This window comes from Paroedura picta, chromosome 5 (genome assembly GCF_049243985.1).
Source record: "Paroedura picta isolate Pp20150507F chromosome 5, Ppicta_v3.0, whole genome shotgun sequence".
NCBI classification, from domain to species: domain Eukaryota; kingdom Metazoa; phylum Chordata; class Lepidosauria; order Squamata; family Gekkonidae; genus Paroedura; species Paroedura picta.
In genome coordinates this window covers 20,207,013-20,328,908 of record NC_135373.1, presented here as the reverse complement: position 1 = coordinate 20,328,908, position 121,896 = coordinate 20,207,013, and the positions used below count along the sequence as shown (strand labels likewise).

General features: G+C 45.3%; 7 protein-coding genes across 19 annotated transcripts; 5 read left to right on the top strand and 2 right to left on the bottom strand.

Moving 5' to 3' along the window:
- Window positions 1–2,183: 2,183 nt before the first annotated feature.
- Window positions 2,184–9,337, bottom strand: LOC143837226 (interferon-inducible GTPase 5-like). Of its 3 annotated transcripts, none has more exons than XM_077336828.1 (3): window positions 9,209–9,337; window positions 6,726–6,888; window positions 2,184–4,094 (listed from the first exon to the last, which is right to left on the bottom strand). In XM_077336828.1, the coding sequence occupies exon 3, from the start codon at window positions 4,064–4,066 to the stop codon at window positions 2,879–2,881; it is 1,188 nt and encodes a 395-aa protein (XP_077192943.1). In that variant the 5' UTR covers window positions 4,067–4,094; window positions 6,726–6,888; window positions 9,209–9,337; the 3' UTR covers window positions 2,184–2,878. The 3 variants fall into 3 exon arrangements, 2 of the variants coding, with proteins under 2 accessions (XP_077192943.1, XP_077192944.1); XR_013230937.1 differs by lacking the exon at window positions 2,184–4,094 and adding an exon at window positions 6,399–6,484; XM_077336829.1 differs by lacking the exon at window positions 6,726–6,888 and having other exon boundaries at window positions 9,209–9,272.
- A 14,170-nt stretch (window positions 9,338–23,507) lies between these two features.
- On the top strand, window positions 23,508–31,137 carry LOC143837224 (interferon-inducible GTPase 5-like). Its single transcript, XM_077336825.1, has 2 exons — window positions 23,508–23,675; window positions 27,397–31,137. Exon 2 carries the CDS (start codon window positions 27,415–27,417, stop codon window positions 28,657–28,659), a length of 1,245 nt encoding a protein of 414 aa, XP_077192940.1. The 5' UTR covers window positions 23,508–23,675; window positions 27,397–27,414; the 3' UTR covers window positions 28,660–31,137.
- A 10,234-nt stretch (window positions 31,138–41,371) lies between these two features.
- On the top strand, window positions 41,372–49,013 carry LOC143837228 (interferon-inducible GTPase 5-like). The gene is given in 2 exon segments (XM_077336832.1): window positions 41,372–41,505; window positions 47,633–49,013. A coding segment is annotated over 1 exon segment (1,185 nt). The 5' UTR covers window positions 41,372–41,505; window positions 47,633–47,665; the 3' UTR covers window positions 48,851–49,013.
- Window positions 49,014–53,674: 4,661 nt separating this feature from the next.
- On the top strand, window positions 53,675–57,780 carry LOC143837236 (uncharacterized). Of its 2 annotated transcripts, XM_077336844.1 has the most exons (3): window positions 53,675–56,738; window positions 56,917–57,000; window positions 57,280–57,780. In XM_077336844.1, the coding sequence occupies exon 1, from the start codon at window positions 55,471–55,473 to the stop codon at window positions 56,098–56,100; it is 630 nt and encodes a 209-aa protein (XP_077192959.1). In that variant the 5' UTR covers window positions 53,675–55,470; the 3' UTR covers window positions 56,101–56,738; window positions 56,917–57,000; window positions 57,280–57,780. The 2 variants fall into 2 exon arrangements, with proteins under 2 accessions (XP_077192959.1, XP_077192958.1); XM_077336843.1 differs by having other exon boundaries at window positions 53,675–57,000.
- A 470-nt stretch (window positions 57,781–58,250) lies between these two features.
- Window positions 58,251–61,175, bottom strand: LOC143838846 (uncharacterized). Its single transcript, XM_077340755.1, has 4 exons — window positions 59,072–61,175; window positions 58,737–58,823; window positions 58,498–58,617; window positions 58,251–58,366 (listed from the first exon to the last, which is right to left on the bottom strand). Exons 1-4 carry the CDS (start codon window positions 59,412–59,414, stop codon window positions 58,251–58,253), a joined length of 666 nt encoding a protein of 221 aa, XP_077196870.1. The 5' UTR covers window positions 59,415–61,175.
- A 2,109-nt stretch (window positions 61,176–63,284) lies between these two features.
- On the top strand, window positions 63,285–72,736 carry LOC143837227 (interferon-inducible GTPase 5-like). 2 transcript variants are annotated; one of them, XM_077336830.1, is made up of 3 exons: window positions 63,286–63,646; window positions 67,559–67,657; window positions 68,806–72,736. In XM_077336830.1, the coding sequence occupies exon 3, from the start codon at window positions 68,839–68,841 to the stop codon at window positions 70,021–70,023; it is 1,185 nt and encodes a 394-aa protein (XP_077192945.1). In that variant the 5' UTR covers window positions 63,286–63,646; window positions 67,559–67,657; window positions 68,806–68,838; the 3' UTR covers window positions 70,024–72,736. The 2 variants fall into 2 exon arrangements, with proteins under 2 accessions (XP_077192946.1, XP_077192945.1); XM_077336831.1 differs by lacking the exon at window positions 67,559–67,657 and having other exon boundaries at window positions 63,285–63,646.
- Window positions 72,737–107,940: 35,204 nt separating this feature from the next.
- On the top strand, window positions 107,941–113,662 carry LOC143837222 (interferon-inducible GTPase 5-like). Of its 9 annotated transcripts, none has more exons than XM_077336821.1 (4): window positions 107,941–108,191; window positions 110,463–110,536; window positions 110,616–110,706; window positions 111,721–113,662. In XM_077336821.1, the coding sequence occupies exon 4, from the start codon at window positions 111,743–111,745 to the stop codon at window positions 112,925–112,927; it is 1,185 nt and encodes a 394-aa protein (XP_077192936.1). In that variant the 5' UTR covers window positions 107,941–108,191; window positions 110,463–110,536; window positions 110,616–110,706; window positions 111,721–111,742; the 3' UTR covers window positions 112,928–113,662. The 9 variants fall into 9 exon arrangements, with proteins under 9 accessions (XP_077192936.1, XP_077192938.1, XP_077192934.1 ...); XM_077336823.1 differs by lacking the exon at window positions 110,616–110,706 and adding an exon at window positions 108,885–109,018; XM_077336819.1 differs by adding an exon at window positions 108,885–109,018 and having other exon boundaries at window positions 110,616–113,662.
- The last annotated feature ends 8,234 nt before the right edge of the window (window positions 113,663–121,896 follow it).

Sequence of the window (121,896 nt, the reverse complement as noted above, 5' to 3'; positions counted from 1 at the left end):
CTCCTCTGGACCATTTATAATGTAATGACGGGAATTTTGGGAATGTCACAACAGGGGGAAAAGGAGAATTTAGTAGTTAATCTTTCTGATACAAGTCTAACTAGAGAGGAATTAGAAGTGTTACAATATGGTATTAATTTTGTTCCTACACCTAAATATCATGCTTTCAATACTCAAGTTGATTTATATAAATTGATTAGACAACTCAAGCTCAGAGTACATTTTGGATGAAGTGGAACAATCTCCATTTAGACCTTATACCACCTGTTGACTTACCAGCTATAAATAATTTCTGTCGATGCTTTCAAAATGAAATGAAGACCATTTAACAAGAACAACCTTTGCCCGTTTTGAACAATGTATCCCAAGAACGCAGGGAAATTATTTCAGAGTTATCCAAAAGAGAGGACATCGTTTTTAAACAGGCAGATAAAGGGGGCACACTAGTAGTTATAAATATGGAAGATTACATAAAGATGGTGGATGAACTTTTAAGTGATTCCACTGCATATACTCCCTTGGATAAGGATCCAACCCCTGAGGTATCACATCTTATTAGAATAGTTATTGATGGAGCAGTGGGGTCTGGAAAAATAGACAGACAGCACTGTTCCTTATTTGCAGATGCCATGGGGTACCATTATTCTATGCCCTCCATAAGATCCACAAGGAAGGGTTCCCTCCTCCCGACCTCCTGCAGGGTGACTTTTGAAGCCACTAGTGCAATTTTTGGACTCTTTTTTGTTGCCCTTTACTGCTGGAATTCCATCATGAATTAGGGATTCTTCGTATCTTATAAAGATACTTGAGGTGATGACAGTTTCTGTGGATAAGTATATCTGCCCAGCAGATATTCTGTCATTATATACTTCTATTCCATTAGAACAAGATAGCGTAGTGATTGAAGACACTTTGAATTCTAGACAGGTGATTGATCCCCTACAGATTTTTTGATGGATTTGACTGATATTATTTTGGAGCATAAGTTTTTTCCATTTTCAAGACCGTTCTTTTCTCCAGAAAAAAAGGTGTTAGGATGGGATGTTCAACAGCTCCACCCATTGCAATTCTCTTTATGGCTAATATAGAAAGGGAGTTCATCTTTAATCCTGAAAAAAATATTTATAAATGAAATGATTTACTTTGGGAAATTTATTGATGATCTGTTTAGTTTGGTTCATAATCGGGATCAGATTCCTTTGATTCTTCAGTGGGTTAATTGTTTTCATCCCAATATTCGATTTACTGGATATTTTGGTAAACAAAACATGCCTTTTTTGGACCTGGCCTTGATTGTTGTACCAAATGGAAATATTGTTTTGAACTGTATAGAAAATCTACATATAGGAATTCTTTATTGCATTATAGCTCTTTTCACCCCAGGCATTTGAAACAGAATTTACCCTTCAGCCCATTTCTGAGAACAAAATGATTCATCAGCTAATACGTATGAAGTTCAGGCTAATGATCTTTGCGGGAGATTTAAGGACATATAGAGTCATCTTATCTTCTAAGTAACGAGGTGGTGATAATGCCATTTATAATTTTTGGAGATTGGTTGAAGACCTTTTTGTGTGTTCTGAACCACCCCTAATAGCCTTAAAGAGACCTAAAATATTACAGATATTTTAATCCATATTGATTTAAGAAACATACAAAGTGATTCTGAGAGTTCTCTCAGAGTCACAGAGTTCTCTCAGCTCCACCTTGCTCACAAGTATCTGTTAAGCTTCTGCTGAGAGAAGTTAGGGCTTCTCCTTTAAGGGAAGCTTTGCAACATGGGAACCAGGAACGGATGCCCTGGTCAGTCAGGGCTTTTCTACATCATTGGAGGCTCGGCAGCAAGTTATTTCAGGGAAAGCAGAGACAGCTGCATGCTTACTCATGCTGGTCTTTCAAATATCGAGGGTGATATCCACTCCAGAATATCGCATGTTGAAGATGAAAAATTTAAATTGCCCAAAATAAAAATGGAAATCACATTCTGTGTAGACAGCACATACTGAATCAACCTGGGATTAGAATAAATCTCTGTGCAGATTCAACCCTAGTCAGCCTTGTGTCACAAACAATGGCATTGACGCATTTGCAATACTTCATCAGGAGCCACTAAGCAAGAGTTTAGTGTTACTCCACCCTGATGGGTACATATCCGTCAATAGAAAAACACAGAATGCAAGGTGTTACTGATACAAATCAAAAGATTTATTGGAAAGCAGTGTGGTACAATATACTGCACAAGCAATCTCACACTCTACAAAGAAATGGTCTAAGGCACAGAGAAAACCAAGAAAGATGCAGATATGGGACACATGTACACCAGTCACCATCTGGAAATGAAGATTAAATGAAGAAGAAGAATAGTTGGTTCTTATATGCCGCTTTTCCCTACCCAAGGGAGGTTCAAAACGATTTTTCAGTGGGATTTTGATTCAGCAAATTTTTGCCAGAACCCCCCCCCCCACATGGCTTTAAACAACTTGTTAAAAGGCTTGATATCAGGAAAGAAATGTTCACAGTCAGAGTCCAGCAGTGGAATCGGCTGCCCAAGGAGGTATTGAGCTCCCCCTCAGAGGCAGTCTTCAATTGGTGGCTGGACAGATACATTTAATGGATGCTTTAGGCTGTTCCTACATTGAACAGGGGAATGGACTAGATGGACTTTTTGGGAACAGATTTCCCAGCCCACTTAGCAAGATTACTGAGGGATTCTTCATCTAAGCCAAAGGCCTTGCAGAACTTTTTCATCATGTCCACCAAGAGGCCAATGACAAAAATAAGAGGGACCTGAGATTGGAAGCACCTCTAAGAAGCAGAACTTTTCCTTGCTGGCCACAGGGAAATGAAGGTTAATGGCAGAATCTTTTCAAGAGGAACTTTACTCAGCCAATTTTGCCAGAAGACTCTCAGCATCTTCCACTGCATCTTCCAGGAAGCGCTTCAGCATGTAGAATGTGGTGGCAAAAGAATTAGCTGCACCAACTACAGAGCCAATGACAGGTATGAAATCTGAAAGCTCTTCCAGCACCATTGCAGAGGAAACCAACAGTGACTTGGACGACAGAGACTGCACTAATTCTGGGTTGATCTGGTTGGCCAGAGGAGTCTTCTTGACAGCAGATTTCAGAACGTCGACAGGTTTGCCAACCCGTTGGGCAAGGTTACGGAGGGAATCTTCATCCAAGCCAAAGGCCTTGCAGAAATCCTTCAATGTTGACACCAGGAGAGCGATATCAAAAAGAAGAGAGAGACCTGGGACAGAAATGCCCCCAATGCCACAAGACAAAAGGGCTTTTTTCCAGATAAGGGACTCCATAGCAGCCTTTTTCTCTTGCAGGTGTTCTCTGGAGAAAGCAGGCATTGCCATAATTAGAAGAGGTCTCTTGAGATCATTCAGTTCATCTGCTAGGGTCTTCTGCAGGAGAGGGAAATCGTACATATTCAAATGCCAGCTGGATACGAGAAAAACCCTTGGATTGACTGCCCCTTCTTCTTTCAAATTGGCAAGGCAGTATTTACGTATCACTTCCAGCGTCTGCTTCTCACAGAAGTTTGGCTTCCTTCTTTCAGACTCTATAGCCTGATCCACTTTGGTGCGAACAAAGTAAAATCTCTTATTCGTCTTCTGAATTTCTGAGGCCAGCATTGAGTCATTTATGGTGAAGCGTTCTGAGGCAACAATGATGAAGAAGTCATACCTGTTAAAATTTACCTTTTCTAGGTATTCTTTTGGTTTAAATTCACGGGTCCCTATTCCTGGTAGATCCCATAATGTTAGTTCTGGGAACTGAGGATGGGGATATCCTTCTGGATCCATAGTAGTCTGGTTCACCCCAGTTTTAGCTGCACCTTCTTCATAATCTGAGATATTCCGAAATGCGTTCACAAGGGAAGATTTACCGGCCCCTGAAACCCCTGTGAAAGCAATATCAAGTCTTGTGTCCTTCAATAATCTTAACTCTTTCTCAACACTTGCTAATGCACTTTGGAGATCTCTTTGTCCCAAAAAGGCCTTCATCTCAGCAAGATCCTTTGTTATGAATTCTTTAGAGTTGCTCCCAGCCATAGCTGCTCTTCAGGACGGTTCAGTTGACCTGAATAAGATCAGAAGGATAATGTTTGTTACCTCATGAAGGATAAAGATGAAAGGACATTTCCCCCCCCCCCTGAAATTCTAGATTTCATTGTGTGGGGAATTGTCTTTTCTTACATTAAAAAAAGCATTCCTCCACTGGTGAAAATTTAGATCTGTACTTGATGCATTTGATTTTCATGCCGGAAGAAGGGCAGCATATAAATACAGAAAAGTAAGAAATAGAGGGGATATAGTGTTGTCGTTTTTAAAGCACACTGCAAGACTGGTATTTCCTTTGGCTTTTCCATCACTCATCCAAAAGTATTGAGTTACTTGGGGCAAAGCCCATTTTAGAAACTGGCTAGAAGCAGGGGGTAAAGGATACCTTAAAACTGGGTTAGAAGCAGGGATGGTCTCCCTGCAGCTGGAGCCGCATTTGTGAGGTCGGGGAGAGGGGGTCGGAGGTCAAATGTTGTAGCATGCCCCAAGGCAGCCTGTAAAGTGGCACTTAGAATTGCATCCCACACGGCGCTCCCCCCATGCTGGTCTTGGGAGCACGGGAGGAAGGGCGGAGGCCACTCCTAGTCTACATTTAAAGCAACCCTGGAGGTAGAAGGTGCCCTCCAGGCTGTGGGGGGGGGGGGGGGGGGCTGGAGGCCACACAGGTCCCATGCTGGGTGCCGGAAAAGCATGAGTTTCCACTGGCTCTAGCTGCCAGTTCTCCATGCAGGTGCAGCCCCCAGCATCCACCATCACCACAGGAGCAGGGGGACCCAGGCAGCTGCCCGACATGGAGGAAGCAGGTCAGTGTGGAAAGCACTATCTTGCGGTCTTGACTGGAGGGCAGGTGGCAGTAGGGGCGGAGGAGATGGGTGGGCTGTCTCTGCATGGGCAAGAGGAGTAAAGGGCATGGTCAGGAGGCAGGCAGCATCCACAGAGACATGTGTGTGGTGGCAATGGGCAGCCTCCCAGACCCCAGCAACAGCTAGAAGAAAGGGGTGGCCACACTGTGAGAAGTACCCTGCACATCTTTACACAGCCCGCAGCGCCACGGGCGCCGCGGACTGAATAAAGCTGTAAGGGCTTAGGGGGAGGAGTTAGGGCGGGCTCTGTCCAGGATGAGGAAGGGTGCCGATTGGCCCCTTCCTCCGGACAGACCATCGGCTGGGCCAATCGGCAAGCGCTTCGTGGCCGATTCCCGCCCTGCCGACAAGGGAGCAACTGCGAGCCGCAAGGAGCGCTGCTCGCAGTTGCTCCCTTGTCGGTGGCCTGACGTCAGGCCGCCAGCCAAGGGAGCCCCCGCCAGCTGCGCGGCGGGGGCTCCCTGCAGGGAAAGGTTAGCGCCCATTATATTTCTGCATACAATGGGCTTTGCCTCTAGTTTTATTATATTAGATACCATTATAGCCCTGGATTTTTTAAAAATTACATTCAGGACACTTTGGGAGGAAGAGGGCAAAGAGAGCAAGGGTACAGAATGGTTGGATTAAGGGATGCAATGAAAACAAAGGTGCACGCAGGCAACGTTTTGCAAAAACCAAGCATGATGGGAGGCTGCCTCCATCAGACTCAGTGCAAAAAGCATGTTGTGAATTTCAGCCTGGGAAAACCCTATTTCAGCCTGAGGAAAGCCCAAATGCAGCTATACTGAAGCCCAAGTGCAGTTTTCAAATGAAATCCAAAGGGAGGCTAAAAGAGGGGGTGTCTCCTAATGCAGAAATGGTCTGAGGAACAAGAGCTCAAGAGTAGATCTTTCTTTGACAGAGTTACTGCCCCGGAGGGAGGAATGCTTGGAGCTCTGTGGGTGGAGCTTGGGGAGGGTGGTGCCAGAACAGGCCCCAGCATCCTGAGAAAACTACAAAAGCCAGTTGATTCCAGCCGTGAAGACCTTCGACTGCAAAATAAACTGTGTCTTTTTCATCTATAGAGACAACCTTACTATAGTTATCACAAGGGAAAAACAAATGATGACAAACACTCTTCAAAGGCACCACCTCATTTGCCTTTTCACACGCCTCCCACACCTTCTAGCAATCTGGGCTCCTCCTGCCCCTGACTCAAATACAAAATGGTGGTTCTAATGAGGGCCCTTCCCTCCCACCTCAATTTCCACTTTCCTGAAAGGAGTTGCATGACCTTGTTTTTTTTGTGGAATTAATTATTTGGAATATCAGCACTGGAGATAGCGGGTTCCCTCCCAACCTACCGAAGCAGCTACAAGAATATTCTTTTATGCCACAGCTGCTGCAAGACTAATTGTTGCGACCAGATGGAGTCAACCATCCCTACCTGGACCGGAAGAATGGATAGACAATTTGAATACGTTCGTATCAACAGCGAAACCGATGAGCATTTTAAATGAAGTCATCAAAAGAGTTTCAGCAATGCTGGGAATGTCTACCTAAAGTGCTAAGATTCATAAAGAACACTGTGTTGTAACTTAAGGACGAGACTGTAAAGGGAAAAAATCGTGAACCTCCCCCTACCTTCCCCCTTCCATATCTGACATTCGATCCCTGCATCTTCTACCTTTTTCCGTATAAAAATAAAACAAATATTTAATTTAAAAAAAAACAACCACTGGATATTGCAGGTTCTGATAAACTGCATGGCCTGTGAAGAAGTTTGGTATCAAGAGAGACTGGCTTACTGGTTTTAGCTAAGGGATGTCTTCTTCTTCTTCTTCTTCTTCTTTAATTTTTTTTTCTTAAGAAACAGGAGAATCCGTGGCCGTTAGGTATTTGTCTGGGTGGACTTTCTGAGAAATGGTCTCCTGTCTCTTCTGTGTTACTTAATAAATAAGAGTCTGGCGTCTGGATGAAAAGGAAAAAGAAAATACATACGTTTACAACCCAAAGCCCTGTGTGGCCCAGCCAAGAACAGAGCGATGATTTCCTGGAAGTAGCTTAACTTTTTGTCAGCCGCTATATTTATCTTTTGGGAATGCAGGTTAGAAACGTTATTGACTTTCTGATCCCGAGCACAAATATTCATTACTAAAGATACGAATTTCAGATAGGAGTGCCAGCCTCCAGGTGGGAACTAGGGATTTCCCAAAATTACCCCTCATCTCCAGACTACAGAGCTTGGGTTCCCTGAAGAAAATTAATGCCTTGGAAGCTGGACTCCCACTGAAGTCCCTGTCCTCCCCTGGGTCTATTCCCAAATCTCCAAGAGTTTCCCCACCTGGAACTAGCAACTGCATCCCAGCCTGCCCAGCCCTGCTGCCAGCCAGGGGGGATTTTGCAACCATCATTTCAAGGATGAAAAACAGCCTTACAAGAAAAGCACCCAGAGTGGCCAAGCCTATTAATAAACAGAACTACAATCCTTCAGAAAGCTTTTAAACTCTTAGTAAGATTGCCGTGCTAACTCTTCATACTAGGCCTGTCAGTCTGCCCCACATATTTAAAAAGCCCAAATTGTGCGGAAGGAACAAACGGGCAGGATGGAGAACTGAGGAAGCAAAGAGATCGAAGGTGCTGCCAACATTCTGCGTGGCATTTTGAAACTGGGCTGCCATAGGTACCAAAAATGGTGTGGAGATGGCCCAAAAATCAGAGAGATACTCTTGGCTTGAGGATGGAGGCCATGAAGAGAAAGGATATGCAGAGACACATGTCATGAAGGGAACATGCACTGTCAGGTGGGAGGGAGATCAGCAATGAAGTTGCACCCCTGGGACCTCCTCTCTAATTAGCAATTTGGGCGGGGGGGAACTACTCTGGCTTGCAACATTCCTAAGGTTTTTGGGCATGGATCCTGAGAAGGGGCCTCAGCAAGACATAATGCTTCAGCAACCATCCTCCAAAGGGTGCCTTTACTCCAGAGGAGCTGACAAATGTCATCAGGAATTCCCTTGTAGAAGAAGAAGAAGAAGAAGAAGAAGAAGAAGAAGAAGAAGAAGAAGAAGAAGAAGAAGAAGAAGAGTTTGTTCTTATATCCCGCTTTTTTCTACCAGAAAGAGTCTCAAAGCAGCTTACATTCGCCTTTCCTTTCCTCTCCCCACAACAGACACCCTGTGAGGGAGGTGAGGCTGAGAGAGGCCTGATATCACTGCTCAGTCAGAACAGCTTTATCAGCGCCGTGGGGAGCCCAAGGTCACCCAGCTGGCTGCATGTGGGGGAGCACAGAATCGAACCCAGCTCACCAGATTAGAAGTCCACACTCCTAACTACTACACCAAACTGTAATTCTGGGAGATTTCCAGATCCCTTCTGGAGGTTGGCACCCTTAGCTGTGCTTAAATGGAGCAGTAGGGATCCCTGCCAAAGGGATAAGTAGCCCCCTTTAATTGTCTGAGGAAGTGTGCATGCACACGAAAGCTTGCACCAAGAATATAATTTAGTGGTCTTAAGGGTGCCCTTGGACTCATACTGTGTTCAGTAAATCCCTTTGTCTGTTTCCTTTTGAGCAAAACCAGAAGCTTCCTGTTTTGAAGACCTATTATTATTATTATTATTATTATTATTATTATTATTATTATTATTATTATTGTTGTTGTTGTTGTTGTTGTTGTTGTTGTTGTTGTTGTTGTTGTTGTTGTTGTTGTTGTATTTATACCCCGCCTTCCCCCCCCCGAAGGCTCAAGGTGGCTTACATAACCCCATCCCCTAAAAACCATAAAATAACAATAAGTTCCAGTAAATTTACAATAGTTGGTAACCAATTGGTCACAGTGGCAACAATGATGGCTTAATCTTACTCATTTAGTCTCCGCATCCTCAACTATGGGAGGGGGGGGTGACACTCTCTACTGCCAGTTTGTTGGGGGGGGGCCTGATCTTCTTACTTAACTATAAGCCTGGCGGAAGAGCTCAGTCTTACAGGCCCTGCGTAAGTGTGGAAGTTCACTGCCTTTACAATTGAGCTTGCCATTTGCCCTCCCTGTGAGTCTTCCTTCTGCCCTCCCCCCCACCCCCAATATAAAATGTTGCCTGGGTTTAAGTACTGCACTGTTTTTTTTTAACCAGCAAACCTTCCAAGCATGTGAAAGGGGCATGGCGTGCCTTTGTTGAAAGAGTTCTTAAAATACGTTCACAGAGATTTTGAATCCCAGAACAGAGAGGCTTGTGAAGGACCCCCCTCCCCTGAGCCTACCAAGAAATTGGATAGCAGGAGAAATCTACTTACCCTTACAGCCCAGAGCTGATTTGGATGCTGGGGATGAGGGTTCCTGCCTTCACTGCTCCTTGCAACTCTCACCGAAAAAGAAAGCAAGCTCTTTATATAGCACCAGAAGCCTTCTGTGGTGTCAGGCAACTTAGAGAAAATAAATCACATGGTTTCTTGAATGTAAACTGGCTGGATAGTTTCAACAAAAACACATCATAAACTTGATTGGACATCCTAGGGATGCCAGCCTCCACATGGGGTCAGGGGATTCAGCCAGAATTTCAGCTCATCTCCAAATGAGTGAGAAGTTCCCCTGCAGAAAGTGGATACTTTGGAATATGAATTCAGTGGCATTGTCCCCCACTGAGGCCCCCGTCCTCCCCAGATCTCCAGGAGCAGCCCTATTCTACCCCCCCCCCCACTGGTGGCCAAAGGAGGGCACCTGGCAATCCTAACACACATGTGTCTGCTAAAAAGAATACTGCCCTTTCCCTGCTCCCTGCTGGGACAGTTTTGCTCCCCCTGAGCACCAGTGAGAAGCAGGAAGCCGGGTGTAAATGGCTCGAGACATTTCAAGGCTGCAATCCGCAGAAGAGGAAGAGTTGGTTCTTACATGCCGCTTTTCTGTACCTGAAGGGGTCTCAAAGCAGCTTACAGTCGCCTTCCCTTCCCTCTCCCCACAACAGACCCCCTGTGAGGTGGGTGATACTGAGAGAGCTCTGAAATCACTGCTCAGTCAGAACAGTTTTATCAGTGCGGTGGTGAGCCGAAGGTCACCCAGCGGGCTGCATGTGGGGGAGTGCAGAATCGAACCTGGCATGCCAGATGAGAAATCTGCAGTCCTAACCACTACACTAGACTGGGCTGAGTGTTTGCCTGTGGGGATGACCCTTTTCCCGGCAAGTAGAGGCGGGGATCAGAAAGCAAATAGTAAATGGCTCCAGCCATTGGAATCCTGCAGCCTGGGCCAAATCACTGATTGCAGAGACCGTTTACGCACAGGGGACTTCACTGCCCCAGCTCCCATGCAGGAGCACAAATTGGGGGGCGGATGAGGTGCACCAGGCCAAATGCTCCTTCATGTCGGTGCAGGAAGAGGTGGGGCAACCTTCCACAACTAAAACTCCAGGCTGGAGCCCGGCATGAAACCTCCAGTGTGTAAAGAGTCAGAGAGCAGATTCTTCTGCTGCAAAAGAGCTCAGAGAGATTTAAACCATCAGGTGGATCAATTTGCAAACCACCCTACTGGTTCATGGTTTGGCCATAAGCCACGGAAATATGGTTTGTGTGCATCCCTTGTTGACACTGCAGGTAAAGTAGTAAAGCGGGATTTTTTTGATCCAGAAATTGTGTCCGCTAGCTCTCACCAGGCTCAATGGTTTAGTGCAGCTGTCCCTAGCCCGGGGACCGGTACTGGTCCGTAGAACAGTTGGTACCGAGCCGCAGCTCCTCCTCGCCTCCTCAGGGGCTGCCCTGCCACTCTGCCGCTGGCTCACCTTTGGTGCTCTCCGGCGGCCACCATGGTTGGGACTCCCCCTCAGCGTGGCACTGCACAGCTGCTGCTGGCAGCACCCCCCAGTGGGTGGCGGAAAGTCAGGGGGGCTGGCGGGAAAGCCAGCAGAGCAGGGACTCAGGCAGCGGCAATGTCCCTTGGCAAAAGACTACCCCTCCCCAGGCCTTAGTAACATTGCCAAGCGTTGACCGGTCCCCAGTGATAAAAAGGTTGGGGACCACTGGTTTAGGGTATTCGGTCTCTTGTCACTTGGCTGGGATCTTCCGACTATGGTTGATACAATAAATGAATTGGAGGCCTGTGTGCTGCCTTTGGAGGTGACGTTTGATGGCTTCAAATGGCTCTCTTTACCCGAAGTGGACATGTTTCTGGGGTCAGTCAAGGCTTCCACTTGTCCCCTTGATCAGTGCCCATCTTGGCTACTCAAAAGCGTGTGGCCAGTGGATAGGAAGTCAGCTCAGGGATATTATAATCTCTCCCTGGTTACTGGGGAGTTCCCTGAGCTGTTAAAGTGGGCAGTGGTGCGCCCTCTCCTGAAGAAGCCATCACAGGACTGGCAAAATCCGGCCAGCTACAACCTGGTTTTGCATCTGGTGTTCCTGGGCAAGGTAGTTGAAAGGGCTGTGGTGGACCAGCTTCTGGCATTCTTGGAGGAAATTTCAGCTCTTAATCCATATCAGTCTGGCTTCCATCCTGGCCATGGGGTGGAGATGGTACTGGTCGCCCTGATGGATGACCTATGTTGCAAGCTGGATCAGGGTGAGTCACCCATGCTCATTTTGTTAGATCTGTCAGCCCCCTTTGATGTGGTTGATCATGAGTTACTGGCCCACCAACTCTCTGGGACGGGGATACGGGGCACAGCTCTCTGCTGGTTATGCTCCTTTCTCCATAACTGGACCCATAGGGTGGCTGTGTCACATTCATATCTACTCGCTTGTGGAATTCCCCAGGATGCAGTGCTCTCCCCCATGCTCTTTAACATCTTCATGCATCTTCAGCTGGTACAGAGTTTTGGGCTGGGCTGTCATCAATATGCTGATGACACCCTGCTACATCTCCTCAAGGATGGCCACCCGGAATCCCCCCTGGAACCAATTGCTAGATGTTGTCATGAACCCCGATTCATTCCATCTAGGTTTCGTTTCCAGCGCCCTCTCAGATCTCTCCGGCCGGTTCTGGCCAAGGCCATAAAGCAATAAACCTATCGCCGAGTTCTCAGCCTCCCTTCCTTTCCCAGCAGGAGATGCTCCATGCGAATGTATCAATCTTACTGTAAGTGTCCTTGTGGAGACAACTCTAAGTCTGCTTGATAAGATTCCGGGCCATCTGGTCGCTTGGGAATCTACCTACCTCTGCTGTTCCCTCGCTCTCCCGCCGAAATGCTTCCGTGCCCCCTCCCTTATTAGGTGGGCACTATAACTGCTTTGCTCATTTGTACTTTGTTATTATCAAGATCTTTGCTTAGGAAGATCTTGGCTTGCTTTAGCGTTCTGTGGACTCTGTCAAATAAAGCTCATCTTGGATTTGCAACTACCCGTTGGGTCTTGGATGTGTCTCTATCACGGACTCAGTGGGCAGGGCTCAGCCTGATTCCTGACAGATGTTTGGAAGCCATGGCTGAATGGCTAGAGAAGAGATGTCTGCAACTCAACCCCTCCAAGATGGAGATCCTATGGCTAGAGAACTGGAAGGTGTCATGAAACTCATAATTCCTGACCCGCATCCTTTGTTTACCTTGTTCATTCATGCTCCCGGATCTCCCACTGGGTTGTGGCACCTCCTTGGGTCCTCTCCACAGTGCCCCTCCCAACCTTTCCCTGCATTTCAAAGGCTTATCTTGCTGTACTTTCTTATCACTCAACTTCAAAGCTGCCTTCTCCTTCTAAATAGATGACCAACTGAGTGGACTTTTGCACCTCTGAAATCAGAGAACACTATTGCTCTTTTCCTGTGTGAACCCAGGTTCCCAGCAAAAGCCAATTCCCTGCTCCCCTCTCCATGCCCAGGTATATATTCTATGTGAACCCCATCCTGGTGTCTCTGCCAAGATTCCTGTCTGCGAGTACAGATGATGTGTAGAGCCTGAATTCTTCCAAATAAAGACTTTTACTTAAAGCTTCAACCCAGTGGCCAAGAGTGGTGTCTGGGGAATAATTCTGTGAGGCGTCAACCGCTTGGTTCCTGACAGAGGACAGGAAAGGAAGCAGGTTTACCCGCCCTGTCCAGGATGTAACTTACTACCGCATTCCAGGCCAGGAACTTGGGAGTGACCTTAGATGCTTCCCTGACTTTGGAGGCACAGGTCAAGAGTGTAGCCCGCCAGGCATTTTCCCACTTTTACCAGTGCCCTACTACTAGCACCCTACTGGTCTTCTGATCACCTGGCCATGGTGATCCATGCAACAGTCACCTCCAGACTAGATTTCTGTAACTGGCTCGACACAGGCCTGCCCTTGCCCTTGATCCAGAAATGGCAGCTGGTGTAAAATGTAGCTGCTAGGGTCCTCACACCTTGGAGGGCTCATATCCAGCTTGTGCTGAGGCAGCTGCACTGGTTGCCAGTTGTGATTTTATGTCCTTGCTTTGATTTTATTTTAATGGGATTTTATTGGGGATTTCAGTTATGAACTAGGTTGTAACCCACTACGAGCCGGTTCCGGGTGTGGCCGGAAATAAAAATCTGAGTAAATTGTGGTGCAGGCCTAGTGAAGCTTCAGAAGCCCTAACTTCTCTTGGCGGGGATTTGCCTCTTGGATTTATTTCCCCTCTTCTGCTGACTCCAATCCTCTCCTGCCCCCGCTTCAAGAAAAGAAAGAAAGAGACTCCTGCTGAGCTTGGCTCCCCCCTTCTGAGCTTCCCTAATCATGTGCAGAACACTTTTCTGTTTCAATGGTGGGGGGGGGGGGATAGAGGAAGACCCAAGTTCAAATCAATCTGAATTCAGAAGGATCCACAATGGAATAAATAAAGTAAGTACAGAATCAGGCTTTCTGGAGACAGCATGGAGATTCGTTTCCTGTTTTCATGTAATGGGAAGGGTGGAAGAGCTGTATCTACAATCAAGCCAAGCAAATACTGAAAGGGAGGTGAGCTAATCTTTTTCAAGATACAGTTTGCCGACCAGACCTTTTAACCAAGAGTAACAAACAAGATTTACTGCAGAACCCCTCCAGTATTTAGTGATTGCTTAGTTACTTCTGTATGGGCCTCTTGTGGTGCAGAGTGGTAAGGCAGCAGGTCCTAGTTTGACAGTCTAACCATGCTGGGAGTAAAGCGGTAACATCACCTTGCATGATCTGGGCACTATAGTTCTTTTAATACAGTCCAAAATCCCTTTTCACCACCGAGTCACACTGCTGACTCATGTTCACTGTATTGTCTACTAAAGACCCCCAGATCATAGAATCAAAGAATCATAGAGTTGGAAGGGGCCATACAGGCCATCTAGTCCAACCCCCTGCTCAACGCAGGATCAGCCCTAAGCATCCTAAAGCATCCAAGAAAAGTGTGTATCCAACCTTTGCTTGAAAACTGCCAGTGAGGGGGAGCTCACCACCTCCTTAGGCAGCATATTCCACTGCTGAACTACTCTGACTGTGAAAAACTTTTTCCTGATATCTGGCCTATATCGTTGTACTTGAAGTTTAAACCCATTACTGCGTGTCCTCTCCTCTGCAGCCAACAGAAACAGCATCCTGCCCTCCTCCAAGTGACAACCTTTCAAATACTTAAAGAGGGCTATCATGTCCCCTCTCAACCTCCTTTTCTCCAGGCTGAACATTCCCAAGTCCCTCAACCTATCTTCATAGGGCTTGGTCCCTTGGCCCCAGATCATCTTCGTCGCTCTCCTCTGTACCCTTGCAATTTTATCTACGTCCTTCTTGAAGTGAGGCCTCCAGAACTGCACACAGTACTCCAAGTGTGGTCTGACCACAGTACTCCAAGTGTGGTCTGATTCTTTGCACACGTACTACTGCAAAGACAAGTCTCTCCCATCCTATAGTGATGCATATGATTCTTCCTACCTAAATGGAGAACTTTACATTTATCATTATTAAAAATCATTTTTGCCCAGTTTTCTAGCCTGTCAAGATCATCTTGTATTCTGATTCTTCTGTCTTCTGGTGTGTTTGTTGCCTCTCCCAGTTTAGTGTTATCATAAAATGTTTTATAGACTTTATCTGACACCAAGGAAACTATAATTGATGTATAAGTCGATTTCTCTGATCTGCTGGAAATATAATTGTAAAAAAGGATCTTTATTCCATCTGTGAAGGCTATGCAAATCCACTAAAACAGTGGTCCCCAACCTTTTTATCACCAGGGACCGGTCAGTGCTTGACAATTTTACTGAAGCCCGGGGGGTGGGGAGTAGTCTTTTGCCACTGCCTGAGCCCCTGCTCCACTTGCTTTCCTGCCGGTGCCCCTGACTTCCCGCCGCCCACTGGGGGGCGCTGCCAGCAGCAACTGTACAGTGCCACACCAAGGGGGAGCCCCAGCCATGGTGGCCCCTGGAGAGCACCAAAGGTGAGCCGGCAGCAAAGTGTCAGGGCTGCCCCCGAGGCAGCAGCCGGGGAGGAGGACAAGGAGGAGCCGCGGCCCGGTACCGAATGATCCACGAGCCGGTACTGGTCCTTGAACCAGGGTTGGGGACCAATGGGCCAGAGCAGTGCCAACTGGATGTTTCTGTTTATTGTTACTTTAAGCAGAGAGGAGTCTGAGAAATGATATTGACCAAATAACATGAAACCTACCTGCAGGTAAAAGAGGGAACAATGTTCCACCAATGGTACAAGTGGCAAAAGGGTTTGGTACCAGTTCTGCAAGCTGGGCTTCAACCCAGTCCTATTCTCTTGATGATCAGTACGGAGACAATCCCACACTCTGGCTAAAAATGGTGACTCAATGACATTTTATTAGTATATACGTATAACTGTGCCTGTTCTAACACACTTTCATGGGCCACTTTGCTGTACAGCTAAAGAACTGACTAATAGCACAAGCCTCTGTAGGTTTACTCAGCTGAAAGTCTCACGCATCCCACATGGTTTACTCCCAAATAAGCCTACACCAAATTGCAATGACCAACGTATGATGTAGCACAGTGGTCCCCAACCTTTCTGAGGCTGGGGACCGGCAGGGCAACTGCCCCGCCCGTGCATCGTGCATGCACGGGCTGTGCCTGTGCATAGCGCATGCGCGGCCAAAATCGTGCATGCGTGGCACTTTCGCGCATGTGCAAAAGAGCAGCGCATGCGCAATTTCGGCAGCGCATGGCGCATTCGTGCATGCACGGCCCGGCCGCACATGCGCGATGGGCGGCGCGACCCTGATTCCCTCTCCCCGCCCTCCCGCAGTAAGAAGCTTCCCGGGTCGCAAGCTTGTGGCCTGGGAAGTATTTTACTGAAGGGGGGCAGGGAGAGGGAGCCGCGGCCCGGCGCCATGGCCTTCGCGGCCCGGCACCGGCCTGCGGCCCGCAGGTTGGGGACCACTGCACTAAAACATTTTAGCAAACGATACACACTAAGACCCTTTATGCATGGTGGCAGCTTCCCTGTGCTGGTGCCGTGCTGTTGCGGCGGGGCATGATACCCCCTGTTTCCCATGTACACACGGGAGTGGGGCATGCTGGGTTGCCCTGACGTAGCACGTGCACGCGCTTTACACCGGAGCCAGGAGGGTCGGATCGCTGCCGGACGAGATAAGTGAAGCAGCAGGGGTGTGGGAGGTGGGGAGGGGCCAGGCCCCCTCCACACACACTTGTGGGGCCAGGGGGCTGCCCCTGCCAGCTCCGTGGCTCCACGGAGCCCACAGGGGCATGCAGTGTCCCTTAAGGGACACCGTAGGGTCGGGCCTGGGCGGGCTGACAGGCCTGGTGCTGGTGATTATGCACAGTGCTGGCCTGCCACAGCCCCGGCTTACCCAGGAAGCTACGGAAGATCCCGTGTTTGCTTAATGCGGGCCTTCCGTAGCCCTGGGCACACTGGTGGCGGCGGCAAGCATTATTGGGGATTTTCCCCGAAGTGCTGCCACCGCCAATGCGGGCAGTACAGCCCGTGCATAATGGGCCTAAGATAGTTTCCATAACTAAAATAGAGATTCCTCTCACCCCAGAATTATTTGTATTGTACATGGTGAAAACAAATAACCAGATAAATTGATTCTGTTCATGATATCGGCTACTAGGTTACCTTTTGCGCAAAAATGGAAGGGAAAGGATATCCCTCCAATAGATCAGTGGTCCCCAACCCCCAGTCCGGAGACTGGTGCCGGTCCCTAGATCAGTCGGTACTGGGCCGCGGCTCTTCCTTGTCCTCCTTCCCAGCTGCTGCCTCGGGGGCTGCCCTGCCACTCTGCCGCCGGCTCACCTTTGGTGCTCTCCGGCGGCCACCATGGCTGGGGCTCCCCCTCAGCATAGCACTGCGTAGCTGCTGCTGGCAACGCCCCCCCCCAGAGGGTGGCGGGAAGTCAGGGGTGCCAGCGGGAAAGCAAGTGGAGCAGGGGCTCAGGCGACCGTGTTGTACCTCAGTCCTCAGTAAAATTGTCAAGGGTTGACCGGTCCCCGGTGATAAAAAAGTTGGGGACCACTTCAATAGATGATTGGCTCCTAAGAGCAATTTCAATGGCAGAGTTGGATAAGCTGTGAAATATCATGAAGGATCAAAATACAGACTCTTTTTTACAGACTTGGAACTCTTTTCTAAAGTTTATGGAACTAACCATGCCTGGAACAGTCTTGGCAGCTTTTAGATTCCAGGTTAAGAGATGGCAAAGATAGATTTGAAATAATATGTTATTTTTCTTCTTTTTTTTAAATTCTGCGTAGACACAAGAATCTGTTCTTCTTTCTTAGAGACTGAAGCACTCCCAATGCTTATTATAGATGATACTTTGAAGACTTAGTGGAGGGGGGAGGTCTTAACTAGGTTTTTGAAATTAGATACATTTCCTGTTTACTGTTCTGTATTCACATTTGTATATAACCACACTTTGCAATCGAAATTTATATCAGTTTGTTTCTTGATTGATTCAACATAACATGAAATATTTTGAAATAAAGGAAACTTGAAATTACATAACCTCCCCCAAAACAGTAAGACACATAACAGTAAGACTTCAGTTGCTTGGAAGGTTTGGTTGGTGGTAAAAATAGTGTGGTATTTAAACAGAGGCAGCATTTCCTGTTTGAGTTGAGGTCAGGCAGGAAACTCACCGAAAGCGTAAAAGGCAGTGTCTCTGTTTCACAGCAAGTTATCAAAACAACACAATACAACAAACTGTTTTTTTTTTAAAGCAAATGGGTTTGGCGTGGATCCCGTCGGCCCAGTCAGAATAATAGAATCATAGAGGTGGAAGGGACCTCCAGGGTCATCTAGGCCAACCCCCTTCAGAATACAGGAAACTACCTGCCTAACCACAGTGACACCAATTCCAAGCCCAGATGATCCCTCGCCTCCAATCAGAATCCTTGGCCAGTCTGGCCTGGAAGGAATTCACCTCCTGATTCCAAAGTGGTGATTGGCATTTCCCCGGGCATGCAAGGAAGGGCCACAAGAGCCAAGCACCATCCCTCCTGCCCATCCACTTACAATCTGCCTGTTGAAACGTAGAAGTTTGAGAAGTGTGAATCATTTTATGCACTTGTATTACACACTTTATTGCTCGATGTCTAGCCTCCAATTGTGCTATTGCTTTAGAAGTGGTCCCTGTGACATTATGCCCTTGTGAAGCATAATGTCACTTTATTGCTTTATTGTCAGCCTCCAGGGAGGGACCAGAGATCTCTTAGAATTACAACTCAGATCCAGACTACAGAGGTCTGTTCCCTCCAGAGAACACAATTGCTTTAGAGGGGGTCCCTGTGAGGTTATGTCCTTCTGAGGTCCCTCCCATCACCAAAATTGTTTTCTCCTACGCTCCAACCCCAGATCACCAGGAATTCCCCAACCCAGAGTTGGCAACGCTACCAGAGAAGGAAGTGCTCTTGGGAAATGTTCTTAGGGATGGGAAGAATCTCTGCAGGATATAATGCCACGAAAGACCATTTCTAAAGCAGATTCAAGTGGGTAGGCTTGTTGGTCTGAATTGGCACAGTAAAATCAGTCCAGGAGCATCTTTGAGACCAACAAAGATGTATTCAGGGTCTGAGGAAGAGTGCTTGCACTCGAAAGCTCACGCCTTGAATGAATCTTCATTGGTCTTAGAGGTGCTACTGGACTCTGATTTTATACTTCTTAAGCAGTTATTCAGAGGCACAACAGGCAGTTTCTACTGGCCTCCTCTCTGCAGGACAGCTCTTTCTTGTGCCTATTTCCAGAGAAGGAATTCATCATCAACAGTTGGCACCTTGCGTTCCAGCAGGGCTCCTGCTTCTGCCTTCATACAGTGTGGACCAGAGGAGAGTTATACTGTGCCCAGTCCACTGACCTCAATGATCTGAGAAGGGTCTAAGACAGCTTTTATCAACTTTTTTGCCATTGAGAAACCCTCATTCTTCAGGCTTCAAGATACCCCAGAAGTGGTGCAATTGTGCAGAATATGGTTGGGAAGCAGAGCTGTGGACACGCCCACCCGGGGCCCCTCCTATTCCCACCCCCTCTAGGTTCATCATTGGCCATGATGGGAGGTCTACATGGCCATAAATGGCTATAAACACCTGAATAACATTTAATAAATTTTAGAAATGTATATAAAAAAAATCAACTCCAACCCATTTGGGAAACCCTTTCAAAGCTATCAAAAAAATTATTATAGTTCCTAACACTGCCAAATTATATTATAGTGACAAATATATTTAAAAGCAAGCCAGGTTTCAGGCATTAGTCTCCCTGCTTTGAGGGATTATCCAAAAGTTTAACCACTTCTGCACGGAGGGCCAAATCACACTATATCTCCTATCCGCTATGGTGGGATAGTACATTGCACTATTTCTCCCCTCTACACTCTGCCGCCCATCTTGCCTTTTCACCTTCTCACTAGCAAGGAAAAAGGTTCAAGTGAGAGCAATGTGCTGTTGACTCACTGCTCATCAGCCTGTCCATCACTGGAGAGAACCAATCAGAAGTGTGTTTGTCTCCAAAGTTCCCCCAGCATGATCATTTAAAAATATATATATATGTATATTGACACCTAAGCGTGGCAATGTGTATGTGATGCAATGGATATACGTTGCCACAGAAAATACAGACAAAAAAATCCAAATGCATTAGCAGTGGCTTGGGTGGGCTGGCTGGCTCAGGAAATCATCCTGCCTGCTCCCAGTGAGAACAGGCATTCTCACTCCCTCCCCCCCCCCATGCCGGGATTTCCATGATCCTTCCTCCTCCCCTTGATGCCTCTGACCACCGCCTCCTTCACATTGCCAGAAGCCCAAGAGGAAGGAGGAGGAGGAAGCCCTCTCCTATCTGTGTTTACTCCAAAACCATGGGGGGGGGGAATCAAGCATTTCCCCCTCCATATAGTCTAATCCCTTCTTGCTAACTCCTTGCTCAGTGCTGGGACAGACAATAAAGGTCAAGGTAAAGGTATCCCCTGTGCAAGCACCGAGTCATGTCTGACCCTTGGGGTGACGCCCTCTAGCGTTTTCCTGGCAGACTCAATACGGGGTGGTTTGCCACTGCCTTCCCCAGTCATTACCGTTTACCCCCCAGCAAGCTGGGTACTCATTTTACCGACCTCGGAAGGATGGAAGGCTGAGTCAACCTTGAGCCGGCTGCTGGGATTGAACGCCAAGCCTCATGGGGAGAGCTTTCAGACTGCATGTCTGCTGCCTTAACACCCTGCGCCACAAGAGGCTCTGGGACACACAATAAAGGGTGGTAAATCCCCTTTCTTGGATTTACCGCATGGAGGTTTAAAAATGGCCAAATCGTGACATGCCCTCCAAATGTTGTTGACGTCATTTGGAGGGGCTCAATAAGTTGACAACATTAGGAGGCTGCGATGTGAGAAATTCCTTGTGCGGAAGTTGTCCTTGAGTCACAGGGACTCAGAAATCTCACCTCATTTTCTTGAGGGACTTTCGTCCAGAGAAATCTGATTTGCTTATATTATTAGAAAAATGAGTAGAAAAAAATATCAGTCTTATCTTTTTTTCCAATCTGTTCTACCATAATATTTTATTTATTTATATTTATATACAGCTGGTCTCAAATGTCTCGTGGCGGTTTACAAAAATCCATATATACAATAAAATCCCATTAAAACATAGTTAAAACACAATATCAAGATGGGGGATAATAAATATATAACCCACTCCCCTCCCCCTGTTCAGCAAGGCTCATCACTCTCTATCTGGGAGTGAGGTTGGTCTCAGCTAGAGACAATAGCTATTAGTAAAGCCTGTTGCATTCTGTAATACAATGGGCACTAGCTCATGGTTTGGTGTGGGTTTAGTGCCTGACTTGGAAGCTGGAAACCCTAAGAGGAGGCCTCTCTGTGCACAGCAGTCCTGACCCAAGACAGGTTCAATTCCACACCTAGGAAGTGTGGAATTCCAGAACATGAACCTACACCTATCTGGCAACCTTACCTCTTCTCTGCAATGCTTTCTTGACCAGCAAAGCATGGTCAAAGCACGCATTACCTTGTGGGGGGAGTGAGGGTTAATGATGAGAGCCCCTTCTCAGTTCAAGCAAAGAGTGTGATTGTTGTCTCTTCAATGTTACCTGGTAAAGAACTTGATTTCTTCAACTATGACTTCTTAGTGTCTGGGGGGGGGGGGGCTATCCTCAGAACAGCTATGCTCATGCCTACTTTCCTTGAATATGAGCCTCACCAGCCAAAAGTTACTGCTGAGACTGTGATGTATGTGGCAAACAGATCATCTACATTCAACCTTTGGAACAAAGGGTCTAGCCAAACATTATATGAGTCTGCCCAGGTCTTGCCAAATCAGCCAATTTTCAAAGCTAAATCTTGGGATTCCCTCTCCTGGCCTTCCTGGTCCTAGTATCACATCCCCAACTTGGAGCAGCTTCAGGGAGCTGCTGTCAGGATTCAAGCTGAGCCCTGCCAGTAAAGTCTGTGATAAAGACACATCCGAGATCGAACAGGTAGTTGAAAAGACAAGGGAGAACTTTATTGAACAGACGTGACAGAAATGCTAGACCTCCTAAGCAAGGGTCTTGGCAATAACGAAGAACAATGGACACTGCAGAGATATTATAGAATATTCTCGATAGGGGAGGGGGAACAGGCATTTTTGCGGGAGAGCAGAGGGCAGCAAAGGTGATGGAATTCAGAGGCGGCCAGATTGCCAGGATCTCATCTCTACAGCTATATTTCTGTTGAGTCTTTGCTGTCCATGCAAGGTCGCAGGAACAGCCCGATAAAGAAAAGGAAGGAGGACGCCCAACTGGGAAAGCAGGGAGAGTCTTGGATCCAAAGGACAGATTTACAGGTTTATGACAGCTGGCCTTGCCAGAGTCCAGGAAATGAAAAAGTCATGAATCGGGGCTCATGACAGCTGCTATTTGGCATATTAGGGAAATGTATGTACAGCCTGTCAGCCTACATAAGTTTCTCCAACAGGCAAATATCAGTTCTTTGAGGCAGTTTAGGAAAACAGTATGTGAGAACTTAGACCCTTTCTCCTCACTTAGGGTTACAAAGCTGACCCTGGCAACCAGTGGGATGATTGGAGAGAGGAAAATTGTGATGCCACCTACATCAATATGTTGTTTCTGGGGGGAAACCAAAAGTGATACAGGGATCTAGGAATCACTGGATGTAGAATGTTGCCATTGACTCTAATTGGTGCTGAAACGCTTCAGCCAGTCTGGCTGAGGCCGAAGCAGTCCAAGGCAGCTGCAGCCGCAGCCACAGCGGTCCAGATCGGGACCACTGTGAACAACCCTTCTCCCAATTTGCTGTTTTCTGCAAATTTAATTATTTCCTCCACCCCCTCATTCAGATCACTGATAAAAAATGTTGAAAAGTACCAGAGCCCTGTGGCACCCCACTGCTCACATATCTCGAATCCAATGAAACACCATTGACAACTACTCTTTGGGTGTGGTTTTCTTACCATTTCCCTGGCCACCTAACATCCCAAAATCCAGTCTGCAGTCTCCCAATTTGCCCATCAGAACATCATGGGGAAGCCTTGTCAGAAGCCTTAAGGGAATCCAGGTAAACAACATCAACTGAGTTTCCACGATTGTGTAAGCCCGTCACTCGGTCAAAGAAGGAAACCAGGTTGGTTTGGCTGGACCTGTTGGAGACAAATCCATGCTGACTTTCCCATATCAACAAATTGTTCTTCAGATCGTTGCCGATTAAAATCTGCTTCATTATCTTCCCTGCAACTGAAATCCGTGTCCTGGGTTATCTTCCCTTTTCTGAAGAAGAAACATTTATTCTCAGCTCACTCCCAGGTTTGGTGTCTCTGATGGCCGACCTACAGTGCCTAGTAACAAAAAAGACATGGGGGCCAAGAGTGATTTACCCTCCTCCATACCACACCCACATCGCACAAGGTTTAAATTATGGGTGTCACTGTCAGGTTTCTTGCCATTCTGATTGTTTGGCTCTTAAGTTTTAGACCTGATGTAAAACCACTGAACTGCTGGAATTCCAGGCTGGAATTCCCCTTTCTCTTTGCTACAGTGAATTTGGTCAATCAGTAAGTCAGTCAGTCAGTGTGTTTTCATAGATGGTTTGACCAGCTTGTTGCGGTTTCTGTTCTCAAGGTTTCGACCACCTGACCAACCCAGGAATCAATATTTGCACAGGGGACAGTAAATATGGCAACTTTAACCCTGAGAGATAAATCCAGGAGATGACCCAAGAAGTCCTGTAATTTATGCAAAACTCCCTCCACCACAGCAGTAGGGTAGGACTTCTGATTGGCACTTCAAGGCCTGATCAGGTAATATAGAGGGGGAACAGGGAAGACAGGACACCCGTTTGAAGCAAACCAGCCACTGCTGATCTCCAGCTTCTGAAAGTGGCATTTGGCCATAAACGGTAAGCACATTTCCCTTGGTTTTGTATCCTTCCCAGATTGAGCGTGGATGTTTTAAATAACTGTGTATAGCTCTTTCCCTCAAATGTGTAATACATAATTGTACAGGAGGACAATTTTATAAAGGCAATGGGGCCGGCTACAACGGAACGGTACATGAAGGTTCTTTTCACAAGGGTTGGACTGCTTGGACATATTAGATATTTTATCCCTGGCATTGCAAGTGGTTGAAGGCACGAGAGCCTTGCAAAAAGAAGAAAAGGTAGAGGATCAATAGAACACAAATTGTGGTGCCAAATGCATGGGTCTTGGTAAAGCATCCAGCATCCCCCTCCCCTGGTCACTAGCAGGGGATAGGGGTAACATTATCTGGTCCAGTTTGAGAAATCCTTGGAGATTTGGGGATGGAGCCTTGGGAGGACAGGGGCCTCAGCGGGGTACAATGCCACAGAGTTTACCAGGGGAACTGATCTCTGTAGTCTGGAGTAGAGAGGTCTCCAGCAGGTAGGTTCCGGGTGACTGCAGGGTTCATCCAAGGATCTCCAGAAGGCTCAGGGAAAAAAAAAAGATCTGTTCTGGGTCCCCCCCCTCCATGAGGTTTTTCTGTGTGCTGCTTAGTCTTTCTGGTGCTCTTCTGAGTCCAGCTCCTCCTTCTCCTTCTCCTTCTCCTTCTCCTTCTCCTTCTCCTTCTCCTTCTCCTTCTTCTTTGCTGCTTTTCTCTACCCAAAGGAGTAGTGGCTTCAAGTGGCTTAAATTTGCCTTCCCTTTTCTCTCCCCACAACAGACACCCTGTAAAGGAAGTGAGGCTGAGGGAGATCTGAAGAAGATCTGGTTCTTATATGCTGCTTTTCTCTCCCAAAAGGAGTCTCAAAGTGGCTTAAATTTGCCTTCCCTTTCCTCTCCCCACAACAGACACCCTGTGAGGGAGGTGAGGCTGAGAGAGCCCTGATATTCCTGCTCGGTCAGAACAATTTTATCAGTGCTGTGTCTAGCCCAAGGTCTCCTTCTTGCCTGTACATAATTCATTCCACTCCCCCTCACAGTGGAAAGGCTGCCGGGCTTCCAGTCTTTCCCTAGAGATGTTGACTTTGAAAAGTGTCAGGTCAATAACTCAGTTTCTGTATCCTTAATAACCTGAGGGGTTTGGTGTCTGCTGCACACCACTCAAAAGGGGATGTTTAGCAGGGACAAGAGAGGGAGCAGGAGAGCTTGGAGGTAGAGTTGCCACCTTTCCTTCTGGCTCCTGCTCCTGTGTCTGCCAGCAGTTTGATCTGCAGATGAGGTTGTCCCACTCCTCTTCCCACAACAAGCAATGGCATCTGCTGAATCTTGCCGATCACACTGTTAAAGGCCCAAGAGCGAGGCCGGATGTTTCCCTGTGCTGGTGGTAACTTCTCCTGCGACCCCACAAAGTCTGCCATAACCTCCTAGTTTGTGCAGATGAAAAAAGAGGGAGATGTTTGCAGAAATGATGAATGATTACTGCCTGGGCTTCCTCTGTGACAGGGACTAGCCATGTGTGATTCATTTTGGATAGTTCAAAAAGTACCTGAATCAGTGTCGATTCAGATACTTTTTGGATAAATCTGGTCCGAATCATGCTTCCCCTTAAGTTAAACTGGCCAATTCAGCCTTGGTTGAATCATCAAATCACAATTTGAGCACAATTAGGCCATTGGTTAGTTTAAAAGGGTAAAATAACTTGAAGAGCTGGAACTTTTTACTAGCCGAAGAAGTCACAGCTTAAAATCTGACTACACACCAAGAAATTGGCATGGACTACGATTACATCTTATCTCTGAATGAGTCTACCATTATTTACCAAATTAAACAAAGGCTCCTTGATCAGGTATTTCAAAAAATCCACCCAACTGTTCCGGCGACTTGTTCTCCCTGTAGTCTCCAAAACCATTTATGCACTGGAAACTTCACTGTTCCACCTCCTGTGCAGGAGCACAAATCAGGGGCGGATGAGGTACACAAGGCCAAATGCTCCCCCATGTGGGTGCAGGAAGAGGTGGGACAGCCTGCCACGACTAAAACTCCAGCCTGCAGCCCAGCATGAAACCTCTAGTGCATAAACGGTCCAAGTGAAGCCTGGAATAATGCCGGCTTATTTCTATAACTTGGCAAATCCTCTTTATCGCAGAGCATTTTTGCTTGCTCGGCTCAACGCCTTTCCATCCAAAGTATTACAAGGGAGATTTGCAAAGATTTCTTTCGAAAACAGACTATGCACTTGTGAATCAAATTCTCCTGACACCATCCAACATATCTTACTGGATTGTCCCTTGTTCATTGTCCAGCGAAGGCATATTATACCTCTTATACCAAAATGGAGAAACCATTCAAGAGACCTGATCTGCCAGTTTTTATTGAATGATAAGGAAGCCGATGTCACTTTTATTATGGCTGAATTTCTGTCTTCAGTTTTTAAATTCAAACTGACTGATGTATCTTGACTTTCTCTGCTTATTTTGTTAATCTGCTTTATGCCAATAAAGGTATTGTGTGTGTTTGACTAAAATGTCCCTTTTATGACTATTCCATGGTAGGGGGAGGTGGGGACGTGAGGTAGAAGCTCCATATTTGAAGCGTAGCTGTGGGAGTCTCTCCTCAAAAGAACCCCCAGGTTTCAAAAAGATTGGGCCAGGGGGTCCAATTCTACAGACACCCAAAGGGAATTCCCATGTCTGACCTCCCGTTTTTCCAATGGTGAGGAGAAAAGACAAGAACACAGAATCTTTTCCCTATGCCATTGGAAACAATGGAGGTTGGATGGGGGCATCCTTTTTAGGGGTCCATAGAATTGGACCCCATAGCCCAATCTTTTTTAAAACTTGGGGGATTCTTTTGAGTAGAGGCTCCTATAGCTACACTGCTAATTTGGTGCCTCTACCTCAAACCCTGCCCTCCAAGACCACAGTATAGACAGAAAGGGAAAAAGTTCTATCTATCTATCTATCTATCTATCTGTCTGTCTGTCTGTCTGTCTGTCTGTCTGTCTGTCTGTCTGTCTGTCTGTCTGTCTGTCTGTCTGTCTGTCTGTCTGTCTGTCTGTCTGTCTGTCTGTCTGTCTGTCTATCTATCTATCTATCTATCCATCTATCCATCCATCCATCCATCCATCCATCCATCCATCCATCCATCCATCCATCCATCCATCCAATTTCTAGCCCGCCATTCTCGGTAACCGGTTTGCGGTGAGTTGCATAAAAAGTTAAACAATAAAAACCCATTTGACTGGATACAGGCAAATTGATTCAGCCGAATCCAAGCCAGGGAAGGGTGCTTTGGGTCCTTAAAATTTGGGTCAGATCTGAAATAGTATGAATTTGTTGTTGTTATTGCTCATGCCTAGTCATGATACGGAGGAAGGCAATGGCAAGCCACCTCTGGATGTCTCCTGCCTTGAAAACCCTCTGGGGCCACTTTAAGTCAGCTGTGACTTGACGGCACTCTCCACCCCCACCACATGGTCAGACCATATGGAGGTGGGATGGCATTTGGGGTATGAGGAGAGCAATCACAGGAGACCAACAAATCTTAAAATCTTTTCCGCCAACTTTTCCACCATTAGAAATATCTCACATGGATTTTGTTCTCCAGCTCTGAAGAGCTTCTCTTAATGAATCCATGCCAAATCCATCCTTTCAAAGAAAATGTTTCAACAATGTTTAAAATTTCGTTAACCGTTGGCTTTTTTTTTCTCTCCCTGATCAGTATGCACGAAGAATCAACATGGGATCGGCAATCTCACAAGAAATCGTAAGAGATGAGCTGGGAAAGATGAAGGAAGCTTTGGATAATAACAGTCTCTCAGATGTCATAAAACAAAGTAACATTAACTTGAATTTGTTGAAGAATACCACCCTAGACGTTGCCATCACAGGGGTGTCAGGTGTTGGGAAATCGTCTCTTGTGAATGCCCTGAGAGGAATGACAGACTTTGAAGAAGGTGCAGCTGAGACTGGAACAGTGGAAACAACAATGAATGCAAAGGGATATCCACACCCCACATTCCCCAAAGTAACAATATGGGACCTTCCAGGAATTGGGACACCTTGCTTTAAAGCTGAGGAATACCTGCGGAAGGTGAATTTTGAGAGGTATGATTTCTTCATGATCCTTTCCTCAGAACGTTTCACCACAAATGACATCCTCCTGGCCCGTGAAATTTGTAATATGAACAAAAAGTTTTACTACGTGTGCACCAAAGTGGATCGCAGGGTAAAGTCTGCAAGAAGGCAACAAAGCTTCAATGAGGAGAGAACCCTTGAGACGATAAGAAAATACTACTGCGCTAATTTGGCAAAGGCAGGGGAATTCTGGCCAAGGGTTTTCCTCATCTGCAGTTGGGATTTCAATAAGTACGATTTCCCACTCCTGCAAAAGACCTTAGAAAATGACCTGGATGATCTCAAGAGGTATGCTTTAATTACAACGATGCCAAATTTATCAAGAGAAGTCCTGAAAAGGAAGAAGGATGCTATGGAGGGCCTTATATGGACACTGTCCCTTGTGTCCGGTGCTGTTGGTGTCATTCCCATCCCAGGGCTGTCTACTGTCTGTGATTTTGGCATCTTGGTAGGAACAATGATAGATTTTTGCAAGGTCTTTGGCTTGGATGAGGATTCTCTCCATAGGCTTGCGAGCCGCGTTGGGAAACCTGTTCCAGTGTTGAGATCAGCTATCAAGAAGTCTGAAGTGGCCAACAGGATCACACGTGAATTTGTCACTCGTCTTTGGCGGAGGTCAACTGTATGTAGAACAATGACAACAGCAGAAATTTTTCTTGATTTTATACCTGTATTGGGCTCTGTATTTGGTGGAATTGGTTCATTTGCCACTACATTCTACATGCTGAAGAGCTTTCTGAATGATGTTGAGGAAGATGCTGCGAATGTTCTGGCCATAGCTACTGCTCCATACCCATCTTTGCCCCCACAGAGGAAATTCAGACGGGGGGAACTCAAGGTGAATTGATGGAGGGGGCCTGAATTACACAGAAGTAGCACTTGCCCTCAAGGCCAATCTCCCATTTACTTCTATTCTTACCTTTTCTACTTCTCTTCTAAGATCTTGTACGATCTCTAATGCTAGGATAAGTAGTAGAGGTTACAAAGGACCTCCCTGTTATGTTTTACATGCCAGAACTTATTGAGTCCTTCAAACTTTCTGCTTATGCCCTCATGCTAACATGATAAATGCTCACGGGGAAATCAAGATATTAAAGATAAAGCAATAAATATTCAATGTTTGCTATTTTATCAATCACTTTCAAAACTAAAGAAGATCATTAACATGGAAGGTGGAGCTCTAAGAGATGCAACTGAGTTCAAATCGTTGATTGCAAAACTAAAAGACCATTAACTATAATGGATATATAAGATGAATCTTCAACTTGTAACAGAAGAAGTGAAAAATGTATTATCAAATCTATGCAGAATTTTAGAGAGCAGATAACTATAAATCAATGGGAATTCTTATGGGAGAAATAAATCAGGTTTACAGCTAGCTAGGAATTAAGACAAAAATTGGTACAAAATGCTTTTTAGATGGTATAACCTCAAAGGAGATTGAAAAAAATACAGTTAAATGTACAAAGGAAAATGCTGGAAATGCTAAGATGCAGATGGAATTTTTAAAAAATATGTGCTGGACTTGTAAAACAACAACAACAACAACAAAAATTGGAAGGACATAGATGGACGTTAGATGGTGGTACTGCCTAGAATTATCTACACAGCTAAATGGAAACTGCATGTCTATCCCTGCCTAGGAGAACGGGAAAATGAACTCATTGAATATACAGCAATGGCAAAATTAACATCTTATTTGAGAAATAGATGAATCAAAATATTTGAGGAGAGATGCAAATAGGAGACAAATTTAGGATGAGAAGTAGTTCAAAAAAGATGTACACAAATGTATTAAAATGTTGGTGCAGACCAAGCATATAAATGTATTTAAAAAGTGGATCCTGAGCAGAAATACCCTCTACTTATTATGAGACTAGGCAAAAAGCCCACTGCAGTAGTAAATGCAGTGGGCACTAGTGGTACATTGGGTGGGGGTGGGGGGGGGAGGCAGCAGGCACGTGGAGAGGTAGGACTCTTGAGGCATGGAGCGGCTTCCCTTCTGTGCCCTTTGCCTTGTACTCTGAGGGCGGCGGGGTGAGCATGTGGTAGCCTTGAGGCTGGGGCTCTGTGGCCTGGGTTCAGCTGCCACTGCCTCACTGCCATGACCACTCCTGCATGGCTGTCACTTTGCTGCCGTCTTCTTGGCCACCGCTGCACCGCCTGCTGCTGGGCAGGGCTCGGTGGCTGTTGGGGAATGTGTTGCGTGGGCGTTGGTGGGGTGGCCGATGCACAGGAGCATCTGGCTATGAGGCTGCCAACGTGCCTCGTGGCTGGCTCCTGGGGGTGGGCACTGTGCAGACCAGCACAATCTGTGTGTACCAAGCTTCGCTGGGCATGCCCGGATTGGCCCACGCAGCCGGAAGCAGCGTCTGGACATGTGGACATGTCCTGGACACTGGTCTGCCCTTAGTGGCTCTTCCAAAATATTAGAGAGCCACTAACGTTTAAGATATATAACAGATTTTCTTTCAGTACTCTGATAGATTCCTTATTGTTAAAAGTTACAATGAGTGGCAAATTTATATAATCCCAATATGTAGTAAAGATGAAATCAATAATGTAGATGTAAAAAAGAGTATTATGGAATTTGAAACCAAAAATGTTGAATATAAACGTACCCCAATAATAGTAAGTGATGATATATTTTATGGGTAGTGTTTTAGAAGAAGAGTTGTTTTTTATAACCTGCTTTTCCCTACCCGAAGGAGTTTCAAAGCGGCTTACAATCAACTTCCTTTCCTCTCCCTACAACAGACGACGTATGAGATAGGTGGGGCTGAGAGAGCTCTGACAGTACTGCTCTGTGAAAACAGCTTTAACCGGACTGTGACTAGCCCAAAGTCACCGGGAATCAAACCCAGCTTGCCAGATTAGAAGCTGCTCTTCTTAACTACACCAATCTAGCTCTCAAAATTAAAAATTACAATGAAGGCGGTTTTGGGAAGGAATGCTTTTTTTCTTTCATACATCCTGTGTTACATTTTTAAAATAAAGTGACCAGATTTTAACATTGGTAAAGCGGGACACCATTGACCGGGGGGTGGGGGGTTCTTGATTAAAATTTGGTCTATATGGAGCAACAAAAATTTTCATAGAACGTGTAGAACGCAAAAATAAAATTGTACTATATATTTTTTAATTTCAGCATAACTACAATTTGCCAGGGTGCCCCCAGATGTCCCTCCAAAAGTGGGAAAATCTGGTCACCTTATTTTAAAATATACTTAACTGTGATATCCAACTCCTTTTTCATTTCTGTCTCCCCTTTTCATCTTTATTTTGTTTGTTTTTTTGAAAATAAACTTATATCTGAAAACGGCAATGATGATACACATGATCTAACTACTGGAAACAATTGGAAGCAAGGCTTGAATTTCTGAAAGCTCCAGACTTTTAAGTCATGTATGTATTCTATAATGGAGTACAATTGTGACTACAGTTCCTCAATGGATGCCCTTTCACAAGTGCTGATGGAATGTTAATGGGTCCATAGAGAACTTCAAGGGCCAGATGTGCACGATGTGTTCCACAGTTAATTCAGAATTAGTCCCTGCAGCCTCCCATTATGCATCTCATCATTCACATGGATTTTCTTTTACCCATGGTACTTGTCTGCTTTAGGAGAACTGGGTTTGCTTGTGTGTGTGTGTAAATAGCAATGGAGCTTTGCACTTCCTTTGAAAAAAATGCTTTAGTGCAGTGGTCCCCAACCTACGGTCTAGATACCGGTAGCGGGCCGTAGATCATTCGGTACTGGGCCGCAGCTCCTCCTTGTCCTCCTCCCCGGCTGCTGCCTCAGGAGCTGCCCTGCTATGGCCGGAGTTCCTCCTCGGCATGGCACTGTGCAGCTAATGCTGGCAGCACCCCCAGTGGGCGGCGGGAAGTCAGGGGCGCCGGCAGGAAAGCAAGTGGAGCAGGGGCTCAGGCGGCAGTGACGTCCCTCGGCAAAAGACCCCAGGCCTGAGTAAAATTGTCAAGCGTTGACTGGTCCCCTGTGATACAAAGGTTAGGGACCACTGCTTTAGGGAAAGTCTGACACACAAACACGCACACTCAGCAGAGGAAGCAGATACCTCAGTGGACAACTGGAGGGGGAGGGCTGGCAGGAGCTAACACACGGAAATGACACCAAAATGATGACACAAAATGGCAGCAGGGCAGGGAAACAAGTTTGAATGTGGGAATTCCTCACTTGGGTACTGTAACTCAAGATCCAAAGGAAACAAAAAATTGCTCTAAACAGGGATTCAGGGAACATGAGGCGAGGGAGGGGGCACCATTTGTCTACCACTGAGGAGGTAAAATTTTGTATGGAACTTTTTGTATTTGAGACATTACGAACACTGCTGCGGGGGGTTGCTGTACTGTGGAAATGGATTGGGAGTCTCAGTCCACTCCCCAAATCTCCCTGCCAAGTATTATTCTCCTGTCTCTGTAGAACTGCTTTCAGCTTTGGCTGGACCCAGACTCTTTAGTCAAAACTGCCTCTTCGGACTGAAATCTTTTCAGAGTATTCAACAGCTAAGGAACAGAATGGTCTGACGACTACTTGGCCCTTCTGCCATGGGGAATCTCTTCCCCAAACCCGGAACCAAACCTATTGAGATATGATGGCTCCCTTTTCTTAGACCCATTAAACCCATCAATAACCATCTCCGGACCTGGCCAGGACATTGCCCGACATTCTGACCCATGGAAAATTCCATCATGTGCTTCCCTAGGCCATATCACATAGCCCCTTCCCCAAAACCTATATAGCCTGTTTGTTTGTTTTTTTCATTGTTAGTTCCACTGGAAGGAAGGTTAATTACAGAATCTTTTCTGAAGGATGTAACCTCTGCTTTCGTAAGAACTGTTAGATTAGCAGATTGTGCCATCTCTGAGTTCCAACCTTCAGAGGGAGCTATGATCACGCCAGGCCCCCAAAGTTCCTGTTTACTCTCTGATCTTTATAGCTGTCCCTTTGAAGTTAGATGGATACCTCTCAGGCATAGAATCATAGAATCATAGAATCATAGAGTTGGAAGGGGCCATGCAGGCCATCTAGTCCAACCCCCTGCTCAATCCAGGATCAGCCCTAAGCATCCTAAAGTATCCAAGAAACATGTGTATCCAACCTTTGCTTGAAGACTGCCAGTGAGGGGGAGCTCACCACCTCCTTAGGCAGCCTATTCCACTGTTGAACTACTCTGACTGTGAAATTTTTTTTCCTGATATCTAGCCTATATCATTGTACTTGAAGTTTAAACCCATTACTGCGTGTCCTCTCCTCTGCAGCCAACAGAAACAGCATCCTGCCCTCCTCCAAGTGACAACTTTTCAAATACTTAAAGAGGTCTATCATGTCCCCTCTCAACCTCCTTTTCTCCAGGCTGAACATTCCCAAGACCCTCAACCAATCTTCATAGGGCTTGGTCCCTTGGCCCCACATCATCTTCGTCGCTCTCCCCTGTACCCTTTCAATTTTATCTACGTCCTTCTTGAAGTGAGGCCTCCAGAACTGCACACAGTACTCCAGGTGTGGTCTGACCAGTGTCGTATACAATGGGACTATGACATCTTGTGATTTTGATGTGATGCCCTTGTTGATACAGCCCAAAATGGCATTTGCCTTTTTTACCGCTGCATCACACTCCCTGCTCATGTTTAGTTTACAATCCACAAGTACCCCAAGGTCTCGTTCACACACAGTGTTACCTAGAAGCGTATCCCCCATCCAGTAGGCATGCTTTTCATTTTTCTGACCCAGATGCAGAACTTTACACTTATCTTTATTAAATTGCATCTTGTTCTCATTTGCCCATTTTTCCATTGTGTTCAGATCTCGTTGAACTCTGTCTCTATCTTCCGGAGTATTTGCCAGTCCTCCCAATTTGGTGTCATCTGCAAACTTGATGAGTAGTCCCTCCACCCCCTTATCTAATAAATATGTTAAAAAGTACCGGGCCGATCACTGAGCCCTGAGGTACCCCGCTACTCACCTCTCTCCAGTCTGATGAAACACCATTGACAAGAACTCTTTGAGTGCGGTTCTCTAACCAATTCCCTATCCACTTAACTATCTGAAAATCCAGATTGCAGTCCTTCAACTTATCCACCGGAACATCATGGGGAACCTTGCCAAAAGCTTTACTAAAATCCAAGTAAACTACACCAACCGAATTTCCCCGATACAGCAAACCTGTTACTTGGTCAAAAAAGGAAACCAGGTTGGTCTGGCAGGACCTGTTGGAGACAAATCCATGCTGACTTACTGGATTTGGATCACCTGGATCACCAAATGGTCCTCCAGATGTTTGCAGATCGCTCCCTTTAATATCTGCTCAATTATCTTCCCCACAACAGAGGTCAGACTCACTGGTCTGTAGTTTCCCGGGTCATCCTTCCTCCCTTTTTTGAAGATCGGAATAACGTTTGCTCTCTTCCAGTCCTCCGGGACATCTCCAGTCCTTAAAGAGGTTCCGAAGATGATGGACAAGGGCTGTGCAAGTTCTCTGGAAAGTTCTTTGAGCACTCTCAGGTGCATTTCATCCGGACCAGGGGATTTGAACTCATCCAGTGCAGCTAAATGCCTCTCGACAACCTCTCTATCCATGTTAACCTGCCACTCAGACACTATCCTTTGGCTATGGCCATCTCTAGATGTGCCTAAACACTCTGACCTGTGGGAAAAAAACAGATGTAAAATAGGCACTAAGCCTTTCTGCTTTTTCTGCATCCTCCATTAGAGTTTGTCCATCTGCACCCAACAGTGGGCCTATTGCCTCCTTTACTTTACGTTTGCTCCTCACATAACTGAAAAATCTTTTCTTGTTACAATGGGATTCCCTGGCCAATCTTAGCTCACTCTCAGCTTTGGCCTTTCTGATAATTGATCTACAGTGCCTAGTAACCTGTAGGTACACTTCTTTAGAGCTCTGTCCTTCCCTCCATTTCCTGAACATTTTCCTTTTCTTTCTTAGTTCCTCTTGAAGTTCTCTGTTCATTCAAATAGGCTTCTTAGAGCTCCTGCAGTGTTTTCGTCTTTCTGGGATAGTCATTGATTGAGCATGCAATAGCTCTTGTTTGAGTAGCGCCCACCCTTCACATGCTCCCTTCCCTTCCAGCATTCTCGTCCATGGTATGACACTCATCATGTCTCTGAGTTTATTAAAGTTTGCCCTACGAAAATCCAACATCCGTGTCTGGCTACAAGCTTCCTTGGCTCCCCATCTCAAAAGGAATTCTATGAGGACATGGTCACTTCCCCCTAGGGTCCCCACCTCCTTCACCTCATCCACCAACTATTGACCTGTTGGTCAGTATTAAGTCCAGTATGGCTGAACCTCTTGTGGGTTCATCTACCATTTGATAAATGAAATTGTCAGCCAGGCAGGTCAGAAACTTGCATGACTGAGGAATAGGCAGCTATGCTCTGTTTCCTTTCGATAACAGTTTATGCACTGGAGGTTTCATGCTGGGCTTCAGGCTGGAGTTTAGGTTGTGGCAGGTTGCCCCACCTCTTCCTGCACCCACATGGGGGAGCATTTGGCCCGATGCACCTCATCCGCCCCTGATTTGTGCTCCTGCACTGGGGCAGTGAAATTCCCAGTGCATAAACGGTCTTTGACAATCTTTTGTCCCCCTCTTGGAGAAGACTATTCATCTTTGAGAGCAAGGACGCAAACATGAAGTTGCATCTTCCTCCGTCGTAGACAGCTTAGTCTGGATTAGCTCATTCCCTGCCTATTCCCCCAGAAGAGCCACCTGCAAATGGCTACGGATCCCTGGCCCTAAAGAAGCACGTCGGGCCTCAACAAGGGCCAGGGCCTTTTCAGTCCTGGCCCCCACCTGGTGGAAAGAGATCAGGGCCCTGCTGGAACTTCCACAATTCCACAGGGCCTGCAAAAAGGAGCTCTTCCACCAGGCATTTGGTGGGGCCGACTGAGCCATAACACCTACAGGTGCCCCCCAGACTGAGGGACCAAACCTACTGAGGGATTGTCAAGTTATTGTTGAAGTGCCGTTCTAATTGTTCCAGTTGATGTGTTGTTATTATTGTTATACTGTTATATTGATTTTGATAGTGTTCTATGTGAATGTTCAAAAATGTTTTATGTAAACCGCCCAGAGCCGTAGGGAAGGGCGGTATAAAAATAGAAATACAAACAAACAAACAAATACCCTTTCTATCCATCTTGGATTTCCAATAATAAAGCAGATATATTGTAAAAGTGCTACATGGAGGGCGGTATGTGAATATACTAAATAAGCAAACAAATAAATGGAACATGTTTGTTTCCTTCTGTTTTGTAGATAGCCCTCTGCTATCTACAAGCAAGGACTTTTCTGTGTGCGTATTGCAATAGGTTTATTGGCAGAGACAATATTCCAAGAAGAACATCCTCACCATCTTCTGCAGCATCTTGCAGGAAGCCCTTCAGCATGTCATCTCTTTTGTCTTCATTCAAAAACATTCCGTTCTCATTTTAGGGTTGTTCAGGCAACCCCACTATAAGGAACTCTCAGATCCTAAGGTAGTATGTGAGAGTTTTTAACTAGATTTAACGAGAGCCAGTTTGGTGTAGTGGTGAGGAGTGCGGACTTCTAATCTGGCATGCCGGGTTCGATTCTGCACTCCCCAACATGCAACCAGCTGGGTGACCTTGGGCTCCCCACGGCACTGATAAAACTGTTCTGACCGAGCAGTGATATCAGGGCTCTCTCAGCCTCACCCACCCTACAGGGTGTCTGTTGTAGGGAGAGGAATGGGAAGGCGACTGTAAGCCGCTTTGAGCCTCCTTCGGGTAGGGAAAAGCAGCATATAAGAACCAACTCTTCTTCTTCTTCTTCTTCTTCTTCTAGATTCCGGTTCCAAGAGATATCTTTATTATTGTTCTTGGCTGGCTGCCCGAGATAAGGGTGTGTTGTGTGTTGGATTGACACAGCTTCCTGACTGCCCTCTGTTTTTGTGCTCTTAGAAGCCCTGTGGCAGGGACATCTGTGGTATCTGCTGGAGACCTCGGTTTAACCACGGAAGCCTCCAGAAAAGGTGCGGTGTTTGAACTGTCTTGACCTCTCAGAAATGACATCTGGCACTTGGCAAGGTCTGTTCAGAAAAACAATGCAATTACTTTCTGGAAAACATATGTGCTTTCTCTTTCCAAGTGCATGAGAATTCAGACTCTTATCAGGTCTCACAGCACATAAGAAGAGGGAGTTTCAGGGGAAGTGGAGGAGGAAACACCCTTGATCCCACAACTGATCACTGCTGATACTGTAGTTCTTCAAGAGGTCCCTTGGCCAAATCCCTTAAGGAAGGACTGCCCCAGGCCAAACAGCCCCTGAACAAAACATAATGGAGTCAGTCAACAGAGACCCTGTGGGTCATACTGAGGACGTGTAAATATCAGAGGGGTGGAGGGCTCAAGCCAGTATTCCTTGTGCCCTGTGCTCACAAAGAGAAAAGAGCTGGTGTGCATCCGGGGGCATAAAGGCCTTGTCTAGGTTACCAACTCAGGCTTTGGAAATTCCTGGAGGTTTGGGGGCATTGCCTGGGGAAGGCAGGATTGGGGGAAGACAGAGAGCCCCATGGGGAAATGATGCCATAGAGCAGACTTTTTCAACCTTTTGAAACTATTGCCTGTAAGGGTCATTGTATGCCCTTGAGTTCTAGTATTTGGGAAGAGGGGGGGAAATTCCCTTGTCATCTCTCCCTGCACCATGCAGAATTCTTAAAATCTCTATCATGTCACACATTAAAATTAAAACTCCCAGACTCTTCAGCTTTTCCTCGTAGGTGGTCCAAGCCAATCTAGCCACCGTGATTCATGCAGCATTCATCTTCTGCTTAGACTCTGGATTTTTAAGGAACACAAAACCAATGGTTTTCAGTATCTTTCTGGACTTTCATCTGTGCCATAAGATGTGGACTGTTTTATGGTCATTAGTTACTAGGGGCAAAGCCCATTGTATTTTCAAATACAGTGGGCACTAGCATGGGCGCTGGTGGGGCTGGGGGGCTCGCAGGGCTCCTTACATGCCCCCCAGCCAGGCCTTTCCGCCCCCCTGGCCTCGGCGTGGCAAAAAGAGCAGGCCCGACGCGTCTCCGACATGTCGGGCCTGGTCTTTGCATCACGCTGATGCCTTTCCCCCCCCCTTCCCCCTCCCCCTCGAGGTCCCAGCTTTGGCAGGCCCAGAAGAACAGGCCTGCCACGTCTCTGGGCACATCAAAGCCTCCCCCCCCCCAAGGTCCCTGGCTCGTCACTGGGAAAGGAGCAGGGCTGCCACGGCTTCGACAGGGCGGTCCTGCTCCTTTCCCGGCGGCAAAGCGTCTTCCCCTGGCCCACTCACCTTTTTGTCCAGGACGGGCAAAGTGGCCATTGGGGAGCCTCGCTGCGCACAGCTCCCAATTGGCCACTTGGCCAAAAAGTTACACTCGGATGGGCCAATCGGGAGCCATTTCACAGCTTCCAATTGGCCCATCTGAATTTTTATAATGGACTCGCCCCGCCCCTTTGTCCTCCCACCTAGTCCTTACTGTTGTATTTTTACAGAATAGAAATATAGCCCATTGAACTTTGTAATGCAATGGGTGCTAGCAGGGGGCTGGAAGGGGCCGGGGCAGGCGGACCTCCCTCCCCCGGCCTCCAGTGAGGGGCTGGCATGGGCGTGGGCGCTAGAGGGGACAGGGAAGGCATTGGGGAGGGCAGGCTGGCTCGGGCGCATACCTGAGGAGTTGTAGCAGCAGTGAAGTTTGGTCCAGGTGTGGCTGCATGTCGGGGCGGCGAGGAGGGTAGGGATGCAGCCAGAGGGAGGCGCAAGCAGCGTGGCGGCAATCTCGGGGCGATCTTCAGGTGAAGGTGGGTTGTTCACTGCGGCCAGTGAGGCGGATGGAGGGAGCAGGACGATGGGGGGGGGGGGGGGGGAGGCGCGTTGGAAGTGGGCTTGCTCTTGGGCACCGCCGCATTCGTGCCAGTAGCTGGGGGCGTCAGCACTGTGTGAGGAGGGTGGGAATGGAGGCAGCAGTGGCATTGATCCTGGGGAGAGGGCCAGGGGAAGGTGGGGTCCTGTCACTGCGTGTGGAGGCAGCTCGAGGGAGTCAACGCATGGGGGGGAAGTGGGCACGCGGGCATCCATGCATTCAGGGCAATGGCTGGGGTAGTCGGCTCTGTGCACTGATGGAGAATGCAAGGGGGGACCACGAGGGCAGACTGACATGCTTCGCTCCTCCCAATTGGCCTCTCTGAGTGTCAGTCAGTGGGCAAGGGCCGAATCCATGAGTTTTGATCACTGACTCGGCCCATCCCAACACCTCTTACTGCTTTATTAATAGAGGAAGATGTGAACTTTAAAACATTCGTGAGAATATTATGTGGGGGTTCTAAGAGTCGTGCTTAACTCTGCAGAAGAGCTACTTGTCCACTTGAATAGACTTTCCAGAAGGTATAAGAAGATCTGGTTTTTAAATTGTTTCACATTATTTGTTAGATTCAATTGATCTTCCCACTCTTCATTGGAGCCCTTGGCCCTTAAGGATCCACAGCCTCTGGTAGAACACACCTAAAATTCACCATAGCACCAAGAGAGACTCCGTGGGTCAGTCTGAAGCCATGAAAATTGTAGTGAATAATTGAGTTTGCGGCTGGGTTCTTGATTTTAATCAATATCCTTGTTAAATTTCAGAAAAATCTTTGTGATAACTATCAGGCTTTCACTGAAATCCCAGGCAGAGTAAGCAGGGAAAGTAAGACAATGTAACTCTATCAGTTAAGATTGGCTTGTTTTCACCTGGGTAGTTATTCTTTTCTTGAAATAACTATGCAGTCTAGAGATGGGCATGAGCCAACCCATGGGTGTCTGCGGACCCAAGAAATGGAGTACTTCGTGGTTCATGAACTGGGCTTATATGTCCACGTCCTCAATGACCGTGCACAACCACATACTGGTCTTACCCCTCTGTGCGTGTTCGCGGGCTTTTTCAAGGGTGGAGTTTCTTCCCTTGGTGCACACGTGTGAGCTTGTGAAGTTTGCAAAAATCTATCTTCCAGCATAGATGGGACTTCGGAGGGTTGTCCTTTGGTTTCCGTGGCTACTCCAATGTTTTCCCATCTAGCTTGATTGACATCCTTGTTAACGTCCCTTGGTTTCAGTGGGCGAGCCTTGGTATATATAGAGCCTGGGGCCATGTGAGAGATGCCATGGAGTCTACCCTCCAAAGACTCTGTTCTGTCCAGGGAAACTGATCTCCATTGTCTGGCCCAATAATTCCAGGGCATCCCCAGGTTTCTCCAGAGATCCTAAGTACTTGTGCCTGCTTAACTGACAAAAGAATCAGTTAAGTGGGCACAAGTACCTAAGATAGCTGGTCTAGCAAACTAGTGTGTACTTTTGAGGAGAAACTTGAGATTATAGCTGTTAAGGAGGTAAAGACAAAAGCGTTTTGACTTCTTCATGTTGTTCCACCACCATGAATTCACTTAGCTCTTCTGAGACCATCTCAGACACTAGGGTGACCTGCCCCTCCTTAGTATGGAAAGTGTCTAAGGTCACACCCAAGCTCCAAGGCCCTCCATCTTCAGAGGACTGCGCCTCAGGCAGCTGTGTTGTTGCCACTCTGTCAAGGCCTCCAGGCATTCGCCCAAATTTGTATAGACAAAGCCTGTTGACACCAGATTACAGCAGTTGTGCCTTACACGATAAGGGTAATACCCTTAATATTGTTCAGTAGCATCTCACTAAGCTCGATCACAATGCCACAGTAAATAGTCCCATAAATTTATGCAAGTGTCTTTCACAGAAATTAAACCAAAACTGACCAAATGGCGTGAAGATCCATTGTTCGTGATTGTACATAAATTGTTTTTTTCCCAGGGTTTCTCAGTTCAGTTCTGCCTCTTGTCCCACCATGCTGATCTCGCTCTATTCCACTGCTCCAGACAGATGAATGCTCTATCTCGATCTACCCCGCAGGGCTGTTGTGTGGATGAAATGGGAGTGATGTCGGCCACTTTGAAACCCATTTGGAGAGAAGGGGGGGTACGAACTGAGTAACAAAAACCAATGATTTGGAAGAACAAGAATTTAGTCCAGGGGCACCTTTAAGACCAACAACGGTATATTCAAGGTGTGATATTTCGTGTGCAGGCACCCTCTCTCAGAGAAAACTGATTTGGAGGCATCAGTTAAGGGATGTGGGCCACTTTGGGTCCCCCTTGGAAAGAAGGGTGGGGGAGAAGCCAAGAAAACCCATGATTTGGGGGAGGCAACAGTGCCCCCCCAAACTGCTAGCCCTGTGAAAGGGTCATTTGACCCCCAAAGGGGTCCTGACCCCCAAGTTGAGAACCACTGCTGTAGACTTTGTTCAACCTAATAATTTGGTATTCTAACACCTTGTTCCTTGACATTCCTTATTGTGTTGGGGTATTGCAGTGTAGCAATTTTTAACTGGCTGTCCTAGAAGATACAGGCAGTGGCTGACAAGAACTCACTCTTCTTACCGGAAATCATGCTGGGTTTACCAAGGCAAGATATTTGCTCCTACAAGCAGGCACATTTTCTCTTTCAATTCCAGTGAGGCTTCAGGGTCTTATCAAGCAACACAAACGGGACAAAAGGGAGTTTCTGAGAGCCAGTTGGAAAAGCTCACTCAGCCAAAGAACTGGCAGCCACCGATCCTCCAGTCTCTTAAAGTAGGCTGTGGTTACATCCGGTAAGCCAGTCTCTTTATTCTTTCTTGGTATCAAGTTTCTGCATAGGCTTTGCGGGGTGTTGGCAGCTACTATACCCGACATTCATATTACAAACGATTGTTTCACAAAAACCACAGGGGACGTCCGTTGGGTCCTGTCCTGAACTCAACCAGTGTGGAGGGGAAGAAGGGGCAGGTTAAAAAAAGAGGCACCATTTCATACTGGATTCGGGGGAAGGAGGAAGTGAGATTCACAGAAGGGCTAAAAGGTGTGCTGAATTGCAAAGGGGAAACGGGTCTTTGAAGAGTTTACAATAATTGCATCATGCGGTCAACACAGGGCAAAAAGGAAACTTTTAAGAAAGGTCTCCGGTGGAGATTAGGGTTGCCAGATCTGGGTTGGGAAGGACCTGGAGACTTTGGGGCTGGAGATGGGAGCAGGCTGGCAGGGACCTCCGTGGAGTATAATGCCATGGAATACACCCTTCCAAAGCTGCTGTTTTCTTCAGAGCAACTGATCTCTATTGTCTGGACCTTTAATTCCAGGGGATCCCCAGGTCTCTCCAGAGACCTTTAGTACCTGTGCCCGCTTAACTGATAAAAGAATAAATCAAGCGGGTGCAAGTACCTAAGATAGCTGGTCTAGCAAACTAGTGTGTGCTTTAGAGGAATAATCCCTCAGGGTCTGCAATACCAAAGGTGGATTATTCACCACCACCATGCCTCTGCCCTGCAGGGCCATTCCTGCCTTTCAGCTCTTTCTTGTCCTTGAGGAATTCAGATACAAATGGGCAGAAAACAGGAGATGCCAACATATCTTCTGGCAGAGCTTATGGCCCCTTACAGCACAGTCCTAAGAAGATCTCCACCTAGGGTTGCCTGCCTCCCCAGGTGAGATCTGGGGATTCCCTGTAATTTTAGCTCATCTCCAAGTGGCATTGATCATTTCCCCTTGGGGCAAAGGGCTGCGTGGGAGGGTAGATTAAGGGATGCCAGCCTCCAGGTGGGACCTGGGATTCCTTGGAATTTTAGCTCATATATTTGTAATTTAACATCCTGATTTATCTGGGATGCATTGTACCATTTCCTCTGCTATATGTCTGGTGCAAACCGTAATAAAATTTGTATCTATCTGGCTGCTTGGGAGGGTGGATTTAGGGATGCCAGCCTCCAGGTGGGACCTGGAGATCCTTGGAATTTTAGCTCAACTTCAAGAGACAGAGATCAGTTCCCCTGGGAATAATGGCAGTTTAGCGGTTTAACAACAGCCCCTTGGGGTTGACTTCACCAAATTAGTTGCTGATTGCAATTCTAGCACATCTGTCTTCATTAAAATCCAGTAACTTAGAAGTCAGTCCATGAAGCCAGTGAACTGAGAGGGGTGAGAAATCTGTTTACATTTGCAGTCAGTTGGGGAGCTGTGCTGGTTTGCAGTAGGCGAGCAAGACTGAAGTCCCGTTTTGGGTTGCCTGATCTGGATTGGGACATACCTGGAGACTTTGGGGGTGGAGCCAGGAATGGGTAGGATATGGGGCAGGAAGGAACCTTGGTGGAATCTAATGCTATGCAATCCATCCTCCAACCCAGCCATTTCCTCCAGAGGAACTGGCCTCTTTTGTCTAGAGCAGGGGTAGTCAAACTGCGGCCCTCCAGATGTCCAGGGACTACAATTCCCAGGAGCCCTTGCCAGCGAATGCTGACTGGGGCTCCTGGGAATTGTAGTCCATGGACATCTGGAGGGCCACAGTTTGACTACCCCTGCTCTAGAGATCAGCTGTAATTCTAGGGGAACTCCCACCTAGGACTGATATCCTTATGAACTACATTGCCTGTTGGGCTTGCCAACCTCCAGGTGGGGCCTGTGGAATCAGTTCCCCAGGAGGAAATGTCAGCTTTGAAGGGTGGTCTCTGTGTCATTTATACTGTTGAGGCCCTTCCCCACCCCAGCCTCCCATCTCCTCCCCAGGACTTTCTGAGAGCCCCTTTATGCTTTGGGGGAGTTCCCGTGGGTGAAGTTTCATTCCTGCCTTTGAGGGCTTCCGACCTTTCAAGGACCCCAGGTGTCTGCACACAAATGCTGCTGCGGTTTAGGAATGTGAGGCTTTTTCAGCTTGAGAGGGAACGGGAAGGGCTCGGGAAGTTCACCCCGTTTGCTCGCAGGATTCTGTTCTTGTGTCTGATCTGCAAATGTTCCTGCCGCAAAGAAAAACTGACCAGCTGATCTCTGCCAAACCAGCCATGCTTAGAGGCACAAGAGCGGGCCAGGTTGTTTTCCATGCTCCAGTGGACACCCCTTTGGGCCAAGATCTCAGCCAATAACGTCCTGTAACTGTGGATGAATGCAAAGTGGGCATGCAAAATGGAGACCTCGGAGGTGGACCTGGGAGGAGGCAGGATTAGGGGGCAGGGAGCAACTTCGGTGGTGTATAAAGCTCTGGAAATCACTTTCCAGCTATTTTCTCCGGGGCAACTGATCTCTTTATTCAGGAGATGACTGTAATTATGGGGGAATCCCCAGATTCCAACTGGGGGATGACATCCCTAACATTATCTTCCTTTCCTCTGCAGTAAGCAGGTTATCTTTGGGTCTGAAGATCTTTATTAATAACAACAACAACAACAACAACAACAACAATAATAATAACAACAACAATAATAAACTCTCTATCTTACAATATGGTATCAAAATTCATCTTGCTGTACGTGAAACAGAGGTCCAGGCACTGGGTATCCTGTGATTCTTTAGGGGCAGTTTGCAAGTAGTCCTTATGGCTACCAGGATGTAAGGCCTAGAAGTTCCCTGCTGGAAACCTAAATGTTTAGGCATCTGTGTGGAATTGCCAACAAGCCTTGAGAAGAATGTTCTGTCCCTTTAATAGAGGTTTGATGTGTGGAAATTGGAAGGTGGTGATTTCATCTGGGAAATCGATAGTAAATTAAGTCGCTGTTAAGTTTGGTGAGAGCCAGTTTGGTGTAGTGGTTAGGAGTGCGGACTTCTAATCCAGCATGCTGGGTTCGATTCCCCACTCCCCCACATGCAGCCAGCTGGGTGACCTTGGGCTCGCAACAGCACTGAGAAAGCTTGTTCTGATGGAGCAGCAATATCCGGGCTCTCTCAGCCTCACCCACCTCACAGGGTGTCTGTTGAGGGGAGAGGAAAGGGAAGGTGAATGTAAGCCGCTTTGAGACTCCTTCGGGTATAGAAAAGCGGCATATAAGAACCAACTCTTCTTCTTCTTCTTCTTCTTAATGGTCAAGGAAACTGTTTCTTCAAGCAGTTAGCAGTTCTAGTTAAGTGGGGTTTCCAGTTTGGATGTGGACTATCTTGTATAGGTAGAGAGGGCTTCAGCTTTACCCTCGGTGACGTTTTCCCTCTTGAGGAATCTTATGTAATTCACCATTAAATGATCTGGTAATAAAAGAGTGAAGAAGGTGGGAGGGAGTCATGATGTGATTTTGGATTTGTGAGGGAATCATCAAAAGATCAAAATACAATTTTTTTTTTAAAGGCTACCACAGTTTTCCACTATTATAAATTCCCAGTGAATGAAGTATATATTGAATAGCAGGTTCAATAAGGTGCAGAGTCGCTCATGGTGTGAAGGATCAGCTCCTTCTTACATCACACCAGCTGAACTAGCCAGCTTGGTGTAGTGTTTAGGAGTGAAGACTTCTAATCTTGCGAGCTGGGTTTGATTCCCCGCTCCTCCCCCACATGCAGCCAGCTGGGTGACCTTGGGCTCACCATGGCACTGATAAAGCTGTTCTGACCGAGCAGGAATATCCGGGCTCTCTCAGCTTCACCCACTTCACAGGGTGTCTGTTGTGGGGAGAGGGAAGGGAAGGTGGCTGTAAGCTGCTTTGAGACTCATTCGGGTACAGAAAAGTGGCATATAAGTACCAATTCTCTTCTTTTTCTTTTTCAGTAATATCAGTGCTCTCTCAGCCTCACCTACCTCTCAGACAATCTGCTGAGGGGAGTGGAAAGGGGAAGGCGATTGTAAGCTGCTTTGAGACTCCTTCAGGTAGCAAAAAGTGAAATATGAGAACCAACTCTTCTTCTTTTTCTTCTAAACCAATGGGACCATTCAAACCATCCAGAGGCAGGAGGGATCCTGTGCATTAACAAATGGGATTATATGTCCCCACTGTTTGAACCATGGCCAACAGGTAGCAGTCTACAGGCATGGCATAGGATTCCCACTTGGCTGGGAAGACTGGGTCACATTCCTTGATATGGCCACTGGTTGCCGTGGTGAGGACTGGCATGCAGATCCCACTGTAGGCAGATGAGATAAATCAGCAGCAGGGGATGATGTGCAGACCACCTCAGATGATGGGAGATGTGTGATTTAGCGCTCGCCCCTGGATGGCAGAGGATAGTTCCCCTTGGAAGGCAGAATGGGTTGACTGAGAGCCAGTTTGGTGTAGTAGTTAGGAGTGCAGACTTCTAATCTGGCATGCCAGGTTCGATTCTGCACCCCCCCACATGCAACCAGCTGGGTGACCTTGGGCTCACCACGGCACTGATAAAACTGTTCTGACCGGGCAGTGATATCAGGGCTCTCTCCGCCTCACCCACCCCACAGGGTGTCTGTTGTGGGGAGAGGAATGGGAGGGCGATTGTGAGCCGCTTTGAGCCTCCTTCGGGTACGGAAAAGCGGCATATAAGAACCAACTCTTCTTCTTCTTCTTCTCTGCAGTTTCTCCTCAGGAGACAGGAGTAAGTTCAGAAGTCCCTCCTCCGAAGGCCAGGAGCCAGTGATTCAGGGGATGCTAGCTGGGGTTGCATACAAATCTTAGAATCCCACCTCCGTCCCCAGTATTAAATTGTGGGTTCAATCAGGCGCGGAGTCACTTGTGGAGTGAAAGATCAGCTCTTTCTTAGATCACACCAACTGAACTAGAAAACAGCAGCTCATCACTCAAACCTATATACAGTCCCGAGTTCCCACCACAGCTCTGCATGTTGAACAATGATATTAAAAGACCCCACTCTTCGGTGGGTCTGTTTCCCTGCATACACAACAGTATAGATATAGTCTAGAAATCCCTCAAGGAATTAGATTTCTCATATATGCTACATTTATATTGTCGGAGGAAAAGTATTGCTCGGGTGTTATCTGATATTAAATTAAGAGTCACGGCTAACTGTTCCATTACCCATCTAAACCGGTTTTTCTTCCTTAAAGGCAATCAGTTTGTCCCAGCTGTCTGTCGTGTGTTTGACTCTAAAATTCTTCCCCAAATTTTATATGGTATCCCTCTGTGGATCTCAGGTTTTAACAAAAACATAGAGAGGTTACAGTCTGCCTCCTTCCGGCAGATTTTGAGAACTCCAAATTGCGTCCCTTACTCCTCTTTATGTCTTGAAACTGGACACAATCTTCTCGAAACTAAGGCCTGGATTTTCACCTTTAAATATTGGCTAAAACTGCATTTTAGGGTTCAATCAGATAGTCTATTGGCCTGTTTACTGAGAGACAATTTTAAATTTAAATGATTCTCTACCATCCTGACTACACTCCAACAAATTGGCATTGACTACGATTACATCTTATCTCTGAATGAATCCTCCATTATGTACCAGATCAAACAAAGGCTACTTGATCAGGAATTTCAAAAAATCCATCCCACTGTGCCAGCAATCTGCTCTCCTTGTGCGCTTGGTCTCCAAGTGAAGCACGGGATAATGCCGGCTTATTTCCATAACTTGGCAAATCCCCTCCATCGCAGAGCGTTTTCGCTTGCTCGGCTTAACGCCTTTCCATCCAAAGTATTACAAGGGAGATTTGCCAAGATCCCCTTCGAAAACAGACTATGCACTTGTGAATCAAGTTCTCCTGACACCATCCAACATATCTTACTGGATTGTCCCTTGTTCACTGAACAGAGAAGGCATATCAGACCTCTTATACCAAAACGGAGAAACCATTCAAGAGACCTGATTTGCCAATTTTTACTGAGTGATAAGGATGCCGACGTCACTTTTATTACGGCTGAATTTCTGTCCTGAGTTTTTAAATTTAAACTGTCTGACGTATCCTGACGTTTATCCTGCTTATCTGCTTTATGCCAATAAAGGTATTGTATTGTATTGTATTGTAAATTAAGAGTCTCACTTTCCCCCTTTTTCTTTTTGCTCAAGCGACGCTCAAGCGGACACTCAAGAAGAACAAACATGGGTGGTTCCATCACAAAAGCTCTCATCAGAGAAGAACTTCAAAAACTGAAGGATGAGATGCAAAACAAGAATCTCGCAGATGTGATCAAAGAAAGTGAAAGCAACTTGAAGTTATTAAATAACACCACTCTTGACATTGCCATTACAGGCGTGTCAGGTGCTGGCAAATCATCGCTTGTCAATGCCCTGAGGGGCATGACTGATTGTGAAGAAGATGCAGCAGAGATTGGGGTAACAGCAACCACATTGACTAGGAAGAAATACACACATCCCAGATTCCCCAAAGTAACATTATGGGATCTTCCAGGAACTGGGACCCACCAGTTTGTACCAAAGAAATACCTGAAGGACGTACATTTTGAGGAGTATGATTTCTTCATTATCGTTGCATCACATCGCTTCACTTCAAATGATGTTCTCTTGGTCCATGAAATTCAGAAGTTGAAGAAGAAGTTCTACTAGGTGCGCACCAAAGTGGATGTGAGCATAGATTCTGAAAGAAAAAAACCAAACTTCAATGAGGAGAAATACCTAGAGAAGATGAGGACCTACTGCTGTGATAACCTGAGAGATGTCAAACCTATCCCAATGGTTTTTCTTATCTCTAGGTGGGATTTGAAACTATATGATTTCCCCCTCCTTCTACAGACCTTGGAGAGTGACATGGGTGGCCTCAAGAGAGATGACTTAATTACAGCTCTTCCAGCTTTCTCCAGAGAAGTCCTGGAGAAGAAAAAGGCTGCAATGGAGGACCACATACGGAAAATAGCCCGTGTGTCTTGTGTTATTGGAGCAATTCCTGTCCCTGGCCTCTCTGTTAACTGCAATATTGGCATCTTGGTTGAAACAATGAGATATTTTTGCAACACCTTTGGCTTGGATGCAGGGTCCCTCAATAGACTTTCAAACCGGGTTGGCAAACCTGTTGATGTGTTGCGATCAGCTATCAAAAAGTCCCCAATGGTCAGTCAAGTTACCGCAGAATTTGTGATTGATCTTTTATCCAAGTCACTATTGTGTGGAACAATGCTGGTAGTGGAGATGGCTCTTGATTTTATACCCGTCTTGGGCTCTCTAACTGGCGGAGGGCTTTCTTTTGTAACAACATTCTACATACTGAAGACCTTTCTGCATGATGTTGTGGAAGATGCTGAGAATGTCTTGGCAAAAGCTGCAGAGTAAAGGGCTAAGGCACCCTTTGATAACTGACAATAATTGACAATTACCCTAAGATAATTGACTGAGGCAAACAGCATGTATTGCCTCTGCTGTAATGCTACTTGACCTCCGAAAAATCTCAATGCTGATGTGGAAAGACATAATAAAATATAAATATCAACTAAAAGTTAAGAACTTCGCAGCATTTATTGTATCACCAGCACACGAACGTAGCTGGTCGAAATGGCATAATGTTATAGACGCCAAAATGAGGAACTTGAGTCTACACAAAACAGAAAATCTAACTCAAAAGGGACAATCATTACCAAAGAGAAACTGTTTAAATATGAATAGATCCCTCTCCAAGGAGATGTTAGGTGGAAATGCTCTCCACTTTATCTTGAAATGAAAAATTCCACTGAATTTGATCTGCCCCTTGATTTCAGCACATTAACAGTTCCTAAATTGAGACTTTCATGTATGATTGTGTAGTGCAACACACTCACAACAGCGCAGATGAAAGGTCATTTTCTCCGAATACCTCCAAACCAATGTTATGGTGACTCCCAAATAGAGTTACTGGAGGAACCATTTTTCCTCCTATTGTCCAAAATATGAAGTAGAGGCAATTTTTTTGGAGAAAATAGATGCTGAAATATTCATCCTTTTCTGATATTACAAAATTAAGACTGTTTTCGATCAGGGTATACTATAAGTGCGTGGCAAATTTTTGTTTTTACATAAAAAAAAAAATCCCGAATTTTTAGTTATATGATTTATGAGCAATTAAGCCTTAAGAAACTGAAAACTTTCATGCAGAGGACAAGGAACCCAAACATCAGAACTGATTCTAGATATCATGCCCACATACCCTCCTGAGGAAAAAACAATTCCCTGAAAGGCAATTTCCAGAACGTTCAAGAAATCTGCTGACTATGACGAGTCCCGACTAAGAAGCCATCTGAATAGAAAAGCTCAGGCACTGAATTGCTGAATGATGATCATGTACTATATATTGGAAATGGAAGGAAAGAGGATTTCCATTTCTGATTGGAAGCCCAACCTCCACACATTGAACTGAAACTTCAGTGAACTATGGCCGAGTACCATAGTGGCAAATAAAGGCAATTTCCAGCTTTCTTAAAGGAAGCTCTTCCAGGTGCACTGTCTCAATGTCACAAACTCCCAAAGGGTCCCTGAGGAACTGTGAACATCCTGTGTTGGTTTCTCCTAGTTCTCACTGCAGATCAAGGACCAGGAAGAACAACACGTGTGAGCCAGCTCAAAATAGATTGTTTCTCCACAAGTCAATGATGGCTAGAACCTCTTCCTCTTGGGGTATCTTTTTCTCTTTTTAGCACTGCAGTACTAAATCTGGGAGGATCAATAATTGTGAAGTTGCCCATACTGATCCTCCTCAGCAATGTTATCTCCTAAGGGGAAGTGATTTTGGAAGTGACAATATTTGCCGGGGTGTTTCTTCTTTAGGTATCAGTTCTCTCTTCTGCCTTTCTAATTTCTTCTAATCATGAGAACCGTTTCCTGGAAATAAGCTCCAATCAATAGATCAGAACAGGATTCTGAGTACCAGCCCTTCGGACTGCTCTGTTTGCCTAGCAACCTCCTAGATCAGCCTTTCTCCACTTTTTTACCATTAAGAAAACTCGGAAACATTCTTCACACTTTGAGAAACCCCAGTAGTGTAATGTTGCAATATATGATTGGAGAGCAGAGTTGTGTACACGCTCATCCAGGGCCCCTCCCCTTCCCATCCCCTCCAGGCCCATCATTGGCCATTGGGGGGCGGGGACAGGTCAACATGACTATATATGGTCATATCACCCAATCAATCAATGTTTAACAGATTTTTTTAAAGAATGAATTAACTCCTCCTCATTTGGGAACCCTTTCCAGGGCCGACAAGAGAAAGCGTGTCCCAGACTAACAGCTCATACCACCTAGAAGTAATTATGAGTACAGTTAGGGCTTGGCTTTGCTTTATACTAGGTGGTCTGGAGGACACCAGGAGAAAGCTTGACTTCTAGAACACTTTGACTATTTGCTGTGATGTTATTAGCTTTGAATTGTTTGCACTGCTTTCTTCCTGCTATGTCTTGAAATGTCTTAGCTGTTCACCTGTAGTTATTGGCTTTAACCTTTTAACCTTCATTAATATGGTCCCCATAACACTTCTAAGCACCTTATTCATTGTAACCATTTGATGACTTGTCCATATTTTGGCTTTCTTCTTCTTCTTCTTCTTCTTCTTCTTCTTCTTCTTCTTCTTCTTCGTATTCGTATTCGTATTCGTATTCGTATTCGTATTCGTATTCGTATTATTCATATTCATTTTCGTATTCGTATTCGTATTGAATTTATTGCCCACCACTCTCATTTCTGGCTTGTGGCAGGTTACAGATTTGTCCAAAATTAAAACCCCCTTAAAAAGGTAAAGGTATCCCCTGTACAAGCACTGGGTCATGGCTGACCTTTGGGATGACGCCCTCCAGCGTTTTCATGGCAGTCTCAATATGGGGTGGTTTGCCAGTGTCTTCCCCAGTCATTACCGTTTACACCCCAGCAAGCAAGCTGCGTACTCATTTTACCGACCTCGGAAGGATGGAAGGCTGAGTCAACCTTGAGCCGGCTGCTGGGATCGAACTCCCAGCCTCATGGGCAAAGCTTTCAGACGGCTGCCTTACCACTCTGTGCCACAAGAGGCTCCTAAAACCCCCTTAAAACCCCCCTTAAAACTATTCGGACAAACAATATACATATATATGCATATCAGCTCCAACAATAAAAATCGTAACGGAACACCCCTCTGACCCCACCAGAACTAATAAAGGAGTGGGAGGAGGAACGCAGATCTTCAATAAGTATGTGCTCTTAATCCTAGGAGGGGATCCCATCAGATCTTCCTTGCCATGCTGGCCTCAGCCATAGACCTGGCGGAAGAGCTCCATTTTGCAGGCTCTGCAGAAAGCCGAAAGCTCCCACTTGTGTGACCATTGCGTTTATCTCTACTGCTCTACATATTTGGTATGGGCAGACATTTCATTTTATCTGTTCATTGATACTGTGCTTTAATAAACCAGTATGATTATTTCAAGAACCCTTGAATTGGCTTGTTGGCTAACACTGGGTGATAAAGGACCCAGCTATATCTGGTCTTGAACAGGACAAATAGAAGATTTAGAGCATGTCCTTTTGAGTTGCCCCTTCCATGGTAAGGCCCATGCCAAGTTTCACCTTTCTTTGGTGACAGTAATGCTGGGGCCAATAGCTGTAACCATCACAGCCACAGTGAACCAACTGCTGTCAGACAAATCACCAGCAATTACTAAAACAGTAGCCAGTTTTTGTCTCATAGTTCTTAGAGTTTGTTTAACTAGCTGGGTGCATCTTGTGAACTTAGAATTTCTCTATATAAATCTTAAGCCCTACTAAATTTGGCAAGATCAATGTTTAGATGTTTTCCAGATGTTCTTAAGTATGTATTTTTGTTAGTCTAGGGGCACCCTTAAGACCAACAAAGATTTATTCAAGGTGTGAACTTTTGTGTGTAGGAACTCTTCCACAGACAATGGGATAGGGATCATAAGAGTACAGATATAAGGAGAAAATAAGTTAGTAGCAAATTAGTACGGTGCATCATACGTCTGAATATCCAGTATGATAATTCTTTGCTAGAAAAGCCAATCGGTCCTATTCTATTTCTATTATTAATTAACCCATTTTCAACATTTTTAAACAAAGTTATAACAGGTATTCATTGTATCCTACTTCTCCTGTATTACTTTGGTGTGAACAAGTTTATTTTGTATTTTTATTATTCTGGTGTCATTCCATAAATAACTTACTACTACTACTACCCAGTCATGAAAGAACTTATTGAGCCAGCGGTAGGAATGCTCTCTCTCTCTTATTTCAACTGGGAGCCATCAAATGATATACACACACCTGTGAACCACTGTTTCATAAATCTCCATGCTGACAATACTGTATATCTTGCTGTATATCAGAATCAAATGAGTACCCAGCTTGCTGGGGGGTAAACGGTCATGACTGGGGAAGGCACTGGCAAACCACCCCGTATTGAGTCTGCCATGAAAACGCTAGAGGACGTCACCCCAAGGGTCAGACATGACTCGGTGCTTGCACAGGGGATACCTTTACCTTTACCTTTATATCAGAATCAATTACCCATAAAATCTGTATTTACAGAGGGTAATTTACATGACTGAATTTCTCAGATTTCTTCTTTTTCATTTGAGGTAAAAAAGGTAAAGGTAAAGGTATCCCCTGTGCAAGCACCGGGTAATGTCTGACCCTTTGGGTGACGCCCTCTAGCGTTTTCATGGCAGACTCAATAGGGGGTGGTTTGCCAGTGCCTTCCCCAGTCATTACCGTTTACCCCCCAGCAAGCTGGGTACTCATTTTACCGACCTCAGAAGGATGGAAGGCTGAGTCAACCTTGAGCCGGCTGCTGGGATCGAACTCCCAACCTCATGGGCAGACAGCTTCAGACATCATTTCTGCTGCACAAAAGGGACCTAGGCATTTGTGTTTCTGTCCATGACATTCACCAGAACATGTAACAAGAGCACATACTTCCATGCATATAGGATGTTTGGATCTTAGCTTGTCTTATATATATACATTTGAATTGAATTTTCGCACACTCTCATATTGCAATTGGGCAGAGAGACCCAACCTGGATTTCCACCATTCCTACAATGCTCTCATTTGCAGCTGGTGTGGCTGTCTTGAACTTTCCATTATGTACATCTTAGAAAATTTATGAACATTTAGGGAGTTGGGTGTGTGGGGAGGATGAAGTTTGGGAAAGGGGCCTGGGGAAGGGGGGGTAGAGTGAGGGATGCAGTGCCACTTTGTGATGTCACATCCTGTGAACCCATTTCCAGGTCAATGTCCTGTGCGAGCATGTGCCCCATGAGGAGTATGCACTTTGAATATACCCCAGCCTGAATCTGATTCCCAAATTAGCTATTTCAAGCCAGCTCAGAGACACCTCAAATGAAGAAAAACTATACATATTTCCAGACAAAGGGAAATAGATCTCCCAGAATTTGAGGTTGTTTTGGGAAGGCACAGAAGTGAAGAAGGAAAGAGAAGAAGCAACTGAAGTCAGTGTCCTGAGTCATCTCTGTTCCCTTTTTTGAAGATTGCACTAATCCACCACCCCAACACTATTGCTTGCCTAATACTATCCTTAGAGGTGTAGATATTTTTCTGAGAAAACACAGAGGCAAAATTCAGGGGCATTTCCCACGGCTTAAAAATAGCACAATGGTTGCTGATTGAAAACGCTACTAATTTGCCATAACGCACGACGTCGTAAACAATCTGCAACAATCCTGAAACCGACCCGCAAAAAGCGCTTCGTTGTAGCGCTTCTAGGGGAATCCAGAAAACTGGATTCACCCTCCGGATAGCGATACACTCCTGCAACCAATCTGCAACAGTAGCGCTAAAGACCTGTGCGTTACCATTGTTGCGGGTTCTTCAAAGTCCCTCCTCCCGAGCCTGTCCTCCAAACTTCCGGCGAACTGTTCGCCATTTTTTTTTTCTCCGAGCGAGCGGGGATCTACGAGGCAACGGGACAGCGACTGGCTTTCAAGCACGATCACTTTCGGAAATTCTGCCCGGACACCACAAGAGTTTTTCACAAGCACAGTGGCACACACCGTCACGTTCCCAAAATTTGCCCAAAGCTTAAAACCCCGTCTACCATCGGCCAGTCCTAGCGGAGTCAACGTACAGGGAGCATTTTAAAAAATTTTCCTCTGAGCGTGCCAACGAACATTCGCCGCTCGCAGTCTCCTGCTTAGCTTAGAGGGGTTCAATAGACATGATTCGTGGTGATTTCATGAGGGGCGGCTTATGTGTAGTGGGTCTTTGTGTGGTTCCCAGTGCGTGCTTGTGCTTGGGTGCGGACAACCCCTTCCATTGGCGGCTAGACCTCCGGCAAGCGGAGTTGCCGTCCCCCGTTCATTTTAAAAAATTTTCCTCTGAGCGTGCCAACGAACGGTCGCCGCTCGCAGTCTCCTGCTTAGCTTACAGGGGTTCAATAGACATGATTCGAGGTGATATCATGAGGGGCGGCTTATGTGTAGTGGGTCTTTGTGTGGTTCCCAGTGCGTGCTTGTGCTTGGGTGCGGACAACCCCTTCCATTGGCGGCTAGACCTCCGGCAAGCGGAGTCGCCGTCCCCCGTTCATTTTAAAAAACATTCCTCTGAGCGTGCCAACGAACGTACGCCAGTTACATGTCATGTTTGGTTGATTTATGCTGTGGCTGGTGAATATTATTGGGGAACTGCCGAGTACTGCCGCACTTGCTCTCGGTTGAACACCGGCATGCGTTTGTGTAATGGCGGACATTTTCCTAAAATGGCTCCCGCTGCATGTTCAAACTGCTCTTCTCGCGTGTAAACGAATACGCGCATGCGTTAAGTCAAACAACAAGGGCGCCAATCTGGCCATTAGGAGCAGATCCTGTTCCCGCGCGAGGAGTTTTGAACGTGACATGTGACCTGATGTGGCCAATGTGCGTGTCCCCTGCTGCCCTCCACCAATCAGGAGCCGGCTAGTCCCTTTGTCTTTGTGTGCGGGAAGGTATATGATCCGTTGCACCCTGCACCTCCCACCACCATTTTGCTCAGCTACTAGCAAAAGCAACATGGAATCGTCTTCTCAAGCCTCGTCCGTCCCTGCAACCGGCCGTGGCCCAACTTGGAGGGACGCGGAGATCAGGGACCTGATCGGGATTTTCTCGGAGGAGAAAATCCAGGACGCGTTCCAGTCCTCCCACAGGAATAGGGAGGTTTTTGAACAAGTGGCTATTAAGATGCGCGCCCTGGGCCACAACAGGACCGGCCTTGAATGCCGGTCGAAGACCAAGACAATGAGGGCAGAGTACATGCGTGCCGTGAACCATAATAAGGGTTCCGGCAACGAAAAGGTAACCTGCCCCTACTTCGAGGAGCAGCGCCAGCTGTACGGGGACGGGGAAGGATCCGGCAGGCCGAAGCGCGTCGGCCGGAGCCTTAAGGTGGTTCGGAAGCCGGCTGCCCCGGTCGAGGAACCACCCGCTGAGGAGGATCCCGGCGAGGGAACCTCCTCCAGCTTTCGCCCTCCACCCCCCGTCCAGCAACGAGCCGCGGAATCGGTAACGCTGGACCTGATCGCCATCGTTCCTGGGGAGCCAGAGGAGGCTCCTGAGCAAACGCCCCTTGCCTCCGGTAAGTGATTTTCTTTTTATTTTATATTTCCTTTTAAGCAAATGTGTGTTCTGACGTTTGGGCATCGTTTTCTCGTGTGTTCGTTGCAACGCATAAGACGGTAGGCTGTGGAGTGCTTGCTGTGGTTACTATTTGAAACGGTTTTAATTTTATAATTTTATAATTTAATTTTTAAAAGATTTTAAAAGAAGGTAGGCTGTGGAGTGCTTGCTGTGGTTACTATTTGAAACGGTTTTAATTTTATAATTTTATAATTTAATTTTTAAAAGATTTTAAAAGAAGGTAGGCTGTGGAGTGCTTGCTGTGGTTACTATTTGAAACGGTTTTAATTTTATAATTTTATAATTTAATTTTTAAAAGATTTATTAAGATGGTTGGCTGTGGAGTGCTTGATGTGGTTAGTATTTGAAACGGTCATGTTTAACCAACAGCCCCAAAATATTTGCAGCATGCCTCGCCCATAGGCCTTCTGCAGTACTTTGGCTCACAACTTTGGGAGCTTGCTTTGTGGTTCATGGTGTATGCTTGCTCGTTTTTCACTATTTTCTGCTCTTGTCCACAGAGACACAGTTGCCAGGGACGGGGCCCCTAGAGTCTCCAGCAGCACCTGACGTGGATAGTGATTCGGGGGCATCAACTAACATTGGTAAGTATTAGTAAAAATAGGGGGGGGGCTGTTTTAACTGCTTTGTGCTTTTCTGTTTGTGCAGGGCAGCAGCACTGCTAAGAGAAAGAAGAGAGTCCCTCTGCGTTGCTGGTGTAGGCTTTGAAGCTGGCTTTGCCACCCTTTGGTCCTAGATCTGTTTTTTTTCCTTTTTTTGCAGATTTCATACCCGGAACACAGGAGGAGGAACAGCCTAGGGTGCTTGGACCTCCTGCCCGGCGCAGGCGGATACAGATTCAAGATGGTGAGCGTGCATGACCTGTTCCTTTCGAGCCATAGCTGCAGGACAATGTCGCTAGGCACTAACCATGTGCTCCCTTTTAATTGTTGAGAGTCCTGCTGTGAAAGTAGGCAAAAGTAAAAGCACACCATGGGCAAACAAACAATAGCCATGTGCTCGCCGGGGATTGTTTAAATTCTTGGCAGGAAAACACGGGGACAAAAAAGAACACCATGTCCACCATGGTGTGTTTTGACTTTTTTGATGTTACTAACAGTTTTGTTTCTCATTTTTTGCCAACAGAGGTTCTTTCAGATGAGGAGGAGGAACCACCCCTGGCTCCAGGCAGCCCACCACCTAGAGGTGCGCTCCCAGCAGAGGAGAGGCTTACGAGGGAACGCGGCAGGCTGAGGCGCGTCTCCGTCTTGACAAGCGTGGGAGAGAGGCTCCTTGAGCACTGCTATGAGGAGTCACGGCGTGCCGCGGCCGCTGACCAAGCCATGCTCACACTCATTGCCCAGGAGGGGAGAAAATTGAGGGCAGTCCTTAGAGAGACAAACCAAATCCTACGCGAAGGCGTGGAGGAGGTGCGTCTGATAAGGAGACTCATGGAGAGGGCTGTAGCGGTCATGGAAAGGGCCTACCCTCCACAAATCGCCCCCCCACCACCACCCACACCAACACCACCACTTCCAGCACCCACCCCACCGACTCCCTCTCAGAATGCCTCCACCCAAACAAGAAGGAGGACTATTCTCGGAAAGAGAAAAATAAAACCAGCAGACAAGTACTCCCCCTCCTAGTTTTGCCCACTTTTTCTATTTCATGTTATCTGTGTTTTGTTGTTTGTTGAATAAAGTTTATATTTTTGACTCTGTCTCTGTGTACCCTACTGTAGAATCTGCAAGGCTGAAAGCGGCCTCTCTAGTGATTGTGTATATTGTGGTACTGCTGTGTGGGTTGGAGGTTGGAGGGGTGTTAGTTCAAGGAGTTTTAGGAGTGTGGTGTGGGGTTAAATATGTGCGAGTTTAAGAAGTCACACTGGAGTCTTGTTATAAAATTTGCAATAACATTTTATTTTAAAAAACATTTTAACAGGGGAAAAACATTAGGGAATGAAACTTGGAGCCCCACCAGCACCACCACCCCCCACCCCCCTGGAAAACCAATTTTTTTTAACAAAAGTATACATTTAACAGGGGAAAAACATTAGGGAATGAAACTTGGAGCCCCCCCCCCAACCCCTACCCCAAAACACAAACAGGAAACAAAACTCAGGTCCCACCGCTCCCCTCCCCAGCCCCTTCCATCGCCCTAACTCTCCTGCACAGCCGTCCCACGGTCCCCCTAACTTTGCGCCGGAAGAGCTCTTCGTCCTCCTTCTTCTTAACTGTGGGGAGGGAGAAAAAGTACACATTAGTACCACACATATTTTCAAATTTCTTTAGTTTACATGCATACACTTTTAAGTGGCCTTAGCCACAGTGTGAGAAGAGTTGGGCAGTGGGGAACATAACCTACGCTCTTCCGCCTCCCTCTGTTGCCTGTGCTGCTCAATCTCCCCTTTCAGCTCCGCCACTTGAGCCTCCAGGGAAGTAACTCTGGCCTCCATGGCACGCAGCCTTGCCTCCACAGTTTCAGCTATAGAAATCAAACAAAGAATTTGATCACACTCCAAAAGGAAGCATCACATCAGGCTCCCATATGGCTCCGTGTGGGTACACACACATGGGTCTCCCTCACAGACATAAAACTCTCACCTGCAGCCTGTCCCGAGGTGGAAGGTCCCTCTTCCTCCCCCTCCTCACGCTCAGGTGCTGTTGCCAGCTTGGATGGTGATTGTGTGGCTGGGCAAAGAAAAAGACAAATCATAATTAAAAGCACACAAAACAGAGATGAAACACAGCTGGTGGACACACCACAGTTAGAGTCTAAGCGCATAACCAAAGTGGTTCTACAGTACTGGCTGGCTAAGTCTGAGGGGGTTGACAGCATCTAAATACTTTCTCGAATTTCATTGGGGACAGTAGGGGAAAGAGGCAGCTAGTCATTCCATGCATGTTTAAGGGCAAAACACAACGAGGGCAGCACTCACCCATATGCCTCCTCATGTCCAGGGGGGGCTTCCCAGCCTTCTCCCATATTTTCACCATCTGGTCGTGGAAGACCGTCCTCCCACTTGGCTGCGGGATCCCCCCCCACTGTTCCAGACTGTTTAGGAAGTCCAGCTTAAGGCGCTTGAATTTTGTCCGGACCTGCTCCCAGGTCCGGACATAGCCCCTCTCCCTCAGCTTTGAAGCCAACACCAGGTAGGCACCCTTGGTGTGGCAATGGGTGCTGGCCATTAGGCGGCCAACACTTTTTGATTGTAGCACAAGCTCCAGAAGTGCCTCAGCCTCGGCGCGCTGCCAGAAGGAGCCCTTCCGTGGCTTCGGCATCTTCGGAATGACGGTTAGGGAACGAACGTGCGTTGCTCCGATCGACCACCCCGTTTTTTAAATGTATCAAAGCTGCCCACCAATAAAATTATTCCTTGGAACATGAGTGGATTGATCCTCCGGTTTGACAGGGGTCGCCAATACTTCCTGGCTACCCGCCTCCCCGAACTTTCCCCATTCAGCGCTTCCGTATTGTGTTTGTCAATTTCAGTGGGGAGTTAGCATTTAGGGCTGTCAAAGTGCTTTTGGACCAGAGAATCCCCGTTTTTTTGCTGGCAAAGTACACAAACCGCACAAGACAAGGTTAAACAAAGAACACAAAACTTTATTCAACAACAGAGTAGGAAAAACAATTAAACACGCCTCCTGTTTCTGTAGATGTGGGTGGCTATGGCGTCCCGAACCTTGCACCCCTCAGCATATATCCTTTTTCTCCTTGCTTCAGGGATGTCCTGTGTATCCTGAAGGACTACAGGTTCAGGTTCGTCCTCAGGGAAGGGGATGTTATGTCCCTTGTCCTCGCATATGTTGTGCAAAATCACACATGCGATTATCAGCGGAGTCACATTGTCAATATGTACATGGAGTCGTGACATTAAACAACGGAACCGTGACTTCAAACGTCCAAAGGCACGCTCCACTACATTCCTTGCCCGGGAGTGACTGAGGTTGTAGTGGCTCTGCACGTCCGTCCTTGGCCGCTTGTAGGGAGTCATGAGCCAGCGTCGTAATGGGTAGGCTCCGTCCCCGAGGACCAACGCCGGCACACGCACGCCCTCAATGGTGGCGGTGGGGTTTCCTGGAACAAAGACCCCTTCGTCCATGGCTTTCCTGAGGTTGGATTCCCTGAAAACAAGGGCATCATGCCTCCTGCCACTCCACCCCACCTCGGCATCGATAAACCGGCCGGAGAAGTCCACTGTTCCTTGCAGGAGAACAGAGCAAAAGTCCTTCCTGTTCCCGTACTCTTTTATGCTTCCCCCGGGGGCACGGATAGGGATGTGGCTTCCATCGACGGCCGCAAAACAATGCGGGAATCCAAGCCTGGCAAACCCGTCCATACTCTGGAATAAGGGAAAGAAAAGAATATAAGCCATGGCATGTCAGCGTGGGGTGTATCGCGTCTTCGTTGCTGACCTGTCAAACAAGAAAAAAAATTTAAAGGGCAAAGGGGATAGAATGACACTCACCGCTCCAAGCCGGTCTCCGAGGCACACGACTTTGCTGAACAATTCCGCCTCCATGGCGAGGCAGAACTCCTTAAGGATATCGCCAACCGTAGTGACTCCGAGTCCGAATTGCTGGGCTACTGTCCGGAAGTACTGAGGGGTGGCCAAGTACCACAATGCGGCAGCCACCCTTTTTTCAACTGGAACGGGGCGCCGCATGCCAGTGACTTGCCTCTCCATGCGTCCACGTAGAGCCTCCACGAGTTCAAAAAATGTCCCCCTCGACATCCTGAAGTTGGCAATCCAGTGGTCATCATCCCAGCGAGTCCACACAAAATTCTCCCACCAGTCAGAGGATCGTTCGTCCACCCAGAACTGTCTGGGGAACCGGACCTCTGCCAGAGCTTGCCAGCGTTTCTTGGCCGCCATGGTTACCCTTACAGAACGTCTTCTGCTGCTGGTCAGCGTTCCGGCCACCCGTTCTCGGTACTCCGCGATAGCAGACGTCCGACGCGACAAGGCGGTATTCATGCGCTGGACCACCGCGAGCATGTAAGCCAGCAATTGAAAAATAAGCCTCTCCATTGCAACGTTGACCTGTGCTGCGGGCAGTAGGCTACGCAAACAAAAGAGTGAGGCCGACCGCGTGTCTGCCCAGGTGCATATAAGCAGGTAACCTGTGGGCGTGTACTGTGGGCGGGGATTAACCAATCAAACATGTCAATGCATCTGGTTCCTAGAAAACAATAGAAAACACGTTCCAAGGGCGCCAATGATTGGACGATAACGCGTTGCTACGGGGTTTCCTGGGTTTTTTAAAAAAAAAGGGAACCCCGACAAGTTCGGCTTTAGGGTCGAGGTCAAAGGTGTGCCTGCAGTTTGATTGACGGGCACGGGAGGCCAGAAGCGCTAAAAAGGGACCTCCTTTGTAGCGATAAGACGGAGAACCGGAAGCCTGTGGGTTACGAAAGTGGCGAGAAGTGAAAGTGCCAAATTCCGCAAAAACCGCAGCTGTGCGTTACGGGCACGGCTAGTTACATTTCGCTACTTGAAGTAGCGCTTTCACAAACGGCAACCAAATAGCAACTTTGAGCTCTGTGCGAAATGGCCCTCAGTTTTTTTTGAGGTGGAAACACATCTACTGGTGTGGTCAGGGAAATGGAAGTAAATAAAGGTATGACATCCATTACTCCCAACGCCCTGACAGGAGGCCCGAAAATAACCCACAGGATTGTGGAACCGATCACAGAAGATGGGCAGAGGTAGCAGCAGCACAGTGAGCAGGCCTCAGCACCAACTCTGGCCAGCCACCACCTTGCCCATTATGTGGGACGTGTTTCCACATAAAGGGCGAAAATCAGATTCTCGCTTTTTTCCCATAAGATTTTTCTCTGTGCTGCTTAGTCCTTCTAGTGCTCTTCTGAGTCCATACTTGGTTTCTAGGACAGGACAAAAAATATTGCATGTCAAGGCTTGGGACCAATTTAGGATATTATTCATCAGTGAAATGTAACTCTGCTTAAAGGAAAGTGTGCAGACCCCTGATCTAACAGCTGTCATTCCAGGGGAACTGACATTACCACCAGGGTCTGATATCCAGCATCATTGCCAGTATTAAAGAGTGGGTTATATCAGGCACAGAGAAACTTGAGATTATAGCTGTTAAGAAGGTAAAGATAAAAGCGTTTTGACTTCTTCATGTTGTTCCACCAGCATGAATTCACTTAGCTCTTCTGAGATCATCTCAGACACTAGGGTGACCTGCCCCTCCTTAGTATGCAAAGTGTCTAAGGTCACACCCAAGCTCCATGGGCCTCCATCTTCAGAGGAGTGCGCCTCAGGCAGCTGTGTTGTTGCCACTCTGTCAAGGCCTCCAGGCATTCGCCCAGATTACCCTTATCATGTAAAACAGACTGCTGTAATCTGGTGTCAACAGGCGGTTGTATAGAAAAAGCCTGTTGACACCAGATTACAGCAGTTCTGTCTTACAGGATAAGGGTAATACCCATTGGCCATTTCCAGCAAATTGACTGTACAGTACAAAAGTCAGTTAAAATGGATTAATTAATAATAGAAATAGAATAGGACCTTAATATTGTTCAGTAGCATCTCACTAAGCTCGATCACAATGCCACAGTAAATAGTCCCATAAATTTATGCAAGTGTCTTTCACAGAAATTAAACCAAAACTGACCAAATGGCTTGAAGATCCATTATTCATGATTGTACATAAATTGTTTTTCCCCCGGGGTTTCTCAGTTCAGTTCTGCCTCTTGTCCCACCATGCTGATCTCGCTCTATTCCACTGCTCCAGACAGATGAACGCTCTATCTCGATCTACCCCCGCAGTGGATGAAATGGGAGTGATGTCGGCCACTTTGAAACCCATTTGGAGAGAAGGGGGGGGGGTACGAACTGAGTAACAAAAACCAATGATTTGGAAGAACAAGAATTTAGTCCAGGGGCACCTTTAAGACCAACAACGGTATATTCAAGGTGTGATATTTCGTGTGCAGGCACCCTCTCTCAGAGAAAACTGATTTGGAGGCATCAGTTAAGGGATGTGGGCCACTTTGGGTCCCCCTTGGAAAGAAGGGTGGGGGAGAAGCCAAGAAAACCCATGATTTGGAGGAGGCAACAGTGCCCCCCCAAACTGCTAGCCCTGTGAAAGGGTCATTTGACCCCCAAGTTGAGAACCACTGCTGTAGACTTTGTTCAACCTAATCATTTGGTATTCTAACACCTTGTTCCTTGCCATTCCTTATGGTGTTGGGGTATTGCAGTGTAGAAATTTTTATCTAGCAGTCCTAGAAGATACAGGCGGTGGCTGACAAGAACTCACTCTTCTTACCGGAAATCATGCTGGGTTTACCAAGGCAAGATATTTGCTCCTACAAGCAGGCACATTTTCTCTTTCAATACCAGTGAGGCTTCAGGGTCTTATCAAGCAACACAAACGGGACAAAAGGGAGTTTCTGAGAGCCAGTTGGAAAAGCTCACTCAGCCAAAGAACTAGCAGCCACCGATCCTCCAGTCTCTTAAAGTAGGCTGTGGTTACATCCGGTAAGCCAGTCTCTTTATTCTTTCTTGGTATCAAGTTTCTGCATAGGCTTTGCAGGGTGTCGGCAGCTGCTATACCCGACATTCATATTACAAACGATTGTTTCACAAAAACCACAGGGGACGTCCGTTGGGTCCTGTCCGGAACTCAACCAGTGTGGAGGGGAAGAAGGGGCAGGTTAAAAAAAGAGGCACCATTTCATACTGGATTCGGGGGAAGGAGGAAGTGAGATTCACAGAAGGGCTAAAAGGTGTGCTGAATTGCAAAGTGGAAACGGTCTTTGAAGAGTTTACAATAATTGCATCATACGGTCTACACAGGGCAAAAAGGAAACTTTTAAGAAAGGTCTCCTCCGGTGGAGATTAGGGTTGCCAGATCTGGGTTGGGAAGGACCTGGAGACTTTGGGGCTGAAGATGGGAGCAGGCTGGCAGGGACCTCAGTGGAGTATAATGCCTTGGAATACACCCTTCCAAAGCTGCTGTTTTCTTCAGAGTAACTGATCTCTATTGTCTGGACCTGTAATTCCAGGGGATGCCCAGGTCTCTCCAGACTCCTTTAGTACTTGTGCCCGCTTAACTGATAAAAGAATAAATTAAGCGGGCGCGAGTACCTAAGATAGCTGGTCTAGCAAACTACTGTGTGCTTTAGAGGAATAATCCCTCAGGGGATTATCTGCAATACCAAAGGTGGATTATTCACCACCACCATGCCTCTGCCCTGCAGGGCCATTCCTACCTTTCAGCTCTTTCTTGTCCTTGAGGAATTCAGATACAAATGGGCAGAAAACAGGAGATGCCAACATATCTTCTGGCAGAGCTTATGGCCCCTTACAGCACAGTCCTAAGAAGATCTCCACCTAGGGTTGCCTGCTCCCAGGTGAGATCTGGGGATTCCCTGTAATTTTAGCTCATCTCCAAGTGGCATTGATCATTTCCCCTTGGGGCAAAGGGCTGCGTGGGAGGGTAGATTAAGGGATGCCAGCCTCCAGGTGGGACCTGGGATTCCTTGGAATTTTAGCTCATATATTTGTAATTTAACATCCTGATTTATCTGGGATGCATTGTACCATTTCCTCTGTTATATGTCTGGTGCAAACCGTAATAAAATTTCTATCTATCTGGCTGCTTGGGAGGGTGGATTTAGGGATGCCAGCCTCCAGGTGGCACCTGGAGATTCCTTGGAATTTTAGCTCAACTTCAAGAGACAGAGATCTGTTCCCCTGGGAATAATGGCAGTTTAGTGGTTTGGGGTTAGTCCCCTTGGGGTTGATTTCACCAAATTAGTTGCTGATTGCAATTCTAGCACATCTGTCTTCATTAAAATCCAGTAACTTAGAAGTCAGTCCATGAAGCCAGTGAACTGAGAGGGGTGAGAAATCTGTTTACATTTGCAGTCAGTTGGGGAGCTGTGCTGGTTTGCAGTAGGCGAGCAAGACTGAAGTCCCGTTTTGGGTTGCCTGATCTGGATTGGGACATACCTGGAGACTTTGGGGGTGGAGCCAGGAGTGGGTAGGATATGGGGCAGGAAGGAACCTTGGTGGAATCTAATGCTATGCAATCCATCCTCCAACCAAGCAATTTCCTCCAGAGGAACTAGCCTCTTTTGTCTAGAGCAGGGGTAGTCAAACTGCGGCCCTCCAGATGTCCATGGACTACAATTCCCAGGAGCCCTTGCCAGCGAATGCTGGCAGGGGCTCCTGGGAATTGTAGTCCATGGACATCTGGAGGGCCACAGTTTGACTACCCCTGCTCTAGAGATCAGCTGTAATTCTAGGGGAACTCCCACCTAGGACTGTTATCCTTATGAACTACCTTGCCTGTTGGGCTTGCCAACCTCCAGGTGGGGCCTGTGGAATCAGTTCCCCAGGAGGAAATGTCAGCTTTGAAGGGTGGTCTCTGTGTCATTTATACTGTTGAGGCCCTTCCCCACCCCAGCCTCCCATCTCCTCCCCAGGACTTTCTGAGAGCCCCTTTATGCTTGGGGGGAGTTCCCGTGGGTGAAGTTTCATTCCTGCCTTTGAGGGCTTCCGACCTTTCAAGGACCTGAGTGTCTGCACACAAATGCTGCTGCGGTTTAGGAATGTGAGGCTTTTTCAGCTTGAGAGGGAACGGGAAGGGCTCGGGAAGTTCACCCCGTTTGCTCGCAGGATTCTGTTCTTGTGTCTGATCTGCAAATGTTCCTGCCGCAAAGAAAAACTGACCAGCTGATCTCTGCCAAACCAGCCATGCTTAGAGGCACAAGAGCGGGCCAGGTTGTTTTCCATGCTCCAGTGGACACCCCTTTGGCCCAAGATCGCAGCCAATAACGTCCTGCAACTGTGGATGAATGCAAAGTGGGCATGCAAAATGGAGACCTTGGAGGTGGACCTGGGAGGAGGCAGGATTAGGGGGCAGGGAGCAACCTCGGTGGAGTATAAAGCTCTGGAAATCACTTTCCAGCTATTTTCTCCAGGGCAACTGATCTCTTTATTCAGGAGATGACTGTAATTCTGGGGGAATCCCCAGATTCCAACTGGGGGATGACATCCCTAACATTATCTTCCTTTCCTCTGCAGTAAGCAGGTTATCTTTGGGTCTGAAGATCTTTATTAATAATAATAATAATAACAACAACAACAACAACAACAATAATAATAATAATAACAACAATAATAAACTCTCTATCTTACAATACGGTATCAAAATGCATCTTGCTGTACGTGAAACAGAGGTCCAGGCACTGTGTATCCTGTGATGCTTTAGGGGCAGTTTGCAAGTAGTCCTTATGGCTACCAGGATGTGAGGCCTAGAAGTTCCCTGCTGGAAACCTAAATGTTTAGGCATGTGTGTGGAATTGCCAACAGGCCTTGAGAAGAACGTTCTGTCCCTTTAATAGAGGTTTGATGTGTGGAAATTGGAAGGTGGTGATTTCATCTGGGAAATCGATAGTAAATTAAGTCGCTGTTAAGTTTGGTGAGAGCCAGTTTGGTGTAGTGGTTAGGAGTGCGGACTTCTAATCCGGCATGCCGGGTTCGATTCCCCACTCCCCCACATGCAGCCAGCTGGGTGACCTTGGGCTCGCAACAGCACTGAGAAAGCTTGTTCTGATGGAGCAGCAATATCAGGTCTCTGTCAGCCTCACCCAACTCACAGGGTGTCTGTTGAGGGGAGAGGAAAGGGAAGGTGAATGTAAGCCGCTTTGAGACTCCTTCGGGTATAGAAAAGCGGCATATAAGAACCAACTCTTCTTCTTCTTCTTAATGGTCAAGGAAACTGTTTCTTCAAGCAGTTAGCAGTTCTAGTTAAGTGGGGTTTCCAGTTTGGATGTGGACTATCTTGTATAGGTAGAGAGGGCTTCAGCTTTACCCTCGGTGACGTTTTCCCTCTTGAGGAATCTTATGTAATTCACCATTAAATGATCTGGTAATAAAAGAGTGAAGAAGGTGGGAGGGAGTCATGATGTGATTTTGGATTTGTGAGGGAATCATCAAAAGATCAAAATACAATTTTTTTTAAAGGCTACCACAGTTTTCCACTATTATAAATTCCCAGTGAATGAAGTATATATTGAATAGCAGGTTCAATAAGGTGCAGAGTCACTCATGGTGTGAAGGATCAGCTCCTTCTTACATCACACCAGCTGAACTAGCCAGCTTGGTGTAGTGTTTAGGAGTGAAGACTTCTAATCTTGCGAGCTGGGTTTGATTCCCCGCTCCTCCCCCACATGCAGCCAGCTGGGTGACCTTGGGCTCACCATGGCACTGATAAAGCTGTTCTGACCGAGCAGGAATATCCGGGCTCTCTCAGCTTCACCCACTTCACAGGGTGTCTGTTGTGGGGAGAGGGAAGGGAAGGCGGCTGTAAGCTGCTTTGAGACTCATTCGGGTACAGAAAAGTGGCATATAAGTACCAATTCTCTTCTTTTTCTTTTTCAGTAATATCAGTGCTCTCTCAGCCTCACCTACCTCTCAGACAATCTGCTGAGGGGAGTGGAAAGGGGAAGGCGATTGTAAGCTGCTTTGAGACTCCTTCAGGTAGCAAAAAGTGAAATATGAGAACCAACTCTTCTTCTTTTTCTTCTAAACCAATGGGACCATTCAAACCATCCAGAGGCAGGAGGGATCCTGTGCATTAACAAATGGGATTATATGTCCCCACTGTTTGAACCATGGCCAACAGGTAGCAGTCTACAGGCATGGCATAGGATTCCCACTTGGCTGGGAAGACTGGGTCACATTCCTTGATATGGCCACTGGTTGCCGTGGTGAGGACTGGCATGCAGATCCCACTGTAGGCAGATGAGATAAATCAGCAGCAGGGGATGATGTGCAGACCGCCTCAGATGATGGGAGATGTGTGATTTAGCGCTCGCCCCTGGATGGCAGAGGATAGTTCCCCTTGGAAGGCAGAATGGGTTGACTGAGAGCCAGTTTGGTGTAGTAGTTAGGAGTGCGGACTTCTAATCTGGCATGCCAGGTTCGATTATGCGCTCCCCCTCATGCAACCAGCTGGGTGACCTTGGGCTCACCACGGCACTGATAAAACTGTTCTGACCAGGCAGTGATATCAGGACTCTCTCAGCCTCACCCACCCCACAGGGTGTCTGTTGTGGGGAGAGGAATGGGAAGGCGACTGTAAGCCGCTTTGAGCCTCCTTCGGGTAGGGAAAAGCGGCATATAAGAACCAACACTTCTTCTTCTTCTTCTCTGCAGTTTCTCCTCAGGAGACAGGAGTAATTTCAGAAGTCCCTCCTCCGAAGGCCAGGAGCCAGTGATTCAGGGGATACTAGCTGGGGCTGCATACAAATCTCAGAATCCCACCCCCATCCCCAGTATTAAATAGTGGGTTCAATCAGGCACAGAGTCACTTGTGGAGTGAAAGATCAGCTCTTTCTTAGATCACACCAACAGAACTAGAAAACGGCAGCTCATCACTCAAACGTATATACAGTCCCAAGTTCCCACCACAGCTCTGCATGTTGAACAATGATATTAAAAGACCCCACTCTTCGGTGGGTCTGTTTCCCTGCATACACAACAGTATAGATATAGTCTAGATATCCCTCAAGGAATTAGATTTCTCATATATACTACATTTATATTGTCGGAGGAAAAGTATTGCTCGGGTGTAATCTGATATTAAATTAAGAGTCTCACTTTCCCCCTTTTTCTTTTTGCTCAAGCGACGCTCAAGGGGACACTCAAGAAGAACAAACATGGGTGGTTCCATCACAAAAGCTCTCATCGGAGAAGAACTTCAAAAACTGAAGGATGAGATGCAAAATAAGAATCTCGCAGATCTGATAGAAGAAAGTGAAAGCCTCTTGAAGTTATTAAATAACACCACTCTTGACATTGCCATTACAGGCATGTCAGGTGCTGGCAAATCATCGCTTGTCAATGCCCTGAGGGGCATGACTGATTGTGAAGAAGATGCAGCAGAGACTGGGGTAACAGAAACCACACTGACTAGGAAGAAATACACACATCCCACATTCCCCAAAGTAACATTATGGGATCTTCCAGGAACTGGGACCCCCCAGTTTGTACCAAAGAAATACCTGAAGGACGTACATTTCGAGGAGTATGATTTCTTCATTATCGTTGCATCAGATCGCTTCACTTCAAATGATGTTCTCCTGGCCCATGAAATTCAGAAGTTGAAGAAGAAGTTCTACTACGTGCGCACCAGAGTGGATGTGAGCATAGATTCTGAAAGAAAAAAACCCAACTTCAATGAGGAGAAATGCCTGGAGAAGATGAGGACCTACTGCTGTTATAACCTGAGAGATGTCAAACCGATCCCAATGGTTTTTCTTATCTCTAGGTGGGATTTGAAACTATATGATTTCCCCCTCTTTCTACAGACCTTGGTGAGTGACTTGGATGGCCTCAAGAGAGAAGTCTTAATTGCAGTTCTTCCAGCTTTCTCCAGAGAAGTCCTGGGGAAGAAAAAGGCTGCAATGGAAGCCCACATACGGAAAATAGCCCTTGTGTCTTGTGCTATTGGAGCAATTCGTGTCCCTGGCCTCTCTCTTGCCTGCGATATTGGCATCTTGGTTGGAACAATGAGATATTTTTGCAACACCTTTCGCTTGGATGCAGGTTCCCTCAATAGACTTTCAAACCAGGTTGGCAAACCTGTTCATGTGTTGCAATCAGCTATCAAAAAGTCCCCAGTGGTCAGTCAAGTTACTGCAGAATTTGTGACTGATCTTTTATCCAAGTCACTATTGTGTGGAACAATGATGGCAGTGGAGTTGGCTCTTGATTCTATACCCGTCTTGGGTTCTCTAACTGGCGGATGTCTTTCTTTTGTAACAACATTCTCCATGCTGAAGGCCTTTCTGCATGATGTTGTGGAAGATGCTGAGAATGTCCTGGCAAAAGCTGCAGAGTAAAGGGCTAAGGCACCCTTTGATAATTGACAATAATTGATAATTACCCTAAGATAATCGACTGAGGCAAACAGCATGTATTGCCTCTGCTGTAATGCCACTTGACTCCGAAAAATTTCAGTGCTGATGTGGAAAGACATGATAAAATATAAATATCAACTAAAGGTTAAAAACATTTCAGCGTTTAGTGTATCACCAGCACACGAACGTAGCTGGTCGAAATGGCATGATGTTATAGACGCCAAAATGAAATATTCATCCTTTTCTGATATTACAAAATTAAGACTGTTTGATGATCATGTACTATATATTGGAAATGGAAGGAAAGAGGATTTCCATTTCTGATTGGAAGCCCAATCTCCACACATTGAACTGAAACTTCAGTGAACTATGCCGAGTACCATAGTGGCAAATAAAGGCAATTTCCAGCTTTCTTAAAGGAAGCTCTTCCAGGTGCACTGTCTCAATGTCACAAACTCCCAAAGGGTCCCTGAGGAACTGCGAACATCCTGTGTTGGTTTCTCCTAGTTCTCACTGCAGATCAAGGACCAGGAAGAACAACACATGTGAGCCAGCTCAAAATAGACTGTTTCTCCACAAGTCAGTGATGGCTAGAACCTCTTCCTCTTGTGGTATCTTTTTCTCTTTTTAGCACTGCAGTACTAAATCTGGGAGGATCAATAATTGTGAAGTTGCCCATACTGATCCTCCTCAGCAATGTTATCTCCTAAGGGGAAGTGATTTTGGAAGTGACAATATTTGCCGGGGTGTTTCTTCTTTAGGTATCAGTTCTCTCTTCTGCCTTTCTAATTTCTTCTAATCATGAGAACCGTTTCCTGGAAATAAGCTCCAATCAATAGATCAGAACAGGATTCTGAGTACCAGCCCTTCGGACTGCTCTGTTTGCCTAGCAACCTCCTAGATCAGCCTTTCTCCACTTTTTTACCATCAAGAAAACTCGGAAACATTCTTCACACTTCGAGAAACCCCAGAAGTAGTGTAATGTTGCAATATATGATTGGAGAGCAGAGTTGTGTACACGCTCATCCAAGGCCCCTCCCATTTCCATCCCGTCCAGGCCCATCATTGGCCATTGGGGGGGGGGAACAGGTCAACATGACTATATATGGTCATATCACCCAATCAATCAATGTTTAACAAATTTTTTAAAAGAATGAATTAACTCCTACTCATTCGGGAACCCTTTCCAGGGCTGACAAGAGAAAGCATGTCCCAGACTAACAGCTCATACCACCTAGCAGTAATTATGAGTACAGTTAGGGCTTGGCTTTGCTTTATACTAGGCTTTGCTTTATACTAGGCTTTGCTTTATACACCAGGAGAAAGCTTGACTTCTAGAACACTTTGACTATTTGCTGTGATGTTAATAGCTTTGAATTGTTTGCATTGCTTTCTTCCTGCTATGTCTTGAAATGTCTTTGCTGTCTTCTTCTTCTTCTTCTTCTTCTTCTTCTTCTTCTTCTTCTTCTTCTTCTTCTTCTTCTTCTTCTTCTTCTTCTTCTTCTTCTTCATATTGAACTTATTGCCCGCCACTCTCATTTCTGGCTTGTGGCAGGTTGCAGATTTGTCCAAAATTAAAAAACCCCTTAAAACCCCATTAAAACTATTCGGACGAACAATATACATATCAGCTCCAACAATAAAAACCGTAACGGAACACCCCTCTGACCCCACCAGAACTAATAAAGGAGTGGGAGGAGGAACGCAGATCTTCAATAAGTATGTGCTCTTAATCCTAGGAGGGGATCCCATCAGATCTTCCTTGTCATGCTGGCCTCAACCATACACCTGGCGGAAGAGCTCCATTTTGCAGGCCCTGCAGAAAGCCAAAAGCTCCCACTTGTGTGACCATTGCGTTTATCTCTACTGCTCTACATATTTGGTCTGGGCAGACATTTCATTTTATCTGTTCATTAATACTGTGCTTTAATAAACCAGTATGATTATTTCAAGAACCCTTGAATTGGCTTGTTGGCTAACACTGGGAGATAAAGGACCCAGCTATATCTGGTCTTCAACAGGACAAAGAGAAGATTTAGAGCATGTCCTTTTGAGTTGCCCCTTCCATGGTAAGGCCCATGTCAAGTTTCATTTTTCTTTGGTGACAGTAATGCTGGGGACAATAGCTGTAACCATCACAGCCACAATGAACCAACTACTGTCAGACAAATCACCAGCAATTACTAAAACTGTAGCCAATTTTTGTCTCATAGTTCTAAGAGTTTGTGGAACTAGCTGGGTGCATCTTGTGAACTTAGAATTTCTCTATATCAGAAGGCCTATTCAATTTGGCAAGATCAATGTTTAGATGTTTTCCAGATGTTCTTAAGCATGTATTTTTGTTAGTCTAAGACCAACTAAGATTTATTCAAAGTGTGAACTTTTGTGTGTAGGCACTCTTCCACAGACAATGGGATAGGGATCATAAGAGTACAGATATAAGGAGAAAATAAGTTAGTAGCAAATTAGTACGGAGCATCATAAGTCCGAATATACAGTATGATAATTCTTTGCTAGAAAAGCCAATCGGTCCTATTCTATTTCTATTATTAATTAATCCATTTTCAACATTTTTAAACAAAGTTATACCAGGTATTCATTGTATCCTACTTCTCCTTTATTACTTTGGTGTGAACAAGTTTATTTTGTATTTTTATTATACTGGTGTCATTCCATAATAAACTTACTACTACTACTACCCAGTCATGAAAGAATTTATTCAGCCAGTGGTAGGAATGCTCCCTCTCTCTTATTTCAACTCAAACAGTCCATATCCAACTGGGAGCCATCAAATGATATACACACACTTGTGAACCACTGTTTCATAAATCTCCATGCAGACAATACTGTATATCTTGCTGTATATCAGAATAATTTACCCATAAAATCTGTATTTACAGAGGGTAATTTACATGACTGAATTTCTCAGATCTCTTCTTTTTCATTTGAGGTAAAAAAGGTAAAGGTAAAGGTATCTCCTGTGCAAGCACCGAGTCATGTCTGACCCTTGGGGTGACGCCCTCCAGCGTTTTCATTGCAGACTCAATACGGGCTGGTTTGCCAGTGCCTTCCCCAGTCATTACCGTTTACCCCCCAGCAAGCTGGGTACTCATTTTACCGACCTCGGAAGGATGGAAGGCTGAGTCAACCTTGAGCCGGCTGCTGGGATTGAACTCCCAACCTCATGGGCAGACAGCTTCAGACAGCATTTCTGCTGCACAAAAGGGACCTAGGCATTTGTGTTTCTGTTCATGACATTCACCAGAACATGTAACAAGAGCACATACTACTATGCATATAGGATGTTTGGATCTTAGCTTCTTATATATGTAAATTTGAATTGAATTTTCAAACACTCTCATGTTGCAGTTGGGCACAGAGACCCAACCTGGATTTCCACCATTGCTACAATGCTCTCATTTGCAGCTGGTGTGGCTGTCTTGAACTTTCCACTATGTACATCTTAGAAAATTTACGAACATTTAGGGAGTTGAGTGTCTGGGGAGGATGAAGTTTGGGAAAGGGGTCTTGGGAAGGGGGGTAGAGTAAGGGATTCAGTGCCACTTTGTGATGTCACATCCTGTAAACCCATTTCCAGGTCAATGTCATGGTCTCAGATACCTCCGTCCTGTGCGAGCATGTGCCCGATGAGGGGTGCACTTTGAATATACCCCAGCCTGAATCTGATTCCTAAATTAGCTATTTAAAGCCAGCTCAGAGACACCTCCAATGAAGAAAAACTATACGCATTTCCAGACAAAGGGAAATAGATCTCCCAGAATTTGAGGTTGTTTTGGGAAGGCACAGAAGTGAAGAAGGAAAGAGAAGAAGCAACTGAAGTCAGTGTCCTGAGTCATCTCTGTTCCCTTTTTTGAAGATTGCACTAATCCACCACCCCAACACTATTGCTTGCCTAATACCATCCTTAGAGGTGTCGATATTTTTCTGAGAAAACACAGAGGCAAAATTGGTATGGAGCCCTGGATCCCACCTGGATGTTGGCATCTCTAGGTCTCCAACAGGTAAGTCACTGGCTATTACAGAATCATTCAACGATCTCCAGAAGGCTCAGGGGGAAAGATCTGTTCTGGCCATTCAGTATTTTTTGAGGTGGAAACACATCTACTGGTGTGGTCAGGGAAACGGAAGTAAATAAGGGTACGACATCCATTGCTCCCAACGCTCTGACAGGAGGCCCGAAAATAACCCACAGGATTGTGGGATGGATCACAGAAGATGGGCAGAGGTAGCAGCAGCACAGTGAGCAGGCCTCAGCACCAACTCTGGCCAGCCACCACCTTGCCCATTATGTGGGACGTGTTTCCACATAAAGGGCGAAAATCAGATTCTCGCTTTTTTCCCATAAGATTTTTCTCTGTGCTGCTTAGTCCTTCTAGTGCTCTTCTGAGTCCATACTTGGTTTCTAGGACAGGACAAAAAATATTGCATGTCAAGGGGGTGGGACCTACTTAGGATATTATTCATCAATGAAATGTAACTCTGCTTAAAGGAAAGTGTGCAGACTCCTGATCTAGCAGCTGTCATTCCAGGGGAACTGACATTCCCACCAGGGTCTGATATCCAGCATCACTGCCAGTATTGAAGAGTGGGTTAAATCAGGCGTGGAGAAACTTGAGATTATAGCTGTTAAGAAGGTAAAGACAAAAGCATTTTGACTTCTTCATGTTGTTCCACCACCATGAATTCACTTAGCTCTTCTGAGACCATTTCAGACACTAGGGTGACCTGCCCCTCCTTAGTATGGAAAGTGTCTACGGTCACACCCAAGCTCCATGGGCCTCCATCTTCAGAGGACTGCGCCTCAGGCAGCTCTGCTGGAGCCACTCTGTCAAGGCCTCCAGGCATTCGCCCAGATTACCCTTATCATGTAAAACAGAACTGCTGTAATCTGGTGTCAACAGGCTTTGTATAGACAAAGCCTGTTGACACCAGATTACAGCAGTTCTGTCTTACATGGTAAGGGTAATACCCATTGGCCATTTCCAGCAAATTGACTGTACAGTACAAAAGTCAGTTAAAAGTCAGTTAAAATGGATTAATTAATAATAGAAATAGAATAGGACCTTAATACTGTTCAGTAGCATCTCACTAAGCTCGATCACAATGCCATACCAGCGTCCGCGTTATTCTGAGCACAACTGTAGGCCTGCAAATCAAAGAAAAAAGAGCTGGTTTGCATCTGGGGGCATAAAGGCCTTTCTAGGTTACCAACTCAGGCTTTGGAAATTCCTGGAAGTTTCGGGGCATTACCTGGGGAAGGCAGGGTTGGGGGAAGACAGAGAGCCCCGTGGGGAAATGATGCCATAGAGCAGACTTTTTCACCTTTTTAAGCATGGAGGTACTCCTGAAATATTTTTCAGATTTTGAGGTACCATCGAAGTGACGTCAGATGGCCATGTACCCTGTCACACCCCCATACGCAAATCAAAATAAAACATGGAACTACAAATATGCAAATAAACATAAAAACCAGCACAAACATAAAACATAAAAACCAGCACCTCCCCATCTCGTCCCTCTACCATGCTTTGCTTGCAATAAACCATATTCATGTTGTTAAGCACTGAGATGGCTGGTCCAGGAGCAGTAGTCTACAAATGTGATGGATGGATGGATATGCAAATAAAAAATGCCTCCTCCATTCAAAGAGCCCTGGTGCCCAACAGATAATAAACCGGGCCAACTTACCCAGCTACAGAAGAAGCAGTGCTGCTGCAGTGGTGGGTACCAGCTCTGTGTGGCTGCCATCTTGGAATCCCCCATGCTGTGGTACATCTGAGGGCCTGTTGAGGGACAGTGTTGTACCCTGATCCACTGGCTGGGAGGCCCTGCATAGAGACGGCCCTTTTTTCCATGGCAAATGATGTCGTGTCCTGGAGATCAACTGTAATTCTGGGACAACTTTAGGTTCCACCTAGAGGCTGGAAACAATACTTCACAATACATGTGTGAAATAAAGTCCTTGCTCCTCACCAATGTGTCGATGAAGTCTTACTCTGCAAGTGAGGTGGACCTGCCAGGATGAATCAGAGACATAAAAGCTTCTCCTTTATGGGAACAATACACAGAAGAGTAGCTGCACCTGATACACCAATAAGATTTAATGATAGCTTATCAGAGTAAACCAGCTTTTAGTCTAGGTTGATAGTCCAGAGCCAGGATTCCCAACCAAGGGCCTGGGGACCCCCTGAGGTCCACAGGAGCTCCAGAGAGGTACTGTGGCAACAAGCTAGGACCACTTCCATTGCTCCCCAAGCATGGTTTCTGTGCCTGGGAGGGGGCAGAGCCTACATGCCTATTCCTGCCTTAAATCATCTCCTGTTTCTCCCTCCTCCCTAAACCTCCTCAAGTCTGCCTGTTTGGTGATGGTGTCACTTCTGAGGGGTGTGGCAAGGAGGCGTGGCCAGCTGACCACTTCTGGGGCTCCTCAAAGCCTGAAAAAAATTATTTCAGGGGCTCCTCCATGGTCAAAATTTTGAAAAAGCCTGGCCCTGAGATTTAGCAAGAGGGGGAAAAGAATCTATCCAATAGCTTAATCAGATAATGTTGGAAATATAAGAGTGTTATCTCTTTATTATGATTTCTGCCTTTAGGTATTTTGCACAGAGCCAAATAAAAAGTTTAAAAAACAACTAGTTTATATCGCTGTATTATACTACAATCGTTATTCTGCATTGACTATACTCTGTTGAAGAACTACGCTGCAATGCTTTCTGCATGGAACCATTCATAGCCCTGCCCACTGTAGTTTTGCCAACTCCACTTGCTAGACTCTATTAACAACTCAGTGAAATACTTTGCTCTCTAATGCAGTCACTAATCTGCATAAGCAAGGAGCTTCCCTGCAGCCCAGGAATCTCTCTTCCTTACCCAATGACAACGGAGTTTTTGCCAGTGAGATTGGTGAAAGGAAAACGCAGTTCTCAGGAGTCTGATAACTACAAGCCTGATGGAAGATCCTGTCAGTAGTAAAGGGGTGCACATATCATAATGAGCTGAAACCATGCCCACCACCTTGCATACTAATTAACATATTTGCATAACCACGCCCCCTGACATCACCGGAAGTGGCATCATCATGCCCCGCCATGTGCCCCATGCCCCGGAAGTGCCGCCATGTCAACCCCCCCTCTTGACGTCACCGGAAGTGCTGTCAACATGCCTCACCCATGCACCCCTGACCCGGATGTGCCACCATTACGCCACACACACCCTGACGACACCGGAAGTGGTGTCATCATGCCCACTGGCCCCTGCCCCCTGCCCCGGATGTGCTGCCATTATGCCACGTACACCCCCCTCCCTGGAAGTGATGGTGTCTTGCCCCCACCTTCTGCCCTGGAAACAATTTCCACAGACCGTGCTCCTGCCGCAAACGCAGGCATCTTTTTACACCCCTCGTGACAGCGTTGGAAGTGACGTGCAGCATAGACCAACCCTCCCTACTGCCTCACAACCAATGGGGATGACCGGGTACGGCCATGTGTTCCCTCTAGCAACCTGCCCTGTCACCTCTGTCCAATAGCAAAGAGGCTGGGACAGCCCCCCCCCCAAATAAGTGATTTTAGGAAAGAAGCCACTTGTGCTAGCAGACACTCACCACGGCTCTTGCTGAAAATATACACACCACGGCTCTTGCTGAAAACATGGAGACTCCTAGCAGGCCCCTGATGCTCACCACAGCAGCCACGAGGGTCAAGCCTGATTGGTGCCGAATATTTAACTGTCCGCCTTCAGAAAGCCATCATGCTGCCAGCCATGCTGCAGATGAGACGGACTTGAACAAGGTGACTCCTAGCAGGCCCCTGATCCTCACCACCCCACCACCGGTGTTGAGGCCTAATGCAAAAAGGCAATATATAAGTGATAGTGAGGATGAAGAGGTTGTTCCTGCCAAGCTCCATTTTCCATCATCAGTTGTTGGCCATGAGACTCAGAGCCACATGGATTTTGGCAAAGCAGCCACAGACATGATGTCTGGAAGTGAGGAAATGTGGCAGAAGCTGCTGGAAGATTATCCGGATACATAGGCATTGATTTTACCAGAGGATTCCTCAGCACAGGTAAATTGAAAAATCGGCACTAACGGGGGAGGTGGGCAGGAGAGAAACCCAGAGGGACAGTATCAAAGTTTAAAGTAAATATTCTCTTTATTTTTCTATGCCCCTTCCATCAGCTAGCCAGGATTTCCTTCAACAAGTTCTACAGAACCAGCACATGGCTTGTTTGGGGAAGAAATTTCTGATTCCCAGCTGCTATCTTTAACACAGATCTCTCTGGAACAGGTAATTTTGGAGAGAGAGAGAAAAGTCATATAAAAAGTCTGTGGGGGTGAGGCGGGGATATGTCTAGCATTTACCAAGCAGGAAAAAAAAAATTAAATGTGTTTGAAATCCTTTTTAACAGGAACAGCTACCAACCACCACATTGCCTATATGTATGAGGCCCAGCAAGAGAATTGGCGCTATGAGGGAAGCTCTAAAAATGGATATCGATGAGGTTTTGGACTTTAACCCCCAAAAAGGCATAAGGCCGCCATGCGAAGCCTTGTGAGGGCCTCTGTTTATGGTATTTTAAAACATTGTATTGGAGAATATTTGCATCAGCTGTGTGAAGGCTGTTCTTTAATGTTACCTGCCCAATGTGATCACGATTGTCTCACATGGCCACCTAAGTGTTTTGATCAGAAGGTTGTTTATATGTGATGAGTTATGCTGTACACAAATTGCAGTTATCGTAACATCCATAGGTTATGCACTAAAATGCCTGGCTTTCACTCAAGAAAATATGGATGAGATTTTCAACCTTTTAAGCACTATAGGTGACGCCGCGGACTCAAGAAAAGCCCTTGAAAGAATTTTGAAAAAAACTGATAAAAGAATGTTACAGTTTGTTAAAGATTATATTAAGGATAAACACTACAAGAGTTTTGTAACTCGCCATGGAAAATAAAACTGTGTGACACTGTTGTAATTCATGAGCAAGACATTACATCTTCTTTTACTGACTGTAAATAAATCTGTAAATACAATACAATACAATACAATACCTTTATTGGCATAAAGCAGATTAGGAGGCTATACAAAGATAGTCAAGATGCATCGGACAGTTTAAGTTTAAAAACTGAGGACAGAAATTTAGCTATAATAAAAGTGACGTCGGCATCCTTATCACTCAATAAAAATTGGCAAACCAAGTCTCTTGAATGGTTTCTCCATTTTTCTATAAGAGGTAGGATATGCCTTCTCTAGAGCCTCTTGTGGCGCAGAGTGGTAAGGCAGCAGAAATGCTGTTTGAAGCTGTCTGCCCATGAGGCTGGGAGTTCAATCCCAGCAGCCAGCTCAAGGTCGACTCAGCCTTCCATCCTTCCGAGGTCGGTAAAATGAGTACCCAGCTTGCTGCTGGGGGGTAAACGGTAATGACTGGGGAAGGCACTGGCAAACCACCCCGTATTGAGTCTGCCATGAAAACGCTGGAGGGCGTCACCCCAAGGGTCAGACATGACCCGGTGCTTGCACAGGGGATACCTTTACCTTTACCTTATGCCTTCTCTGTTGAGTGAACAAGGGGCAATCCAGTATGATATGTTGGATGGTGTCAGGAGAACTTGATTCACAGGTGCATAGTCTATTTTCGAAGGGGATCTTGGCAAATCTCCCTTGTAATACTTTGGATGGAAAGGCGTTAAGCCGAGCAAGCGAAAACGCTCTGCGATAGAGGGGATTTGCCAAGTTATGGAAATAAGCTGGCATTTTCCCGTATTTCATTTGGAGACCAAGTGCACAGGGAGAGCAAATTGCTGGAACAGTGGGATGGATTTTTTGGAATTCGTGATCAAGTAGCCTTTGTTTGATTTGGCACATAATGGAAGGTTCATTCAGAGATAGGATGTAATCGTAGTCAATGCCAATTTGTTGGAGTGTAGTCAGGATGGTAGAGAACCATTTAAATTTAAAAGAGTCTCTCAGTAAACAGGCCAATAGGCTATCTGATCGAACCCTAAAATGCAGTTTTAGCCAATATTTAAAGGTGAAAATCCAGGCCTTAGTTTCAAGAAGATTATGTCCAGTTTCAAGACATAAAGAGGAGTAAGGGACGCAATTTGGAGTTTTTAAAATCTGCCAGAAAAAGGCAGACTGTAACCTCTCTATGTTTTTGTTAAAACCTGAGATCCACAGAGGGATGCCATATAAAATTTGGGGGATAATTTTAGAGTCAAACACACGACAGACAGCTGGGACAAACTGATTGCCTTTAAGAAAGAAAAACCGGTTTAGATGGGTAATGGAACAGTTAGCCTGCAAAGTAATCCTATTTCTATGTTTGGTCCAATACAAATTATGTTGGAAGGTGATTCCTAAGTATTTGAAACATTTGACCTGCTCGATTTTATGACCACCAATGCACCAGTTTGAGGGAGACCACTTCTGTGCAAAGACCATCACTTTGGTTTTTTTTTAAGTTTATCGATAGGTCATTGAGTTGGCAATATTTATGGAAAGCATTCAGGTATCTAATCAGACCAATTCTGGAATGGGAAAGCAAGACGGTGTCATCAGCATATAGAAGAAGTGGGATTGGCAATTTATCTAGTTTGGGTGGATGACCATTTGTGAGGCTTAGTGTTTTTGGAAGATCATGTAAAAAGATGTTGAATAAGTGAGGAGCAAGGACACAGCCTTGTTTAACTCCTCTCAGGATGGGGATTTGATTTGTTAAATGACCCTTTTCAGTAAATTTAACCTGACAGGTATTGTTGGAATGGAGGTTCATTAGAAGTAGTAATAGGTGCAAATCAATATTAAGATCTTGCAATTTTCTCCATAGTAAACACCTGGAGATAGAATCGAATGCACCCTTGAGGTCAATAAAAGCTACATAGAGTTTCCTCCTACCTGTATGAAGATATTTGTCTGCAAGAGAGTAGAGGGTTAAGCAGTGGTCTATAGTGGAACAGTTTTTAGTGAAGCCAATTTGTTCAGGACCTATTAGGTCATTTGAAGTCACCCAATCTAGGAGTTTAAGTTCTAGATGTTTGGCATACATTTTGCTGGCGATGGATAGAAGGCTAATAGGACGGTAGTTTTCTGGAGAGCTGGCACCACCTTTTTTGTAGATAGGCACAATGATTGAGTTGAGCCAGGATTCAGGGAATATTCCCGATTGGTCGATAGCTGTAAAAAGGACAGCCAGGAGTTGTTTCCACCAGTTAGAGTTTAGTTTAAATAGTTCAGCTGGTAGAACATCAGGCCCTGGAGATTTGCCTAGTTTTAGTTCTTGGATAAGGGTTTCAATTTCATCCAGACTGACAGGTGGCCAGCTAGGAAGAGAATCAGCAGAGGGTAAGCTGAGATGATTATTTTGGATTGGGGAGGGAGCAAAAAGTGTAGAAAAATGATTGTGCCATGTTTGGGAAGGGATAGAAGATTTAAATGGCCTGTTGCTTTCACCTAAGTAGTTTGCAATCGTTTTCCAAAAAGAGCTGCTGTTGTTAGATTTAAATGCTGCTAAAAGATGGTCCCATTTTGCCTGATAGTAAGAGCGCTTCTTAGTGTTTATTAGAGATTCATATTGTCTTTTTTGGAGTGTATAGTTTTCTAACAAAGTGGGGTCTTTGGACAGACGAGCTTCATGGAATGACTTCCGCAGAGCAACCTTTGCACCAAGGCAATCATTATCAAACCAAGAGGAGGGTCGAGTTGTAATGGATCTTAGGGGTAGGGCCTTAGTTCTGCAGGCCAAAGCAATTTGGTCAAATGTTCTTAGAATCTCAGAGGGGGAGCCAGTTCTAGTGATATTCTGTTTTAGGTTAGTCATCTGAGCAGAGTTGAGGAATAGAGTGAGTTCACTGCCAACTTTAGGTGACCATCTAATTCTATTAAGGAACACAGTGTTTTCCGGGGGGGGGGTGGAGAGTTGAGTTTGGTCTGGAGTAACATTACAAAGGGTTTGGAATGAGAGCTGGAGTGATAGATGGTCGCTTTCGGTGCGTGAGCCTATTGACAGAGAATATACTGATGCAAAAAGATTGAAAGAACATAAGCTATAGTCAAGTACACTCCTACCACGGGTTGTGCAAAAAGTGAAGTCCTTTGAACCAGGAAATTGGTCAAGGCCATTTAGAACAAGCAGATTGTGTGCCAGACAGTATTCGATCAATTTGAGACCTGCCCTATTCAGTGTGGCATCCGAGGATGACCGATTGAAAGAAAATTGAAAAGGTATAAAATCTTCAGTGATAATCCCCAGGGAGGAGGCTAGGTCTGAGTTAGATGTGCCTATGCGAGCGTTGAAGTCTCCCATGACAGCTAAGTGGGCCGTGGGAAATTGGCCTTGGGTTGTTAGAGTGAATTCTGAAAGTTTGGACCAGTTATCGTTCAATTCACTCTCAGTTGTAACTGGGGGTAAATATGTGTTAATCAGGATGATATGGTAGTCCACGGAGAGCGACAGCAGAATAGCTATAGCAATTGGGGGACAAGATCCTAAAAATAGACTGTTGAGTCCTGAGTTGGCTTTGACAAAACATGCTAACCCAGCTCTACAACGACCTTTGCGATGAACTCTAGTTGCAGGAGAATGGTAAACTATAAAATCTTTGAAGTTGGGAGCATCAGCTGACCAGGTTTCTTGAAGTAAAATGCAGTGAAAGTTAGAAAGATAATTAGTAAAGTCTACGTCATTGCATTTGTTAGTCCAACCTGCAAAAGAATGTTACAGTTTGTTAAAGATTATATTAAGAATAAACACTACAAGAGTTTTGTAACTCGCCATGGAAAATAAAACTGTGTGACACTGTTGTAATTCATGAGCAAGACATTACATCTTCTTTTACTGACTAAATAAATCTGTAAATAAAGAAACCATTTTGTTTAAAACACAGGCCTGTTTTTTCTTGCCTGGGCATGCCCCAGTGGAAGGAGGGGGGGGGGATTGGTGTGGGTTTTACCATAGCTTTTCAATTTGCAAGGGATGTTAGTACAATCCTATTAGACCCAATTGGGGATGGGGGCTCTTACGCACACAACAGAGTATTGGAGGGAGGTTGGGATACCCAAAATTATATAATCCAAAATCCAAAAAGCAGGCCATGTGGGACACATTGCTGGAGTGAGGAGGGGGGGATGAGTGAAGAGGGGGGTGAGGCCTGGGTGAGGGAGGAAGCAGAATGCAGTGAGGAGGAGGAGCATTTCCATGGAGCCTGCAAATCACCTGACGCCAACGGTGAATCATGGGACAGTTTTTACGCAAAGGAGATTAGAATGTTTTAAAGGGATTAGCACATCTGTAGGCTTCCTCTTTCTCAGTTCCACAGAAAGGAGCCAGCATCACCATCTCCATAGCTTGGCTCTTTCTGGCCATTCAGGGTGAAACCAAGGCAGAGGCAACACTAGGTAAGTTTTTAAGGCATATTTTCCTTTAGCAATGGGTAAATTGAATTATGTAGGAGCAAAATGATTTAAAAAGTAACTGGGGTAAAATCATAGATTTAAATGGGGAGGCCTTGCTTGTCTGAAGCAGCAGAATAAAGTTTGAGTCCAGTGGCACCTTTAGACCAAAAAAGTTTTATTTTATTTCATGTGCACCCATATTTTTCTCTGTTTTTCATTTTTAGTGTAGTGATAAACTAAATCAAAACCCCACAATGTTTGAAGGGAGCCCTTCCAAGCAACCAGGTAAATTTTTTGTATATTTAGAATATTAATTTTGGGCCATGTGGTTCCCCAAAGTTTATCCTTATTTTGCTGTTCCCCCATTTAGTACAAAACCGCTCGAAAGAATCTAAGACTTTATCCAAAGATGAGGTGCTAAGAAGGTTGCAGTCAGGTATATTTAAACTATTTGAAATGCATGATATTTTCACAGATTTGGGAGATGGGTGTGTGTGTGATGAAGCCGTGTGATTATTTCAGTGGAATTCATTTCTCTTGACCCCCTAGATGATGAGGATGATTTCATTCCTGAATCCTTTATTAAATATCTCAAGCGTTGTAAAACTCCACAGGATTCCTTTCAGAAAAAAGAGACAGGCTCCAAAAGCAAACGCCCGCAGAAAGGTATTGTATAAATAGCTGGTTTGTATATTTTGTTGTGCTTGTGATAGACATACAGGGAGATGTGTGTAATCAGCCCATTTTTTCTCTCTCCCCACACAGAAAAAATATCATCCAATCAAGCCTCAAATTTTTCCACTCTGTATCAACCCCCCTGCTTGGTCTTACAACCTGAAAATACCAATGCCCCTGTCCATTTGCTTCAGAACTGCAGCTCGAAAGAATCTAAGACTTTATCCAATAATGTTGTTCTAAGAAGGTTGCAGACAGGTATATTTAAATATTTGAATTGCATACTTTTGTGATAAAATGCAGGGAGGGGTATGCTAACAATACAATTTATAAGGCCATGTGTGAGGGACAAAGCCTAGAAACTTATCTTCATTTTTCTCTCTCCCAGACCCAAATTTGTTCTGCCTGTATCCATGCCCACGACTAGTCCTGAAACCTGTAATGGGGTGCAAAGCAACAGAGCCAACTTCCCTGAAGTAGCAGCAGATCTGCATGAAAGAAACTTCAAAACCCACCACCCCAAAACTATATGGTAAACCACAGCCAACATTCAAACACCAAACTGCACATAAGCGTAAACAAAAGAGCAATGGTTCTGAACACCCCTGCAAGCAACATAAAATGGACACTACTGATACTGAATCTAAAGTATTGTGTGACATAAGAGCTTTGGTTAACAATTATTCAGACCCTAAAGTGACCTTGCAGGCCGTGCGTAGTCTTATTGGTGCCACTTTCAAAAATTCAGAAAGTGCTGAAGCCAGTATAAGTGTTGATAGGGGGTTCAGGCAAAGGGGGTCTGGGAAGGTCATAGGGCAGCTGCCCACACACCAAAGAAAAAGCAAGCACTTGAAATTGAAAAAGCAACGGCAAAGAATAATTCTCAAATGCCGGAAGAATGAAAAAATGGTTACGTCTCGACAAAAAGGATATGAATCTCCTAACAATGGCAGAAATCCTGAGAGATCAGACAATTGCCCCGTCGGCTCTGAAGAACAGGCTCCCACTACTTCTCAATTAGACGTTAACAACGCAGCCACCCCCGTATGTGACCCTCCTGAGGAATTTCCCTTAGAACTTCCCCCACAAGAAGTTCCCCAACCTCCTGATATGCCAAGAGTTTACCTAGAAAGGCTTGGACATTGGGAAAGGCAACTGCAGTGCTTGCCAATGGATCAACATTCAGAAGTTTTCAGATTTGTTAACTTGGAGCAGTTAGGCCATCCAATGCTAGCACAGGAAGCTATCCGTCAATCTATACAGCAGCTTCTGAATGAGATGGGTGATAGAGTGCATGAGGGAGATTTAGTTCAACTACATCTTGATGGAGGGGGTCTAACTAATCCTCTGAGATCCGTGAGGAGGCCATTGGGTGGATTCCCAGCTGATGATTTTATTAACCAGATGGCAAACCTCATGCAGAGTAATGCTGAAATCCATCTTCATGGCTCCCTGCGCTTAGTTATGACTGTAATTAGAAACAGAGGTGGGAGAATAAAACGTGGCGAGGGGCTGACAAGATGGCGGCCAACTGACTTCTCTGGCATGAAGCCCTAAGATAAGCATATTTTCAAACTGCTTTTAACCTACTGTTTTATAAATAGACAACGGGGAGTGGGGCTTGTATATTTATTTTCTCTAACTTAAAGAGTGAGGAGGGAGGGAGAGGTGATAAGGCTGTGAGACTGATAATGAGAACAAAGAAACGCCCACGTTCCCTCTCAGAGGAGCTTGAAACTAATGTGGGGAAACAACTTAGAATAGACTGCTTTCTGGAAATTAATAATCCAGGAGACTTAATAAGCACTTTTCCCACATCAAACAGTTTTTCTGTCTTGAGTCCTAGGCAAGGAAAAGACCAAGAATGCACTCGTCTGGGAAAGGAGCACGGAAGGGGAGAGACGACTCCTTTAGAGCCACTTACAACACCCGGAGAAATATTGAAGCTAACAAGTCCGGTGGAAAAAAACAAGTGACTTGGAACTGTTAGCTAAACAAACTACCTTAGTCTCAGAGACATTGGTAAACTTGTATATAAAACTGGACCTGATAAATATAAATCTTGAGAAGGTTAAAACAACTCTGACCTCTCTCACTGAAAAAATGCTGATTCACTCCCCAGGAGAGTCAAAAGCAAGACTATCCACTCGGGACAGTAATTGCTCAGTAATGCTTAATAAAACATCAAAAACTACTAAAAAGGAAACTCACCTGGGAAAATGTATCTCTGAGCTGAAGCATTCTCAACAAAACAACAAAAATACTCGCAGCCTTCAACAAAGAAAGGTGACCCTGCTCATTGGCAAATTAAGAGTAAACGCAGGCAGATGGGACAGCAGAGCAACTGTAGAACGCTCCCTTATCCAACTTTTGAACAACAATCGTGTTAAACAGGAGATTGTAAACATTCATTGGCTTCCAAGTAATGACTTCCTCAAGAGGCTAATCATCACTTTTACATCTAATAACTTCCCCTCTCTACTCTTGAGAAGGCGAGAGCATCTAAAGAACTTCCAAATCACTCCTACAAGGGTCTTTGCAGACAGTGAATGCCCCCCATTGTGTAAGCTGAAGGATCCTCAAAAACAACTAAGAGGCATGAACACAAGGCCTGCAGCACTGAAGACAGGAGAGAAGGAACTATCTACTTCTAAAAAGCTACCAAATAGCAACATATGTAGGAGGAAAGGAGTAATAACCTCCCTACAAAAAGGAAATCTAAAGAAGTCAAAGCTGACAAATCAACAGAGTACAAGAATAAATCTAAGTAAAAGTTCAAGGAATTTAAGCCTATCACCTGTCCAGACTATTCAGACTTTAAGAGCAAAGAATAGCAGCTACAAAGAAAGCCAAATAGACTTAGATATCTCCCTAAACACAAGTGAAGGGAGACCAGTAACTCCTGACTCAATGCCAGCTTTAGAATCCACCTTCTGTTCAGCAATGGAGGTGAGTGTGAGGAAACCAGACCCATTTAAAGGCCCGAAATGGAAGAAAAAAATAAACCGAGGGGGTCAAGAGATGAACTTGAAGCAAATCCTCAAGGAAAGAGAATAGAAAGACCCATGGCCTCATCACAGCCAACAGATCACAGAGAAGATTTTGAGTTGGACTCACGAATAATTCTTAGTACTTTGCTGAGCCAAAGACAAAACAACCAATCCAATACTAAATCTCTGGCCCAGGAATTTTCAGAATTAGCAAATAAAACACCACACGTTGCATCCAGGGAACTTTATAAGATGATTGAAGAAAAGAAGCTGTTGTTAGATTCTTCACCTTCCACCTCATCCCATAATATGCCAAAGACTAATACAAACGTGAAAGGAAAATCTCCACAAGCAAAATCTCTCCAGGAAGATCATAAGACCCCAGAAGGGGAGGAGCCCACTCAGACCAACTCTGATCCTTCTCCCCAGTGGACGCAACCTGAAGAACCAGCGGCAAGAAATGATTGACTATTTGGAGACCATTCCCATCCTAGACTTCGGATAGCATCCTGGAACATCGCTGGATGGAAAAACAAATCCGGAGACTCTGATTTTGCGGAATTTTTAACCTCCTTTAATTGTATTCTCCTCCAGGAAACTTGGTTTCAAGAAAAAATTCATCTCAAGGGATTTACATCATTTAACTTACCAGCCTATAAAAATGAGCCCAAGGGACGTTTCAAAGCGGGCATTTCCACCTTGCTGAAGATTGACTCTGTTGCTAACCCTTCTATTTTAGGCTGCTGCCAAAATTTAGCTATGGCTAATTCCTCACTAATAATAATTAATGTTTACCTCCCTCCTGCCCAGAATTATTTGACTCTCAACCAAAACTGGGCCAAATTTTCTAATTTTATATTTTCAATATATAAGGACCACTCCTCAGCACAATTCATTATTTTAGGAGATTTTAATGCTCGAATTGGCACTAATAATAATGATATCTTTGCAAGGTTGGGGTTTGGGGAAGATGATGAGGACTTACTACCCTCCATTTGGCCTTTGAGGAACTCAAAGGACAGTGTCGTTAATGAGGCAGGGATCAAATTAACTGAATTCTGCATAGAGCACAATTTTCTGATATTAAATGGTCAAAGCAAGTTTCCCACATCTGCAGATTTCACATTCGCGTCCCCTCGAGGACAGAGTGTGATTGATTACGGCTTATGCACTTTTAACTGCTTCCAAAATATTTCTTCTTTCTCCATAGAGTCACGTACTGAGAGTGACCACCTTCCACTGACTCTAAACTGGGATCATACTGGGATAGATGTTTGCAGTCCCAGTGTATCTCTACCAGCAGTTCCCACTGAATCTTGTTTGAAACGGATTAGATGGTCCGCTAAGATGGAGAAAGAGATCACATCTCTTTTGGAATCTGAAAGAATGATAGAACTTCGGGAGACTTTAATTAACTCAAGCTCACCTATGACTGCTGTAGAGCTGTATTCTCAGATAGTTGACCTTTGCGGCCTTAAAGCACAACCAGTCTGTAACAAAGGCAGCAATTCCTCCTGGTTTGACCAAGAATGTCATATCTCAAAAAAAAACCTGAGAGAGCTGTTTAGACAGGCCCAATCGTCAGAGGATCAGACTATTATCCACAGTTACTTTGAACAAAAAAAACAGTATAATTGTCTTATCCGAGAGAAAAAACGGCTTTACTCTCACGATAATTGGGCCCGCCTATTTGACATTGTTAAATCCAAAAATTCCAAAGCATTCTGGTCAGCTGTAAGAGGACCCTTGAGGGGGAAGACTGATAATTTAGAACTTATTATTGCCCCCCAAGTTTGGGTTGATCATTTTTCTGCTCTATTTAATGTCCCAGCAGCTCCAGAAAATCTGCTGAATGACTCCATCCCAACTAATGTCCTTAGATGGTCCCCAGTTTTGCCTGACGAAGTAGAGGAACTAATTCTGAGCCTTAAGATAGGCAAAGCCCCAGGCCAGGATGCCCTTTCAGCTGAACTTCTAAAAAACAACCCTAAATGGTGGGCTCCTCCCTTGGCCAACTTATTTACCTTAATTGACTTACATGGGATTGTCCCAAGTTCTTGGTTGAATTCAATCATTATTCCCATGTTTAAAATGGGTGACCATAATGACCCTAATAATTTTAGACCTATTAGTTTATTATCAATTATAGGTAAGATTTATGCAAAACATCTCGAACGGCGCCTAACTGATTGGGCTCACTCTCAAAGAATTATAGGTCCTGAACAGATTGGTTTCTTGCAGGGTAACTCTACTATAGATCATTGTTTAACTCTCTCATGCCTGGCCGAGAAATATACGTCCCAAAATGGTAAGAGGCTATACACAGCTTTTATAGATCTTAAAAGTGCCTTTGATAAGATAGATAGGGATATGCTCTGGAATAAATTGTGATCAATGGGTATGGAACCGAGACTTGTGTTTCTCATCCAAAAACTTTATGTGTCCACCTCCTGCCAAGTCCGGTATTCTTCAAAGGGAGACTTAACCTCTAAGATTTCAATGACCATTGGAGTTAAGCAAGGCTGTATTCTGGCCCCCTTGTTGTTCAATTTATTCATTAATGATTTAGCGTTAAAACTGGAACCAATTAATGATCATCCCCCAAAACTTGGTTCCCAGCATATTCCTTTGTTGTTGTATGCTGACGATACTACAATACTCTCATATACAAGGGTTGGCTTACAACGATACTTATCCACCTTTTACCAATATTGCCAAGATAATAAGTTAGTAATTAACTATGGTAAAACAAAAATTTTGGTTTTCTCTAAGAGCTGGCATGCAATGACTTGGTCTATTGGAGGCACTTCAATAGAACAAGTCAAAACATTTAAGTATCTAGGTGTTACCTTCCAGTATAACCAGAAATGGAGCTCCCACTGCCAACGAGCTATCAATCTGGCCAAATCCTCATCTTCTTTGATAAAACAGTTCTTTTTCTCTGCGAAAGGTAACCAATTTATCCCTGCAGCAATTAAAATTTTTAATGCCAAAGTAATGTCCCAGCTCCTGTTTGGATGCCCCTTATGGGTTCCTGCCTTTAATAAATCTATTGAGGGTGTTCAATCTGCTTTCTATAGGCAAATTGCAGGGGTTCCCAACTGTGTCTCCTACCATGCCATTTGCGCAGAATTTGGCCAAATTAGGGTAGAGACAAGGGCCTGGATAGCTACATTTAAATTTTGGGTCAGACTGTTTTTTAGAATAGAAACTGGCAGCCTTTTAACTTGTCTAAAAAGTGACCCTCTTAAATTTCAATGGTTCCAGGCTATTGAACAAAAATTAGTCTCCATTGGCATCGATCTGAACTCCCTACTACCTCTGGAAGAAAAATGTATCTTCCGGATTATTAAACAGAGAATTTTAGACCATGAGCAGCAGGAACTCATACCTACCCAGCCTCGAGTCTGCTCACCAGCATTCTTTGGCATCATTATGCAGAGAAATATTATGCCTTCATATTTGCATCTCCTTGATGTCCCACCCGTGAGAAGAGCTTTTCTCCTCGCACGAATGAATGCTTTCCCCTCAAAGGTCTTAGAGGGAAGATTCCACCATATCCCATACCATGCGAGACTCTGTCCGTGTGGTTCTGGTTGCCCTGACTCTGTCTCACACATTTTGTTAGATTGCCCCTTATATGAGCATTGTCGGGATGACAGCTTTGTTGCTTTGCTGGGAATCAAGCCTTCTGTAAGTAAATCTATGACCTTGCAATTTCTGCTCTCTGACAAAGACCCAGAGATAACCATTTTAGTTGCCAGAGTTTTAACTAAGATGCTTTTATAATATGCTGCCTACCTTATATTTTATCTCTTATAGTTTATTTAATCATTTTAAGATCTGTTTGGTCATGTAACCCCATTTTATTATTTTGTTGAAATTTTAAACCCTATTTTTATATGTCTTATACATTTTATGCCAATAAAAGGTTACTGACTGAACAGAGGTGGGAAAGGAAGGAGGGTTATAAGTACTGTCCTTTACAGTGAGGTTATCGATAAGAAGAAGCGCCACTTATTAGATCCTGATAATGTAAATGGTAACTTGTGCTTTGGTATAAGTCTTTTGGGTGTTATGGAAGAAAAACTGGTCACCATTCCAGAATTAGCCCAAAGTGCCCGCCAGTTGTATAGAGATCTTAGTTTTTCTGATGAACAGAAAATATTACTGTCTGATGTGACCGCATTTGAAAGTCACTTAAAGGTGAATATAGGTGTTGTGCTATATAGCGGAAAAGGCTGGGACATTTTTAGATCAGGCCCCCCAGCATACCCCCAAACATACTTCCTCTTGCTACACGACAAGCACTATTTTGGGGTGAAAAATATAAAGGGTTTTTTTGGCCAAAGAAATTACTGTGCTGTATGTGGCAATGTTTATAGCCACTCACACAACTGTAAGTATAGATATCGCTTATGTTTGGACCCCCGATGTGGTCAGCAGCTTCAGCAGCAGCAGGAGGTAATGTGCCCTTATTGTAAAGTATACTGCATATCCAGTGCCTGCTTAGAAAGGCACATGGCTTTGTCAAACATATGTAAAACTAAAATCTATTGCAAATCTTGCTTAGCCTATGCCCCAAAGAAACATGTCTGCAGAGTTCGTTGTTGTAAACAATGTAAGGATGTTGTCGGAGATATAAACAGGCACTACTGCTTCATGCCCCCTATCAAGCATTCTGAAATAACAGAGAAATACATATTTTATGATTTTGAATGTATGCAAGAAACCGGCATACACATACCAAATTATATTTATGCAACGGGTCTAGAGGAGTGTGATACCTGGGAATTCAAAGGAACTGACTGCGTTTCTAATTTTGTTAAAAGGTTCATTACCAAACAATTCAGGGGTTACACTTTTCTAGCCCACAATGCAAAAGGTTATGACAATTACTTTATAATTAGACAACTTTTGGCAGAGAAGGTAGATGTGGATCTCATCACACAGGGTGGCAAACTGATGTGTGTAACTGTTAAGAAGCTGAGCATCAGGTTTCTGGATAGTTTAAACTTTTTGCCAATGAAACTGGCCAAAATGCCACATGCCATGGGTTTTAAGGGCTGCAAGGGCTTCTTCCCCCATTTCTTTAACACTGTGGCCAATTCTAACTATGTGGGGCCATTACCTAGTATGGAGGGTTATGGTGTTGATAACATGATGCCAGGTGAGAGAGCCACATTTATTTCCTGGTACCAGGAAAACCAAGGCTCTGTATTTAACCTCCAAAAAGAACTGGCCCATTACTGTCAGCAGGATGTTAAAATCCTGAGAAAGGCCTGTCTCCTGTACAGGGGAGAAATTATTGCCATATCCTCAGTTGACCCTTTTAATTATATAACTCTTGCGGGTGTTTGCATATCCATGTACAGACACATGTTTTTAAAGCCAAGCACAATCGCCCTGCTGCCACATGACCATTACCACAGACAAACAAAGAGATTTTCAACCCCCTCTATACAGTGGCTACTGTATCTTGAGCACAAAGAAGGTTATGAGATACAGCATGCACTAAGAGGTGGCAGGTTTCAAATAGGCTCTTATTTTCTTGATGGCTATGCTGTAGTTGGAGGGCAACCCACAGCTTATGAATTTGAATGCTGTTTTTTCAGTGGCTGTCCACAATGTTTCAGCCCCACTGACAGAAATCCACTGACAGATTCATCCTTTGGTGACTTACACAATAGAACACTAAGGAAAGAAAGTTATTTAAAAAGCCATGGGTTTGCAGTTAGGATCCTGTGGGAACATGAGTGGAGGGACATGGTGAAGTTTGACAACGAGCTTAGAGCTTTTCTGAGTGAGAATAAATTCCTAACACCTCTCTGCCCCAGAGACGCTCTCTTTGGGGGCTGGACAAATGCTATTTGTCTATATTACAAACCTATGGTGGGTGAAAAAATACACTACTATGATTTTACCAGCCTGTACCCATTTGTGAACAAGACAAAGAAATATCCAATTGGACATCCGCAAATTATTTATAAGGACTTTGCCCCATTATCTGAATACTTTGGCATTGCCAAAGTTAAGATGCACCCACCTCGAGGTCTCTTTTTCCCTGTTTTACCCTTCAAAGTGAAGGACAAACTTCTATTCCCATTGTGTCGCACATGTGCTGAGACTAAGCAGAGGGTGAGATGTGGGCACTCTGCTGAGGAAAGGGCTCTAGAAGGGACATGGTGTACTGTAGAATTAATGAAAGCTATAGAGAAGGGGTACAGGATCATGTCAATGAGTGAGGTGTGGCACTTTGCAGAATCCTCTGAAGAACTGTTTTCAGATTATATTAAGCTTCACCTCCGCCAAAAACAGGAGGCTTCTGGTTATCCGAGCTGGTGTACAGATGATGAAAAAAAGGCAAAATACATTGCAGATTACTTAGAGAAAGAAGGTATTCAACTGCGCGCCGATCACATAGCTGTGAACCCTGCAAAGCGGCAAATTGCAAAACTTTTTCTAAATTCTTTGTGGGGAAAGTTTGGTCAGCGTTCAAACTTAGTAAACACCAGCATAGTGAGGGATACAACCCAGCTTTTAGAATATGCCTTTTCTCCAGCCTATATTTCTGGTTTTGATATTATTGATGATGCAACAGCAAGTGTCTCCTGGAAACATGCAAAAGATACACTTACTTTATCAGGTAATACAAATGTCCTGATTGCCTGTTTTACAACTGCTTATGCCCGCCTAGAACTTTATGATTTACTAGACAAGCTTCAAGATCGTTGCTTGTACCATGATACTGATTCTGTGATTTTTGTGAGTAGGGAGGGGGACTGGAATCCTCCTTTAAGTGATTATTTAGGTGATCTCACAAGTGAGATCCCGCCAGATGAGCATATCACAGAGTTCACGTCGGCTGGGCCCAAAACCTATGGATATACTCTGTCAGGGGGTAAGGCATGCATGAAAGCCAAAGGCTCAATGTTTCAAATTCTGAGAAAATAAACTTTGAAACATTGAAGGATCTGGTCCTAGATTACAGCCCAGAGCAGCCTCCTAAAGAGATCCGAGTCCAGCAGCCCTCCATCATAAGAAACAAAAATCAGTTTCTCATTGAGACAGGGCCACTTTAGAAAACCCTGAAAGTTGTTTATGATAAGAGGTTCCTTGTGGATGATTATAAAACCCTGCCATATGGTTTTTAGAATGGACGTGCATTGGAAACATCCATTTTCTGCAGTGGTGGCGGGGCCTAAACATTTTGGACAATGGCCAGCATGTACTTTCTGTAATGCCTGAAAATATAGTGTATTTTTATGGACTTTGGCAATCGTTATTCGAAGAACTCCTTTGTAAGTATCCCTTTGTAAAGTTTGTTGAAGGGTTGCCTGAAATACTTAACGATGATCAGCTGCTGCCTCCTAATAAAGTAAATATGATCATAGTAGATGATTTGATGGACTCTGCTTGGGAAAATCCTGAGATTGAAAGGGCCTTTACTAAATACGTACATCACCGGAATCTCAGTATTTTATTTAGTACTCAGAATATTTTTTTCCGTGGAAAAAGCAATAGAACCATCAGCTTAAATACCAAATATCTGGTACTGTTTAAAAACCCCAGGGACAAATTGCAGATTGCAACATTGGCCCATCAAATGTACCCTAGAAAGTCACAATTTTTCCTGGAGGCTTTTGAGGATGCCACACAAAAGCCTTATGGATATCTGGTTGTGGATTTAAATACCTCTACACCAGATTCTTACAGGCTAAGAACTGGACTTTTCCCACCCGAGTGGCCTGTGGCATAGTTCTTAAAAACAAAACAGACCTCCACTGCATACAAAAGGAAACCGCAAGTCCCTTAAACATCCTGTTTCCCTGAATCCTCCGAAGAGCAACATGTCCAGATGGATAAAGAGGAATTTGGCTCTCCTAAAAATACTTATCCAGGCTTTGCCGCAACAGAGGAAAGCAGTTCTTTGCTCAGCTTCGGATGATCTGGTTGCAGCAATTTCTGAAATCGCTCTCAATACTTTAAAAGGCAACATCCCTCTATCACCGCGCCAAGTATGCGTACTGAGGAAGCAGCTGACTTTTATTAAAAATCTGAGTAACAAAAGAATATCTCTGAAAAAGAAGAAGACGCTGGTCAAATGATCTGGGGGGTTTATAGTGCCTCTGTTAAGCTTTGCCATTCCCCTCCTAACTAGCCTTCTAACAAACCAGTAATGGAATATGCAGAAAAAATGTACCTGGTTCCTAACCACCAGTTGGAACACTTAAGGAACCCACCGCCCCTGAAAGAGGAAAACATCAGAACCACCACAATGCAATCCTTAAATACTGAAATGAAGGGGGCTCTCCAAAGGCAAGATTTATCAGAATATGACAAGGCCAAGCATTTTGAAGCACTGCTTCAAAAGTATTTGGCTCATGTGAAGCAGGGGGAAACTGAAAAATCTAAACTTAGCCTGTTTCTGCCTACACCAGAGGCTGCTTCTGCAGAAAGCCCTGCAAGTTCTGACATGGTCTTCCAAGAAATCATAGACACCCTGCCTGCTAGATACAAAAGCCGTGCAAAGGTGCTGTTCAACAAAATGAAACAAAACAAAACAAAAATATTTCTTCTTGGGATGACAGTGGAACGTTTGTATACAGAGGGGAAAACATAAAGGGTTCTCATTTGATGGATTTAGTGAAGGCGATTACTCAAACAAATGACCTGCCTAGCCATAACATACCAAAAGGCTGGGATGTTTTCACGAAAGCCATGGCCGAAATGAACCTCCCATCTTCTGTTGTGGGTAACCTGACTAATCGCCGTTCCTTGGAACATCTAAAGAACCCATGTCCTGGTACAGGGACACCACCGCATTCTCGCAGAGTTTCTAAAAAGCATCAAGCTACAATACCGCCCAACTGGATAAGCTTGTAATTATGTAAAATAAAAAAAATTTTGAAATTGAACTGGTGTGTTTTTTTCTTTAAAAAAAAAAGACAGACAAAAGTCACTTTTAAACCCTCATGAGGGCACTTTATTGAAATTCAATATTATTGTGGTGTTGGTGAAACATGCTGCAAGAGACACATGCCTGGGGTTGTACAAAGAAGTTGGGGGCAAGCCTGGACATGCCTTTCTTGTTTTTTACAAACTGCTCCATCATTAGGTCATTCTGTGCTAGATCATCAGAGTAGAGAATATGCAGTGATATCCACAGACAGAGTCAGAGGCTTGCAGTTGTCGCGGCTGGAATATAGTCTCACTGGCATTTTGCCTCAAGAATCTCACAATAGTTTTTGGAAATAAGGGGCTGTTTGGAGGGTGTCCATAGGAGTCAAAGAACTCGCCACGTCCATCCTTTTCCAAGTATATGACAAGCCAATGTTCTCCAGGGAGGTTGTGGGGGTGGGTGTTCACAACTAGACCGGCAGGTCTTCGATGCAGTCTTTGTTTGGGGAGCCAATCGCTTGGAAACACTCCTGAGAAAGTCTTTTTGGTGTAGTGGTTTGTAGATAACACAGCTGTTAGCTGGAGGGTGTCCATGTTACATATAGTCAAATAAAAAGTTTCGCCTATGATTTATCTCTATGACATTGTCGAAAACACCATAGACCACCATATTGACAGTGTGAGGCAATGCTCTAGCAAAGTGCACTTCAGCTCGCAGGTTTCCAGTTTTAATCAAGGAATAGTGGTCTGCACATTCCTGATCTGGGGAAAGGTCAAAAGCAAACAGTGTGTAGCCACTTGCAAACTCCTCATGGTTCACTAACAAAGATCTGTCTTTCATGTGTTTGCCAGCTGCCTGAACCAGATGCATGTATTCCCTAACACAGTTTCCAGCACCAAAGTCAGGTTGCAACGGCTTAGCAGGTATCTGTTCACCATCCATGTAGAGCGCCACAAAATTGATGTCATAATGCTTAAAGTTAAATGGAATTTTTATTGTGGGCTCCGCTGAAGGAATCATTATCCACCAGGCCAATCACTAACAACTTGGGCAATTGCCCCCAAAAGAGATTCTCCTGGTTGCTGACACGACTCCCAGCAGGGATGCTAAATACTTTCATGCCCACACGGTCCACAGGGTATTTTGCATTAGCTGTAAAGAGTGCCTCTGCGTGGCCTAAACGGACACCAGGAGCTACTCGTACTTTCTTTTCAAAAAGGGAAGCGGTCAAGATCTGTAATTTGCAAGCCCTGTTCAGATCATCCGTCATAAGGCAAAAGGCATCTTTGCTGCGTGTCAGTTTAATTTTCACATCCACTCCATTTAGCATAAGTTTTTCTTGAAAAAACAAGTCACTGTGAAGGCGGCCGAGCAGATCTACTTTTCTGCTTTCAGCTGTGAAGGCGGCTCTTTTAACAAACCCCTTATTATATCCATCCAGGGCAGTTGATTCATGTTCTCCATGGGTGTATTTGTAAAACAGGCCTGTGGAGAACTGAGTGGATAAGGTGTCTTCACTATAATTGAGGACAGCTTCTATAAAGGCCCTGTAAGGGTAGCAGTTGTTACTCTGGCTGACGAGATGGTCCCCCAATATCACATCCAACTGGCTAAAGAGGCCGGCGATCGGGTAATTCACCAGACTTACCCTTGCACCTCTGTCAAGGTTTGTCCCATCCTCTTTGACAATTTTGCAGCATAGGTAAAGCAGGGTGTTATTTAAATCCAAGTAATCTTCACCATTTCTAGTGATGAAAAACTCGAGTGGCGCTGTTTCTGACAATGCTGCTAAGGGTGGGACTTCAATATATAGGCACACCTGAATGCTAGTTTGCATAGGTGCTATTTGGAAAAAGTCTAATTCAGATTTCTTGCATTCTCGTGACCTGTTGTGAATAAAAGCCATTGCAGTTTAAAATATATTTCCGGGGCTCGGAGGTCGTCTTCCTACCCTTCTCTTTGCCTTCTGCTTCTGAGGTGGCCGCCGCTTAACAGCCTTCCTTTTAGCAGGTCGTGGGGGTCCGGTAAGTTGCACACGTGATGCTTTTCTTTTAACCCCTCGCTTTCTTGGAAGGTACATGAGGCCTGACCCATCTTGCGGTCTAGGCGGACTCACTCTTTTCAGAACAGCTTCAGAAACATGACCTACAACGCCTTTAGCAAGATTTCGGGCAGCAGATTTCATATGGGGCTTTATGAGCTCAAAAGAGGGACAGCTTTTCGAAAAAGGCTCCGGAATATGCCCCCCACCCCTGCCCCATACATAACCGGGGCTCCATGGTAACCAGGGAGAGCATAACCGGCTTGGTTCTTGTAATAATTCCTATAAAGTTTTGGGTCTCCATAGCTTTTTATAATGACCATCCTGGTGAGCTTAAAAGAGCAGGCTTTTCTGAGGACGAAAGTGAAGCTTCACAATCACCTTACCAAAACGAAATGACACGTTCTTGGTCTGGTCAGTCTTTATTTCAATAGTGATGGTATCTATGTGTTGCTTATTCACAGGGACATAATGAGGCTTGTCATAGATGTTGTTGATACAGTCACCGGTCTCCCCATGGACAGGAATACAGCGCAGTAATGGTACATATGCATCACCCACAATTTGGTGGTCCACAATGTCTGTGTAAATGTACAATGTGTTGAACCCCCCTGTAATGTCCGCTGTGAAGCGTAATTTTTGGGCAGGCTTATGCGGAACTAACCCTAAAATATGTGACAATTCTGTAGTAGCTGAAAAACTGCAAGTAGATGACGCTTTTAGACTGACCTTCCTAAGCACTCTGTCATACTCCAGGCTCAGTTCAGGGGGTCGCCAGTGAGACTTTATAAGGCTGTTGATTTTCTCAATCAGATCAGGAATGCTTGAATAATAGCCACTGGGGAGTTTGAAAGTCCAGCGCTTCTCCTTATCGAGGATTCTAAAGGCGGCATCTTCATTCAGAGCATACCAGCTGTGAGGATATTGTATCCTCACCAACCCTACATCCCAGGCCCCTGGTAGGTCAATTGGCTGTGCTAGACAGATGGTAAAGGCAGAAGCAGTGTTCTGTGGGAAAACCGTAGCACATGCATTGCTAAGAAGGGTGATGTAAAATCCGGTCAGCCATTTTCTTCTGGTGCAGGCTCACAAAGTTGAGAAGCAGGAACCCAGCTGTTAAATTTATCAGGCCACCCTAACCACTTCACTAGCTGGTATTTTCTCTTGCCTCGTCCTTTTGATGCTAAGATTTTTTCAATTCGATAAACTCTGCCTCCTTTAGTTTTAACTTTCTGTAACTCTTCAGGATAGAATGACCCTAGGACAGGATCTCCAGCATAATCTTTTAACCGGTACACAGGTCTGTGTCCTCTTGAGATTACCTGTTCCACTATGAATATTTCCCCCGTGTAACTCTGCTCATATCCCTTTGCAAAAAGTCCTTTGCTTTTATACACTCGAACATGGCCCCCTTTTTAAAGAAAGGCCTCTCTCCCTCCTTTTCATTTGTTCTCACATAGTCTCCATAAACCGTTTTCCAGACTGTCTGTGCATTAGTTGAATTTACATCCACAGGGCGGGCCCTGATAGTCCTGTGAAAACTATGGTTGTAACTTTGTATGAGTAGCGACAGCACGTCAATGTATCTGAACGTATTGTTGGCAGTAAAATACCTCCACATTTTTGTTTTTAAGGTCCGATTGAAACGCTCCACAATGGCAGCTTTGACTTCATTATGGGTGAAAAAGTGGTGAACTCCGTGCTGCTTTAGCACCCTGCTTACAGCCTGGTTTAAAAACTCTTTTCCCTTATCTGTTTGGAGCTTGGCAGGAATTCGATTCTTCTTAAATATATCCGTGAAGGCTTTGACCACCCGCTCCCCTGTCTTGTCTTTTAAAGGAATGCCCCATGCAAATTTTGAGAGTATGTCAACCACTGTTAAAATGTACTTGTAGTCATCATTATATTTAGAAAACTGTTGCATGTCCACTAAATCAGCCTGCCATTGTGCATCCAGGCTAGAAACTATGGTCTTGTTTCTCTTAAAGCGGACACTGGCCTGCTTATGCAGAGTGTAAGCATCTTGCTCTGAAAGCCAGGTAGTAACATTTTTTAAGTAAGAGTTTTGCAATGCTTTTTGGCTTCCTGGAATAGTGGGCTCACACCACCAAAACTCCCTACTTCTCCAGGTATATAATATATATGCCTTAAGACTCCCTCTTTGCCATGCATCTCCATCACTGCCCCCTTTTAGCACCAGAATGACCACACAAGACTAAAAAAACAAACACTTTTATTGTAACAAAACTATAGGTTCCTCTTCAGTTTCCCCTTTGTGGTCTTTTTTGTCTTTTTTTTTTCTTTTTCTTCTTTTTCTTCTCACGTGAGGTCACACTGGTACAAAAACACGATGTGCAAGAGAGGTTCACGTTAACAGGGTTACCGATGTGCAGATTGCCAAAAGCCTGGATAAAGCGCTCATCAAGCTGTCCAAACAGAATAATAAACAACTGGTAAGTGTAATAGACCCCCTTCAAGGATCGCTGCCTTGTTGTGGCAAGGGGGCTTGCGTAGTTCAGTGAAGCTATGAGCTATGCCGTGCAGGGCCACCCAAGACGGACAGGTCATAGCTGAGAGCTCTGACAAAAGGTGATCCACTGGAGAAGGCAATGGCAAACCACTCCAGTATCTTTGCCATGAAAACTCTATGGACAGTTCCAATAGGCATAACGATATGACGCTGGAAGATGAGCCCCTCAGGTCGGAAGGTGTCCAATATGCTACTGGGGATGAGCAGACGGCTAGTACGAGTAGCGCCAGAATGAATGAAGCGGCTGGGCCAAAGCCGAAAGGACGCTCAGTTGTGGAAGTAACTGGTGGCGAAAAGACAGTCCGATGCTGTAAAGATTTTTATTCCATAGGAACCTGGAACGTCAGATCCATGAATCAAGGCAAGCTGGACGTGGTTAAACAAGAAATGAGAAGACTGAACATCGACATTTTAGGAATCAGTGAACTAAAATGGACAGGAATGGGTGAATTTAATTCAGATGACCATCAGGTATACTACTGTGGACAAGAATCTCACAGAAGAAATGGAGTAGCATTCATAATCAATAAGAGAGTAGGAAAAGCAGTCTTGGGATACAATCCCCAAAATGACAGAATGATCTCAGTTCGAATCCAAGGCAAACCATTCAACATCACAGTGATCCAGGTCTACGCCCCAACCACTGCTGCTGAAGAGGATGAAGTTGATCAGTTCTATGAAGCCCTACAACACCTTCTAGAAGCAACGCCCAAAAATGATGTGCTTATCATCATGGGGGATTGGAATACTAAAGTAGGAAGCCAAAAGATAACCGGGATAACAGGCAAGTTTGGCCTTGGAGTACAAAATGAAGCAGGGCACAGGCTGGTAGAATTTTGTCAAGAGAATACAATGGTCATAGCAAACACTCTTTTCCAGCAACCCAAGAGACGACTCTACACATGGACATCACCAGACGGTCAACACAGAAATCAGATTGACTATGTGCTCTGCAGCCAAAGATGGAAAAGTTCTATCCAGTCAATAAAAACAAGACCAGGAGCTGATTGTGGTTCAGATCATGAGCTTCTTGTTGCAAAATTTAGGCTTAAATTGAAGAAAGTAGGGAAAAGCACTAGGCCACTCAGGTATGAACTAAATCATATCCCCGACGAATACACAGTGGAGGTGACAAATAGATTTAAGGAATTAGATCTGATAGACAGAGTGCCTGAAGAACTATGGACGGAGGTTCGCAACATTGTACAAGAGGTAGCAACTAAAACCATCCCAAAGAAAAAGAAATGCAAGAAATCAAAATGGCTGTCTGAGGAAGCTTTACAAATAGCTAAGGAGAGAAGGGAAGTGAAAGGCAAGGGAGAAAGAGAAAGATACACCCAATTGAATGCAGAATTCCAGAGAAAAGCTAGAAGAGATAAGAATGCCTTCTTAAATGAACAGTGCAAACAAATAGAAGAAAACAATAGAATGGGGAGGACCAGAGATCTTTTCAAGAAAATTGGAGATATGAAGAGAACGTTTCATGCAAAGATGGGTATGATAAGGGACCAAAATGGTAGGGACCTCACAGAAGCAGAAGAGATCAAACAAAGGTGGCAAAATTATACAGAAGAACTATACAAGAGCGAGCTTAACATCCCTGATGACCACAATGGGGTAGTTACTGACCTGGAGCCAGACATCCTGGAATGTGAAGTCAAATGGACCTTAGGAAGTCTGAGCAACAATAAAGCTAGTGGTAGTGACAGCATTCCAGTTGAACTATTCAAAATCTTAAAGGACGATGCAGTAAAAGTGCTACACTCAATATGCCAGCAAATTTGGAAAACTCAACAATGGCCACAGGATTGGAAAAGGTCAGTTTACATTCCAATCCCAAAGAAGGGCAATGCCAAAGAATGTTCAAACTACCGCACCATCGCACTAATTTCTCATGCTAGCAAAGTTATGCTCAAAATCCTACAAGCTAGGCTCCAGCAATATGTGGACCGAGAACTTCCAGAAGTACAGGCAGGATTTCGAAGAGGCAGAGGAACTAGAGATCAAATTGCCAACATACGCTGGATCATGGAGAAAGCTAGGGAGTACCAGAAGAACGTCTACTTCTGCTTCATTGACTATGCTAAAGCCTTTGATTGTGTGGAGCACAACAAATTGTGGCAAGTTCTTAAAGAGATGGGAATACCAGAGCATCTTATTTGTCTCTTGAGAAATTTATATGCAGGTCAAGAAGCAACAGTGAGAACTGAACATGGAATCACTGACTGGTTCAAAATTGAGAAAGGAGTTCGGCAAGGCTGTATACTGTCGCCTTGCCTATTTAACTTGTATGCAGAGCACATCATGAGAAATGCGGGATTAGTCACAAATTGGGATCAAGATTGCAGGGAGAAATATCAACAACCTCAGATATGCCGATGATACCACTCTAATGGCAGAAAGTGAAGAGGAACTAAAGAGCCTGTTGATGCGGGTGAAGGAGGAGAGTGCCAAAGTTGGCTTGAAACTCAACATCAAGAAAACAAAGATCATGGCATCCGGCCCTCTCAATTCCTGGCAAATAGAAGGGGAAGAAATGGAGATAGTGACAGATTTTATTTTCCTGGGCTCCAAGATCACTGCAGATGGGGACTGCAGCAAAGAAATTAAAAGACGCTTGCTCCTGGGGAGGAAAGCTATGGCAAATCTAGACAGCATCCTAAAAAGCAGAGACATCACCCTGCCAACAAAAGTGCATTTAGTCAAGGCTATGGTCTTCCCAGTTGCAATGTATGGCTGCGAAAGTTGGACCATAAGGAAGGCCGAGCGTCAAAGAATTGAGGCTTTTGAACTCTGGTGCTGGAGAAGACTCTTGCGAGTCCCTTGGACTGCAAGGCGAACAAACCAGTCAGTCCTAGAGGAGATCAGCCCTGACTGCTCTTTAGAAGGCCAGATCCTGAAGATGAAACTCAAATATTTTGGCCACCTCATGAGAAGGAAGGACTCCCTGGAGAAGAGCCTAATGCTGGGAGAGATCGAGGGCAAAAGAAGAAGGGGACGACAGAGAATGAGGTGGATGGATGGAGTCACTGAAGCAGTAGGTGCAAACATAAATGGACTCCGGGGAATGGTAGAGGACAGGAAGGCCTGGAGGATCATTGTCCATGGGGTCGCGATGGGTCGGACACGACTTTGCACATAACAACAACAAGTGTAATAGAACTCCTCAACGGACTCCCTAGTTTAATTATACAACCCACAAACAAAAACATTTTTTTTTACCTGTTTACCTGGGCATTGAATGCTTTGTCTCCCATTTCCATGGATTCATTAAAAGCCTCGTCATGTTCTGTGTCCTTTTGAGTGAATGCTTTGTTTTCTATTTCCATGGTTTCATTAAAAGCCTCGTCGTTTTTTGTGTCCTTTTGAGTTTCCTCATCTTCAGATTCCTCCACAGGATTCCGGTGCATGCAACGCAAAGGACTGGGTATCCCCAAGTCCGCCTCATCTGCAATATGGCCTGTAACAGGATGGGTTCCCCAAGATGGTAGCATAGTACTTTCTATGTTTGCAAGGCCATTTACTTCTGCAATTGTAGGGTATTTGGCCAAGCTACCCATAGTTGCTGTAGGGAGGTTAAATACCAGGCACCTCATGGCAGCATTAGGTCTCAGTATGGGTGGTGGGGTGGTGAGGATCAGGGGCCTGCTAGGAGTCTCCATGTTTTCAGCAAGAGCCGTGGTGAATGTCTGCTAGCACGTGGCTTCTTTCCTAAAATCACTTCTTTGGGGGGGGGGGAATGGGGCTATCCCAGCCTCTTTGCTATTGGCCAGATGTGACAGGGCGTGTTGCTAGAGGGAACACATGGCCGTACCCGGTCATCCCCATTGGTTGTGACCCAGTAGGGAGGGTTGGTCTATGCTGCACGTCACTTCCAACGCTGTCACGAGGGTTGTAAAAAGATGGCTGCGTTTGCGGTGGGAGCATGGTCTGTGGAAATTGTTTCCGGGGCAGAAGGTGGGGGCATGACACCATCACTTCCAGGGAGGGGGGTGTACGTGGCATAATGGCAGCACATGGCAGGGGGCAGGGGGCAGGGGGCAGGGGGCAGGGGGCAGTGGGCAGGGGCCAGAGGGCATGATGACGCCACTTCCGGTGTCATCAGGGTGTGTGTGGCGTAATGGCGGCAACTCCGGGTCAGGGGTGCATGGGCAGGGCATGTTGATGGCACTTCCGGTGACGTCTAGGGGGCGTGGTAACATGGCGGCACTTCTGGGGCATGGGGCACAGGGCGGGGCACGATGACGCCACTTCCGGTGATGGCAGGGGGCGTGGTTATGCAAATATGTTAATTAGTATGCAAGGTGGTGGGCGTGGTTTCAGCTCATTATGATATGTGTACCTCTTTACTACTCCTATCCTACCGACCATGATAGATCCTTGTGTAGGTAGTTTTGCTAGGGAACAGAGCAGGGCAAGAGGGTGGTAGAGTGGCAGCTGGAATGTTTAGCATTTAGAGTGACTAACAGGCTCTCCAGACATTCAGGTTGCTCTCATAGTTGTAACCTTTCATTTCAAGAGTATTTGCAATGCATGCATATTTATGGTTCATCTGTTGACTGCCTGGTGTGTTTTCCATAGAGGTTGATTTTAAAACTTACTGTAGATCCATATTTGCTTATGCCTATGCACTCTTACCATATACACATCTTTCTGGCCTTTCTCTATCCATGGCCTTTACCATTCATTCATGGATCCTGCAGGTTGCTCTTGTAGTGTATTGTACTGCAGTACCTTCCAGTAAACCATTTTTGTTTGTATCAGTAACACCTTGGCGTGGCACTGCGCAGCTGCTGCTGGCAGCGGTCCCCAGTGGGCAGCGGGAAGTCAGGGGCTCCGGTGGGAAAGCATGTGGAGCAGGGACTCAGGCCGCGACGACATCCCTCGGCAAAAGACTACCCCCCCCCCCCAGGCCTCAGTAAAATTGTCAAGCGTTGTCTGGTCCCCAGTGATAAAAAGGTTGGGGACCACTGATCTAGTCCAACCCCCTGTTCAATGCAAGTTTAGCCTAAAGCATCAAGGATAAGGATCTGTCCAGATGCTGCTTGAAGATTGCCAGGGAGGGGGAGCTCCTCACCTCCTTAGGTAGTAGGTTGTAGACGTTGTAGGTCATCCTGTGAACCCATTTCCAGGTCAATGTCCTGTGCGAGCATGTGCCCCATGAGGAGTATGCACTTTGAATATACCCCAGCCTGAAAATCATTCCCAAATTAGCTATTTCAAGCCAGCTCAGAGACACCTCAAATGAAGAAAAACTATACATATTTCCAGACAAAGGGAAATAGATCTCCCAGAATTTGAGGTTGTTTTGGGAAGGCACAGAAGTGAAGAAGGAAAGAGAAGAAGCAACTGAAGTCAGTGTCCTGAGTCATCTCTGTTCCCTTTTTTGAAGATTGCACTAATCCACCACCCCAACACTATTGCTTGCCTAATACTATCCTTAGAGGTGTAGATATTTTTCTGAGAAAACACAGAGGTAAAATTGGTATGGAGCCCTGGATCCCACCTGGATGTTGGCATCTCTAGGTCTCCAAAAGGTAAGTCACTGGCTATTACAGAATCATTCAAGGATCTCCAGAAGGCTCAGGGGGAACGATCTGTTCTGGGCATTCAGTTTTTTTTGAGGTGGAAACACATCTACTGGTGTGGTCAGGGAAACGGAAGTAAATAAAGGTATGACATCCATTACTCCCAACGCCCTGACAGGAGGCCTGAAAATAACCCACAGGATTGTGGAACCGATCACAGAAGATGGGCAGAGGTAGCAGCAGCACAGTGAGCAGGCCTCAGCACCAACTCTGGCCAGCCACAATCTTGTCCATTATGTGGGACGTGTTTCCACATAAAGGGCGAAAATTAGATTCTCGCTTTTTTCCCATAAGATTTTTCTCTGTGCTGCTTAGTCCTTCTAGTGCTCTTCTGAGTCCATACTTGGTTTCTAGGACAGGACAAAAAATATTGCATGTCAAGGCTTGGGACCAATTTAGGATATTATTCATCAGTGAAATGTAACTCTGCTTAAAGGAAAGTGTGCAGACCCCAGATCTAGCAGCTGTCATTCCAGGGGAACTGACATTACCACCAGGGTCTGATATCCAGCATCATTGCCAGTATTAAAGAGTGGGTTATATCAGGCACAGAGAAACTTGAGATTATAGCTGTTAAGAAGGTAAAGACAAAAGCGTTTTGACTTCTTCATGTTGTTCCACCAGCATGAATTCACTTAGCTCTTCTGAGATCATCTCAGACACTAGGGTGACCTGCCCCTCCTTAGTATGGAAAGTGTCTAAGGTCACACCCAAGCTCCATGGGCCTCCATCTTCAGAGGACTGCGCCTCAGGCAGCTCTGCTGGAGCCACTCTGTCAAGGCCTCCAGGCATTCGCCCAGATTACCCTTATCATGTAAAACAGACTGCTGTAATCTGGTGTCAACAGGCGGTTGTATAGACAAAGCCTGTTGACACCAGATTACAGCAGTTCTGTCTTACAGGATAAGGGTAATACCCATTGGCCATTTCCAGCAAATTGACTGTACAGTACAAAAGTCAGTTAAAAGTCAGTTAAAATGGATTAATTAATAATAGAAATAGAATTGGACCTTAATATTGTTCAGTAGCATCTCACTAAGCTCGATCACAATGCCACAGTAAATATTCCCATAAATTTATGCAAGTGTCTTTCACAGAAATTAAACCAAAACTGACCAAATGGCTTGAAGATCCATTATTCATGATTGTACATAAATTGTTTTTTCCCCCGGGGTTTCTCAGTTCAGTTCTGCCTCTTGTCCCACCATGCTGATCTCGCTCTATTGCACTGCTCCAGACAGATGAACGCTCTATCTCGATCAACCCCGCAGGGCTGTTGTGTGGATGAAATGGAAGAGGAGGGATGTCGGCCACTTTGAAACCCCCTTGGAGAGGAAGGGGGGGGTACGAACTGAGTAACAAAAACCAATGATTTGGAAGAACAAGAATTTAGTCCAGGGGCACCTTTAAGACCAACAACGGTATATTCAAGGTGTGATCTTTCGTGTACAGGCACCCTCTCTCAGAGAAAATGGATTTGGAGTCATCAGTTAAGGGATGTGGGCCACTTTGGATCCCCCTTGGAAAGAAGGGTGGGGGAGAAGCCAAGAAAACCCATGATTTGGGGGAGGCAACAGTGCCCCCCCAAACTGCTAGCCCTGTGAAAGGGTCATTTGACCCCCAAAGGGGTCCTGACCCCCAAGTTGAGAACCACTGCTGTAGACTTTGTTCAACCTAATCATTTGGTATTCTAACACCTTGTTCCTTGCCATTCCTTATGGTGTTGGGGTATTGCAGTGTAGCAATTTTTATCTAGCAGTCCTAGAAGATACAGGCGGTGGCTGACAAGAACTCACTCTTCTTACCGGAAATCATGCTGGGTTTACCAGGGCAAGATATTTGCTCCTACAAGCAGGCTCATTTTCTCTTTCAATTCCAGTGAGGCTTCAGGGTCTTATCAAGCAACACAAATGGGACAAAAGGGAGTTTCTGAGAGCCAGTTGGAAAAGCTCACTCAGCCAAAGAACTGGCAGCCACCGATCCTCCAGTCTCTTAGGCTGTGGTTACAACCGGTAAGCCAGTCTCTTTATTCTTTCTTGGTATCACGTTTCTGCACAGGCTTTGCAAGGTGTTGGCAGCTGCTATACCCGACATTCATATTACGAACGATTGTTTCACAAAAACCACAGGGGACGTCCGTTGGTTCCTGTCCTGAACTCAACCAGTGTGGAGGGGAAGAAGGGGCAGGTTAAAAAAAGAGGCACCATTTCATACTGGATTCGGGGGAAGGAGGAAGTGAGATTCACAGAAGGGCTAAAAGGTGTGCTGAATTGCAAAGGGGAAACGGTCTTTGAAGAGTTTACAATAATTGCATCATGCGGTCTACACAGGGCAAAAAGGAAACTTTTAAGAAAGGTCTCCGGTGGAGATTAGGGTTGCCAGATCTGGGTTGGGAAGGACCTGGAGACTTTGGGGCTAGAGATGGGAGCAGGCTGGCAGGGACCTCAGTGGAGTATAATGCCATGGAATACACCCTTCCAAAGCTGCTGTTTGTTTTCTTCAGGGCAACTGATCTCCATTGTCTGGACCCGTAATTCCAGGGGATCCCCAGGTCTCTGATAAAAGAATAAATTAAGTGGGCGCAAGTACCTAAGATAGCTGGTCTAGCAAACTAGTGTGTGCTTTAGAGGAATAATCCCTCAGGGTCTGCAATACCAAAGGTGGATTATTCACCACCACCATGCCTCTGCCTTACTACCTTTCAGCTCTTTCTTGTCCTTGAGGAATTCAGATACAAATGGGCTGAAAACAGGAGATGCCAACATATCTTCTGGCAGAGCTTATGGCCCCTTACAGCACAGTCCTAAGAAGATCTCCACCTAGGGTTGCCTGCTTCCAGGTGAGACCTGGGGATCCCCTGTAATTTTAGCTCATCTCCAAGTGGCATTGATCATTTCCCCTTGGGGCAAAGGGCTGCGTGGGAGGGTAGATTAAGGGATGCCAGAGTTTATCTCCCCTTACCGCACAGTCCTAAGAAGATCTCCACCTAGGGTTGCCTGCTCCCAGGTGAGATCTGGGGATTCCCTGTAATTTTAGCTCATCTCCAAGTGGCATTGATCATTTCCCCTTGGGGCAAAGGGCTGCGTGGGAGGGTAGATTAAGGGATGCCAGCCTCCAGGTGGGACCTGGGATTCCTTGGGATTTTAGCTCATATATTTGTAATTTAACATCCTGATTTATCTGGGATGCATTGTACCATTTCCTCTGCTATATGTCTGGTGCAAACCGTAATAAAATTTGTATCTATCTGGCTGCTTGGGAGGGTGGATTTAGGGATACCAGCCTGCAGATGGGACCTGGAGATCCTTGGAATTTTAGCTCAACTTCAAGAGACAGAGATCAGTTCCCCTGGGAATAATGGCAGTTTAGTGGTTTGGGGTTAGTCCCCTTGGGGTTGACTTCACCAAATTAGTTGCTGATTGCAATTCTAGCACATCTGTCTTCATTAAAATCCAGTAACTTAGAAGTCAGTCCATGAAGCCAGTGAACTGAGAGGGGTGAGAAATCTGTTTACATTTGCAGTCAGTTGGGGAGCTGTGCTGGTTTGCAGTAGGCGAGCAAGACTGAAGTCCCGTTTTGGGTTGCCTGATCTGGATTGGGCCATACCTGGAGCCTTTGGGGGTGGAGCCAGGAGTGGGTGGGATACTTCTCAGAGTATCTGCTGTGGGGAGTGGAACAGGGAAGGCGATTTTAAGCTGCTTTGAGACTCCTTCAGGTAGCGAAAAGTGTAATATGAGAACCAACTCATATTGAAAACTCATAGGGAAAAGCGGCATGTAAGAACCAACTCTTCTTCTTCTCTGCAATTTCTCCTCAGTAGACAGGAGTAATTTCAGAAGTCCCTCCTCCGAAGGCCAGGAGCCAGTGATCCAGGGGATGCTAGCTGGGGCTGCACACACATCTCAGAATCCCACCCCCATCCCCAGTATTAAATAGTGGGTTCAATCAAGTGAAGTGAAGGATCAGCTCCTTATTACATCACACCAGCCGAACTAGCCAGCTTGGTGTAGTGTTTAGGAGTGAGGACTTCTAATCTGGTGAGCCAGATTAGAAGTCCTCACTCCTCCCCCACATGCAGCCAGCTGGGTGACCTTGGGCTCACCATGGCACTGATAAAGCTGTTCTGACCGAGCAGAAATATCAGGGCTCTCTCAGCCTCACCTACCCCACAGGCTGTCTGTTGTGGGGAGAGGAAAGGGAAGGTGACTGTAAGCTGCTTTGAGACTCATTCGGGTACAGAAAAGTGGCATATAAGTACCAATTCTCTTCTTTTTCTTTTTCAGTAATATCAGTGCTCTCTCAGCCTCACCTACCTCTCAGACAATCTGCTGTGGGGAGTGGAACGGGGAAGGCGATTGTAAGCTGCTTTGAGACTCCTTCAGTTAGCGAAAAGTGAAATATGAGAACCAACACTTCTTCTTTTTCTTCTAAACCAGTGGGACCATTCAAACCATCCAGAGGCAAGAGGGATCCTGTGCATTAACAAATGGGATTATATGTCCCCACTGTTTGAACCGCAGCCAACAGGTAGCAGTCTACAGGCATGGCATAGGATTCCCACTTGGCTGGGAAGACTGGGTCACATTCCTTGATATGGCCACTGGTTGCTGTAGTGAGGACTGGTATGCAGATCCCACTGTAGGCAGATGAGATAAATCAGCAGCAGGGGATGATGTGCAGACCACATCAGATGATGGGAGATGTGTGATTTAGCGCTCGCCCCTGGATGGCAGAGAATAGTTCCCCTTGGAAGGCAGGATGGGTTGACTGAGAGCCAGTTTGGTGTAGTAGTTAGGAGTGCGGACTTCTAATCTGGCATGCCAGGTTCGATTATGCGCTCCCCCTCATGCAACCAGCTGGGTGAGCTTGGGCTCACCATGGCACTGATAAAACTGTTCTGACCAGGCAGTGATATCAGGACTCTCTCAGCCTCACCAACCCCACAGGGTGTCTGTTGTGGGGAGAGGAATGGGAAAGCGACTGTAAGCCGCTTTGAGCCTCCTTCGGGTAGGGAAAAGCGGCATATAAGAACCAACACTTCTTCTTCTTCTTCTCTGCAGTTTCTCCTCAGGAGACAGGAGTAATTTCAGAAGTCCATCCTCCGAAGGCCAGGAGCCAGTGATTCAGGGGATGCTAGCTGGGGCTGCATACAAATCTCAGAATCCCACCTCCATCCCCAGTATTAAATAGTGGGTTCAATCAGGCGCAGAGTCACTTGTGGAGTGAAAGATCAGCTCTTTCTTAGATCACACCAACTGAACTAGAAAACAGCAGCTCATCACTCAAACTTATATACAGTCCCGAGTTCCCACCACAGCTCTGCATGTTGAACAATGACATTAAAAGACCCCACTCTTCGGTGGGTCTGTTTCCCTGCATTCACAACAGTATAGATATAGTCTAGAAATCCCTCAAGGAATTAGATTTCTCATATATGCTACATTCATATTGTCGGAGGAAAATTATTGCTCGGGTGTTATCTGATATTAAATTAAGAGTCTCACTTTCCCCCTTTTTCTTTTTGCTCAAACGACGCTCAAGCGGACACTCAAGAAGAACAAACATGGGTGGTTCCATCACAAAAGCTCTCATCGGAGAAGAACTTCAAAAACTGAAGGATGAGATGCAAAATCAGAATCTCGCAGATGTGATCGAAGAAAGTAAAAGCAACTTGAAGTTATTAAATAACACCACTCTTGACATTGCCATTACAGGCATGTCAGGTACTGGCAAATCATCGCTTGTCAATGCCCTGAGGGGCATGACTGATTGTGAAGAGGATGCAGCAGAGACTGGGGTAACAGAAACCACGCTGACTAGGAAGAAATACACACATCCCACATTCCCCAAAGTAACATTATGGGATCTTCCAGGAACTGGGACCCCCCAGTTTGTACCAAAGAAATACCTGAAGGACGTACATTTCGAGGAGTATGATTTCTTCATTATCGTTGCATCAGATCGCTTCACTTCACATGATGTTCTCCTGGCCCATGAAATTCAGAAGTTGAAGAAGAAGTTCTACTATGTGCGCACCAAAGTGGATGTGAGCATAGATTCTGAAAGAAAAAAACCAAACTTCAATGAGGAGAAAAGCCTGGAGAAGATGAGGAACTACTGTTGTGATAACCTGAGAGATGTCAAACCGATCCCAATGGTTTTTCTTATCTCTAGGTGGGATTTGAAACTATATGATTTCCCCCTCTTTCTACAGACCTTGGTGAGTGACTTGGATGGCCTCAAGAGAGATGTCTTAATTGGAGCTCTTCCAGCTTTCTCCAGAGAAGTCCTGGGGAAGAAAAAGGCTGCAATGGAAGCCCACATACGGAAAATAGCCCTTGTGTCTTGTGCTATTGGTGCAATTTGTGTCCCTGGCCTCTCTCTTGCCTGCGATATTGGCATCTTGGTTGGAACAATGAGATATTTTTGCAACATCTTTGGTTTGGATGCAAGTTCCCTCAATAGACTTTCAAGCCGGGCTGGCAAACCTGTTGATGTGTTGCGATCAGCTATCAAAAAGTCCCCACTGGCCAGTCAAGTTACCGCAGAATTTGTGATTGATCTTTTATCCAAGTCACTATTGTGTGGAACAATGATGGCAGTGAAGTTGGCTCTTGATTTTATACCCATCTTGGGCTCTCTAACTGGCGGAGGGCTTTCTTTTGTAACAACATTCTACATGCTGAAGACCTTTCTGCATAATGTTACGAGGGATGCTGAGAATGTCCTGGCAAAAGCTGCAGAGTAAAGGGCTAAGGCACCCTTTGATAACTGACAATAATTGACAATTACGCTAAGATAATTGACTGAGGCAAACAGCATGTATTGCCTCTGCTGTAATGCCACTTGACCTCCAAAAAATCTCAATGCTGATGTGGAAAGACATAATAAAATATAAATATCAACTAAAGGTTAAAAACATCTCAGCATTTATTGTATCACCAGCACACGAACGTAGCTGGTCGAAATGGCATGATGTTATAGACGCCAAAATGAGGCACTTGAGTCTACACAAAACAGAAAATCTAACTCAAAAGGGACAATCATTACCAACGAGAAACTGTTTAAATATGATTAGATCCCTCTCCAAGGAGATGTTAGGTGGAAATGCCCTCCATTTTATCTTGAAATGAAAAATTCCACTGAATTTTATCTTCCCCTTGATTTCAGCACATTAACAGTTCCTAAATTGAGACTTTCATGTATGATTGTGTAGTGCAACACACTCACAACAGCGCAGATGAAAGGTCATTTTCTCCGAATACCTCCAAACCAATGTTATGGTGACTCCCAAATGGAGGAACTGGAGGAACCATTTTTCCTCCTATTGTCCAAAATATGAAGTAGAGGCAATTTTTTTGGAGAAAACAGATGCTGAAATATTCATCCTTTCCTGATATTACAAGATTAAGACTGTTTTCGATCAGGGTATACTATAACTGCGTGGCAAATTTTTGTTTTTACATTAAAAAAAAATCCTGAATTTTTAGTTGTATGATTTATGAGCAATTAAGCCTTAAGAAACTGAAAACTTTCATGCAGAGGACAAGGAACCCAAACATCAGAACTGATTCTAGATATCATGCCCACATACCCTCCTGAGGAAAAAACAATTCCCTGAAAGCCAATTTCCAGAACGTTCAAGAAATCTGCTGACTATGACGAGTCCTGACTAAGAAGCCATCTGAATAGAAAAGCTCAGGCACTGAATTGCTGAATGATGATCATGTACTATATATAGAAAATGGAAGGAAAGAGGATTTCCATTTCTGATTGGAAGCCCAACCTCCACACATTGAACTGAAACTTCAGTGAACTATGGCTGAGTACCATAGTGGCAAATAAAGGCAATTTCCAGCTTTCTTAAAGGAAGCTCTTCCAGGTGCACTGTCTCTATGTCACAAACTCCCAAAGGGTCCCTGAGGAACTGTGAACATCCTGTGTTGGTTTCTCCTAGTTCTCACTGCAGATCAAGGACCAGGAAGAACAACACATGTGAGCCAGCTCAAAATAGATTGTTTCTCCACAAGTCAGTGATGGCTAGAACCTCTTCCTCTTGTGGTATCTTTTTCTCTTTTTAGCACTGCAGTACTAAATCTGGGAGGATCAATAACTGTGAAGTTGCCCATACTGATCCTCCTCAGCAATGTTATCTCCTAAAGGGAAGTGATTTTGGAAGTGACAATATTTGCCGGGGTGTTTCTTCTTTAGGTATCAGTTCTCTCTTCTGCCTTTCTAATTTCTTCTAATCATGAGAACCGTTTCCTGGAAATAAGCTCCAATCAATAGATTAGAACAGGATTCTGAGTACCAGCCCTTCGGACTGCTCTGTTTGCCTAGCAACCTCCTAGATCAGCCTTTCTCCACTTTTTTACCATCAAGAAAACTCGGAAACATTCTTCACACTTTGAGAAACCCCAGAAGTAGTGTAATGTTGCAATATATGATTGGAGAGCAGAGTTGTGTACACGCTCATCCAGGGCCCCTCCCCTTCCCATCCCCTCCAGGCCCATCATTGGCCATTGGGGGGGGGGGAGGGAACAGGTCAACATGACTATATATGGTCATATCACCCAATCAATCAATGTTTAACAGATTTTTTAAAAGAATGAATTAACTCCTACTCATTCGGGAACCCTTTCCAGGGCCGACAAGAGAAAGCGTGTCCCAGACTAACAGCTCATACCACCTAGAAGTAATTATGAGTACAGTTAGGGCTTGGCTTTGCTTTATACTAGGTGGTCTGGAGGACACCAGGAGAAAGCTTGACTTCTAGAACACTTTGACTATTTGCTGTGATGTTATTAGCTTTGAATTGTTTGCACTGCTTTCTTCCTGCTATGTCTTGAAATGTCTTTGCTGTTCACCTGTAGTTATTGGCTTTAACCTTTTAACCTTCATTAATATGGTCCCCATAACACTTCTAAGCACCTTATTCATTGTAACCATTTGATGACTTGTCCATATTTTGGCTTTCTTCTTCTTCTTCTTCTTCTTCTTCTTCTTCTTCTTCTTCTTCTTCGTATTCGTATTCGTATTCGTATTCGTATTCGTATTCGTATTCGTATTCGTATTCGTATTCGTATTATTCATATTCATTTTCGTATTCGTATTCGTATTGAATTTATTGCCCACCACTCTCATTTCTGGCTTGTGGCAGGTTACAGATTTGTCCAAAAATAAAACCCCCTTAAAAAGGTAAAGATATCCCCTGTACAAGCACTGGGTCATGTCTGACCCTTGGGATGACACCCTCCAGCGTTTTCATGGCAGACTCAATACGGGGTGGTTTGCCAGTGTCTTCCCCAGTCATTACCGTTTACCCCCCAGCAAGCAAGCTGGGTACTCATTTTACCGACCTTGGAAGGATGGAAGGCTGAGTCAACCTTGAGCCGGCTGCTGGGATCGAACTCCCAGCCTCATGGGCAAAGATTTCAGACGGCTGCCTTACCACTCTGCACCACAAGAGGCTCCTAAAATCCCCTTAAAACCCCCCTTAAAACTATTCGGACAAACAATATACATATATATGCATATCAGCTCCAACAATAAAAATCGTAACGGAACACCCCTCTGACCCCACCAGAACTAATAAAGGAGTGGGAGGAGGAACGCAGATCTTCAATAAGTATGTGCTCTTAATCCTAGGAGGGGATCCCATCAGATCTTCCTTGCCATGCTGGCCTCAGCCATAGACCTGGCGGAAGAGCTCCATTTTGCAGGCTCTGCAGAAAGCCGAAAGCTCCCACTTGTGTGACCATTGCGTTTATCTCTACTGCTCTACATATTTGGTATGGGCAGACATTTCATTTTATCTGTTCATTGATACTGTGCTTTAATAAACCAGTATGATTATTTCAAGAACCCTTGAATTGGCTAGTTGGCTAACACTGGGTGATAAAGGACCCAGCTATATCTGGTCTTGAACAGGACAAATAGAAGATTTAGAGCATGTCCTTTTGAGTTGCCCCTTCCATGGTAAGGCCCATGCCAAGTTTCACCTTTCTTTGGTGACAGTAATGCTGGGGCCAATAGCTGTAACCATCACAGCCACAATGAACCAACTGCTGTCAGACAAATCACCAGCAATTACTAAAACTGTAGCCAATTTTTTCCTCATAGTTCTTAGAGTTTGTGGAACTAGCTGGGTGCATCTTGTGAACTTAGAATTTCTCTATATCAATCTTAAGGCCTATTAAATTTGGCAAGATTAATGTTTAGATATTTTCCAGATGTTCTTAAGTATGTATTTTTTTTAGTCTAGGGGCACCCTTAAGACCAACAAAGATTTATTCAAGGTGTGAACTTTTGTGTGTAGGCACACTTACTCAGACAATGGAACAGGGATCATAAGAGTACAGATATAAGGAGAAAATAAATAAGTAGCAAATTAGTACGCAGCATCATAAGTCCAAATATGCAGTATGATAATTCTTTGCTAGAAAAGCCAATCGGTCCTATTCTATTTCTATTATTAATTAATCCATTTTCAACATTTTTAAACAAAGTTATAACAGGTATTCATTGTATCCTACTTCTCCTGTTTTAGTTTGGTGTGAACAAGTTTATTTTGTATTTTTATTATTCTGGTGTGATTCCATAATAAACGTACTATTACTACTACCCAGTCATGAAAGAACTTATTCAGCCAGTGGTAGGAATGCTCTCTCTCTCTTATTTCAACTCAAAACAGTCCATATCCAACTGGGAGCCATCAAATGATATACACACACCTGTGAACCACTGTTTCATAAATCTGCATGCTGACAATACTGTATATCTTGCTGTATATCAGAATCATTTACCCATAAAATCTGTATTTACAGAGGGTAATTTACATGACTGAATTTCTCAGATTTCTTCTTTTTCATTTGAGGTAAAAAAGGTAAAGGTAAAGGTATCCCCTGTGCAAGCACCGGGTAATGTCTGACCCTTTGGGTGACGCCCTCTAGCGTTTTCATGGCAGACTCAATAGGGGGTGGTTTGCCATTCCCTTCCCCAGTCATTACCGTTTACCCCCCAGCAAGCTGGGTACTCATTTTACCGACCTCAGAAGGATGGAAGGCTGAGTCAACTTTGAGCCGGCTGCTGGGATTGAATTCCCAACCTCATGGGCAGACAGCTTCAGACAGCATTTCTGCTGCACAAAAGGGACCTAGGCATTTGTGTTTCTGTCCATGACATTCACCAGAACATGTAACAACAGAACATACTTCCATGCATATAGGATGTTTAGAACTTAGCTTGTCTTATATATATAAATTTTAATTGAATTTTCACACACTCTCATGTTGCAGTTGGGCACAGAGACCCAACCTGGACTTCCACCATTCCTACAGTCCTCTCATTTGCAGCTGGTGTGGCTGTCTTGAACTTTCCACTATGTACATCTTAGAAAATTTAGGGAGTTGGGTGTCTGAGGATGAAGTTTGGGAAAGGGGCCTGGGGAAGGGGGGTAGAGTGAGGGATGCAGTGCCACTTTGTGATGTCACATCCTGTGAACCCATTTCCAGGTCAATGTCAAGGTCTCAGATACCTCCGTCCTGTGCGAGCATGTGCCCCATGAGGGGTGTGCACTTTGAATATACCCCAGCCTGAATCTGATTCCCAAATTAGCTATTTCAAGCCAGCTCAGAGATACCTCAAATGAAGGAAAACTATACACATTTCCAGACAAAGGGAAATAGATCTCCCAGAATTTGAGGTTGTTTTGGGAAGGCACAGAATTGAAGAAGTAAAGAGAAGAAGCAACTGAAGTCAGTGTCCTGAGTCATCTCTGTTCCCTTTTTTGAAGATTGCACCACCCCAACCACCTAATCCACCACCCCAACACTATAGCTTGCCTAATACCATCCTTAGAGGTGTAGATATTTTTCTGAGAAAACACAGAGGCAAATTTGGTACGGAGCCCTGGATACCACCTGGATGTTGGCATCTCTAGGACTCCAACAGGTAGGTCACTGAGTATTACAGAATCATTCAAAGATCTCCAGAAGGCTCAGGGGGAAAGATCTGTTCTGGGCATTCAGTTTTTTTGAGGTGGAAACACATCTATTGGTGTGGTCAGGGATATGGAAGTAAATAAGGGTATGACATCCATTGCTTCCAATGCCCTGACAGGAGCCCCGAAAACAACCCACAGGAGTGTGGGATTGATCACAGAAGATGGGCAGAGGTAGCATCACAGTGAGCAGGCCTCAGCACCAACTCTGGCCAGCCACCACCTTGCCCATTATGTGGGACGTATTTCCACATAATGGGCGAAAATCAGATTCTCGCTTTTTTCCCATAAGATTTTTCTCTGTGCTGCTTAGTCCTTCTAGTGCTCTTCTGAGTCCACACTTGGTTTCTAGGACAGGACAAAAAATATTGCATGTCAAGGGGGTGGGACCAACTTAGGGTATTATTCATCAGTGAAATGTAACTCTGCTTAAAGGAAAGCAGATCTAGCAGCTGCTGGGGGCAAGAAGATGTCTTTCTTGCTTGTGCAGAATTCAGTCCACCCCCACCCACTCACTTTAGAAAGGCTGCATAGCTTCAAGTGTTTCCCTTGAGAAGTTTACTTTGCAAATTAATTATTTCCCATCCATTCAGGAATCCCTTCTAGGGCCATCAAGAAACCACAAGGTTTTATGAAACCCTGGTTGAGAAAGCCTGGCATAGGCAATATGCAATCCAAAGAGGAAACACACACTATACCCATCTGTAACAAAAGTAAAGCCGGAAAGGTGGGAAGAATTTGATCTCATTGTTTATTGGCCACTTAGGTCACTTGTTCCACCCCTGACTGCCTCCTCCTCGAGCCTGATCGGTTATCTGTCCAATGGGCATCTAATCACATTGCGTGTCCTGACCCTTCTTCAACTTCTCAACCTCAGTGGCTGTTGTCCAACGGACGTCCAATCATGTTGCATGTCCCACACCGATTGTCTCCTCCTCCAACTTCTCTCACATCAAGGTGCCTGCCCACTCACAAGTGTCCTGGCCGGTGAGTGGCCTTGGAGGGAGGGTTGGGAGTCCTTGGGGTCCATTGTTTGCATTGCTCCCTGCCTTTGCACTTCAAGACACTCCCCACTCTCTGCTGCGATCCAGAACGGGTGATCTGAGTGGCCGGTAAACGATGATGTCAAACTCCTCCTACCACCCCTTAATAGCTTTATTTAGGTTACGGGCAGGAGACCAAAACCTTAACATGTGTTTCAAAGACCACCACCTTTTTCACCATTAGAAATACCTAACATGAATTTTATTATCCAGCTCTGAAGCGCTTCTCTTAATGAATCCATTTCCCCCCATACACCTAAATTCGTCCTGTCAAAGGAAGTGTTGTTTCAACCGTGTTTAAAATTTAGTTAACCTTTGTATTTTCTTTCTCTGATCAATACACACGAAGAAGCAACATGGAATCTGCCACCTCACAAAAATTGGTGAAAAAGTTGAAGGCAGCTTTGCACAATAACAGTCTCTCAGATATGGTGAGCTAAAGTTACATTAAGTTGAATTTGTTGAAGAATGCCACCCTAGACGTTGCCATCACAGGGGTGTCAGGTGTTGGGAAATCATCTCTTGTGAATGCCCTGAGAGGAATGACAGACATTGAAGAAGGCGCAGCTAAGACTGGAATAGTAGAAACAACTATGGAGACAAAGGGACATCCCACATTCCCCAGGGTAACAATATGGGATCTTCCAGGAATTGGGACACCTCACTTTAAAGCTGAATACCTGCGGAGGGTGAATTTTGAGACATATTTCTTCATAATCCATTCCTCAGAACGTTTCACTACAAATGATGTTCTTCTTGCCCATGAAATTTGTAAAATGAGCAAAAAATTTTACTGTGTGTGCACCAAACTGGCTCCACCACCCGTTCTATCATGATAAAAGCCTCTCATGATAAATACACAAGGAAAAAAAATGACTTTTTAACACGGCCTTTTGTGACACGGAAATGAGTCTTTCTCTTCTTTGGACCGCGACCGGAATGTGAACCGAATTGACTCGAATAAACGTATCTACTTTTTGCAGTATACATCTTGAGAGACTTATTCATCAGGCTTCCGTGAGTGGGCAAACTCTGCTGTATTAAACAAATATCCCCATTAAAAAGAAGTCAGTTCTTAAATTTCAGTCTAAATAGCATTGCTCCTCTTTACTTTCCCCCTTGCTACAGTGAATCCATTCAATCAGTAAGCGCCTTTAGATTTCTCTTTTTCCTAAGAGGTTTGAGCAGCCCCACAGGAATAAATATTTGCACAGGAAACAGTAAACACGGCAGCTGTTTCCCTGCAAATCCAGGAGGTAGCTCACAATTTGTTATTTGGCTGGAAATCTCCTCACTCTGTGGCAGGAGACTGGCAACTACTCTGGCAAACAAACTTGTTCATTCTGATTAGAACTTCAAAGTCTGATCAGGGAACACTGGATATAAGTGGCATTCCGGAGGGGTTGGAATACTTTCCTTATAAGGACAGGCTGAAAAGTTCTGGGGTTTATAGTTTAGAAAAGAGATGTCTGGGCAGGGGCATGATAGAGGTTGATAAAATTATGCAGGGAGAATTGACAAAGGGAACATTTTCTCTCTCTCCCCCAATAAGAAAAATGGAGGCTTCCAAATGAACCTGATGGGCAGTAGGTTCAAGGCAGACAAAAGGAAATACTTCTTTACACAGTGAATTATTAAAACATGGAATCTGCTGCAGTAGTACTGACCACAGGCATTGACAGCTTTCAAAAACCCTCCTCTATAAATGGCTGCTAGCCGTTCACGTGTGCCATCTTTAGAGGAAGACGATACCTGAAGTGCACTTGCAGCAATCTGCAAATCAGGATTCAGGCTACCCCCTCTCCTGGGTGTAAACTGGATGGAGCTTTTATTCCAACCCCAGTTCGATTCAGTCCCTGCCCTCTACACAGAATGCGATTTCCATTTGGATTTTGGGCGATTTAAATTTTCCTTCTGCAGCAAGAAGGATTGATCTGGAGTGATCCTACCTTTACTGTGCAATATCCCAGAGTGCTGTTAATCCTCAATATCCAGTTTGGGAAAGAAAGCTCCGTGGTAGAGAACCTCTGATAGGCTACACCTGGTCATGTGACATGCTTGCCTTAAAGGAGAAGCCCCTAATTTCTCTCAACTTCTGTCGGTCCTGGATTTTTCCTCCCTCCTCTGCCTTTTTCGATCCTCTCCCCTCCAAGAAAAGAAAGAGGCTCCCTGCCTGGCTCCTCCCCCCTTCAAGAAAAGAAAGAAAGAGGCTTGGTTCCCCCCCACACCTTCTGAGCCTCCTAACCACGTGCAGAAGACTTTCCTGTTTCAATGGGGAGGAGGGGGGGGAGAGGAAGACCCAAGTTCAAAGTGATTTGAATTCAACAGGATCGACAATGGAATAAACAAAGTAATTGCAGACTCTGTCCTAGTTTCCAGGTACTTTGAACTAGGAGCTAGAAACCCTAAAAGGGCTGTACTAGGTGCAGCCAACTGAGAGGCCCAGCAACAGTCAGTCAGTCAGTCAGTCAGTCAGTCAGTCAGTCAGTCGGTCCTTCCTTCCTTCCTTCCTTCCTTCCTTCCTTCCTTCCTTCCTTCCTTCCTTCCTTCCTTCCTTCCTTCCTTCCTTCCTTCCTTCCTTCTCTCTCCTTCCCACCTGTAGCTTGGCAACCCAGCTGCTCAAAGTGTCCCGTCCCCCCCGCCCCAGTAATGATGTTCCCACATAGATTTTCT

Excerpts from the sequence above, each read along its gene's own strand:
- LOC143837226 (XM_077336828.1), bottom strand. The coding sequence starts at position 4,066 with ATGGCTGGGAGCAACTCTAAAGAATTCATAACAAAGGATCTTGCTGAG.
- LOC143837224 (XM_077336825.1), top strand. The coding sequence starts at position 27,415 with ATGGGATCGGCAATCTCACAAGAAATCGTAAGAGATGAGCTGGGAAAG.
- LOC143837236 (XM_077336844.1), top strand. The coding sequence starts at position 55,471 with ATGATCCGTTGCACCCTGCACCTCCCACCACCATTTTGCTCAGCTACT.
- LOC143838846 (XM_077340755.1), bottom strand. The coding sequence starts at position 59,414 with ATGCCGAAGCCACGGAAGGGCTCCTTCTGGCAGCGCGCCGAGGCTGAG. Across the intron at positions 58,824-59,071 it reads GGACATGAGGAGGCATATGG|CCACACAATCACCATCCAAG; the intron begins GTGAGTGCTGCC and ends TTCTTTGCCCAG. Across the intron at positions 58,367-58,497 it reads ACAGAGGGAGGCGGAAGAGC|TTAAGAAGAAGGAGGACGAA; the intron begins GTAGGTTATGTT and ends CCCTCCCCACAG.
- LOC143837227 (XM_077336831.1), top strand. The coding sequence starts at position 68,839 with ATGGGTGGTTCCATCACAAAAGCTCTCATCGGAGAAGAACTTCAAAAA.
- LOC143837222 (XM_077336817.1), top strand. The coding sequence starts at position 111,614 with ATGCTACATTCATATTGTCGGAGGAAAATTATTGCTCGGGTGTTATCT.